Source organism: Antechinus flavipes, chromosome 1 (assembly GCF_016432865.1).
Source record: "Antechinus flavipes isolate AdamAnt ecotype Samford, QLD, Australia chromosome 1, AdamAnt_v2, whole genome shotgun sequence".
NCBI lineage: Eukaryota > Metazoa > Chordata > Mammalia > Dasyuromorphia > Dasyuridae > Antechinus > Antechinus flavipes.
In genome coordinates this window covers 597,917,256-598,061,434 of record NC_067398.1, presented here as the reverse complement: position 1 = coordinate 598,061,434, position 144,179 = coordinate 597,917,256, and positions in this window count along the sequence as shown.

Here is a 144,179-nt window from a genome sequence, read left to right as displayed (position 1 = left end):
TTATTGTGTACAGATCTTGTTTGTACATAACAGCTTACATACTGTCTCCCCTGAATAGACAGTGAATTCCTTGACAGCAGGGACTGGATTTTTGTTTGTTTATTTTGTTTTTCTTTGTAACCCTAGCACTTAGAATAGTGTCTGGCATGTTGTAGTTGCTTAACAAAAGCTTATTGACTGACTCTGGAGGTATGTGGCTAACATGAAGATGTATGAGAGAGCAGGAAATAGTGATCAGGGAAGACAACCTCAGCCAACACAACCTGAAGGCCTGAATCATGTGGCTTTTGAATTTAGCCATAGGAAAATAAATAGTTCACAACCTTATCTATAGCATTGTCAAAGCTGATGACAGAAAAATGTGACCAGGGAGATAAAGGATAAGTCAGTCACATAGCAACAGTGAAGCAATATCTAATAGACAGTTTTCATGCTCCACTGATAGCCATGTAATGTCATTAGGTCAAGGGGTTTAGACAAAATATCCCTACATCATGTTGGATGGACCCCCTGTGGTGGATCTATGAAATGACAAGAGCAAGACTTGCACAGAATGGCAGAATATGAACGTATTGTAACTGAACAGGCCAAAAAATATAGCACAGTTGTAAATAGAAAAGAGAAATAAGTATTATTGCATTCTACTCCCAAAGGACACAAAAACACTGCATGCCACACAAATATTGTGATAATTGTTTATACCAAGTGACAAAGAGGATAAATGATGAATCTGAAGTTAATAAGACTTAAATTTAAATCCAGTCTAACTTACTTGCTAGTTATGTGATGCTGGGCAAGTAATTTAACCCCACTGTGCTTCAGTATCCTCATCTGTAAAAATATGTATAATAACATAACAATAATGATAATTCCCTGCAGGGTTTTTATGAGAATAAAATTAAATAATATTTTTAATATTTTTGCACTGTATAAATGTTAGATATTGACATTACCGAAATAGTACTAGTAAGAGTTGTATTAGTGGTAGTAGTGATAATGGTGGTAGGAGTAATGGTAGTGATAAGAGAAGTGGTGGTGATGGTATGACAGTGGTAGTAGTATTAGCAGTAGCATTATTAATAATAGTAGTAGTATCAGCTATCAACATCATAACATTTGCATTGATATAGCTCAGATACTTGGCAGACTAATCCTGGGTAAGTGATTTTATGTCTCTCACTTTCAGTTTCCTCATTTATAAAATAGAGATAATAATATCACATACTTTACAGAATTGTTGTGCAAATCAAATGTATTAACATGTAAAGAGCTTTGCAACTCTTAAACACAATATGTTAGCTATTATTAGTTTTTATCAAACATTCCCTCATTTGATACAGCAAACCTTGGAAGAAGAGAGTTCACAGAAGAGTATGGGAAAATATCAGAGTAGTCAGAATATTCCAGATTCTCCAAATTCTCCAAGTTCTCCAATTTTCCCCTAAAAAAAAAAAAAAAAGACAAAACAGTGCTTCAGGGTGAACATAAGAGTAGTAAATATAAATAAGAGGTGGGGCAGAACAGGGATAATCTGAGATTTGAAGCAGCCTACCAAGAATAAAGTTTGGCTCATATGAAGTGTGAACACCTCCCAGCTAGTTTCCCTGAAACAGTAAGCCCTGAGGCTAGCTGATATCAGCTCTAGCCACAGGGATTTTATCTCTCAGACTTTGTGGGGAGACAGGCTTCTGATATGGGAAAGATTGAAGGAACTTCTCCAAATAAGGGATGCCAAGCCCAATGTACTCCTGAGACACAGCCCTGAGAAGGAACCAGCACATGCCCCGGTGAGTGCACAATTAGTAGGGTGGGGATATTTTTTGATAAAGGTAATTATGTGAAAGCAGAGTTTTTGGTTTTGGTTCCAGGTGAGAGGGAAGAACTGAAAGAGGACCTGAGGCTAGAGGCATAATTCCTGTATTGCACAACTAGAGGTGATAACAACAATTTGCTATTAAAAAAAAAAAAAAAATGAGCAGGCAAAGGAGAAAGAATCCAACAAAAGAAAGTTATTATGAGAATAAAGAAGACTGAGTTTCCTCAGATACTGATGAAAAAAAAAATAAATAAATAAAATTCCTTCTACTCTAAAGAGTAATATTAAAGAATCACCCTCCCAAAAAATTCAAAGAAGTTTAAAAAGAGACTTTAAAAACTAAGAAAGACTGAGGAAAACAAATTAAAAAATAAGTCCTATTCAAGAAAAACAATATTATTAAAATAAACTCAACTAGTCAGAAAAAAGAGAATTACTCCTTGAAAATTAGAATTGAGCAAGGGAAACTAATGAACTTGTAGAAGACCAAGAAATAATAAAACATAATGAAAAAATAAAAGAGAATATGAGATATCACATAAGAAAAACAACTGTGCTGGAGAACAGATAAAAAAGAAAAACATAAAAATAATTTTAAAAACTCAAAAGCTAATATCAAAAAAAATCTTATTATAATCATACAAGAAATAATTACAGAAAATTGCTCTGAAATGATCAAAGAAGAGAGGAAAGTAAAAGTAAAATTAAAAAAAAAACAAAAAACACTCATCAGCACCTAAAAGAAATTCTATGAGGAAAAGGTACAAGAACACAAGAACATCATAACCAAATTCCAAAACCCCTAGTTCAGCCATATTTGATTTTTTTTTTTATGAGCAGCAAGGAAAAAAAAAAATTATAATATGGCTGAACCACAATTAGAATCACACAAGACCTAATAGCAGCTACACTAAATGGTGCAAGTCTTGGACCATTCTATATGGAAGAGAAAAAAAACGAGGGTTATGGTTAAAAATATCACACCCAGCAAATTTAAGGATAATCTCAAATGAAAATAAAACACATTCAATGAATTTCAGTTTTAGCATTTTGTTTCCAAAAGATTTGTACTTATAGAAGATTTCAAATACAAGATCCAAGAGAAATATAAGGTAAACATCAAATACTAACTATAAGGGATTAGATAACAACATTGTTTTTATTTTATATGTGGAAAAGCAAACCATATGTCTAAGATTGCCATTAGTAATTGGTTAGTTTGAAAGAAATATTAGGATAGAGCTGAGTATGGTATAATTCTGAAAATAAAAATGATGTAGGAAAATGTAAAATAAAAGTAAAATATGTTATATTAATGAAGTATGAGAATAGCTGACCAGAGAAATTTGATGCGTTTGTAGGGTTGGTAGTTTTGAAACCATATTCTCATAAGGAGTGGGTTAAAGAGGGAACCATACATATATACATATATGTATGCATATATACATATATATGTATAAAATCTATAAATTTAGAAAGAAATAAGAGTAAGGAAATGGAAAGAGAGGAAAGGATAAGGGAGAAATTTTTTAGAAATAACCCTATTTAAATCAGATCTGGGTTAAAAGAGAACAATATATACATTTAGAGGGAATAAAAGTCTTCTAAATTGATCAAGAAATAAGAGGTGGAGGGAATAGAATAAGGGGGTATAGAAAAATGTGTAGATTAATGGGAATGATAACATGGAGAAAAAAAGGTGGAGGAGAGAATAAAGGAGAGATCATTGAAGGGAGGGTAGGTTAAGTAGTAAGAAGGCAAAGTAGTAAAACAGAGAAAACTGCAGGGATAGGAAATAAAAGATATACCAAACATAATAATGATGAGGAATAGAATTTGTTAGAAAAACTGTAGGGATTGTAGTCATTGATCTTAGACAAAGTGAAAACTAAAATGGATTTAATCAAAAGAAAAAAATAGGGAAACTACTATATATGTCAGTCATATTAATATTGCTTCAGAATTTTTAAAATAACTAATTAATAAAAGTTTTAATATTGTTATGGTGTTGAAAAGAATGAATTGGTGGATTTAGAAAAACATGGAAAGATTTGGACTTATAAAGGAAGAGGTTATCCACAATCAGAAAAACAGAGGACAAACAAGCATAGTACACCTTACATACATATATATCATATATATATGGATATAATTATAGCTATCTATGTATGTCTATGTGCATGTATTTTTATATGTGTATATAAGTATGTATGTGTATTCACATTTAATTTAAGCCTTCTTGGGGGAGTAAAGAAAGGGGAAATAAAGTAAAAAGTGCACATCCTAGAACAAAAGAAAATTTATGAAGAAGGAAAGAAAAGATCAACAGCTCAGAATACAATGTATACTATTTATTACATAGACTTTCTCAAAAAGGAAATTTATTGTTTTACATTTTGAATCGTCTATGTCCTGCTCAGCAAATAGCTATATTTTTCTTTTTCTACTTTTGTATTCAAGTTTTAAAATAAGTAAATTTAATTTTAAAAAAAAAAAGAAGATAGTTTACATATTTTCATTCCCAGTTAATACTTCTGGAAAGTGAGGCTCACAGAATTCAAATAGATAGATTCATGGAATTTGAGTCAAAATTCTTGACAAATTTTCATTCTATCTTTGTCTTAAAATCTTCAGGGATGAGAAACCCTTTATGTTTCAAGAAAGAGAGGATTTAGAAGTTGTCTCAAAAACATCTGCAGGTTTTAGTGGATTGTGAATAGGTTCTTGTAAAGCTCAAAAGTGATAGCTAATAATATTGTTCATTTTATTGTCATCATCATCATCATCATCATTATCATCATCATCATCACCATCATCAGCCTATAGACAGTTTCTAGGCTGGTGATGATTTCATTCCCTGAGGCTTCTATGGCACTTCTGCTGAACTTGAACAATGTTTACAAAGCAATACAACAGGGCCATCTAAATATGTAACAACCTGCTGAGACATACTTTAATCTTAATTATCAGAAGCTCACTGACTGAGAAAGTGAAAGATATCAAACTTTAAATGAACAATTTTGACTCCAAATCCCATTCTCATTTTAGGATAGCATATTAATTAACTACATCACTGTTCCCCACAAACCTTGAACTGAATTTTCTGATAGATGTTGACAATATAAGGGTATGGTACTATTTCATCTTTAACCTTCATATATCTTTCTCAGATTTATGCCTGTGGATTAAATCAGATGGTTTTTGTTTTGATGAAAGATTCTACTTTTGTAAGAAGAAAAAACAGTGAGAAAGTTGGAGGATTTGGAATCAGTTGACCTGGATTTAATTATCTACTCTGCCATTTTCTAAGCAAGTATCCACCAGTTTTATAATTTTTCTGGGCTTCAGTTATTCATCTGTAAAATAAGGTCTTAGAAACTTACAGTTTTTTTTTTTTTTAAATAAAATTATAGCTCACTAATATGAGTGGCTTCTCTTCCAGATTCAGATATCTGGAACAAGAAGCTTTGGGCAGGGGGGAATGTTATTTATATTTTACTGGAGAAAATTGACTATTCCTGTTAAAAACAGGTAACATCTGTTGACCTGTTAAGTGACTATGGGATAGATTTGCCTTTGAAAACACAATGTAATTACTTCTTATATAATTTGAGTAATTTGTTTAGTTTTAATAGGCTTTGTTTCATAAAACAGGTGGTGGATGACTAACTTAGTTTCCTTCAAATTCCATATCTAAAATATTGTTTCTAGTCAAAATTCTGTCAGATTCTCCTCCCAATAATACATTTATCTCAAAAGTGGTACAGGGTTATGATTTACTAAAAGGACCAGACACATTATCAATAAATCTACTTGTTCCTTTAAGGCATCCTTAAATTTTAGTTCTTTGATCAATAATACAATGGCATTGAAGATATTCAAAGCCTCCCTATTGTCTTTTAAAAGAGTGTCCCACCCACTCTATCAGGATAAAAATTTCCAAGATTTACAATGAAGGTTACTACCCTAACCCACATTTGCAAACATGTTTATGTAGTGACAAGAAACTGGAAACTTAGTGGATTCCTATTAGTTATGCATTAGTTTATATGAATGTTATGGAATATTATTGTTCTATAAGAAATGATCAGCAGGATGATTTCATTGAGGCCTAAAGAGAGCATTGTAATGCTAAGTGAAATGAGTAGAACCAAGAAAACATTGTACACAGAAACAACAAGTCTATATGATGATCAAGTCTGATGGACATAGCTCTTTTTAACAATGAGGTGATTCAGGCCAGTTCCAATAGTCTTGTGAGGGAAAGATCCATCTGCACCCAGGGGACAAAATTTGGATCACAACATAATATTTTCACCTTTTTGCTGTTGTTGTTTATTTGCTTTTGTTTTCTTTCACATTTTTTTTTCTTTTTGATCTAATTTTTCTTTTGCAGCAAGATAACTAGAAATATGTGTAGAAGAAGTTCATGTTTAACATATATTGAATTATGGTCTAAGGGTGGAAAGGAGGGGAAAAACTTGGAACACAAGATTTTGCAAGGGTGAATGTTGAAAACTATGCATATATTTTGAAAATTAAAAAGGTTTATTTTAAAAAGAAAAGGCACATATGAAGTTATGCTAAACATTTCCATAAAAATCATGCTGTAAAAGAAAACATATGCCTCCTCTCCCCCCGGAAAAAAAAAAAAAACCCTCAAGTAAAATAAAGTAAAAAATATATATAGAGAGAGAGTGTGCTTTAAAATAAATGAATAAAAAATAAATTCCTACCCTAGACATATGGAGAAAGGAAGTCACTCATATTAGAGAGAGATGAGAAAGTTCCCAGTTCCATCATTTTATATATAAAGAGCTGAAATCCAGAGAAGTTAGGAGACTGGTCAACAGTTTTATTTTAGTTTGGTTTACTTTTTTTTTATCTATAGTATTACAAAATAATACACATTGTTTCATGCATCATGTTGGGAGAGAAAAATCAGAGCACAAGAAAAAAATCATGAGAGAGTAAAAAAAATGGAAAAAGAAATAAACATAGTATGTGTATATTCAGTAACAGATCTTTTTCTGCATGCAGATAGCACTTTCTGTTCAAAGTCTATTGGGATTGCTTCAGATCACTGAACTGCTGAGAAACCAAGCTTTCATAGTTGATCATCACATGTTCTTGCTATTATTATGTACAATGTATTCCTGGTTCTACTTGTTTTGCTCAGCATCAGTTCATGTAAATCTGCCTATCATAATGTTTTCTAGTTCATATTTGGTCATAAATTCCTCCCTTTTCCAAAGATCTGATAGGTAAATTATATCTTGTTGTCCTAATTTATTTATGATATCATCCTTTATGGACAAATGATGGATTTATTTTAATCTTATTTTGGTATGGGGTATGAAATGTAGGTCTATGCTGATTTTATGATATATTATTTTCCAGGTTTACCAGCATTTTTTTTTCAAATAGTGAATTCTTACTCCAGAAATGCAGCTTGGGGTTCTATCAAATACTAGACTGCTATAGGCCTTGATTAGTATATCATGTATATCTAATCTATTCCACTGATTCCATTCTCTTTATCAGCCAGTACCAAATGGTTTTGATGACTGCTGTTTTATAATATAGTTTTAGGTTAGGTACTGCTAAGCCACCATCCTTTATATTTTTTCTTTATTAATTCCCTTTGTTCTTCCAGATGAATTTTATTCCCATTTTTTCTAGTTCTATAAAATAATGTTTTAGTAGTTTGATTGGCATGGCATTGAACAAGTTGGGCAATTTAGGCAGAATTATCATTTTTATTATATTAGTTTGGCCCAGCCATGAACAATTGATATTTTTCCAGTTGTTTAGATCTGATCTTATTTGTGTGAACAATGTTTTGTAATTGTCTTCATATAGTTCTTGAATCTCTCTTGGCAGGTATTTTATTTTGTCTACAGTAATTTTGAATAGAATTTCTCTTTCTCTTACTAATGGGCTTTATTAATTATATATAGAAATGCCAATGATTTCTGTGGATATGAAATAAAATCTGTGATATAAAATAAATATCCTGCAAGTTTGCTAATGCTGTGAAATATTTTCAGTAGGTTTTTTGGTGATTTGCTAGTGTTCTCTATCTATTATCATATTATCTGCAAAGAATGATAGTTTTATTTCCTCACTGCTTATTCTAATTCCTTTAATTTCTTTTTCTTTTCTTAGTTCTAAAGCCACCTTTCTAGTAAATGCTGAATAATAGTGGTGATAATGGGCATCTTTGTTTCATCTTTGATATTACTGGGAATGTGTCCAGTTTTTCTCCATTAAAAATAATGCTTGCTGTAGATTTCATAGAAGTACTACTTATTATTTTAAGGAAAGCTCCCTTGATAGCTATGTTCTCTAGGGTTTTTAATAGGAGTGGGTATTGTAATTTGTCAAAAGATTTTTTTGCATCTATTGAGATTATCATATTATTTCTGTTGTTTTTGTTATTGATATAATCTATTATGGTAATAGTTTTCCTGATATTGAACCAGCCCTGCATTCTTGGTATAAATCCTATTAGTTCAGAGTGTATTATCCTGTTGATAAATTACTATAATCTCTTTGCTAATATTATATTTAAAATTTTTGCATCAATATTCATTAGGGAGATAAGTCTGTAATTTTCTTTTTCTGTTTTGGCCATTCCAGATTTGTGTATCAGTGCCATATTTGTGTCAAAGAAGGAATTTGGTAGTACTCTTTCTTTACCTATTTTTGCAAATAATTTACATAGCATTGGAATTAATTGTTTTTTAAATGTTTTGTATAATTCACTTGTGAAAACATCTGGCCCTGAGATATTTTTTCTTATGGAATTCATTAATAACCTGTTCAATTTCTTTTTTCTAAAATGGGATGATTTAAGTATTTTATTTCCTCTTCTGTTAACCAGGGCAATTTATACTTTTTGCAAATATCCATCCAGTAAGATTGTAAGACTTGCTGCCAAAGAGTTAAGCAAAATAGCTTCTAGTTGAACTAAATAGGTCCTAATTATTGCTTTAATTTCTTATTCATTGGTGCTAAATTCACCTTTTTCATTTTTGATGCTGTTAATTTGGTTTTTTCTTTCCTTTTTCTGATCAAATTAACCAAAGGTTTATCTATTTTTAAGTATTTTTTCATAAAACCAACTCTTAGTTTTATTTATTAGTTCAATAATTTTCTTAGTCTCTATTTTATTAATCTCTTCTTTGACTTTCAAAATTTGTAATTTGGTATTTAATTTGAGGTTTTAAATTTGTTCTTTTTCTAGTGGTTTTAGTTGCAAGCCTAATTTGTTAATGTCATTTTTCTCTATTTTATTCATGTAGCATTTAGAGATATATAATTTCCCCTAAGAATTGCTTTGGCTGCATTCCATACATAGATTTTGTCTCTTTATTGTCATTTTCTTAGATGAAATTATGAATTGTTTCTGGGAATTGTTTTGTTTGTCCCATTCATTCTTTAGAATTAGATTATTTAATTTCCAATTGGTTTTTAGTCTGTCCCTGATCCTTCACTGAATATAATTTATATTGCATTGTGGCCTGAAAAAGAAACATTTACTATTTCTGCCTTTTTGCATTTGATTGTGAGGTTTTTATGACCTAAGACATGGTCATTTTTTGTGTAAGTACCATGTACCGCCAAAAAAAAAGTGTATTCCTTTCTGTTCCTATTTAATTTTCTCCGGAAGTCTATCATAGCTAGATTTCCTAGGATCCTATTAAGCTCTTTGGTTTGTTTCCTGTTTATTTTGTGATTAGATTTGTCTGATTCTAAGAGGGAAAGGTTGAGGTCTCCTACTAGAATAACTTTGCTATCTATTTCTTCCTGTAATTGGCTTAAAACCTTCTCTAGGAATTTGCTCTACCACTTGATGCATACACATTTAGTATTGTTACTACTTCATTGTTTATTGTACCCATTATCAAGAAGTACTTTCCTTCCTTATCTCTTTTAATAAGATCAATTTTTTTTTTTTACTTTTGCTTTATCTAAGAACAGAATTGCTACCTCTGCTTTTTTAAAATTTATTTCAGCTGAAGCATAATAATTTTCCAGCCTTTTACCTTTATTCTGTATGTGTCTCTCTCTATCACATGTAAACTACATATTGTAGGATTCTCTTTTTTAATCCACTCTGCTATTTATTTCTGTTTTATGGGAAAATTCATCCCGTTCACATTAAGAGCTATGATTAGTACTCTGCATGTCCCTTCATCCTATTTTCTTTCACGTATATATTTTTGTTCTCTCTTCCCACCCTGTCCTTACTGGTGTATTTCTTATAGTCCATTCCATCCACTGCTTTACTTTCTATCACCCCTTCCTTCTTACTTTTTTCCCCAAGTGTTTCTGCTCTCCCTTTCACCCTTTCCCTCCCTTTTCTTTCCCTCTTTCTCCTTCTATTTCTTTATAGGGTTAGATAAATTTCTATACCCAACTGAATGATTAAGATATCTCATCTAATCAGCATTAAGATAATCTTTATCTCCATCCCTTATTTCCCTGGATTGTAATAGGTCTTTTGCACCTCTGCATGTGAACTAATGGTCCCATCATACCACCTTTTTCCTCTTTTTTTTCAGTATAAATCTTTCTCCATTCCTTAATGCCTTTTTCTTTGATGTTATCACATCAGAGCACAATCACAATCACATCCTCAATCCATGTGATGGTCCCCTCTGTCTGCCCCAGTGACAGATACAGTTCTCAAGAGTTACAGATATTGTTTTCCCATCTAGGGATTATGTGTGTGTGTGTGTGTGTGTGTGTGTGTGTGTGTGTGTGTATTTTTTTTTAAAATTGTCTCTTCTGATCTGTTCTACTGTTCCAGGTCTGCTGTTTTACCAATGAGGCATTTCATATTTTTTTTCATTTTTTCATTCTTTTTATTTTGTTTGACTGATTGTTGTTGTCTTATAAAGTCATTAGCTTCTATTTGCCCTATTCTAGTTTTTAATGGATGGTTTTCTTCAGTTAGCTTTTGTATCTCTTTTCCCATTTGGCTTATTCTACTGTTTTAAGTAGTGTGTTTGTTTTTTTTTGTTTTTTGTTTTTTCAGACAATTTTTTTTCCCTTCCTTTTCCAAACTGTTGACTTTCTCAGGCATTCCTAGCATTCCTTTTCTCATTTTTTTTTCTTCTATATATCCCTTATTTACCTTTTGAAGTCTTTTGTGAGTATTTCCAAGAAGTCTCTTTAGGCTTGAGACCAATTTATCTTACTCTTTGAGATTTCTTCTGTGGACATTTTGTCCTCTGAGTTGTGTTTTGGTCTGCCTTGTTACCATAGTAGCTTTCTATGGTGAAGGTTCTATTCTGTTTCTTGCTCATTTTCATTCCTTTGTCTTTGGTATTTCCTCTTTTTTATATTTTTAAGATAGGGCTCTGCTCCTGGAGTAAAGGGGACACTGTCCCAAGCTTCCTCTGCATCTCTGAGACTTGGCTTTGAGCATGGGGACCCCTTGTGTTTGCATGAGGTAGTTTTGCCTGCTCTTTTCAGGAAACAGCCTCATTTCCCAGAATTTGCTTTCTGAGTTGGGACTGGAAGCTGCACCCCTACTATGCTCCTTTTCTGAGCCAGGACTAAGAGTCTCACTTGCTGATTTGCTGTGATTAAGACCTTCTCACCATCTTTCCTAGAGTCTAGCAGACCTGGGTTGAATAATTCTCACCCCAGTGAGAATGACCTTTCTTGATGTCTTTCCAATCTATCTTGAGCTAGAGAGTGATTTCATAGGCTGGGTTTCATGTGGTTTTCAAGGGAAAATGGAAGAATTCAAAGAGCATTCTGACTTTACTCTGTCATCTTGGGTCCACCCCTGGAACCTGGTCCACAGTTATTCAAGGAAAACAATAGCCAAAAGTATATTAAAATCAAGAAACAGTGGATAAATTCCCAGCTTTTTTTCTACTACACTAAAGTTTTCTTCTGAGTTTATACTCAGTGCAGTTTAGTGCCATAAGGGGGAAATCCTGGATTGAAGTCTTCCACCTACACTTACTGCATATGCAGCCCTGGACAAGTCCCTTAACTTTAATCTTAAAGGACTGGGAATAGTTAGAAACAGATGATACCAATTAAGAACTACAAAAAAAAACAAAAACAAAAACAAATAAACTACTTAATCAAGTACAAAAAGTCAGACTATAGCATATTCATTAAATCTGGAGATCCCAAGAGAGTAATTGGGAGGAAAAAGGGAGAGAAAAGGTATCAGTAATAGCATATTTTTATTTTCTAATTAATTTCTGAGAGAATCTGGCTTATTCCATAAAATGGTGTTAAAATTATCTAGGCTTTTATTTACTTGGAAAAGATCTTTAGGTCCATCTAGTCCACTACCCTCATTTTACAAATAAGAAAACCAAGACTCAGGGAGCTTAAATATTTTACCCATATAATCAGAACTGGAATGCCAATTTCCTTTTTTTCTGACCAATCACTCTCCAGGGGTCTCCAATTTTTTATGGATATGCTGTATTTTGACTTCTTGCACTTTGTAAATACCTTTATTATTGTTGTTGATTACTCTTCCCTCTCCCTATAAATATGCCATGTTAATATAAAAGCTCTTTGTCATAGCTTTTTATTTATAAATTATGTTTGCTTCTTATGCTCATAAACTGTATCACTCGAATTATTTTCCAGAGTTGACTGAAAAGGGTATCTTCAAAGATGAGAAGGAATCTTGTATTATGCAAATCAACATAAATCATTGGAAGGGCACATATCGTACTAACTGCAGCTACTCAGATGCTAATCAGTGGCTCATTAGCTTTAAAAATATCAACCTGGTTTTTGCTGCAGTGCTATATATGTTCTCAGTAGACTAATGAGTCACATAGTGACATCGCACCATGACACATGTAAGAAACTAGTTGCCCCTTATGCAGTCAATGAGTACAAGATTAAGGAAAAGAAGTTATAAAGGAAAAACTAACTGAGTTGAGAAGACAGGCTCACCTTCCTTTACCCGGGAGCATTGAAGTCCTCATAAATTTGCATTAAGTCAATCATAGCCTTTAGCATTGTAATCCAAAAAGGGACTTCTTCACAATATACTTCATTTTATTAGTTCCCTGGGATATTGAAAAAAGGGACTAAGCAAAGTCAAACACATTAAGAAAGAATTTCCTTAAATGAGGAGTAAATCATGCTCAGTTTAAAAAGGGCATTATTAACCAACATAGTTTTATACCATATATATTTGGGGAAGATGCAATTTTTTTTTAATAAAGATGGAAATATTTCAGTATCCAAGAGATTATTTTGACAATATCTATATTGGCTGGCAGTTCTGAAAAATAAAAAACAAAGTTATTACATAACTATCCAGATAGACCCATTTCATTATAGAATAGCAATAATACAGCAGATGATAAAGCAAGGAAAAATCTATATTCAAATCCTGCTTTTAAAAAACTAATTGTTTTATTTTTTTGGTTATACATGTATATGAACTTTTGTGATACATATTTCTTTATGAATCATGTTAAGAGAAAAAATTCAGAACAAAAAGAAAAAACTATGGGAGAAAAAAAAAACAGAAAAAAGTGAATGTAGCATATGTTGATTTACATTTAATCTCCATACTTTTGTTTTATTTTGTTTTTCTGGTGCAGATGATGTTTTCTAAACAGAGTTAGTAAGAATTGATTTGGATCACTGAACTATTGAGAAGAACGAAACCTTTCATAGGAGATCATCATATAATCTTGCTGTTGCTGGGTATATTGTATTTCTCCTGGTTCTGTTTGATTCATTCACCATCAGTTCATGTAAATCTTTCCAGGCCTTTCTAAAATCAGCTTGCTCATCACTTTTTATAGAATAATAATATTCCATTACCTTCATATAACATATCTTATTCAACCATTCCCCAACTGATGGGCATCTACCCTTTTTCCAATTCTTTGCTACCACAAAAAGTGCTACTACAAACATTTTTTTCCCACATCTGGGCCATTTTCCTCCTTTATGATTTCATTGGAAAACAGACCCAATAATGGCACTGCTGAGCCAAAGCATATGCACAGTTTTATAGCCCTTTGGGCATAGTTCCAAATAGAACTCTAGAACTTTAACAACAATGCATTTGTATCATGCACTTCACCTCAATATTTATCATTATCTTTTCTTGTCATCTTAATCAATTTGAGAAATGTGAGGTTGTACCTCAGAGTTGTTTTAATTTGTTTAATAATAATAGTGGGTTAGAGCATTTTTTTTCACAAATGATTATAGATGGCTTTAATTTCATCATCTGAAAATTGTCTCTTCATAGCTTTTGACTGTTTATTAATTCAAGAATAACTTGTATTCTTATAAGTTTGATACATTTCTTTATATGTCCCAAAAAAGAGACCTTTATCAGAAACACTGGCTGTAAAAATTTTTCCTCATCTTTGCACTTCTCTTTAAATCTTGTTTCTGTTGGATTTGTTTATACAAACCCTTTTTTTAAAAAATTTACTGCAATCAAAGTTGCCCGTTTTGCATTTCATAATGTTCTGTAGTTCTTCTTTAGTCATAAAGTCTTTCCTTCACCAAAGATCTGATAGGTAAATTATCCCTTGCTCGCCTAATTTGCTTATGTCATCACTCTTTAAATCCAAATCATGTACCCATTTTGACCTTCTTTTGGTATAGGGTGTGAGATGTAGGTTTATGCTAAGTTTCTGACATTATTTCCCAGTTTTCCCTGTAATTTTTATGAAATATTAAGTTCTTATCCCAGATTCTGGAGTGTGGATGTTTTTCAAATATATTACTCAAATCATTGATTATTGCGTTGTGAGTACCTAATAATCTATTCCACTGATCCACCACTCTCTTTCTTAGCCAATATCGAATGGTTTTGATGAATGCTGCTTTATAATATCGTTTTAACTTTAGTACTTGTTGGCCACCATTCTGTGTATTTTTTTTTTCCCATTGATTTCCTTAATAACCCTTACTTTTTGTTCTTTCAGATGAATTTTGTCATTTTTTTTTTCTAGCTCATATCCTCCCTCTTTATCAAGTTAGATGTTATCAGAAGCAAGTCACCTAACCACCCTGGGCCTCAGTTCCTTCATCAGTAAATTACAATAAGAAAAACAAGCTCTGTAGTATTTAAATCACAATATTTGTAGTATCATAGATTTAAACTACAGCTCAGAGGGACATAAACAATTATCAATTAGTCCAACTTCTGGATTTTCAGATGAGGAAAATGAAACCAAAGGAGATACCCAAGGTCACAGGGCCTCTTTCTAACCACAAAGCTTCTTTCCAGGAACCTACATTATCTTGTCATGAGTCTCAAATGAGATAACATATGCAAATTTCTCTGCAATCCTTAATGTTTTACTCAAAACGACTCAAAAATCTTAATGCTGTTTTAAGCATTAATAACTTCTGCACTAAGAATATTGGGACACATTACTGACATGACCCAGCACTTTCTGGAAATGCTAAAGTTCCTCTTATTGTCAGAACCTATCAAGGGGATATTTATTTTATATAAAGAGTTACAATATCCCTCCAGTCTGGCAGTGCAGGGACTATTCTCATTTTGCAGAAGAGGAATTGAGACTCAAAATGGTTAAGGGACTTAGTTGCCCATGGTTAAAAGTTAAGTAGGTGTGAAAAGAGAGATGTAAACCTTATCTTTCCTCATTCCAAATCCATTTCTTTTGCCACTCCAACTCTGCTCCAGTCTGTTGCAACTGCTTTGGATCTTACAGAAAGCAATGGAAAAAGCATTTCCTAAGGTAAATTCACTGTGTGCCAGACACTGCCTGATGTATTTTGCAAATACTACCTCAAAATATAACTTTTGAGTTTATTAGGTAAAGTAGATATATATGTATATACATGTGTGTGTGTATATATATATACATATGTATATAAATATGTGTGTGTTTATATATGTATGTATGTGAGTGTATATCTATGGATAAATATATTTATATAAACATGCATATAGCACATAACATATTATATGTTTATATATAAATGCATTTCAAAAAGAGTATTTCATGTGTGCTTATACATGTAAAGTATGTTTGCTTATATGTGCATAAATATTTATAAATTCACACTTATATTTGTATATCTATTATACATAATTGTGTGTTCATATATACAAAATTCTTTAAGATTATAAATTACAAAAAAGTACTAAACTGAATTGGTAGAAGGAATTTCCTTATCCAGGAGTTCCTAATTTATATTTATAGGTATACATGCTGTTTCCCAATCCTCCCTTTTCCACTTCACCCTTCCCACTCAACTCAAGCTCTTTGTGAATAGAGGCAGTTTCTTCCTTCCATGTTCCCCAAGCCTAGCAGGTAACCCAGAATCCAACAAATATTTAAATGTATTTACTGGATGGAATAACCAATAAAAGAGATAACAAAGGATGGGGAAGAGCAAGAAAGAATGATAAAAATAAAGTTGAAACCCAAAACATTAGGAATACCTCAAAAGAAAATATACTATGATGTTAGAGTGAGGAGGAGTATGCATGAATCCAGCCTAGATTCTGTATAATCAAATTACCCCGATTTCTTGGCACTCTTACTTCACTGATTGGGAAACTGTCACCTATTTTATTTCTGAGACAATTCAGATGCAAAGATGGAAGCCCAGGCCAAAAGTTCATAAGGAATAGGTATCAATCAAATATAGATATAGATGTGTGTGTGTCTGTGTGTATGTGTGTGTAAAATTCATTTCCAACCTCTTTATCACAGACATGAGACTGGCCAATGAAACCTCTCATTGTAGTTAAGATATAAATATTTCCAGATTCAGAAAGATCCAGGAAAGGGACTCAGCTTTAAGAACTCCAAGAGTTGAAGGGTTTAGAATGAAGTAGAAATTATGTAAAATTTTAGAAAAGGAGAGAGATCAAAAATGGCTGAATAAAAGGAGGAAATCCTGTGAGCTCTACCCCAAACAACTTCAAATACTTTTAAATAATGTTGCTAAACAAATTCTAGTGTGACTAAATTTACAATAAGTTTGGAATGAAACAATTTTCCAGCCCAAGATAACAAAGAGTTTGGCAGTAAAGATGTATTGCACTAGGGGAAAAAAGGAGCATAATCTACCCCAGGCTATATTAACACATGCCAGGCCCCAAAAAACCAGACGCTAGGGTGACTAAATCATTAGCAACAGTGGCAGATTCTTAGTCCACTAAGTGGATAGGACAATTCATCTGAAGATTTATAAGGGTTTCTTGACTGGCGCCACAGGGCAGAATTCTGTTGTGTTGTGTATTCTTAGATGTGAGTCACAGTCCCGGGTCTTAACCTCAGTATGAAAAAAAATCATTATCACAGTAGAGTTTGCAGCCACAGGGAAGAAGGCACTAACGTCACAGTTCCAGGGTTGAAAAGAGTACTTTCAGTTACTCACAAACAAGTTCACACTATAAGAAAGTAATAAATGCATCTTCTCCTGGACCACTCCACTTTGGATGAGCCAAAAACTTGCATGTATCCAAATAGTCTCTGAAGATTGCTATAAAAATTAAAGAGGAAATGACAGTTACTTATCCCTACAAGAAATGAGCTGGAAAATGAGCAAAACAATAGGAAAAGAATTATGACCATAACAAGTTACTATGGTGACAAGGATAATCAAAACATGCACAAAGAAGAAAACATGCACAAAGAAGAATTAAAATTTCTGCATTTAAAGCCTCAAATAATTGGTCTCAAATCATGGAAGAGCTGAAAAAGGATTTTAAAAATCAAATAAGAGAGATATAGAAAGAATTAAGAAGAGAAATGAGAGTGATGCCAGAAAATCATGAAAGAAATCAACACCTTGGCACTTTGGCAAAGGTCTGATAAAGTTAAGTCAAACATATAGAAAATTCAGTCAAATTTGTAGAAATTAAATCTATTCCTCAAGTGATAAAAGGTCAAAGGATATGAAAAGGCAGCTTTCAAAATATTCAATGCTATCTCTAGTCATAAGAAAAAAAATGATCTCAATCACTACTGATGAGTGAAATTCAAATTAAACAACTCTCAGCTAACTACCTCACACGTGTTAGACTGGCTAATATGACAGAAAAGAAAAATGACAAATGTTGGGGGGGATGTGAGAAAATTAAAATACTATTGGTGAAGTTGCTTACTGATTCAACCATTCTATAAAGCAATTTGGAACTATATCTAAAAGACTATGAAACTATGCATACCCTTTGAATAAACAATACCTCTACTATTTCTGTATCCCAATGAAATAAAAAAAGGAGAAAGGACCTATGTATAAAAAATATTTATAGCACTTCTGTTAGTGGTGGCAAAAAAATTGGAAATTAAGAGGATGATCTTCAATTAATCAATGGTTTAAGAAGTTGTTGCACATGATTTTGATGGAATACTATTATACTTTAAGAAATGATGAGCAGAATGCTTTTGAACAAACTTGGAAATACTTACATGAACTGATGCTAAGTGAAATGAAGAGAATATTATAATCAGTATCAGCAATGTTGTATGATGATATACCAAAAATAACAGCTATTCTCAGCAATGCAGTGAACCAAGACAATTTTGTAGGACTTATGATAAAAAGTGCTGTCCATCTTCAAAGAAAGAACAAATAGAGCCTGAATGTACATCAAAGACACCTTTATTTTCTCTAAAGGGTTCTTGCCTGATTACCATACATTGTTTGTTTTCTCAAAAGGACAGGAAATAAAGGGAGAAAGAGAATTTGAAACTCAAAATTAAAAAAAAAAAGAATGTTAAATTGTTACATATAATTGGGAAAAATAAAATATTAAATAATATTTTAAAAGAAAAGCATAGACATCCTTGGCTCTAGGAAATCAAAATGTGATAAAGGGAAAGAAGAAGAGATGTTTCTAGTACTGATGTAATCTGTCATTGTTCAAATCTTTTGAATCCCAAAGTTGTCATAGAAACTAGAGAGTTTTTTCCATTTCTTTCTTTTTCACAAATTTCCATCATTTCTGTGTGCTTAATCATCTAAAATTTAAATACAGGAAACAGACATACTCCCTGTGCATAAACTAAAGAGTCAGAGTCCAAAACCTGCTTCTATTTCAATAACCAAAGTTAATCTAAACCATTTGGAAAGGATTTAAAGGATCTCCCTCCTCATCAATTCAGATTAACTGTATTCCCTTTGGTGTTTGGTATTTCTTACAAAACCTTAATGAACAACTTACTTTGGCACTACATACCTAACCAATCCATTGCTGTTAATTGGACTTTATTTGCTTCAGCTAATGAATACACTCTTTTTGGCGACACAAAAAGCCAAGCCAAGAAATTAATAGAAGACCAAAAATTAATCATGGGCTCAAGAGTGTCTCTTGATGTAAAATCAAGTTCACTTATATCCCAGCATCGCAGACTTCACATTGGAAATTATACAATAAATCCAGAGGAAAAAAGAAAATTAATTTAGAGCATGACACAAATATAAAATCCCAGATAAAGGTCTTTCATATCTAGAAGCCCAAAGTGAATTTTATTCAGATTCCTGATACTGGTACAAAGATTGCTACTGGATCTGTGATTTCATTTCTGTAAGTAATTCCCAGGTAAGAAAACTCCCTCTACTTATTTAGTTTTATGCTTTCTCTTCAATTTACAATTTTAGAGAATTTCCTAAAGCAACGCAAACTTCATTGATGTGTTCAAGGTGATTGAACCAGTTTATGTCAGAGTTAGAATTTAAGGTCAATTCTTTATCCACTGTTATAGATAGAAAGATAGAGGATAAATAAATAGAGAGGTAGGTAGATAGATGAATGGATGGATGGAAGCAGTAATAGATAGAGATATACAAATAAAGCATAATCAGTATACTCATCAGGAATTTACTGAAAACTTAACACTCCATCATACACACACAAAACTATGTTAGACATAAACTTTATCCTATAGTTGTTTACTACCTTGTTAAGGTACTAACCAATCAAATCACAAACCATTAAATAATGGTGCCTCAATAAATTACAATATAAATAATAAAAAACAGCTGATATTTTGCAGCAATGTAATATTTGCAAAGTATTTCAAATCTATTAATTTTATCTATACAATATCTCTATAAATCATGGGATGATAGGCAAGTCATAGATAAGTTAACACATTCATAACATAATAGACCTAAAAGATGCTTTAGAGTCCATCAGACTCAATTCCCTCATTTCCCAGTTGTCAAGAGTGACACAACTAGCTCATCAGAGTGTAAGGCCAGACTTGAAATCTGTTCTTTATAATTTCAGTTTTAGTTCTCTATCATTTTCTTTGTCTTTTAAACAGAGAAACTGCTAATAGTGCCCTTATAGTATTGTTGTGAGGATCGATTAGATCACACATTGGTAAATCTTAAATCATCAAATAAATGTCAATTCTTCCCATCCCCGTCTTACAGAGGATGAATCTATGGTTCAGGGATGTGCTCTAGATATGCAACAGTTAAGTCTGTGAGACATAATTAGAAGCCAGGTTTTACCTGGCTCAAGTCCACTGCTCTTCGCACCATCATCTGCTGCCTCTCAGTTACTGAACAATATAAAAGAAAAATATAAGAAATGTCACAAAATAATACAGGTAAATTAGGGACAAAAGGCAAATGAACTAGATATTCTACCGAAATTACTCCCTAGTGCAATAGTAGGCAAGTGGCCAAGTATATTTCTTTTTTGGGTTAAGTAGTAGCATACTTGAAACTAGATGGGGAGAAAATAAACCAGAGCATACAGACAAAGGAAGCCAGTTCTCAGGTTTTCTCCCTGCTAATAAATTGTGTTTCTAATCATGAATAAAGCATACTGCCTGCATCATTAATGTCCACCTCATCTTCCTCCCACCAGAACTTAGACTCTGCCTAACCGGGGATCCCTAAACTGCTGAGGGAAGCTATCAATTCAGTTAATACAGTGTTGTGCCTGTAATAATTAAAAATGGAGTTCAAATACAGTCTCAGATTCATATAAATTATATGATTCTGGGCAAGTCATAACATCAGTTTGCCTCACTTCCTCATCTGTAAAATGGGGATAATTTGTAAAAAGCTACTTGCTATCTTTCAATCTTGTTGTGAGCATCAAATAAGATTATAATCATAAAATAATTAGTATAGCAAATGGCACATAGGAGGTTTTAATGAATGCTAACATTTATTGTCTATCATCATTTTATTTTGCCTAGAATTAGACCATCTTGCCACCTTCAATACAGAATCAGGACAGTATGCATGTGTCCTGCCACTTTTTAGCACCATCTTTTTTATACTGTCTTCCTCCCGTAGAATATAACTCTTTTGAGGATAGGGTTCGACTTTGCTTAAATTTTTGTTTCTAGTATTTAACATAGTTCCTTAAATATAAGTATGTAATAAGTGTTTTTCTCAAAAATATAAGGGGAGGATTCTAAGAATTTGGCAGAGTTCATTGATAAATTCCAAATTCTCCAGATTTTTCCCACAAATAGAATAAATTTGCACTTCAGGATGAACATAGACTGGTGAAAAATCAAGAAAACTTGGGTCAGAACAGGCTCCTTCAGGAATGCCCTAAGAAGATCTGAATAAAGACCTCCCTAGGGATTAAGCCATCTGAAGTACCAATACCCCTGGGCTGGCTCCACAGAAACTCTGCAGTGGGGAGTAGTGGAACTAAATAGGTGTGGCTAGGCCTAAGCAGTAACAACACAAACTGAAACTTCCTGGACTGTTTGAGAAGAGGGAAAGACAGAGTACACCTCTGCAAATTAGGGACACCAGACCCTGCTGTGCTGCAAACAAAGCCTTGGGCAAGAAGGAACCAGCACCCAGTGAGTGCAGAAGTGGCAGGGCAGGACTGGCTGTTGGCACTTGCTAGAGTGGGGAGCTCTTTGTTTGGGGTTCCAGGTCAGGAGGGAGAACTGAAGTAAAGCTGGAAGCACTATCTACCGCCTCCATAAGTAGAGGTACTTACCCTATTACCTCTTATTAAAAAAAAAAAAAAAGATGAGCCAATAAAGAAAAAAAGACCTTAACCATAGAAACATACTCTGGAAACAGGGAAGACGGGGTTCATCTTCAGAGAAGGACACTGAAGTAAAAAAAAAATCTTTTACCCCCCCCAAAAAAAACGTGAAATGGCTCCTTGCCCAGGAGAATTTATAGAAGAACTCAAAAAAAGAATTTAAAAATCACATGAGAGACATTGAGGAAAAAAAAAATCCAAGAAAAATAAGAAGATATGACAAAAGTTAGCTAACTAGAAAAGGCGATAACAGAGTTTCAAAGATGAAAAGGACTCTGAAAATTAGAATTGGACAATGAGAAGCCAGTGACATTATGAGAGATCAAGAAATAACAAAACCAATTATAAAGTATGAAAATGATAGAACAGAGTATGAACATCTCATAAGAAAAACAACAGTTCAGGAGAACAGATCAAGAAAAGAAAATATAAGAGTAATTGGACTGCCTGAAAATTATGACCAAAAAAAAAAAAAAAAGAACCTTGACACAATAATGCAAGAAATAATTCAAGAAAATCATCCCAGAGATATAGAACATGAGTGGAAAGTAGAAATAGAAAAAATCCACTGATCAACACCTCACCGAGATTCTTTAAAGAAAACACACAGGAATATAATTGCAAAACTTTCAAATCCTCAGAGCAATGAGAAAATTTTGCAAAAAACAAGAAAAAAAAATTTAAATATGCTGAAGTTACAAGCAAAATTTTACAGGATTTATTAGCAGCCAAAATAAAGGACCACAGATCCTGGAATCATATCTACTGACAATCAAAAGAATTATGCCTGAGACCAAAAATATGCAGAAAAATTTTCTACAATATTGAATAAGAAAAAAGTGAACTTGCAGATTTTCAGGATGTTTTATGAAAGACCTGAACTTAATAGAAAATTTAACATATAAGAGTCAATATCAAAGATCAATTTCAAGGAACTTAACATGGAAAAATTGTTTTTTTGTTTTGTTTTGTTTTTTTGTTTTTTTAACATGGGAAATATATAACATGTTTAAGACTGACTTAAACAATAGGATAACTCAAAAAAAAAAAAAGATTGGGCAGAGCTAATATAAAAATAGAAATCATATGTCAGAGATGAGAGTTGAAGCCCAGTTTTTCTATATAATAGCTAAAAATGATAGCTAGCACTTATACAGTACCTACTATAAATCAAGCACTTTGGTAAGAGCTTAGCAATTATTATTTCATTTGATTCTCCCAGTAATTCTGAGAGGGTTGTACTATTATTGTCCATCTTTTACAGATAATGAAATTTATGCAGAGAGTGACCTGCCTAGTTTCACAAACCTGGTATCAGATGTTAGATTCAAACTTGGATCTTCCAACTGTACCACCTAGCTGTCCATTTTATATACTGCACTATATCTCATCACTCACATCATGGTCATTTAATAAATGTTAATAACTTGATTTTCCTTTTTCTAATCAGTAAATTGATCATGTCCAGAGCTAAGAATCTATGATTCTATGTTTACTGGAGACAAAAAATAATAGGAGTTCTTCTTGCCTTATCCATGATTATGATCTCATCTAGACAGATGGAATGAAACTTTCTAAAACAATTCTCCAACCAGTAAATGCTAAAATCAGAAGCAATTATCAAACATTCTAATATATTGGTATTACCTATATATGTGCAACCTTTTTACTTGATTGTTATTTCAAAAAATATCTAAATATTGTGTTTCTTTCAATTTAGCTCAGAAAGAAATCAGAATAGCATATAATAGTGTAATTATATATATACATACATACATAACTTTTACATACATGTATGTGAATATATATATAAACATAACACATATGTTTATATATACATATGTATATGTATACATTCATATACAAAAATGTCCAAATTTTAAGTGGTCAACAAAAAGAATCAGAGTTCCTATGTTGTAAAAAAAAAAAAAAAAAAAACATACTTTATAGGTATAAATGATACTTCTTTATAGGTATAAATGATAAGCTGATATCAGTGGGTCATAGTTCTGTATAATTACATGAATCAAAAGAAACAAGATGGGTAGAACAGAGTTGAAAATTAACGTAGCATTATATATTAAGAAGACTATGCTTATGTGTAAAAATCTAGGGCCCAAAGTAGGGAGAGAGTCAGAACATGACAGAGAATTTGAGCATATGGGTGTATATGTGTGTGAATATATAATATATAAATATATGTGTATATATATATGTAATATATATTCACATATATAATATATATAAAATCAAGTATTGATTTTATATTTATTGATAAGTTCCTTCTTTAAAAGCACTAACTATGAGATATTTTATTTTGACTCTAAATAGCAAGAAAGGAACTGGTTACTGGGGTGAAAATGATGAGAACATAAGGGGGAAATAAATATTCCATCCTAAAATTTGTGGAAGAAGAGAGGACATCTGGGTATAGTCAGGTATGCACACTAGATTTAGGAAAGACAGATTTAAATGGGTTCACAGAAAAAACAGGTAAGATGTAAAAGACTAAAATGTTTCAAAAGAAGTAAGCCCACGAAAAAGGCACAGAATTCTGTCAACACAAAGTAAACCAGGCCCAGTGAAATGTGAAAAACAGAAGAAATCAATACAGATGCACTAGGGACTCACTTTGATTTTAATATGAGATATAAAAGAAATGAAAATGCACATGTGCAAAAATGTTTGTAGCAGCCCTTTTTGTAGTGTCAAGAAACATGAAACTGTCTGGATGTCCATCAATTGGAGAATTAAATGGAGAAGGTATATGAATGTTATGGAATATTATTGTTCTATAAAAAACTATCAGCTGGATGATTTCAGAAAGGCCTAGAGAGACTTACATGAACTGATGCTAAATGAAGTGAGTATAATGTTGTACATAGCAACAACAAGATTAAACAATGATCAATTCTAATGGACATCTCTCTTTTCAATAGCGAGGTGATTCAGGCCAATTGAAATAGAATTGTAAAGGGGAAAGCTATTTGCACCCAGAAAGAGAGAGAACTGGGGATTGAATGTGGATCACAACATAGTATTTTCACTCTTGTGTTGGTATTTCCTTGTATTTTGCTTTCTCTCATTTTTTTTTCATTTTTTGATTTTTCTTGTACAGCACGATAATTTTCGAAACATGTATAGAAGAATTGCATGTTTAGCATATATTAGATTACTTGCCATCTAGGTGAGGGGGTGGGAGAAAGGGAGAGAGAAAAAATTGGAACAGAAGATTTTGAAAGGTTTAATGTTGAAAACCATCTATGCATGTGTTTTGAAAATAAAAAGGCTTTAGAGGAAAAAAAAAGTGCCATAGATGGAAGCAAACAAGGTCAAGTAACAGAGGATGTTTATCAGAGAATAGATTAGTCTTGTACCAGCACTATCAAGAGTGCTAATATTGAAGATAAAATAATATTGATGAGCTAAGGTAAGGTTAGCAAGAAGATTGTTTTTAACTAAGTTGGGGAAAAAGGAAATTTATGTATTATTTGTATTTCTTCATTATGTTTACATATATATATATATCCTTTTGAGGAGTGGATGGGATAATAATAACTGAGAGTTAATTCAAAATTGCTCTTGTTTACTTAAGAAAAACAAATTACTTTTACATTAGAAGAGATTAAAAAAAAATTAGTACAAAGTCTATGCCCAAGATTAAAAAGGAGATAGTAAAGAGAGAATAAAACTTCTTTCCCTGAAATCATGTTACCTGGCCAAGATGGCCTACATACTTGGGTACCGAAAGCCTGACATATGTAATGGCTGAATTGCTGTCAATGAAATCATGAAAATATGAGTGGTGTCACGAGATAGGAATATGCTCTTTCAGTTTTCAAAAAGAAAAGAACATAGAGCCTTTAAATTATGGGCCAATGAGCTTGACCTTAAAGAGATGGTTGAACTGAAAGACAAGGAGTGATGACAAAAAGTCCACTTCATCAAAAATCAGTTATGCTGCTTTGAGTCAAACACCTATTTGTCAGAAGATAGAGATTATAATTAGCACTATTTTTTCTAGATTCATAATTCATTATTGCATTAAATAGAATTCTTGAGTCTTTCAAAGTTGTTTGATTTTTACTCTATTATTATTTTGTTCATTTTATTCTGTAATCAACTCACATCAGTCTTCCTATGTTTCTTTAATACATGTTCTTTGAAAATGATTATGACGGACTTTTTTTTCCTTGACTGTATTCTTTTGCAAGAATATTAGTGCAAGGCAGAGAAATAGGGTTTTTATTTGTTTCTTTGGTTGAGTGTTTTTATAGAAAAAAGAAATATGGAAAGAACAAAGTATGTCAGACTTATCTCATTTTCTTTTTTTTGACACAATTAGGAGACTAATACATTAAAAGAATGTTGTAGATATATGTTCCTCGATTTTAACAAAGCTTTTGATAAATATCTATAATATTATACAGAAGATAAATATGATTTAAATCATAATGCAATAGAAAATCAAAGTTTGTTGAAGGTTATATTCAGAATTATTATTAATCATTTAATGTTAGTGTAGTAAAAAGTTGGCAGTGGAATAACCCAAGGATGTGTGCTTGGACTGCTGCTATTTAATGTTCTAAGTTAACAGTAACTTAACTAAAGGCATAAATGTTTTGTTCATCAGAGTTATGAAAAACACAGCTCAAAAGGATAGCTAAAAATAGTAAATTATAGAATCAGATCTAAAATATTGTTCATATGCTAAAACATTGAACAGAATATATTATTATCCATTGTGATAGAATAAACATAAAGTCAAACATCAGTTAAAAAAATAAATTTCAGAGATATTAGATGGGGGGGCGGGGTACATAGATGGAAAGCAGTTGTAATGAAGGAGACATCTCTTGATTTTAGTGGAATATAAGCTAAAAATGAGTCAGTAGTATGATGTGCCATTCCCCAGAATTAATGGGATTGGACTTAATTTAAGGGTCATAGTTTGTGAGAATAAATAGGTAGTAATTGTATTCAGTTCTTGTTTAATTTAATCTGGAGTATTGTGTTATATGTCTCATAGTTTAAGTGACAGTGATAAGGTAAGAGAATGTTCAGAGGAAGGCATTCAAGATGATAAAAGCGCTTGGATCTAGGAGGATAAATAGAAAAAAAAAATATGCTCAGAGAAGAGAATGCTTAGAGTAGATATGAAAGCTATTTTCAAGTAACAAAGGGATATCTTGTGGAGAAGGGAATAGACTTAATTTTTTTGGCCCTATCAGGCCAAACTCCAGGAATGGTTGGCTGATGTGATGGACCAATTTAGGTTTAATTTCAAGACTTACTGACAGAGCAATTCATATATGGAATGAGCAGTCTTAAGTGTTAGTGGATTTCCTTTCCTTGGGGGTCTTCAAGGAGAGGCCAGGTAACTACCTGTCAAGAATATGATAGTAAGAAAAGTTTCCATGTTTGGCTGGGATTCAATGTCCAGTGAGAGCCCTTACAATTATCACACAAAATTATTCAATGATTCTGAGGTTCATCCACACATAGGAGGTTTTTTAAAAACCATTTCTTATTGTTAATTGAATTTATTTTTCCAAGGTCACAGCAATGAAGAAAGAACAGGAACTTCTGATCAAAAATGCAGAGTACTTTAGCATCCTTCAAAAATGCTTACACTGTTCTCTATAGAGGAGTTTTCTAGTTATAATATGCCCTTGATACACACAGAATACTGAAATGGTATCCTTGAAGCTGTTATATCATTTCAATACTAAATCAATTGGTTAAGTGAGAGTCATTGGGCATTAGAAATAGGAGACACTACAGGCATGCCATGGCTTCTGGCTCAGACTCTATCTCCCAATGACCCATTTGTTGCTTAGGAATCAGTTTCATACACATTAGAATGGCTTTTAAAGGAATTAGAATTTTGAAATTGAAAGCACAGGATTTGTGGTGAAAGGAGGATAAGGATATTTTAATTTTCAGTCCCATTCAATTACCCAGATGAAAGATATTTTTATTCTGCTATATTATATAATTTTCAAAGGAAATTTTAATATTGCATTAGTTGATGCTTACAATACTTTGAAATTAATAGAAATGGCAGTTATGGTAGAAAAGACAAGCAGAAACAAAACAATGTTTTATACAATAACTACTATATTGTAAAACAGCAACTTTGAAAGTTGTTAACTGACTGATGCAATGGCATCTGTGATTGCAGAGAATGAATGATAAAACATTCTACTAACTGGCTGATAAAAAGGTATTAGATTTAAGGTACAAAATTGAATGTATATTTTTGTATGCAATCAATGAGGAAATTTGCTTTTCTTTAACAATACATATTATTTTCAAATCATTTATTTTTCTTTTCTTCATTACAGTAGGGCTTCAAGGGTGAGAGGGAGGGAAAGAAATTAGATTTCTGGGAATTTTTTAAAATCCTATTCTAAATCTTGGAGCCAAGATGACAGAGTAAACAGTGAATCACTGTAACTCTCTCATGTTCAAATATGGGAAATCACAAAATAGCACAAGACATTTCTTGGAGCAATTGAACCAGTAAAGAGAGGGGATGAGATAATCTAGTATTCCAGAAAACTTGGATGATTCAAAGGAGAAGTCTGTTTCACTTGGTTAAGTGGGGGCACAGTTCATAACAGAAAGATTCCTATTGAGCTAGCAGCAAGCCCCACCCCACAAATTAGCGGATATCCTGAGCCCCAGTTACGACACACCAGAACCAGCCACAATCTTAGGCATAACCAGGGGAGCTGGTGGAGTACAGCTCCAGAAACTATCAGATACTTCAGCATGGCCCCAGGCAAGAGGCATCCCTCAGAGAACAGACCCACCATGTGCTCCAGTATAGCATCTGGGAAATGTAGAAACAACCAACCAATCCTCAGCACATATCAGTCAGCACCATTCAGCTACTAGAACCTTAAAGACTCCAGGAGCACATGTGCTACCACCCACTGACCCCCTTCATCACAGCACTGGACATGGGAGTACCCTGTAAGTCAAAGGACAACATTCTGGTGGAACCAAGTAAACCACCTTAAGTGAGACAGCAGAAAAATTGGGAAAATGAGTGAAGCAAAAAAAAAAAAAATTATGAAAAAGAGCCAAAAGCTTAAAAAACAGGTCAAAAAATAAAATGGGTCAAATGGAAATGAAAATACAAAAATCCACTGAAAAAATGACTCCTTAAAGTGTAAGATTGGCCAAATGAAAAAGTACAAAAAATAATTGAGAAAAACAACACATTAAAAGTTAGAATTGGGCAAGTGAAAATTAAAGATTTCAGGAGACAAGAAGAATCAATTAAACACATTCAGCTAGAAGGAATATAAATAGAGGGTACTGCTATAAGGCAAATTTGAGGGAATGACATAAAATAATTTAAGGAATGAAAAAGACAAGGACATTGGGTTCAGAAGAAAGGGGAAAGGTAGAATGGTGTAAATTATTTCACATGAAGAGGAGCAAAAGACCTATTACAGTGGAGAGAAAGATAGGAGGGTGAGTAATGAACATTACTTGCCTTACTCTCATTAGCTCAAACAGGGAATAACATACATGATCAGTTGAATATAGAAATCCCTCTTACACCACAAAAAAGTATGAAGGGAGAAAAAACTAAATGATGGGGGAGGGATTAGGAGGAGCGAGGCGGGGAGCTGAAGAGGGAGTTGGGGAGAAGGAGAGGAAAGGGGCAGGAACTGACAGAAAGGAGGTCAGGTTGAAGAAGGTGAAAACTAAAGCCAAAAACTGATGGGGAGGGAAAGGATGAGACTGGGACAAAAGGAAGAACAGGAAGAAAGAAAATACACAAGTAGTAATCGTTACCATGACTGTGAACGGGTTGCACTATCTCTCAAAACAGACCCACACAGAGTGGATCAAAAAATAAAACTATAGATTATGTTGTTTACAAGAAGCACAGTTGAAGCAGGGAGACACACACAGAGCAAAGGTAAGGAACAGGAGCAGAAGATATTATGCTTAAGTGAAGTTTAAAAAATGTGGTAATCCTCATCTCAAACAAAGAAAAGCCAAAACCGATCTAGTTAAATGAGCTAAGGGTTTATTCAAAGGTACCACAGACAATTAATCAGTATCAATACAATGCACTGAATATAGCACACAAATTCCTGAAGAAGTTAAATGAATTACAGGAAGAAATAGAAGGCCAAAATATACTAGTTGGGTGCCACAACTGCCCTCTTCCAAAACAATAAATCCAACCAAGAAATAAACAAGAAACTAAGGAGATAAATAGAATATCAGGTAAGTTAAAAATGACAGATCTTGAGCAAAAACTGAATGGGAAGAAAAAGAAATACACCTTTTTTTCTCAGCAACACATAGCATATACACAAAAGTAGACTATGCCACATGGCATAAAAATATCCAAATTAAATCTAAAAAGACAGATATATTAAAGGTATTATTTTGGGATCAAAATACAACAAAACTTATATTCAACAAAGGGCAGGAGTAAGATAGATTAAATCTAGCTAAAAGATCAATTTCATTAATTGGGAACTAAACTATATAATTCTAAAGAATAAGTGGGTCAAAGAACAAATCATAGAAGCAATCAAGAATTTCCTTAAAGAGAATGACAGTAATCAGAAAACATACCAACATTTATGGGATGAAACCAAAGGAGTATGTAAGAGAAATTTTACTTCCCAAATCATTATATCAACAAAATTGAAAAAAAAAAAAGATTGATGAATTTTGGCATAAAAAATAACAAATTGCAAAGAAATAAATAAACTTGAAAGAGAAAAAAGATAAAATCCCTAGTTGAGCTTCAAACTGGAAATCCTAAAAATCAAAGATGAGATTAATAAAATCAAAGATTAAAAAAAAACTATTGAACTAATTAATAAATATATCTTGAAGGTAATTTTATGAAAAATAAGATAGATAAAACACTGATTACTTTGATTTATAAAAGAAAGAAAAAAGCCAAATATTCAATATCAAAGATGAAAATACTACCAATGAAGAAGAAATTAAAGGAATCATTAGGAAATATTTTCCCAAATTACTTGCTACTATATTGAAAATTTGAGCAAAATCAATGAATATTTTTGAAAGTATAAATTACTTAGATTAAGAGAGCAGGAGACAGAAAGCCTAAGCAAATCCATCTTAGAAAAACAGATAGATAACCACAATCTCTTTAGAATACAGACCCATGGTCAAATGGGTTCACAAGTGATTTCTACCTAACATTTAAAGGACAATCAATTCCAATTCTATATAAAATATTTGGGGAAAAAAAGGTGGAGAATGTCCTGCCAAACTCTTTTTGTCATAAATATGGTGGTGATACATTAAAAAAAGAAAAGCCAGAGCAGAGAAAGAAAATTATACAGCAATTTCCTAATGAATACAAAAATCTTCAACAAAATACTAGCAAGATAAATACAGCACTATATCACAAGGATTTTCCATTTTGACCAAATGGGATTTATACAAAGAATGCAGGGTTGATTCAATATTAGAAAAACCATCAACATAATTGATGACTTCCATAAGAAAAACCAACAGAACACATTTGATTATTTCAATAGATACTGAAAAAGCTTTTTACACAAAATAACACCTGAGTTAGTATAGGAATAGAATGTTCCATAAAATTATAGGCTGTTGCTATCTAAAATCATCAGTAAGCATTATATGTAACAGAAATAAAATAGAAGCCTTCCTATAATATAAGATCAGGGGTGAAGCAAGAATACCCTTTATCACCTCTATTATTTAATAATGTGTTATAAATGTTGCTATAGCAATAAGAGAAGAAAAAAGAAATTGAAATATTTAGAATAAGCAATAAGGAAACAAAACTGTCATACTTTGTAGATACTAATATGGTAAACATAGAGAATCCTAAAATATAAATGTCAAAAAAACTATTTGAAAGAGTTAAAAATTTTAGCAGAGTTGTAAGATATAAAATAAACTCATATAAATAATCAACATTATTTTATATGACCACCAAAGAAAGCCCAATAGCAATAGATAGAAAAAAGAAATTCCATTTAAAATAATTTCAAACAATATAAAATACTTCGTAGGCTACCTGACAAGACAATCCTAGGAACTACATACATATAATTATAAGGTAGTTCACACAAGTAAATCCAGACCTAAATAACTGGATAGTACTTACTGATTAAGTGTCACATCAATAACTACCAAAATTATCTGATAGAACTAGAAAAAATTATCTGGAAGAACATAAGGATAACAAGGAAATTAATGGCAAAAATACTAAGGAAGATGGCCCAGAAATAATAGATCTCAAAGTATATTATGAAACACTAATCATCAAAACTATCTGGAACTGATTAAGAAAAAAGTGTGAAATAGACTTGGTACATAAGACACACTAGTAAATGATCACAGTAACCTAGTGTTTGATAAACCCAAAGCTGGGGGCTAATATTTTTTGCACAACATGACAAATAGGGAAATAGCTATTAAAGGGCTGCACATGTTTAACATATATAAGACTACTTTCTGCTTTGGGTGGGGGGAGGTAAAGAAGACAGGGAGAAAAATTTGAAACACAAAGACTTAAAAAATGAATACTGAAAACTATTTGGAAAAAATAAAATACTCTTTAGAATAAATGAATGCTAAACATTTTGTTGACATGTAACTAGGGGGAAAATAAAATATTATTTAAAATAAAATAAAATAGAGGTAGCAGGTGATACAAATGTGAATTGCTGTATGGATTTAAGACAGTCCTTATTAGTTTTATATTTTTCCTTTTGTAATAAAAATTTTTCAAAGGGTAAGAGTTATCTATTAATGTTTATTAAGTACAAACAAAGCACATTAACAATTTTTTTTTTTTTAAACAGAGGAAACAGCAATAGATACAGAATTGAAGGAACTTAAGTTCAAATGCTAACTCTATCCCTAGTATGGCCCTATTACTTAATTTCTATGAGTATTGGTTTCTTTATCAATAAAATGAAAGTTTTGGATCCCATGTCTTCTAAAGTTTCTACTAGTTCTAAATATATGGTATTATAAACCAAAAGTCAGTGTCATTATGGGCGGGTCATTTTAATTTCCAACCTTCAGTTTGTACATTGTAGATGTACAGATTATAATACAAGCTGTCTCAAAAGGTTATTGTGAAGATTAAATAAGATCATTTTCATTCCTCTCATGCTTGCATGTGTTATTAGAAAGGTATCTTTGCAAATTTGCTCTAAGGCAATACAGCAGAGTTCTTTAATTTAGTTCGGGAAGCTATATTCTACCAGCCATTATTTATGCTGTTCTTGCAAAGCAAAGCCTATGAGATTTCAGACTCAACCACGGAACACAATGAAGGATAGTATAAACTTTACCCAAAAGAAGAGAAGAATTAAGGCAAGAAAAAGAGGAGACTTCATAGCTTTTAGCTGTTTTCAAATATTTAGACTATTAGAAGTAAACTATTATTTCCTATTTTGTCTTACTAGAACATCTTTCATATCCTTTCTTCTTTTGAGTTGTAGCTCAAATACAATCTTCTGAATGAGGCATTTCCTGATTCCCCTTTAACTGCTATTGACCCCCATCAAATTACATCTTATTTATTTTTTTATATTCAGTTTATAAAGTATAAATTGGTTTATGTACTTAGAATAAAGTAGAAATTGTTTCATTCTGTGTACAGCTATACAGAATGCTAACAAATGATGACTTTTTGACTTATAGCTTGATTAACTGAAAAGAGATTATCACACTTGATTTATTTGGCCCCAAAAGTCAAAACTAAAAGATTAGGAATATAAAGAAACATGACAGTACAAAGGAAAGAACACTGAAGATAGGAGAACTGGCTCTGATGCTTTTTTATTTATCTGATCTTGGGCAAAACCCTAAAGCTTCATGGACTTGCAATCCTCCAAGTTAAATGGATGAAATCAATAGTCTCTGAAGTACATTATAACCACAAATGCACGCTTCTTTGATTTCTAAGTTGCAAGGACATAAAGTCAGGTTTGATGGAAAAAAGAAAAACTTCCTAACATTTAGACATGTACTGAAGTGAAATGGGCTGCATTAGTAGCTATTAACCTTCTCAAACTGCCACTCCCCCAAACAAATAAAAAATAAATAAATAACTGAAAAAACTCAAGGCGACTTGGAGAACATGGTAAACTCAAAGAGAAATGGGACCAGTAGACCATGCGCGATACACATTAATATTATTTGTCATATTATAATTTATTTAATTTGTTAAATATTTCCCAATTGCATTTTAATCTGGTTCAGGCTGTACTCAGGGAGTGTTTCCAATGCAGCAAAAGTTACACATCTGATGCCTCTAATCTATATGGCCTATGAAATTCTTTCCAACTTTAAAATTCTATAGATTCTGTGAAGGTCATGGAATGGGTTTTTAGAGCAAAAACCCCAAAATCAAAGCATTGTTTCTAACAAACAAAAAGAAGAGGTGGGAAGAGAGCTTGAAGAAATCAAATCTGTACTTGCAATAAATAAGTCAGATTCCAGAAATAAATAGGTGGGTTTTTTCTTTCCATTTTTGTGGGAATAAGGCAATCAGAACATTATTTTTTTTGTCATAGAACTATAGCAAAGGCATAGGAAGTTATGTATCAATGCCCATGGTTAATGCACATGGCTCTTAAAGTTTCTTCACTGAAAGATGATCTGTGTGAAAAAGGACTAGGACATTTATTGGTATTTAATCTGTATTTATTGCTATTATGTTTCTTATAACACTCTAACAAAAAGAAAACTTCAAATATCATGATCTCTTTCGGATTTTTTTTTCTTCTTTTTCATCTAAGCCACCTAGCTGCCTGAGATAAAGAATACAGTACTAAAATCTAACACATTTTTCTGATATACTTTTAATGTATTTTTCAATTTCCCCTTCTATACCATATACTCTATAAAGGCAGAGACTGTCTTATCTAACCTCTCTTTCCCAGCATAGCATATACTTTGCCAAAGGAACATTTAACAAATGTTTCTTGAATTAGTTTGAAAGGATATTTCCAATGGTTTGTCCAAATACACTTTAAATGTTCTCTGATGTACATTTTAAAATAGATATAATAAGATGGTATATTGTATTATACAACAAAAAGAACATTTGAATTCAGTGCTCAAAATCTAGCCCTTTCACTCAGCACCTAGGGTCATATGATGGATAGAATACAGTTCAATCAAATCTAGGAAGACTTGGGTTCAAATTCTTCCACTTAACTGCATAGTCACTAAATCTTCCTCGGCCTCTGTTTTCTTATCTGTAAAATGTAGAAATAATGACACCTAACTCACAAGACTGCTGTGACTACATAATGACACAACGCAGAAAGTGCTTTGCAAAATTAAAGTTTTACATAAATCTTAATTGTAGTCATTGTTAATATCTATGGGCCAATTTTTAAGTTTTCTGAGGCTCCCATTCTTAAATGTAAACTGAGGATCCTCTATGTTGCCTTAAAGATTTAATAATGCAACCTCTGTGAGAATGCTTTGTAAAGTTAAAGTGTAAGCATTTATTTTTAACTGTAAGAAAAATTCTTTAACAATTGAAAAAAGTTTGCTTTTGAGTAACTAGAAAGAAAAAGTAAAATTCTGAACTTAATAGATAGGTTGCCCTATTTGCTATGTCCTTCATTATACTCATTTGTCACTATTGTCGTTAAATTTGCTTATTGTTCATCTTTTACACGTAGGCTTAAGACATTGCCCTTTTGTGTAGCCCTTATATTAGGAACTTGCTTTTTTTCTGCTGATATGAAGCTGTCTTTTAGGACTTTCTATCTTTTACTCCATATTCTGTCTTTTGTGCCCAAACAGAAGTTTAATCTTTCTTCCAGATGAAAGACCTTAAAATAATTGAATGAAGTTATTATGAGTCTTGTCTATTGTAGGACTCCTACCCCAGTTTCTTCAATCTTCATTTGATCTAATTTCCAATTTTCTCACCAACCAGTTTTCCCACTTTGGGTACAGCAATACTTGCCAATATCCTTCTAAAATATGAAACCCAGAGTGAACACAATTCTCTAGATGTATTCTAATCATGGCATATTAAAGCAAGACTATCACTTGCTGAAAACTAGCTCCATTTCTGAATCTTTAATAGTTTCCTCCCCAAATGCCAAGTTTAAAACTCTTTCTCCTTCCATTCCTACTTCAGATGAGAATGGAGTGATTTATAATTAGAATACAAGTCGAGGGGAAAATAGGGAAACAAATATCTTTAACATATTTCTCCTTATTCATCACTGAGTGTTTTTTTAGTCTTTTTTAGTCATGTTTATCTCTTTGTGACTTCTTCAGAGAGAGGTTTCCATGGCAAAGATACTGGAGTAGTTTGCCATTTCCTTCTTCAGTTTATTCTACAGATTTCAGACAGAGTTAAGTGACTTGCCCAGGGTCCCACAGCTAGGAAGTAGTTAGGCTTTCCTGAGTTCAGAACCAGGTCTCTATTTACTGTGCCATTTATCTGTCCCAATCACTGCACATAGAAAAACAAAATAATAAAAGAAACAAAAGAAATAAGCCCTGAATTCAAGAAGCTTATATTCCGTTTGGGGGATGTAACAGGAAATATAGTATGTAAGCAGATATCAGTTGATTTTGAGAGAGAGATAGCACTAATAACAAAGTGGGCCAACAATGTATTTTTGTAAGATACAATATCGACTAAGCTTCAAAGGTACCTAGGGATTCTCAGCAATAGTGGTACAAGAAATAAATTTATTTTTGTCATTCTGTGCAAAGACACAAAAGATGGTAGATAAATGAACTTAAAAATTCTTAAACTTGCTGTTTCAGTTTGAAGGTGGTATGTTATTGATAAGTGGAAAGTAGAGGAACATGAGAAAGACATTTCAGAAAATGGCATTGGAGTTGAACTTTAAACAACGTATAAGAAACAAAGACAAATATATGTAAGCAATGACACTAAAACTAAATTATTTTCTAGTCAGTTCCACATTATCACATATAAAAACATTTTCTCCTATCAAACCCAAAAGAACAATTAGCTGAAAATCTTAGATTGTTAATAAAGATAAATAAATTTAATTTTTTAATCACATATTCCAAAGTTTTCTTTAATTCTTAAATTTCCTAGAGGAAGCTGTCCAACAGAAAATTAGAAGAGTATACAGTAGAAAGTTTGCAGAGTGTGAAGTTAAAGGACATGGAGCTGAATCTAAATTCTGACAATTCATACTATGAGCCTGTTTAATTCATTTAACCTCTCTAAAAATTAATTTCCTCACATATAAAATGAGATATTTACATTAAGTGATTCCTAAATTTAATTACATCTCTAAATCTATAGTACATTCCTATAATAAATGGAGCCTCTCTATAGAACCTATATTCTTCCATATATTAAAAAGTTCATGAGAGCCATGTTTGGTTGGGTTTCAATTACATTAATAAAGAGAATATCTCCATAAATGAAGTTATAGCAATTGAAATATTGGAAGAAACAGTTTTTAATTATTATTTTTTTAATCTTTCACACTGCAACATCAAAGATTTAGTTTTTTTTTTATAGTTTACTTCTTACACCGGTTAGGTGTTTCTGTGAATAGAGAACTGAAATTAAAATCAGAATGACCTGAAGTCAAATCTGAATTCAGGTACTCAGTAGCTGTGTAATATTGATCAAATCATTTAAATTCTTTTTGTCTCTATAAAATAGAAATATTAATGTCACTTATTCTCTATTATTTGTGATAATAAAATAAGAATGTATATAAAGTATTTGATAAACCTCAAAGCAAAATAAAAATGCATTATAATTGTGTTTCCTTTTTAAAGTGATATTGTCTATACAAGAATTATATGTAAAGGATGTATATAATTTAGAAGGCAATCCAGGTTTTCATAAATTTTAGTTTGAGTCATACAACAAGTTCTAGATAATTTATCAACAGGTATAAAATTAAACTGACAAAGATTGGAGTTAGGTAAAATATAATTGTTCACAAATTGAATTAGCATGATATCCATTGGTTCAACATTAGCAAACAATCATGAAACAGCAATTAAAATAAACTCATATTGAACAACATAAGAAAGATCGCACAATCTAAAAAGGATAATAATATATCCAAATAAGTTTACTGCAATAAAGAATGGTCAAGATGATGTAGAAAAGCATACAAAGACGTATTAAGAAAGGTCTCCTACTACACAAAGTTTCAGACCTGAAATGGAGGAAGTAGCTTTAGAATTTAGGCCTTGAAGATAAGATAACAGTCAAATAGAGGGACAAAACTATGCAATCTACATGAAGCTCCATGAACAGAGTGAAAATAACCCATGCATTTCTTGATTATGAAGGAGATTATTGGTAGATTTTGAGAAGTTTCCACAAAGTGTTGGAAGTGAGAAGATTGTAATAAGTAAAGGGGTGGGTGATGAGGAAGTGAGGGCATCATGAACAGATAATTCTTTCAAGAACCTTTCCATTAACAGAGGAAAGAAAAATTTAGTAATAAGTTAATGTTTATGGAGCCAAGGGGGCAACTAAAGATATTTACAAAGGGGAAAGTACTAGTAATGAGAGAATACTGAAAAACCAATAATGAATAATTGATAGAATAATCAATCAACTAACTAGTATTAAATGTCAAGCATAAATAGATATCAGAGCCAGAATTGATATAGCGTTTTAAGGTTTGCAAACCCCTTTCCATACATTATCTTTTTTGATAATTTGTTTGATAAAATATTGGTACTTGCTTTCATAAATGTTATAGTCAATCAGACTATATAACAGCAAACATTATGCAAGGTATATACAGAAGAACTGTGAAATAGGTATAAGTAATTGGGTGGGAAAGGATAAGAAACTTCCCCATTCTGGAGATATCATTTGAACTGAATTTTGAAAGAAACAAAGGATAAAATAAAACGACAATGCAGTGGGAATGCATTATAGAAATAGGGAAGAGAGCCATGAGGGATTTTTAAAAAGCATACAGGACATTGAATGTGAATTGGAAAGAATAGTAGGCAAAATGTTAGATGATGAAAGTAAAGGAGAATAACTTATGATAAATCTGAAAAAGTAAGCCAAAACTAGGCTGAAGATGGTAGGGGAATTTGTATTTTTTTCCTAAAGGGATAGAGAACTACTATAAAAGGTCTTAGAGGAAAGGAGATCTATTAAAGAATGCCAGGAATTTAAGTAAACTTTGAAAAATCTAGCCACTTATCTTTGACAAAATTATTTTTTAATCATAAAGCAAGGAAAATAGATTTTTTTAAAATCAAATTCAAATTATAATATCTGCTTGAAATCATCATATTTAAAGTACATGGGTAATGATAAAAGAAATTATAGTAAATTATAATAAAAATAGAAAGTTGAGGCAAGGAAAATTGAAAAGCATTAGAACCAAGGATGTAAAAAGAGTAAGGCCAAGATTCATATAGAAGATTAAAGGAATTCAACAAAGTTCAGCAAGAGAAAAATAACAGATTGCAAGGCAACATTGATATTACATAATATTGATTTATAAAGTATTCAATTAGCATTATTTTTTGTTTTCTCCAAAGCTGAGCATTCTAGAAAAGGAACCTGAAAAGCAGATTATGGAAAGTAGCCATCCTTGCAGTTGGGGCTTCCAAGGAAAGTCTATGGAAGTTGAGAAGAGGCTTTTAGAATGTTTACAATTGCACCATTCCAAAAAATATATATATATATATATATATATATATATATATATATATATATATACAATTGCACCATTCAAATGTTTGGTCAGAGGATCCAGTTTTGTTAGGGCTAAAAAAAAGTGAAGCAAAAGCAAACTGATTTTCTTGGAGAGTAGAGCATGATAATGTGAGAGGTCACCTTTGATGAAGCAACTAAGATGAAGAATAAATACAATAAAAGTAAAGGAGTGGGAGTGGTAGCATTAAAAGGATGGGAGCTAAGGGTATATTTCTCAGTATGAAGAAGTAGTCCATTGAATAAAAGCAACTAAAATATACTGTATCACAAAACCACATCAGAAACTTTAGTGTCTTGGATGATAACATCAAACTTAAAGTTTAAAAGGATGAAAACTTAAAAAAAAAAAAAAAGAAGAAGAAGACTAGACCTTGATTCTGAAAATCTAGGCTAGGCTTCAATTATATCACTAATTTTGGTTACTTTGCTTAACTGATCTTTCCCTTCCCCATGAATAAAATCAAGAAGCTGGACTAATCCTCTAAAATTCCTTCTAAATCTAACATTCTATGAATATGCATTTTATTGTTGTTCTTCTTTGGAGAGAAAAAAAGATTCAGATCTAGCTTTGAAGAAATTTGCCCTTCAATTTACCATGAATTAACTTCATTAACTGAGACCATTCCATCCCTATATATCTCATAACTAAAAACTAGATAATAATTAATCAGTCTTTCTTTAATGCTAGCATAAATTTGTCTTATAAATATGGAAACAAAAATAGAAAATACAATCCTGTCCTGATTCTCTCAAGTGTTATTTAATTAATGTTTCCCTCTTAATTATTCTCCTTGCCATTCAAACTAGAATAAATGGATTGAGGTTATTTAGGAATTACTCTTGAAAAGGTAGAGTGGCAATATCCAGTGTGTACCTGAAAGATATTTATCTTCAGAAACAGGAAGTCAGAAAATTTTATAAAGAGAATCAGACTTTTATACCCATACATGAGCTCACAAAATCATACAATTTGAGACTATGGAGATCTCTATGACAAAATAATACAACCACACATTAAAGGAACTCCCCCACCACACACACACACACACACACACACACATAAACTATATCATAAGTGATCTAATGTTTTCTTGAAGACACCAGTGAAGGGAAACCCATCATATCTCAAGGCAGCCCATTTCACTTTTAGACAACTTTATTGCTTAACCATTCCCCTCCCCCAAATCAAACCTAAATTTTTCTTTATTACTTGTAGTTACTGTTCCTGGTTCTTCCTTCTGGGCAAAAATAAAACAAATTTAATCCTTTCTCCAGGTGATAGCCCATCAAATACTTGAATATAACTTTCATGTTTCTGCTAACTTTTCCTTTCCCCAATTCTTTCAACAGACTTTCATGTCTTGTACTTTAAATATTTTCCTATCTTGGTTACCCTCATCTGGATAATTTGTATATAAATAGCTTTGAAAAAAGTTAAAGCACACTATAAATGTAAATGATGATGATGATGATGACGAGTCTATTTGTATCCTATTCGGAAGGGAGAGGCTTCCAAAATGCTTAAAGCAACTATGGAAAGTTTCCCCACTTAAACTCCCAATGTTATAAATTCACCCTAAACATTCATCTTGTTTTAAAGATCAATTCTCCTCTATAAGTTAAAAGATCTAGTTTCATTAACATATCAAATATCTCTACTTTTTGTTTAATATGGAGAGCTCAATTATGTTAAAAAAAAAAAAAAACAGACTTAGTTGGAGGACAGGATAGTTAATCTGGTGAAGAGAAGAGCGGGGAAGATAACATTGGCTATATGACTGTAAAATTTCAGTGAATGGCTGCTCAGCTTGTGCATTCCAGAACCAATCTAGTATATGGTTTCAATTCCCAAATGTTGTAGTTTCATCTAGCGTAACTATTCCTCTACAACTGGTCTAGAACACACAGCAAAACTGAGCATCATTTTAGACTGATAGTCTATGATTTTATCATACTACATATAAAGGATCAAGAACACTAGGGTACTATATTTTAGAACTCTGTTGGAATAATTCACTTCAGAAAGCTTAAAAAATATAATAAAACATATCATTGACTCTGTGCTACAGGAGAAATTCTACACAAGTCCATCAAGGATATGCCTAACAAATAGTTCTGATCCTGGGGGGAAACAGGATCTGAAATGACTGCCAAAGAAATAATCTAAGGTGATCTTTAATCTTGATACAAACAGAGGCTCTGAGTTTTCTTTCTTACCAGAATGTAAGAAAGGGAAGTAACTCAATACAGATATCATGATAGTCAGAGAGGCATATCTGTAAATGGTTCAGGAAATCAAAACTATTGCAATTCACTGCACAATAGTCTATGCCCACAGGGTTGTAAGGTACCATATATTTTTATTCTATATCCATCAAAAGAAGAAGAAGAAGAAGAAGAAGAAGAAGAAGAAGAAGAAGAAGAAGAAGAAGAAGAAGAAGAAGACAGGAATTAAGATAAGATGAAGAGAGAAAGAAATAATTTCAATAAGTGTCACTTATATATGAACATTTTCTCTCCTACCTCTCTTCCCCAAGTAATATCCCTTTATGGGCACAATAGTTCCTTCAAATCAACATGGGAATCAGAAAGAAGTGATTAATCTTATTTCCAGTTGTTGCTATGGTCCTCTGCTTGTTCGGGAGTTTGTTTTGTGTTCTGCCTTCAGAGTTCATTAATTGCCTTTTTTCTTGACATCAAAACTCTCCTTTTCTAGTTTTCACAGAAATCCTTATAATAGAATTTACTGAAATACACTTACTTGAATCTTACTTTTCTGAGCCAAGACTGGCACCTACTGGTAAAACTAATTTAGTTCACAGCTAGAATAAAATATTCTCAATTTAAAATGGAATAAAATCAAATGAATACATTTTTAGAGTGTTACCATAATATTACACTAATATTTCATTTTTATTAATATGCAGATGAAGAATTATATTTATATATTCATGATATAAATTATACAGCTAAAGGCCAAACACTGGCAAAGGTCCATAGAAAGAAAGGACAATTAATATATTCTTGCATTAATACAATATTTGCGCTTTCATTTTCAAGCTAATCATGTTTAGTTTAAGATAGACTTCCTTGATTAAGGCTAGTAAAAAGACATGACTAAATAAAAATGTGGTGAAATTCCACAAATGTATATTAATTTAACAAATCATACATCTCACAGGAAGAACATAGACTCAGTCAACACATTTATTTGCTAACAACTATAATCTGTGCCTCATGGCCTGCATTTGTTCTTCAGAAAAAGTTAAGTTATTAAATGGTAGCTTTTTATTTGAAAAATAATTTCCATTAGTGCCACAGTTACATCAAGGCAAAATTGGTCTACTAAAAGGATGCAGGTCAATATTTTTAAAGGATATTATGACTCTGTAATCATCATTGCCCTATTTTAGTAGTAGTTGTTGTAGTAGTGGTGGTGATGGTGATGGAGTCAGAAAAGGAGGAGGAGGAGAAGAGGAGAAGAAAGAGAAAAAGGAGGAGGAAAAGAAGGAAGAGGAAAATAAAGAAAGAAGAACAAGAAGAAAGAAATTGTTTCAAGCTCTGCAAAACCTATGTAATACAACTCCAGTACCACAGTTCCATAATGATTTTGATATTTCTCAAATTCTCTGTTTATTTCAGCTCTTCTATGGAAGTACATACATTTATTTTATCACTATGAGTTTTTACTAGATGGAATAGTTCTATAAATAAACCTTCCACGTCTTTTAGTTTTATCAAATAGCAAAATCTTATTAGCTAGAATCCTAGAATTGGATTTTTAAGACTACATCTCAATGCATTATCATATAATAGTCCATTTCAAAATATTAAAATATTAGTCTTTACAATTCATTACAATTCATTCTTTATACATTGAAATGTATCACTTTATATTTTAATAGTTATAACTTTTAGCACAGGCTATTTAGGTCTGGAATGCTCTCTCACCTTTTCTTATCTGTCTCTTAAAATCTAATTCTGTTGCAAGTTCAGATCAATTAATTGTTGCCTTACACAAGTCCTTTTTTTTTCCCCCTGAGACAATTGTGGTTAAATGACTTGCCCAGGGTCACACAGCTAGGACTTAGGAAGTGTCTGAGGCCAGATTTGATCTCAGTTTCTTCTGATTTCAGGACTGATGCTTTATCCACTGCACTTCCTGGCTGCCCCAAGTCCTTTTTTAGATTATTTATGTATTTATTTTTAACACACATTGCTTTATGAACCATGTTGGGAGAGAAAAATCAGAACAAAAGGAAAAAACATGGGAGAAAAAAAAAACAGAAAAAAAAGTGAATATAGCATGTGTTGATTTATATTCAATCTTTTTTTTTTTTTTTTTTTGGATGCAGATGACATTTTTTTATCCAAAGTTGGGTTGCTTTGACTCACTGAACCACTAAGAAGAACCAAGTTTTTATAGTTAATCATCACACATTCTTGCTGTGATTGCATATAATGTATTCCTGGTTCTGCTTGTTTTGCTCAGCATCAGTTCATGTAAATCTTTCCAGGCCTTTCTAAAATCAACTTGTTCATCATTTTTATAGAACATTAATATTCTGTTATCTTCATGTACCACAACTTGTTCAGGCATTCCACAATTAATGGGCACCTACTAATTTCCCAATTTTTTGCTACTACAAAAAAGCTGCTACAAACATTTTTTTCACATGGGTCCTTTTGCCTCCTTTATGATTTCTTGGGATACAGACCCAATATTGGCACTGCTGGGTCAAAAGGTACACACAGTTTGATAACACTTTGGAAAAGTTCCAAATTGCTCCCCAGAATGGTTGGATCATTTCACAACTCTGCCAACAATGCTTTAGTGTGCCAGTTTTCTCACATCTCCAACATTTATCATTATCTTGTCCTGTCATCTTATCCATTCTGAGAGTTGTGAAGTAGTACTTCAGAGTTGTTTTAATTTGCATTTCTCTAAGCAATAGTGATTTAGAGCATTTTTTCCTATGACTATTACTTCCTCATCTGAAAATTGTGTGTTCATATCTTTTGACCATTTATTAATTGGGGAATGAGTTATATTCTTATAAATTTGCACAAGTCTTGCCTTGATTCATTTCACTCTTCTAAGTAGCATGTCCCACTCTAAATCATTTTGCATGTTTATTTTGTATATTTGTGCTATGTATTATTTTGTGTTTGGGATGTTTTCCACACTATGGAATACAAATTTTTGAAAGGCTTGATTTTTCTCCTGTTTTGTCTTTGGACCCCCTGCACTTAGAGCTATAGTCACTTACTAAATGTTTGATGAAATGAATTCTGAATTTGTCTTATTTTGATGCTTTATTGTGGAGTAATCCAAAGTTAAAAGTAGGCTACAGCATGTACTCCTAGACTGGAAAGTATTTGAGTGTAGATTTGGAAAAGGACCATACATAGGTATGGATGTAAGGAATCTTAAGTGACCCTCTGTCATGTCTTTTCTGAAACTTTTTCCTGAGATCATGGCCAGTTCCCTGAGTAAACACAGCCATCCTAAAGAAATGAAGAAATATTCTCTTTGGTGGGTCCCTTGAGATGAAGCACCTTGGAGGATACTTAATCTCAAGAGTCAACTATCAAATGTCAATACTTAGCATAGTGCCTTCTTTGTTCTCAACTTATAGAAACCAAATCCCTTATGGAAAGAGACTTTGAAAATCTCACCCAGGAAGTATTATATGCAAGACTTGCCTGGGAAATTTTCCCATCTAGAGACTCTAAATAGCTACGACTAGGAATTTTTCCATCCAAGAAACTCAGATATTGGGACTTCCTCAGCGTGATGATGATGTATGTTGTATATTGTTTGTTATATTGTCTTTATTGTTATGGTGATCACCATTTGTTAATTGTGTATGTATGCTAAGTTTTCTTTACCTTATGTCTTGTTTAAAACAAGGTTGTGAGCATTAATAAACTTGTTCCCACCCTCTTTAAGATTGTGCCTACTGAATATGAATTCTGAAACTAGATTAACCTTAAAATGGGGCATTCAAGGATCAGTAAAGCTTTATTTACAGAAAATAATCAATGAACTCATCACAAAATTGTGAAAATTCAAGACATAGCACATCTTATCATACTAAAGTAATATAATCAAAGTATGCACTGAAGACAAACATTAATCTTTCAGTTAAATATTCTCTTGTTCTACTGGGGTCTGTACATTATGCATATATTCCTTCAAATAGATTTTCCTCTATTATATAGTTGTGATCATTTTTAGTAGAAATCTGTAAATTCTGACTTGTGACAATAGGACAATTTATCAAACAACAGACCTAGGTAAAACATAGTGAAATTATTATTTCACTGGTAACCTTGTCCTAGCATATTTATATAAGAATGGCATGGATTAAAGGTGAATATTATAATGACTTTTGATTAGGATAGATTATTTCTATGTGACAGATATTAAAAAGTATTACCTAGTATGCTGACATAGTTTCCCCAGGATGCCTATCTCTTAAAAATGTCTAACTCAAGGACAAAAGAAAAATCATCTCAGGTGCTTGGGTAACTGATTTGACTTGTCAGTCCATGACAATACATTTATTTAAAAGCTCCTTTACTAAAATTTAAGTTAGAAAATTGAAAGCTACTAGAACATCAAGAAACAAACAAGGGTAGAGGTTATCTTCCCCCAGAAGAATGTAAACTCCTTGGGGGCAGGGGCTGACTTTTATAATTAAGGGTCATGGGCTGAGATTTGAAAAGAATCTTTTGTTCTTTGCCCTTGTCCTTAGTCCTCCTCTGTTACCTTTCCCTACCTGGGAAATATAAGCTCCATTTGAGGCAGGGACTGGCTATGTAATGAAGGATGGAAATTCAAGTCTTTTAAAGTCTATAGCATCTAATTAATGAGGAATCAGGGGAGGGATTTGTGCTTCAGGATAGGAAATAAAATGCTGCCTTTGGAGTTTCAAGGGTGTATCTACCAACCTAGGCACCCATTCTTGCAAGAGTGTAAAATAAATCTTTCCTGTATTGAAAAAGAAAATGTTCCTTCATTAGATTTATGGATATACATAGATCTATATCTAGATAAATATGTGTATGTGTTATATGAAGACATATGCATATGCTCTATGTGTGTGTATATGTGTGTATGTGTGTGTATGTGTGTGTGTGTGTATAAAATATAGTATGTGAGTACATACATATAATTGGTGTGTATATATATATATATATATATATATATAAAATATCATTCATATATAGGTCCATATATATGCTATGCATATATATATATATATATATATATATAATATATATATATATATATGGACAGCTAGCAAGGGCAATGGATAGACCATGAGGCTTGAAAATAAGGACCTGGGTTCCAATCTGACCTTAGACATTTTCTATCTGTATGACTTGAGTAAGTCACTTAATCCTATTTTACCTTACTTTTTTTCATATAATAATGATCCTAAGAAGAAAATGGAAAACACTCTAATGTCTTTGCCAAGAAAAGCCCAAATGGAATCATCAAGAATGGACATGATTGAAACAATTGAACAAAAGCAAAAAAACATTTGTGTATGTATATGTACTTGTGTGTGTGTGTGTGTGTGTGTGTGTGTACTGATTATTAATAGGTTAGTTTATAGAATACATAATTAAATATAATGCAACTCACTACATTCAGCATTTTAACAATGTATATTAGAATATTTATAAATTGATTGCCACCTGACAGCTTGGAATGCACTTCAAAAAATCAAAGATTCCAGCAAAAAAGACTACCATTTTATATATTTATGGTAGGTTTTATTTGTAGAGCTAGTCTAATCAGAAGAAACTTCTAGAAATATTTTTAAAACCTAAAAAATATTGAAAATTTGCAATATAATCTTCATAGTTCCAAGGTAGAAAAGAGTGCCTATAGTTGTAGTGTTCTAGTTGGTTTTCTGGAGGTCTTGGGACCAGCCTTCATTTCAGCAGGATAATCACCACAAGGATAGCCAGGTTTTAAAGTCCAAATTCTTTATTGTCTCCTTCAAAATCTAGTTTCCTTGCCTGGGGCCCGGGCTAGTTTTCTTGAGAGCTTTTAGACAGGCCTTGGTCTCAATGGAGAAATGCAGGAGGATAGGCCAGCCACCACTATGGTGTGAAATGAAGTGAAAGAATCTGTCTCTGATTCCCTGCTGGCTGTTATATACTCTATTAAATACGTCATCATAGGTATGAATCTTATAGAACTATGTTAAGTACTAAGTAAATGTGCTGAAGTAGAGAACTATTTATCACCATGGTAAACTAGATAATCATTGTCTTATCAATTCCACTGATTTAACACCTTGTAAAAATCCTTGTTTTAAGTATAAGAGTTGTGGCTCATAACATATAGTCACTTTGAAAGTCAAGTAAGAGAGGTAGAAGGGAAAAATGGAAACAACAATGAGAGTGATATAAGAAAATCATGAAAAATAGACAACAGCTTGTTAAGGAGGCGCACACACACACACACACACACCCCTTAAAGAAAATAATATCTCAAAAACAAATTAAGCCAAATAGTAAAAAAAAAAAAAAAAAAAAAAAAAAGATATAAAAAGCTGTTGAAAAGAAGAATGCATTAAAAAGTGGACTAAATTAGAAAATAAAACCCACTGGAGAAAACAACTTCTTTAAAAGTAGAAAAGGATGCCCAAAAGATAACTGAATAAAATAATCCCTTGAAAATTAAAATTGAACAAAATTTAGGAGAAATCAAAAAAAAAAAAAAACCTGAAAGAATGGGAAAAAAATAGAGGACAATGTGAAATATCTCACTGGAAAAACAACTGACCTGTAAAATAAATCCATGAGAGATCATTTAAAAATTATTGGTCTAAAAAATAAAGAAAATTGGTCTGAGAACTGTGATCAAAACAAGCAAATAAAAACCTGGACATCAGCTTTCAAAAAACTGTCAAAAAAAAAAAAAACTGCTCTAATATTCTAAAATCAGAAGGTATAATAGAACTTGAAATAATACATTGATCACTTCATGAAATAGATCCTAAAATGATAACTCCCAGGGATATTATAATCAAATTTCAGAACTCCCAAGTCAAGGAGAAAATATTTCAAGCAGCCAAAAAGAAAACATTCAAGTTTTGTAGAGCCACAATCAATCTAACACAAGATTTAGCAACTTCCACCTGAACAGATTGAAGGCCGTGGAGAATATCATTCCAAAGGAAAAGAGGAGCTAGGATTATAAATGAGAATCACCAATCCAGCAAAACCGAGTACAATTCTTCAGGAGGAAAATGGATATTTGTTGACATAAAGAATTTCCAAGCCTTCGTGATGAAATCCCAGAATTGAATAGAAAATTTGATTTTCAAATACAGTATTCTAGAGAAGCATAAAAAGGGGAAATAAAAAAATAGAAATCATAAGGGACTTGATTGTTTACATTCCTATAAGGTACTTGTAACTCCTAAGAACTTTCTCATAGTTCTGATCCTTAGTTAGGATAGTTAGGATTATATATAGACATAGGGCATAGGTGTTTGTTAAATGTGACGATGTCTCAAAGAAAATAAAATTGAAGGATGAGATAGGAATGTGATGAGAGAAAAGAAAAGGAAGAAGTAGAATGGGGTAAACTGTCACTCATAAAAGAGGCATACAGTGGAGGAGGGAAAAGGTATTTATTGTAAAGAGGAGTGAAACCATATCCTCATCAGAAGGCTCAAAGAGAAAACAACATACATACTCAAATTGGTATAGGAATCTATTTTACCATAAAGAAAAGTAGAAGAGAAAGGGAGAAAACAACAGGGCAGCATTCTAAGCATAGGGAATAGCCTATGTCTACAGGAGATGGAATGTGAAATACATGGAAGAACAAGTAGGCTAATACAGTTTGTACCTAGAATACAAGTTCCCCCAGTTATAAAGGCTTTTCAGTGCCCCCCTCCCCTGCTAAAAGAAGGAAACATATATATATATATATATATATATATATATATATATACACATATATATATATATATTTTATGTTAGGTAGGGAACCATTTAAATTTCTTAAATGGAAGATGACATGTTCAAATCTGTGTTTTTAGACTATCAAGTTAATAATGTATGGAAGGTAAATCAGAGGTGAGAGATTACAAACAGGAAGATCAATCATATAAAAAGTTCTTATAAGAGTCAAGACAAGAAGTTATATAGGCCTTAAATTATTGGCCAAGCCTGTGGAAAGAATAGGATAAATTTGAAGGAGGAGGAAGAGGGAAAGTTAATAGGACCTAGCAAGTTATCAGATAAGAGTGTGTATGGAAAATGGAGGGAGAAACTCAAATCTTGTTGAGGATGATTCTTCCATGAATCTGGGTAACTGGAAGACTATTAGCAGAAGAAAAATAGAAAGTTATATAAAGAGAAAATTTTGCAGGAAAAGATTATGATTTCTATTTTGGTTTTGTTGAGATTAAAATGTTTGTGACATATGCAGTGAACAGTTGATAGTAAAAGAATATTGGTAGCTATCATTCCATGACCCATTTCCAACTTGCTTGTAATATAATAAGTCAATTACACCATTTTTGTAGATATTAACATGGAGGTTTATGATGAGACTCAGATTTCTTCTAATTTGAGATCTGAGTCTGCTCTAAGTGCACTTCTTCTCCCTGTTACCACTCCCAACTCTCTGTCTCTCCCATATCACCAATTTTCTTTTGCTTTTCCTCTTTGATGTGTCCTACTGAATGTCAATCCTATTGGTAACAAATTACTTTTCATTTCTGTCCTTTCCTTCTCACTCTCCTTCTATCTCCCATAATCACTGAAGCTTGACTTCCTCAAGACTGTGAACCTCTGTTCATTATGTTCAATATTGTATGTAGATTCTCTCATTATCCTGCACATATCACTAACACACACACACACATATTACATACATACTCACCATTCACTCACACTATGTTAGTGGAAAGAATAGATATGATTCTGGCTGCTCATTGCCATTTTCCCCAATTAACATTATCTATAAGGGAGGGGGTGGAGGGAAGGAGGGGAAAAATTGGAACAGAAATGAATGCAAGGGATAATGTTGTAAAAAAAATTACCCTGGCATGGATTCTGTCAATATAAAGTTATTATTAAATTTTAAAAAATTATCTAATTCAATCCAATTAAATTATTTTTTAAAATTATGAACTTGTAAGAAGATTCAAATAGTAATAGATGAATACCCTTTCTTCATCTCTGTCACGTGCATGAAGCATCAAACTCTTAACCTCATCATTTGCAAACATTTTACCTCCAAAACCTCGGTCTAAACTTCATCTATCTGACCATACTTTAATATTTCCATCTTTTCTTGTGACCTACCCTACCTAAAATGATTCCCTAGGGTGAAAATGTTACCCTTCCCTGCTCCCTCAAATCATCAATTCTCCTTTGACCTTATTTTTTTTTTCTTTTAAAATTCTGATCATCAAGATCAGAGGTGTCTAACTTGAGGATTCTTGACATGAAGAAGCAGGTCTAAAGTGCAACAGAAGCTAGATTAAAATGCATTTGGGAAATGTTTGATAAAATAAATTTAAAATATAGTAAAACATAAAGTTAATTTGTATTTTTAAGTCAATATATGTCCCCCATCTGTTTCTACAGACATTGCTGCTTAAGTTAATCTTTCTAATAATAAAAACACATTTACATAGCCCTTTAAGATTTACAAAGGATTTTACAAGTATTATTTCATATTATTCTAGCAACAACCCTAGGGAATAGATGCTGATTTTACAGATGAGAAAACTGAGGCAAACAAAGTTAAGTGACTTGTGTCACACAACTTGGAAGTATCTGGATATTGTCAGATATGCAAGTTTACTTCTTTCCTGTTCTTTTCTAAGGAAAAGCATTATCACCTAAGCAGTTAGGTATTGTTTGTCCTTCATTCTGAAAAGAGTCGATGGCATCATGGGATATCTTTTTTTTTTTTTTTTAAATTTGCTTCCACTGACAATTCCAGGACAGGTGCTCCATTTCTCCCCCCATTCCTTCTACCCCCATTATCTCCAAACAAGTTTCTAGCAGCCTAAAATCCTGGGCACTCTTTTTAGAGAATATAATAATGAAAGCTGCTGAAACATGAGCACAAATGCTTCTATACAATGTATGTGAGTAAATAGTCTAGTGACCCAGCAGTTCTGAAGTCAGTTTAAATGTGCAGTGCAATCTGTACCCTCTGAACTGATCATTTGAGGTATGTAGAATATATATTTAGGGAAACAAAGCTGATGCTGCCTTCCATTATTTTACCCTTTCATCATTAAGCAAAGACCAAAAGAGAAATAATTCCAATATTTTACCACTTACATTTTTTCTTACACAGTCTAAGCTGAATATGCCATGTAAATAGGTCACCACAAAATGCAGCAATTGAAATTTTCTCCAATCAAAATAAGAAACAAACAATTATGATCTTATTTCTATTATTTTTGAAGGTTTTAGGGCAGTTAAAATATTTTTACTTCTATGTATGAAGGTTAAAAAATCATTTTTCCCAAAAATATGAATTTCACCATTGAGTAAAAGTAAAAACTGATTTTTTTTTTAATTTTAAACAGATGTGGCATTTAGAATATAAACTATTTGCATTTTTGTTTTTCTTCCCGGGTTATTTTTACCTCTGAATCCAATTCTCCCTGTGCAACAAGAGAACTGTTTGGTTCTGCAAACATATATTGTATCTAGGATATACCGCAACATATTTAACATATATAGGACTGCTTGCCATCTAGGGGAGGGGGTGAAGGGAGGGAGGGGGGAAATTGGAACAGAAGTAAGTGCAAGGGATAATGTTGTAAAAAAATTACCCTGGCATGGGTTCTGTCAATTAAAAGTTTTTATTAAAAAAAAAAAAGTGGCATTTAGGAACTTAATAATTTGATGCTGCCCTGACACTATGACAAATCAAAGTGTAAGGTTGTGTTGTTGTTGTTTCTGTTTTGTTTTCAATATCCAGTGGTCATAGTTCTAGAAATGTTCCAGTCATAAGGCAGAGATATGTTTTGTTTCCATGCATTTGCTCCTTGAGTTGGATACTGGAGGCTGAAGCACATTTTGCAGGACTACTGAGTACCTAATAGTCAGGCACAGTGTTCTTCAGCAGTAGGTGAGCTCTCTCCCTCCAAGTCACACTGTCTTACCAGTTGCACTTTCTAAGGTCGTTATTCAGATACAATTCCTTCTTTTTTGTTTGACCTTATCAACCTATAGTCAGACTTGAACTATCAAGACTTCTACAGAATAGTTTATTAGCTATAACAGGGATATAGGGACTATAAGTTAACAGATTTCTTTCATTATCTCATGTTGCTGAGTACACCATTTTAGACCTGTGGCATTCTATTACCTAAACACAAGTGGAGGCCAAAAATGTAGCTAAGCCATCCTTCTATTTTGAATTATTCTTTATTTTCAAAACGATTAAAGACTGTATTAAAAACTCTGTCAGAAATGGCATCTAGACTCCCTTTAAAGAAGTTCTCTCTCCAACAAATCATTAAGTCAATTTAACAAACACATATTAAATCTCAGTTAGTGCTGGGGAAGATCCAAAGTTAAGATAGTTCCTGTCCCCATGGAGCTCCCAGGCTAATACCTGTACTTTCTTATTTACTTGAAAACTCAAATGGTCTTGTAGACTTAAGATTTGGAAGTCTTAGCCAACTCCCAAATCTTAACTAAATTTAACCTGGAGTCATCTCTTCCTTATGATAGAATTCAGATACCCCTTTTAATTCTCAAAGGTACAAGTATGTTCCTCAGGGTTGCTGTCAAGCATGAGTACAATGTCAATACATTTTCATATATAATAACATGTTCCAATAAGTGACCATCCTAATTGTACATCTGCTTCTGCTATGCCTCTGTAAATGTCATATAATGAGTGATTGATTATCCTCCCATAAGAAAGAGTGAAAGCTACCTGACTCCTAGCAGGATTGCATTGTATATATAATGAACAATTACATTAATTTTATATGTATAATAATTTTACTTTTTAGGTATCATGTAAATATTTGTAAGAATTATATTTGCACAAATATACTAATACATTATTTTCATGTTTCTTTGCCTAAATAAAAATTTTTATCATTGTTTAAAAAAATGATCGAACTTTTGATATGTTAGGACTAACACTAACAGCCATCAAAATTTCCCTTTGGATCTTGAAAAGGCTTGGACATTGATATTATCAGTGAAAAAAACAACTGATGTGATCAATAGGTTCAGTCCTCATGATAACATATTGAACTAGATTGTTTTTCAGTGTAGTTTCTGATTTCTTGCCAGGTGCAGCTCAAGATATTGATTTTTTTCTTCTTTTTTGCTAAATTTTTTTTTTAATGGTTTCAGTCTGGTTAATTTCAAGATCACATTTTCCCCTGTGCCTTTAACAGTTGAAAACAGGTGCAGTGGTTTTTCTGAGGATTACTAACTTTCTTCTCCAACAGGTAAAATTTCACAAAAACCATCTTTTATTATTATAAAGTTTTTCATGGTCAATTCTCTCTCAATGAATCTTCTTCCTGCATTCTCTATAACAGATGATATAGTATTTGAGGAAATATTTACTTTCTTTCTACTATTTACTATTTGATCTTAGGTATGTAATTTTATATTTCTCAGCTGTAATAATCATCCTAAAGGCAAGATACTGGAGGAGATGAAGTTCTGAAGTCTCTCCCAATTCCCCATTATCAGATTATTAAATTTGCAAGAAATGGTGTGCTTCTCTAGTTCAATATCCTCATTTTCACTTAGCTATCCCTCGGGCCTGTAATTCTTTCCTCAACTCCTCCTCCTGACATTCTTTAAAACACAGCTCAAATCCCTTCTTCTACAAGAACTCTATACCAATGCCTCTTAATTTTAGTTTCATCTCTCTTTTGATTAATCCTATTTATCCCCTACATAGCTAATTTATATATAGATATTTACATGTTATCTCCACTTTGCGACTGAGCTGTTTGAGAAGGTGAATTGTTCTCAAATTGTCAATGCTAAATACAGTGCCTAGTACATAGTAGATATTTAATAAATATTTGTTGATTTAATTGACTAAGAAATAAGGAAATTGAGAAGCAGAAGATAAAATGAATTTCCTTTATTACACAAATAGTAAAAGAAAGAAAAAATATTTATAAAATGACAGATTTAGTTTTGAAAAGGGTCCTTGAAGGTCAGAGTTGAACTTATGATTTTACATATGAGAAACTTGAGACACAGAGAACTTGAGTGATTTGCCAAGATTACGTGGCTAGATAACTCACACATGATTTGAATCTGATATCCAGTGCCTTCTCCACAACACCATGCTTCAAAATTCAAAACCTGTTCTTATAGACTACAAACACAATGTTCTTTCCACTATATTCATATCTTGTCTTTTTAGTTATCAGTTTATATCCCTAATTGCTGTTCATAATTCTTATGACTGCTAGTCCCTTAATTTCTCCTTTTAATCCCAGTTTAATCCTATTCCTCTTGACCCAATTTTGACCCTGTGATCATCATGTGTTAAAACTGTATCTTGTTCTTATTCCCTTAATCATTCCTTTTTCTTCTAATCAGAATAGTAAGTTTATTAATCAGCAACTTAAAGGTAGTAACAAGAAATAACATTACAAAAATAAGTGGAAGTTACATTAAAACTATCCTAAAGATCAAGGGAATATAATTTACATATTGACTCACGTATTAACTAAAATTCAAATCCAGGTAATTTGTACCCAATCTGGGGAAAACATTTAGGTACTGCTCTAAGGATTCACCTATTATATGTAAAATCCTTACAGATTCCAGACCTTCCATATTCCAGACCTGACAACATCAAAAAGGTGTGGATAGAATTGGGATGTTTAGATATGTTAATGAACTAACTCTACTATGGCACTTATTGGTTTGTTTCCCCTCTCCAAAAACAAAAACAAAACAAAACAAAACAAAACAAATAAACAAAAACAATATAAATAAAGACTCAAACTTTTGCCCCTGAGAGCATTCTTCAAACTCCATCAAGTCCATACTGAGTCCATACTGTCTGGTGGCAACTTTCTTCCCAATTCATAGGTGCTTTTATTCCCTTACAATCTTCTTCCTCATGGTGCCTGACTTTCTTCACCACCTCATCCCCTATTCCCATGCTCTCTGTGTTTGTCTTTTTTGCCACTTGCTTCTCCCTTTCCTAACTTTGATTGCTCTCCATTTCCTGCTGCCAGTAGTGGCATTTCATGAAAAGTATCCAAAGAACTGAATGTGTCTACCCCATTCATAGTTTCATAATTTCAAAAAATAATTATCCATTCAAACTACTTCAGTAATACCTCTTCTCTTTATCTGAATGTCTTATGTTCTTTATTTTTCATTTCCACACTAAAAACATGCAAATTCCTATCTTCTGTCTTGTACTGAGGTGCAGCATCATTGAAGAAAGTCATAAGATAATACTGATTTGGATAACTAAAAGTATAAGCTAACAATAAAAAAATTTTAAAATATTGGAATACTATATTGTTACACAACAATGTTTTCATACATTTCTTATTGTCTCAATTGCTTTGACCACAGACATTGTTGGAAAGCTATTCATCTCTGTTCAAGCTTCCAGCTCAACTCTTTCTTCTTTATTCTGAAATAAATGATATGCTTTGCTAACTTAAGAGTAGTGAGCCATTCAACAAGGTTATCCTTTACTAATTAATTATCAAGATAACAAATGTCCTAAATAAAATTCCAAAAGATTTCAATATTTTAAAATGGCAGACTACATGTAATAAAATGATATTTAACATTGTCAAGATATTAGGAAATCTCATTTTCCAGAGATAAGGTCCAGCAAGCAGGGTGTTCTCTGAGTTTGGTGTAACAACAATCCTTTGCACTGACCTTCTGGATGATCTCAACCACAACAAAATCCCAAAATTGTTTCACACTAGCATCAGGTGATCACCAAGCTTGAACAAGCACACATAGTATTCATGTTCCAGTCATTAAGCTCTGCTATAAATCAACTCTGTCTCATTGTCACTGTTTCCCCTCATTGTCAGAGCCACAGCTTACTACATTGCCATAAGTATAAATATTAAGATCTGCCACTTTTGCCCCACATCCCTCCTCTAAGGGGTGAGGTGAGGTTCCAGCATATGTGTCCTTTCTTGTAAGCCATTTTTCTCACTTTGAAATTAAACTTCCACTTGTGTCCAAACTCTCCTGTTTCTAGCCTGTTTTGTTCAGTGCTGTCCACCCACAGGTCAGAAGCTAGTTCCAGTCCAATTGACAGCACTGATGACCATAACTCCTACAGATGGGATCAAAGAATCAACTACACGAGTTTAGAATGACAGAGTAGCTAAATAATAGGTAATATGAAAAACATTTGTGAGAATAATTTTATAATTTTGATACCTCTCTCAATTAAATCAGTAATTATGTAAATCATTGTGATTTAATGATATTTGTGATATAATATTATTGCTGACTCCTGAGATGGCCTATGTCAATAAATTAATAACATGAATTTGAAGTTCTTCCATGTCTCTGTATAGACCCAGCATATAAGCTGTTGTAACTTCTGGGTGACTCCCATGCCTAAAGAAAATATCTGCCCCTATAAAGACACATATTTGAACAGAATCTGATTAAATCCTGAGAAGCAAAGTATGAGGAGGTAGGCTGTAAGCCAGGGAAGATTGCAAGGTAGGAGGTTATCAGTCTCCCAATTGTTCCCCTCAAATGTTTTACAGAAATGTGGTCAAATTCCTGCAAAACATGTTGACCCTTAAAGGAGCTGTGCATCACTTGGACATAGACCAAACCCAAGGGAGGAATGATAGCACAGTCCCTGGACAGTACTTTCTTTGTTCCAACTAATATTTAAATAACCATGATATCTTACTAACTTTAAAATCTCACCCATGGAGAAGATTTTCTTCCTGAGATTTTCCCATTGTTGACCTTCAGCGCTGAAATCCAGGACTTCTCAGGTAAGAGACCCAGGATTTGGTGCTTCCCTGCACTGGTGATATTTTCTACTACATTTTACATTTCATTAGTATTACTATAATTATATTATTATTATTAGGGCTCATCAATTATGTTGTTATTGCTGGAAATTGCCTATTTGCTTGCCTTTTCTATAAATCAATAAAAATCTATCTTCTTCTTACGTATGTTTAATTGTAGGTGGGAATTTGAACCACAAATTTTCTTAATCATACAGACTGATGACTTTTGAAAGAACTGATGACAAAGTAATTATAATTGACAGATACTGTCCCTAGCCAATCATGGGAGCTCCTCCACTTCTGAAGATTAAACATAGGAAGCTTTTCTGCTTCTCAAATGGTCTTTCAATCATTAGGGGACTTCCCAAAGGACACCTCAATGTCTGTAAAACATCTAGTTGCTTAGACATCACCAGTCTCCCTAATGAATTGATCACATGCAAAACTATGTTAATGACTATGATTATAGATTTGTGGTCTAACAATTTGAGATTTTAGAGCATTTATGTGCTCAGCAAGAATCAATACTATCAATTGGAGAATGGCTGAATAAATTGTGCTATATGAATATTATGGAATATTATTGTTCTGTAAGAAATGATCAGCAGGATGATTTCAGAAAGACCTGGAGAGAATTACATGAACTGATGCTGAGTGAAATGAGCAGGATCAGGAGATCATTATGTACTTCAACAACAATAATATATGATGATCAATTCTAATGACATGGTCCTCTTCAACAATGAGATGAACCAAATAAGTTCCAAAAGAACAGTAATGAATTGAACCAGCTGTACCCAGGGAAAGAACTCTGGGAAATGAGTATGAACCTCTACATAGAATTCCCAATACCTCTATCTTTCTCTGCCTCCATGTCTGATTTCCTTCACAGGTTAATTGTACACTATTTCAAAGTCCGATTCTTTTAGTACAGCAAAATAATTGTATGAACATGTATACATATATTATATTTAACTTATACTTCAACATATTTAACATGTATTGGTCAACCTGCCATCTGGGGGAAGGGGTGAGGAGGAAGGAGGGGAAAAATTGGAACAAAAGGTTTTGCAATTGTCAGTGTTGAAAAATTATCCATGCATATATCTTGTAAGTAAAAAGCTATTAAAAAAAAAAAAAAAAAGATCAGCAGGGAGATACATACAGAGTAAAGGTAAAGGGTTGGAGCAGAATCCACTATGCTTCAGGTGAAGTAAAAACAACAGGGATAGCCATTCTGATCTCAGATCAAGCAAAAGCAAAAATTGATCTAATTAAAAGAGAAAAGGATGGGCACTATATCTTGCTAAAGGGTAGCATAGTTAATGAAGCAATATCAATATTAAACATATATGCACCAAGTGGTGTAGCATTTAAATTCTTAAAAGAGAAATTAAGAGAGCTGCAAAAAGAAATAGACAGCAAAACTACAATAGTGGGGGATCTCTACCTTGCACTCTCAGAATTAGATAAATCAAACCACAAAATAAATAAGAAAGAAGTCAAAGAGGTAAATAGAATAATAGAAAAGTTAGATATGATAGATCTCTGGAGAAAACGAAATGGAGACAGAAAGGAGTACACTTTCTTCTCAGCAGTTCATGGAACCTATGAAAAAATTGACCATATATTAGGACATAAAAACTTCAAACTCAAATGCAGTAAGGCAGAAATAGCAAAAGCATCCTTTTCAGACCATGATGCAATGAATATTACATTCAATAAAAAGCCAGGAGAAAATAGACCAAAAAATGATTGGAAAATAAATAATCTCATACTAAAAAATGATTGAGTGAAATAGCAAATCATAGACATAATTAATAATTTCACCCAAGAAAATGACAATAATGAGACATCATACCAAAATGTATGGGATGCAGCCAAAGTGGTAATAAGGGGAAATTTCATATCTCTAGAAGCCTATTTGCATAAAATGGAGAAAGAAAAGGTCAATGAATTGGGCTTGCAACTAAAAATGCTAGAAAAGGGACAAATTTAAAACCCCCAATTAAACACTAAACTTGAAATTCTAAAAATAAAAGGAGAGATGAATAAAATTGAAATTAAAAAAAAAACTATTGAAATAATAAAAATAAGAGTTGGTTGCTATGAAAAAAAAATAGACAAAACCTTAGTAAATCTGATTAAAAAAAGGAAAGAGGAAAATCAAATTGTTAGATAAAAAGCTAGAATGGGCCACCAATGAAGAGGAAATTAGAGAAATAATTAGGAATCACTTTGCCCAACTTTATGCCAATAAATTCAATAACTTAAATGAAATGGAAAAATACCTTCAAAAATATAGCTTGCTCAGATTAACAGAGGAAGAAGTAAATAGACTAAACAGTCCCATTTTAGAAAAAGAAATAGAACAAGCTATTAACCAAATCCCTAAGAAAAAATCCCCAGGACCAGATGGATTTACATGTGAATTCCACCAAACATTTAAAGAACAATTAACTCCAATACTATATAAACTATTTGAAGAAATAGGGATTGAAGGAGTCCTACCGAATTCCTTTTATGACACAGACATGGTACTGATACTTAAACCAGGTAGGTTGAAAACAGAGAAAGAAAATTATTGACCAATTTCCCTAATGAATATTGATGCTAAAATCTTAAATAAAATATTAGCAAAAAGATTACAGAAAATCATCCCCAGGATAATACATTATGACCAAGCAAGTTTTATACCAGGAATACAGGGCTGGTTCAATACTAGGAAAATTATTAGCATAATTGACTATATCAATAACCAAATTAATAAAAAACCTTATGATCATCTCAATACATACAGAAAAAGTATTTGATAACATCCAACATCCATTTCTAATAAAAACACTTGAGAGGATAGGAATAAATGGACTTTTTCTTAAAATAGTCAGGAGCATATATTTAAAACCGTAGTAAGCATCATATGCAATGGGGAAAAACTGGAACCTTTCCCAGTAAGATCAGGAGTGAAACAAGGTTGCCCACTACCACCATTATTATTCAATATTGTATTAGAAGTGCTAGCCTTGGCAATAAGAGTTGAGAAAGAAATTAAAGGAATTAGAGTAGGTAATGAGGAAACCAAATTATCACTCTTTGCAGATGATATGATGGTATACTAAGAGAACTCCAGAGATTCTATTAAAAAGCTATTAGAAGTAATTCATAACTTTAGCAAAGTTGCAGGATATGAAATAAATCCCTATAAATCCTCAGAATTTTTATACATCACCAACAAAATCCAACAGCAAGAGATACAAAGAGAAATTCCATTCAAAATAACCATTGATTGCATAAAATATTTGGGAATCTATCTACCAAAGGAAAGTCAGTAATTATATGAGCAAAATCACAAAACACTTTCCACACAAATAAAGTCAGCTTTAAATAATTGGAAAAATATTAAATACTCTTGGATAGATTGAATGAATATAATAAAGATGACAATATTGCCTAAACAAATCTATTTATTTAGTATTATACCCATCAGACTTCCAAGAAACTATTTTAATGATCTAGAAAAAAATAACAAAATTCATATGGAAGAATAAAAGGTCTAGAATTTCAAGGGAATTAATGAAAAAAAATCAAATGAAGGTACCCTAGCTGTACCTGAGAAAAATTGTATTATAAAGCAGCAGTCACCAAAACCATTTGGTATTAGCTAAAAAATATATTAGTTGATCAGTGGAATAGGTTATGTTCATAAGACAAAATAGACAATAACTATAGCAATCTAGTGTCTGACAAACCCAAAGATCCCAACTTTTGGGATAAGAATTCATTATTTGGCAAAAACTGCTGGGAAAACTGGAAATTAGTATGGCAGAAATTAGGCATGGACCCACACTTAACACTATACACCAAGATAAGATCAAAATAGGTCCATGATTTAGGCAAAAAGAACAAGATTATAAGTAAATTAGAGGAACATAGGACAGTTTACCTCTCAGACATGTGGAGGAGGAAGGAATTTGTGACCAAAGATGAACTAGAGATCATTATTGATCACAAAATAGAAAATTTTAATTATATCAAAGGCTTTTCAGCCTTTGTACTAACAAAACTAATGCAAACAAGATTAGAAGGGAAGCAACAAACTGGGAAAACACTTTCATAGTTAAAGGTTTTGATAAAGACCTCATTTCCAAAACATATAGAGAATTGATTCTAATTTATAAGAAATCAAGCCATTCTCCAATTGATAAATGGTCAACAGATATTAACAATTTTCAGATGATGAAATTGAAACTAATACCACTCATATGAAAGTGTTCCAAATCACTATTGATCAGAGAAATGCAAATTAAGACAACTGAGATACCACTACACACCTGTCAGATTGGCTAAGATACAGGAAAAACTAATGATGTATGTTGGACGGGATGTGGGAAAACTGGGACACTGGTGCATTATTGGTGGAGTTGTGAATGAATCCAACCATTCTGGAGAGTAATCTGGAATTATGCCCCAAAAGTTATCAAACTGTGTATACCCTTTGATTCAGCAGAGCTACTACTGGGCTTATATCCCAAAAAGATACTAAAGAAGGGAAAGGGACCTGTATGTGCCAAAATGTTTGTGGCAGTCCTGTTTGTAGTGTCTAGAAACTGGAAAATGAATGGATGCCCATCAATTAGAGAATGGTTGGGTAAATTGTGGTATATGAATGTTATGAATGTTATTGTTCTATAAGAAATGACCCCCAGGATCAAATGACCTACAGAAAGGCTTGTAGAGACTTACATGAACTGATGCTGAGTGAAATGAGCAGAACCAGGAGATCATTATATACTTCAACAACAATACTGTATGAGGATGTATTCTGATGGAAGTGGATTTCTTCGACAAAGAGAAGATCTAACTCAGTTTCAATTGATCAATGATGGACAGAACCAGCTACACCCAAAGAAAGAACACTGGAAAATGAATGTAAACTATTTGCATTTTTGTTTTGTTTTTTTTTTTCCCTTGAGTTATTTTTACCTTCTGAATCCAACTCTTCCTGTACAAGAGAACTGTTTGATTCTGCACACATATATTGTATCTAGCATATACTGTGACATATGTAACATGTATAGAACTGCTTGCCATCTGGGGAAGGAGGTGGAGGGAGGAAGGGGAAAAGTCAGAATAGAAGTGAGTGCAAGGGATAATGTTGTAAAAAATTACTCAGGCATGGGTTCTGTCAATAAAAAGTTATAATTATTAAAAAAAATGAATCAAAACTAGTAAACAAAGACCGAAATAATGGATACAGTTTTAGACCATCCTGATAGTGTTTGGAATGAAGAAGGTGATAGTCCCACTGTGCTCTAATCTGATGAGAAAGTATTCAATTACTTCTAAGTGTCATGTTTCAGTTATAGTATTGATAAACCATATGCATTTAGAAAGAATGACTAGAATAAAAGGGGGATAAGAGGTTATATTATAACAAATTGGTAGAATAAAGTAGTAATATTTTGATTGTAAAAGAGGAGTACTGCATAAGTGAGGTATGGGATAAAAAGTGGTCATACTTGGCCATCTTCAGCAATGAGATGAACCAAATCAGTTCCAGTGGAGCAGTAATGAACTGAATCAGCTACACCCAGCAAAAGAACTCTGGGAGATGACTAAGAACCATTACATTGAATTCCCAATCCCTATATTTTTGCCCACCTGCATTTTTGATTTCCTTCACAGGCTAATTGTACAATATTTCAGAGTCCGATTCTTTTTGTACAGCAAAATAACGGTTTGGTCATGTATACTTATTTCATATTTAATTTATACTCTAACATATTTAACATGTATTGGTCATCCTGCCAAATAGGGGAGGGAGTGAGGAGAAGGAGGGGAAAAATTGGAACAAAAGGTTTGGCAATTGTCAATGCTGTAAAATTAGCCATGCATATAACTTGTAAATAAAAAGCTATTAAAAAAATTTTTTTAAAAGAAAATTAAAAAACCAATACCATTTTATTAACAACAAAACTGAAAGTTTTAAAAATTAAAAAAAAAGTGGTCATAAGAGAAGTGTTCAAGTGTTCAAAGTGTTAGCTTGTGAAAAATGGACTTTGTACATATATCCTTTTTTTTCTACATTTATCACTTCAAAATGCTCTGTCACAAATCTAAACAGTTGCTTTTTTCTATTGTCTCTATTTCCTTCAAATCACTTTCTACTACCTCTCACTATACCCACTCTGATTCAGGCCCTCATTGAACTACTACCTGAACTATTCCAAGAATCTCCTACTTTGTCTTTCTGCTTCCAATATATTTTGCCTAATCAATTATGAATACTGCTGAGTAATTTTGTTGTTGTTCAATTCACTCACATCTTATTCTTTGTGACCACATTTGAAGTTTTTCTAGCAAAGATACTGAAATACCATTTCCTTCTCCAGCTTATTTTTTTCCAGACATAGAAACTTAGGTAAAAAGGGGCAAATGGTCACACAGTAAATGTCTGAGATCACATTTGATATCAGGAAGATAAATAGCTCTGACTCCAGGCATAGCACTCTGCATCAGCTAGCTCCCCAGAATATTCTTTTTTACTATATAAATATGATCAATGTTATTCCTTTACTACAAAAATAGTTCCCTATTTTCTAAAACATTTGATTCTGACATTCAAGGCCCTCTGTATAGGAGTTCTAAACAATTACTCTATAATTCTAGACATTTCATATTACTATATAATATCTATTTCTCTATTCTAATAAATACCTAATAAATTATAAATTAACTTGTCTTGATTCAGCAAGCTGAATTTAATTAAAATGGAACTTAAATAGAAACTGTATATATGTTCAATAGTATCCTGTCCTTTCTCCTCTTTATGTCTTTGTTGACACTATCTGCAGTACTTGAATTTTCTCTTAAAATGTCCCTCTGCCCAATGTTTTCACTGAAGTCCTTTCTTTTTAAGATGACATTCCATTCATAAATCTTTACTTGATCCCCCATCTACCAAGTAAAAATTATTTCTCTATTCATGTCTTTCTGCACTTATTTCATTCCTGAGTATTTATTTCTATCCATTATAATCTTCTTGAGAAAAGACCCTTTGTTTTATCTAAATTGGAGCCTTAGCAGTTAGCAGTTAACTTGAATACAGTAATTACTTATATAGTATGCATAATATACACTATATAATAGAATAGCTACTTAACAAATATTTGTTAAAGTGAATTGCATGGCACTGTGCTACTCTATGAGCTATAATTTTATGATTGTGAGTTTAATATAACTATTTCCCTATAATTATTATGAGAAGCTAAATGTACTGGGAGTAGAAAACCAATCAAATTGATAAAGAAATACTAAACAATATTCTGTTTTGCAGAATTAAGTACTGTTGTAAATTTTCAATTCCCTTGTACTTTGGAAAGTTTTAACTTCTAGTCTTGTGAGTACCATATTAGCAATTTATATAATCTCACAACCAGTTCTTCAATAAGTCTCCAAAGTTGAATTCAAGCAACTATTCACAGGTGATCCCAAATACTTAATTTAGAGTGTGCATTTTCCTCCCTATTTCATTCAGTCCCTGGAAGAACCAATAAGCAAAAGATACAATGGGAATTTTGAAGGTGAAAATCTGGATACTGCCATTCCAAGATAGAGCCAAGCCCCTACCATCATTCTTTCACTTCAGAATCATCCAAGCTTAGTATAATTTTGGAAAACTCTAATTCCATACAATAGACTTTTTTTTTTCATTTCTGAATCTATTGATATTAATTTATCGAACGTTCATCTGAAAAGCATTAAGCTATCTAGTTTTCTTATGTTTCAACATTATCAGGATAGCAGGCATTGTTAGGGAAATTTCACTGTCATTAATATTCAATGCAAGTGCTTCTGAAGGAGTTGAGATTCACTGTATCATTTGTCCTAGCCCTTTCTACATTTTACACCAATCATGCCCTCCCATTCTAATCAAATCAACTCTTGTCCTAATGTAGATATTAACTTGTGACATTTGGCAGTGAGAATATGCTGAGACTTTCTTACCTTTAGAAATAATTGCAGAAAATTCTGAATGGCAGTCTAATTGACCTAGCGATTGCTGATACTTTAAATTGATACTCTAAGAGCTTTCTCTCTTAGGAACAATGCCCTGGCTTCCCTTAGCAAAACAAATAAATAAATAAATAAATAAAACAGCGAAGCCATTTTTATTTAGGATTCCATATGTTAATTGGTTATGAAAAATACTCAGCAACTCATCTGCCACTTGACTTGTTTCCTAGTCTGACAGAGAATGACCCTGTTTTTGTTGCTATAGTCAATTAGAGGCTAAGCCTCCTTGAGCAGTTTCTAGGTAGCAACCAAAGCAGATATCTCATCATTAGTCTCCTTCCTAATGACACAAAAAACATTCCCTGAGACATTTAATTTTCAGCCCCAGAGGCTTTCTTGATAAAAATCTCAAAAACATAGTTAGAAAGTCTTGCTTTAAAAATAGGAAATGGCATCCCTGCTTGGATAAAGTGTGTGAGCTGTCACTGGAAGGGAAAGAAAAATAATGACTGATGCCATGAACTGACAATACATTTTAAAAGTTGCTCCCTATAGTGAGGATGGCTTATACTTCACTAGGAGAGGAAGGGCATAGTAGACAATTTAGTCTAGATTTACACAAATGTAGCTGAATGGTGATCCCCAGCTATTGTATGAGTACCTGAGGTAATAATTTCCTACAAAGTAAGGGTTCTTAATAATTTTATATCATGGCAGATTGGTGAAGCTTACAGATCCCTTTAAATTGACTTATTCTTGAGATTAGTATCCTATGGACTCTGTACTATTAAACTATGCACTTTGCTTACTATGTTTCCATATGATTTCATAAAATTTGACATTCAAAGATTTTACTGCATCATTCCTCTCTGAAAAGCTTGGTTTTGTTTTGTTTTGTTGTTTTTGTTTGTTTGTTTTGTTTTCCTTATAGGATCTTTTCTTATCCTATCTTCAAGTTAATTTTCTTTGATTTCTGGAAATCTCAGCTCTACTTCCAATCTAGCATTATTAGTAGGGCCCTCAGAGTCTCATTTATTTCAATGTTGTTTTTTGTTTTTTTTTTTTTTTTTTTTTTTTTTTGCTCAAGTGAGTTTTCTTTCCAATATATGTTTTTATTTTAAAATTTTCATTCTTAATAATACATATTATGTCAATAGAGGTGTAATAAGGGTCAGATATAATAGGACACACTTTGTATATTTAAAGGTAGTATACCATGCAACACAATAACAAATAGGAAGGGAAACAGAATATATATTTATATATTATCCACTTTATACATATTAACCATATGTATATTGTTATTATTAAGGAACCATATTAAGTGTTTTTAGAACTATTCTCTCATTTAATCTTCATGACAATCCTATAAGTAATCACCATTTTATAATAAAGGAAACTTAAAATAGATTAAGTGACTTGTGTGGAGTCACACAGCTACCAAGTGTCTAAGGCTATAATTGAACTCAAATCTTTCTGCCTACAAGCCCAGTGTTCTCCCCACTGCATAAGCAGCTACCTCAATATTGGATATCAAGAGTGAAAACTACATAGATGAGAATGTTAATAGATATTAATGTAGATTGTTGAAAATTTCTCCTAATATTGAATGATCTGGATTCTGTTCCTGCCTTCATTTAATAAACATTTATTTAATCCTTTTGATTCACATAATATTTTAAGCACTGGGGCAATTTTGAGTCTAACATAAAAATAAATTATGAACACAATTATGTAGAACATTGCATATTACTAAAGGAAGTTGTTAAACAAGGGACTATATAAAGTCCAGAAAAAATGTCACTGATGATGAAAAGAACTTCATAGAATAGTAACTTTTGAGTTAATCTTAAAGAACAGGTAAAAGTTCAACAAGTAAAGTATTTGATTTTATGTCAATATTTGTAAATGTAGATATATATGCACATATATTATATACAATTAATTTTATCACTTTGATTTATTTTTTCACTTTCATTTATAATTGGTAATTCTATTAATTTCATGGCACCATAATTATCTAACTAGAATCTTCCAGAATCTGCTTCCCAGAACTTCAATAAGACATACCAAGTCTGGATTTTAGGAAAACTTTCTTTATATTACCCATGGGCTTTTTAATCTCAGATTATTTCCTTCTCAAACCTTTGGCTTAGACCTAAACTAATTTAGTCTTCTCTTTCCAAATGCTCAAATGGTGGTAGCAAAATCTATTTCCTTTCTAAGTCTCAAATTTACAGAGACAAATAGCTGAACTGCCTGGTCATGGCCATCTTCCTTGACCCTGGAATAACAGATTGCTGCTGCCCAGAGGTCTATGACAACTGAGTCTCTGGCTGCAGAGGACCCTCCAAGAGCAGCATGAAGAGCTGGACAAGGAGGAAGGGCAAACCCTGCTATCCCCTCCCACCTCTGATTCAGCCCCCTTTCAAGCAAAGCTGAAGGTCTACATGTTCAGTCTTACCACCAGAAGAAAGTTACCCTCTTACTCTGTCTTTTGCTCTAAGTAACCATCAGAATTAAGTTTGAACATCAACTTATGCAGGCAGATGAATCAACTGTTGATGAAAATAAATAATCACCTCTTCTATTTACACTGTGTGGACCCAAGATCTCATAGCCCAGTTCAGCAAAATTAAGGAGACTATAATAGACACTAATATATAAAAATTAAGTCAAAAACTCAAACACTGAAAGGGACTTACTCACAGTATTATACAGGACTCTTGGTTTTGCTACTCAAATTTGTCACCAGTTTATCTATTCAACATTTTGTTGTCTGTGAGCCTTTCTTATGTAGAAATGCCAAGTCTACTCATCATATTTCTAAATGTTCCAAGAATGGGTTGCAGATAAATATGGTTGACTAAGCATATTTATTACATCCTTCTTGACTTATGTGAAAAAAGACAACACACTGATTAGACATAGTTTTAAAGACAGATCAGTTGTTCCAGCAGGAGTATAAGGAATAAGGAAAATAGTAGTCCTTTGAAGGGGGGTGGGGGGGGTTTACAATGATCTATTTTAATGTGCTTATTTTATAAATGAAGAAACTGAAAACCAGAGTACCTAAATGATATATTGCCTCCCGATTTTTTTTAAGTTCACAGAGAAGAAAAGGCTTGTGAAATTTTAAAAATACTTGTAACTTCATTTTTTGCTTAATTTCAGTGTCTTCGTTGCCTCTAATAAAATTTAATTATTCTGATTTAATTATTCAAAGTGATTATTTCTGCTTTTCAAACAATTTTTAAAAATCATGAGAAGAAACTTCATTAATGATACTTTTTTTTTTTTAATACAGAAGTCCCATACCCATTATACTAGGAAAGCAGATACTTGACCAGTGAACATTTACTTCAAAAGTAGAAAAATACCTTTCAAATTAATGACTCATATGTGTTATGCAAGGAAAATATGAAATGAAGTGGTTTATATCAGAAAGCCACTTATCTGAAATACAAACTGAAAATAAGTACTTTATTGTTGATTTCTTACAATTTGATGTTATCCTTGGTTATAGCAATCCTTCCAGAGAAACAGAAACAACAAATCATTTGATGGTATTTTAATAACTATAAATGTATTAGCTATAATATTTATGGGTGATGAAAAAATAACGTAGAGATATAATTTAAATATTATACTGTTTTACATATACATTTCTTTTTCTTTGAAAAACAACCATATGAAATGGATGCATATTATAGAAGAGGAAATGGAAAGTCAAGAAGTTTAGATTTCCTTAAGTTACATAGCTAGTTAAGAGAGGAACCAAATTCCTACCTTCCTGATTCTAAGTCCACTCTATAACTATATGGTATTACCTCTTAACTGTACAGTTTGGGGTGGGATGGAGAATCTCATCTAAGTATAGTATCAATAGACATTTCTTTTTACGATTTTGTTATAAGAAGGGCTCTCATATTTGCAGGCCCTGGGAGCAAAGCTTTAGAAATACTGCTGAGTTAGGTTACAACCAGGTAAAAATTTAATTGGGAACCATTTATCAAAATAAAAAAAAAAAATTTCAGTACAGCATAAAAATGTCATTTATGGTCATCTAATTTAATATGTGCCAAAAGGAATGCATTTCCCTTTGAATTTGACACTACTAAATAGTGTCCATAATGCTACCTATTAAATAGGAAGGCAAAAACTCTTAATAACCAATCAAACTGGCAAATATATCTTCCTAAAACAAAGTTGCTAAACCAAAGTCAACTTGCTTGTTTTATGTTTTAGTATAAGGAAAATAACAGAAGTGTCCATTTGGATTTCTTCTCACCTTATTAAAATTTATAAAAATGTTATATAAAAATTTATATATACACATTATATATATAATATGTGTATGTATATAAATATTAAATATAAAAATTTAATTTCCCAAGATTAAACTAGCTTCTGTTTTCTGTCATTCAAACCTCTCTATTGTTATGTTTGCTCATTTAGAGGTATTTTCCTGAATTTTTTTTGTCTTTTTAAAATATTAATTCTGGCTCCTTCACTATGTGTGGCTATTTTATTAAAACCAAGTACAAATTTATAGGACAAAATAACTAAAAACCCAAAATAGCTGGCAAACAAAAATGTCCAAATTCAAATTATGAAAAGAACTATTAGAGAAAGTTTATATTTCTTTGTACCCAGTGTTAGTAATACAGTAAAACTTTCACAAAGAAAATATTTCCCACAAAATCACCTTAATGACAAATATAAAAACTTGTTTCACCCAAATAAAAGAGAAAAGTCATAAGAGACATTATGAGAGATATAATCATCCTCTTCCCTGGACCATCTCAATCTCTGGGAAGGGAAAGTCACCTCCCCTGGATCACCTCAATCTCAGGAAGGAGAAGTCAATTAGATTCATAGATTATCTTGATTGCTATGCAGCACTGTTCCAGTTCCATTTCCTTGAAGTTCAACCCCAGGTAAGTTGACTTCTCAGAGTTTCTGTGCTGGAGTGGCTAACTGCACCAACCAGCCTGTAATCCTGGCTCTGTCATCTCCAGTGCTCAAAATCTCTGTCAGTAGAGATGACCTCTAGCACCTGGAACTGAAGACAAAATATAGCATAAGACAATTTCTTTGAGACAGGATAAAAGAGAGAGAACAAGGGGTAAGAATGCTGCTGTCTCACAAGTTTAATTACTGAGAAGAAGAATATCTAAGAGAAGATGGAAAGACCAAACAAGTCTGGTATCATCAGTTTTAAAGATACAGGTAGCCAATCAAAGGAACTTATGTAGTGGGGCATAGTTGGATAAAGCACCAGATCTGGAAACAGGAAAGCCTAAGTTAAAATCTAGTTTCAGACACTAACTGTGTGACCCTGGGCAAGTCACTTACCTCAGTTCTTCATTTGTGAAATTAGCTGGAGAAAGAAATGGCAAAACACTCCAGTATTTTTGCCAAGAAAATCCCAAATAAGGTCACAATAAGTCAGACATAACTGACCAACATATAGTGGTCTCCACATAAGGCAAATTAGAGATGATTAAAAGCCAGGTGATACATAATGCTGGTGAGGGCAAACTACTATGAGTTCCACTTTCCTTTCCTAAAAACTCCCAAATGAATATAACCAGTCCTTATATCTCTCTAGCCCTCTATTTTCAACCTACATTACCATGATGACAGAATATAGCAGACACCTTGAAGTTAAGTGAGAAGAGCTGTAGAACCAAAAGTTCTTATAAATCACTGACTTTAATTCCTTCAGTTTTATAGGTAAAAGGAGAATGAGGTCAAGAAATTGCTAATAACTTCTCCAGATTTGTTTATAAAATAGCATATCTAATTCAACATCTCCAAATAGATGACATATAGGGCACTCAAATTTAACTTGTCTGAAACAGAACTCACTTCTCCAAAATATTTCCATGTTCCTGAATTACCTGTTTCCATTAGAGACATCTCCATCCTTCCAATAACTCATATACATAAAACTCTTGAGTAATATTCCCTCTTGTCCAAAGAATAAAATGCAAAGTCCTGGTTTGACATTTAAAGCTCTGACTTTTCCAGATTTATTGCAATTTACTTTCTTTCAGATATTTTGTTTCCAACAATCGAGACTTTTTACTTTTCCCAAACAAAATATTCCATTTTCCATCATACTTTGTATAATTCATAACCTCATGTTTAGTACTTATTGCTTCCTCACCTCTGCTTTATTGAATCCCTAGCTTCCTTCAGAGTTTAAGAACCAAATTGTGCAGTTAGTTTATAGTGATCATCTCAAGGACTACTAACACTAGCCCCTAGAAATTACTTTGGCTATGTGGTAAACTCATTCCCCTTCCCCAAAGAATGTAAGTTCCTTAAGGATAAAGAATTTGTATTTTTTAATATTAGCACAGCCAGCACTAGCCAGCTAGCACAATGTGAGTATATAATCAGTGCTTAATAAATTTATTTTTAATGAATGACTATTAAAAATCCACTAGTAATATTGATATATAATACATTGGTGATGTTGTGCATATCACAACTTCTCTATTACAGTTGAATTATAAGATAAAGTAACAGAAGAGAAACTGGTATGCATTGATTAAGAAATTTTCCAGTGTCACTAAGGAAATCACAAATTCAGATAAAAACAAAATTGTAACTCTTAAGTTTCACTCTCTCCTTCTCCGCTCCATTTTATCATAGGAATCCAAAAAAAGTATATTTGCACAAGTTCAAAAGACATTAAGAGTTTTCTAAGAAAATACTCTGACTAAAATTAATCATTGACTCATTACTCAAATTGTATGTGAAGATAAAGTGAAAATGATCATATCATTTAGACATGAAAGTTACTATTATAAGGAAATGAAGGGAGAATAAAAAAAAAAAATTACCTGTCACAACTTTGGAAAAGAAAAGATTTTGTGATCAAACAAAAGACAGAGAAGATCGGGGGAATTAAAACTAATAATTTTGATTACATGAATCAGAAAGGCTTTGCACAAACAAAACCAATAAAGCCTAATTATGAGAAAGTCTGGAAGCTGGGCAAGAACTTTTACAACTAAATTTTCTAATAAAGACCTCATTTTTCAAATATATAGGGAACTGAGTTAAACTGAGTTAAAAATACAACCCATTCCCAAACTTTAAAATAATCAAAGGATGTGAAGAGACAATTTTCAAAAGAAATCAAAGCTGTCAATAATCTTATAAAAATTCATTCATAATTAGAGAATATATATATATATATATAAACCTACATACACACACATACACACACACACACACACACACATATTAGAACTTTTTTGTGGTATCAAAGAATTGAAAATTGAGGAGATGCCCATCACTAAGGGAGACATGGCTGAACAAGTTGTACAATATAATTGCCATGCTATAAGAAATGATGATGGAAATGGTTTCAGAGAAAGGTGGCAAAATGTATATAAACCGATTCATAGTGAAATGAGCAGAAAACATTGTACATATTAACTGTAGTATTATAAGACTTACATAGTTTGATTAATACAACAGTCCATGATAACTTCAAAAACTAAAAAATTCTAAGTGCAAATTGATATTTAAATATGAAGAAGAAATAAATCTCTTGATGAAGTTGAAAGAAAGGGTAAAAGCTTTTCTAAAGCTTAACATAAAAAAAAAAAAAAAAAAAAAAAAAAAAAAAAAGCTAAAATTTTAGTGATTGGTCCCTTTATTTCCTAGAAAATTAGAAGAAAAATAAATGAAAGCAAAGTCAGATTTAAGATTACCACAGAAGTGAATGTGTAGCCATGAAATTAAAAGAAAGCTATGACTAATTTGGGCATCATACTTAAAAGCAGAGACAAAAATCTTGTTTACTAATAATTGTGATGCTGGAAAAGATTCTGGGAGTTTCTTGGATAGCCAGGAAGTCAAATCACTCAATACTTGATTAATTCAGGCTATTCACTAGAAGACCAAATACTGAAGCTGAAACTTATGACTACATAATGAGAAGATTGAAATCATCTTAAAAGATCTGATGTTAAGACTGAAGGCAAAAGGAAAACAGGATAGAAGAGAATGCAATGGATTTATAGTATCATGAAAACAGTGAACATAAACTTGCAAAGACTTCAAGAGAAAGTGGAGGATGGAAGACCCTGACATATTCTTATTCATTAGGTCAGAAAGAGTCAAATAATTGAGTGACTGAACAACAAATACAGATTAAAGCATATATATATAATGTATATCATATTGCTTGTGTCTTATGATTTGATATAGAAGAGAGATTATTTTAGCATGGGGGAAATATTTTAAATAAACATTTTTTAATTAAAAAAGACTTTGGAGTCAAAAAGGACTTTACATAATCAGGGCATCTACTTTCCCATCCACCTTTTTAATTAATAAATAGGTTTGAAGACGTTAAATAAATTAAAATAATGATAAATTTAAAAGTCACTAACCAAACATAAATCTTCTGACAATAAAATTAATACTCTTAATTTTTTTACAACACTAAGCCACACTCAGTAGCATAATTTTGGCTATTTGATTTTCTTGATAAGCCATAGGGAAGGGTATGCCTTCCACTATATCCCATCTCAAAAAGTTACATAGATTGATACATAGATATATAGACAGAGAATCAAAGGAATTAAGCCCTGCTAGTTACGTTTGGTGAAATTCATTAATCCATGCCTTCCTTCTTGTATTGAATATATATATAATAATCTCTCTCCCTTTTTTTTGATATTATATTAGTCTAGAAGTTTATTTAACCTAAGCCCCTTGCCAATCCTTCTAGGTGGAGCCTAGAGTATAATAATGATATTTAATGAGGAGAAGTATTTCCACCATGCTTATATCAATCAATTAATCAACAACCATTTTAAAATGTTTTATTAGTACAAATACTTCATTAGATATTGGTAATACAAAAACAGAAATGAAATATTTTTTTATAACCAGAGAGCCTATATCATATTAAAGGAAAAACATACATGAAAACTACATAGAAAATGTGTATAAAATCAATTCAAGCTAATTTGGGTAGAAAAGAAAGTACTAGCAACTGAGAATATTATTTTCCAAGTTACATTACAACTGAATATATATATATATATATATATATATATATATATATATATATATATATACATATATATATTTGGTTTTTAAAACATTGAGATCCATATTCTCTCCTTTTCTCCCTTTCTTCTCACTGAAAAGGCATATATGAAGTATGCAAAAATTTTTTTCCAGTAAAGTCATATTACAAAAGAAAACATAGATATCCCTATCAAAAAACAACAACAACAACAACAACAAATCTTCAAGAAAATTAATTTAAAAAACATATGCTGCAATTTTTATTAAGATAACATTAGTTCTTGCGCTAGATATGGATAGCATTTTTCATCATGTCATTCAGAGTAATCTTAGATCATTGACAGTAGCAAGTCTTTCATAACTGATCATCCCACAATACTTCTAATTCTTGGTATATAGTACATTTCATTTTTTATGAGCTCATGGAGGACTTTCCAGGTTTTTCTGAGTGCATCTTGCTTATCATTCATTTCTTACAGAACAATAATATTCCATAATAATCACAATTTATTCAGCCATTCTCTTATTGATGGACATCCTCTCAATTTACCCTGAGACAAGAGCTGCTATAAATATTTTTTTTAATAAATAAGTCTTTTTACTTTTTTTAAAAATTTCTTTTGAGATTTCATGCCTAGTAGGTGAACACTCTAGATTTTAAGCCTCCTACAATTCAGAACTCCTGAATTCAAGTCATTCACCAGCATCAGCTTCCCCTGCAGGAATTAAAGGTGAAAATCTGGCCAACCATCTGTTTTTATGGAGCACCTAGAGAATTAGTTCTTTGTTTTTGTCTTTGTATAGCCAGAACCTGCATAGTGCAGTACCTAATACATAGCAGTTGTTTAAATACTTCTAAAAAGTGAGTTGAATGTCAAGGGTTAGGGGTATACTTATAATGAAAATTAATGCAAATTTCTCAAATATGACCTTCTTCTTGGTTATCCTTTTTTCTCAAACTACTAGAAAACAGAAGATAATTTTAAAAGAACTATAATTCTAATATGTATATATTAGAATTATAGTTCTAGTATATTCTATAGAATATATATCTATAGATCTATAAAATCAATAGAATATATATATTACAGTATAATTCTACTATAATTCTATAAAATTAGTCATGAAGGTGGTGGAACAAAGAATTTAAATTCAACCTGCAAAAATGCTCCTTTCTTGGAAACTGGTCACCATGTCAATGATTCTTAAATTATTTTCAGAATCCTGTCAATATATTTAAGGTAAAGGAAAATATTAATACACTTTTTAAAGTGATTTATTTATACTCAGGGCATAGTTTGTTAACTTGTTTGCTATAATCTATTATCATCTGACAGCCATGAATTTTTAACATAATCAGGAAATCTTTTGAATGGTACATTAAACACAGGCCCTAAGAAAACATGCTGGGTAATGCTAATCTTTTCTATGGCAGGCCTTGTTTCATATTATCTGTTCATTTAAAAGCATCTTTCAATATCTACAATACTAGCTGAGTAGGAAAGAATAAAGAGGAAATCTGCCCATCACCTCCCTGAAACATCTCCTATGTCATTTTGATATCTTCATGTCCTAAATCTCCAATTCTTCAAAATTCCTAAATTTTCTCTCTGTATCCAAATGCTCTATTTGTACAGATAGCAAATCATAAGTTAAAGTCAACCTGACATATAGGCTGGCCTATTTTTCTTTCTCTCATAAAAAGCCATGTTTCTACACTTGTCTGATTTAATAAAACAACAACAAAAATGTTGAAGGTAGAATAAAAATCCTAGTAAAGAAAATGCTTTTGCTTGTCAAGTATAAATGAAACAGAAAAAAAATAAAATAAAAACAATGAGTCAGTTGTATATAAATGGTACTTGAGAAACTTTCACATCAATTATTTTTAAGAAACATCTTCTATGTGTAAGACACTAAACTAGGTACTTGGGAATACAAAGATCTCGAAAACTTATTAAGAATTCTTTCCTGCAAGAGCCCAAGATCGAGGACTCTCAGGGTCTTTTCTAATGCTTTCACCTAAAGGACATTCCTGAAACAAAGATAAGACTTCTGGTGCAGAATCTATACTATCCCTGCTCTTACTTGCTAGATCAGGCTTACCAGAACTTATAGTACATCATGACCATAATTTTGAACATAAAATGAAGACCTTGAACATTTTAATCACCTTCCTCACTCAAAAAATCACTTCATCAGTCTGAGCTCATTGGTTGGTTGGTATACATGCACCTTCTCTTACTGATTTTGAAGCTCCAGATGTCACAGTACAAATATGATTTCCTATCTCTTGCTGTCCGGGTCTTCTCATCCATACCCTCAAATGCTATATTGTAGATCTCTCTACCCTTTCCATTATTCTCTCTTAAGTGCCTGTTCCATAGTTAAAACATTTACTTTCATCTTAAAACTTTCCTTACCTACTCTTTCCATCTTTTGGCTCTTAGAGAGATCTATCTTTTTTTCCATTTACACTGTATCTCTGACAACTTTACCTAGTAAGAACACAAGAAGTAGTTGTATTTATATTTTCTCCTTGACCTTTAGTGATGGAAAAAAGTTGGATGAGAGGAGTCAGAGTACTTGTTTTCCCATGCCACATCTGGATTGTCCCTCTAAAGCCATTATTAAGGAACTTATCCTCCTTTGAAATTCATTCAATTCAAATTTAAAATCTAATCAAGATTCTAATCAACCTTATCTACTGATTACCTCTAGAAAATTCTTCCTCATTCTTTGAGGACTTTAAAACCTGGATCATAATCTTTTTATTTACCCCAACTACAAAGTTCTCCCCTTTTCACTGATTATGTGATAACATGTAAAAAATAACAATACTACCTTAGAAATGTACAACACTTGACAAATCATTAAGCGCCTTATAAATTAGCTTACCTAACTCATTTCAGCCCTTTGAAGGAGGTTAGACAGGTAGGTATATTACAGATAAGAAATTAAGTTCATACAAATAGTGAGATATGGAAAAAAAGACCTAGGCTTGAAATAAGGATGCCTAAGTCTCATCATGGCCAATTATTAGTCTCATGTACCTGATGCAAATTAGATAATTTTCAAACTTTAAATTCTTCATCTATCAAATAAGAGTCTCTAATTAAACTATACAATCAGCGTTAAAAAGTTTGTATGAGCAAAATATATATTTAAACTATAAGCTACTATTACTTGGTGACTGATGTCAGCTACTATTACTTGGTGACTGACCAAAATCAAAATTAAACAAAGGTGATCCTGTTCCTGCTCCCTACTTTAATAGATAATGAAACAGAAATCTACTTAGTCGAAGTGACTTACTTGACATTTAAGACATAGAGTTAGTATTTAAAACTAAGTGTTTTGGATCCAGATCTAATAATTTAATGATTGCATACTGCTGTCTAGAAAAAAAAAAAAAAAACAACTAAAGTATACTATGGGGAGAAGAGACACAAAAGCAGAAATGTCACTAATGTCACTGGTATCAAATAAACTTTATGCCTTAAAATGGAATGAATGTGATTTGATTTCTAATTCTTCTATGTCTACTCTTCTGTGATGAGAATTTGCTTTGTGATGTTGTGATTTGCAAAGTAGGTTCAACAAATGAGATTTCTATTCCAGAAACATGATTGCAATTCTTGGTCATATCAGAAAAAAATGTGGCATTTTGCAGACTGAGGTCAAGTGTCTTAGCATCCTATCAACATGGAAAAGAATTGTAACATTTATTCTAGAATATTTTCTTTTTATTTTGATGGATATATGATTTTATCACTATGATTATGGTATTCATTAATGAAGATTACACTACTTCTCCAATTTATTCATATGATTTTTGTATACATCTTAACATAAGTACCCTATAAAAATACCCAGTGTCCCAGTGGACTACTTTCAATTCATCAAAGTGCTAATTTTCTTTCATGCATAGGAATCCTTTTATAGTCTGGACAATGCTGTAGACCTCTTCTCAGAAGATTTTTTTTTTCTTTCTAAGAAATGGAAGAAATACTAAATTTATGTCAAAGATTAGAGAAAGGGTTAGTTGTTTTCCCTCCAGGTTCATGGACCACTTGAATCCTATTTACAGACTCCTTAAAGACTTTTGGACTCCAAAACTCCTGTTGTACTGCCTTGGGCGGGATTGTTCATCAAATTTAATATCTCTCACTCACTATTTCTTTTCTTACAGAACAACATTCAGAGAAGAAAAATTTATTTCATAGAAATGTGCACCAAAAAGAATCTTAGAAATCATGTAGTTTTATTTTTTCAACTTTGAAATGCTGATCTTTTTGTAATTGGTTGAATAAAAAAACAAAAAGTAATGATTAACAATAAAAACCCTATTGGAGAATGCAAAATGTTTCCCATAAGCCTAGATAAGCCAAAATTGTCCCAAATGGATTTATGGATTAAACTTGAAAGAGAATAACAAATAAATGAAAATGAGGAAAATTTTCCAGAATTGTAATAATAATTTTTTTTCATCATTTATGATAATGGAACTCCCATAGTCTGTCTAATAATATGTGGCTATATAATTGTTAATATGTACAATATGCCACTTGAGAAAATGAAGTCAATATAGACAGCTGGAAAATGTCAAGAACTCTGAGAAGAAATATATACTGAAGACAAGGATCTTTTTTAGGATCAATTTTCAATTCATTCAAAATAGAAAGAAAATTATCGATATAATTACTTCTATAAAATTGATTGAGGAGACATCAATAACTCTTGGTTCATGTCTTTATTTTTTTATCTTTATAAAACCTTTCTAAGAACAAACTACCTATGCATCAAAGGTGTCCTTGATGAAAATATGAGAAAGGAATAGACATGCATTCACAACTGATTTCCTGCATCAGGGAACATTTTTAGAGTTAATATTAGTTTTTGAATTTTATAGTTAATAGGTTTCTTTTTTAATTGCCAAAAATATATTGATACAGCATTATCTATCACTTTCTACCAGGTATCGCTAATGCATATGTTATCATACAAGGTTGCAAAATAGAAACAGGAAGAGATGATGCTCTGATTATTAAATATCTCCATTTATACAACATGACAGCTTGAGCCAAGAGTAATTGTAAGCCTGAGCTGCACCCTTAGACTTGGATTTAGAGGGGAAAGCAAAAAAAAAAAAAAAAAAAAGAAAGAAAGAAAGAAAAATATGCCAAGAACCAGAGATAGCAAACTGCTTGGGGGAAGAGGAGAGAGTGAAACACACTGTTTCAAATTCATTCCCTGGAGAAATTGAAAAAAAGGCAGTTGGAAACATAAACAATTTACTGGGATAATCTGAGAACTGCAGAACAGAAACATTAGATAATTTCTAATTAGTAGCACTATCAGAATTTTTAGATAGTCCCAAGACAGTTAAGGGATTGTATTGACTATTTGAAGCCTTTGCTATGAAGCCTTTTTTTTTTTTTTTTTTTAACATCTTTTTATCTAGTGAAGTGAAACCTGTCCTAAATTTAATGTATTTCTTTACCTCAATAATTACATAGCAACTAATAGTCTTTTTGTCTTTTTATTTATTTGTTTGTTTATTTGGATAGAATCCTAGATTTAAACTATATATTCTGATATTCCAAGAGGAAGTCCTGGGTTTATTCATAAGTAAATAAGAATAGGGACTTGCGGTTAAGATGGCGGAGAGGAAGCACACAGCTGTGTAGCTCCACACTTTCTCTCACTATCCATTTCATTACAAGCCTCTGAATTAATGCTTGACTGAAAAAAAAACCCACAAAAAGTTACCAAGAGAAGCCATCCTTGAGATTCGCCAAGAAAGGTCTGTCTTTACTGGAGGGCTGGGACGGTTTTAGATCAGGCGCAGGCGGCGGGCAGCGGCAGGAGAGCACGGGAGCAGACTGGAGAGGGGGTGGGGAGTGATCGCAGCCGTCTCTGCGGGGAGAGCTTCGCTACAGGATTAGATACTTTGCTCCAGCAGAAAGTCAGCAGCCCAGCAGAGAAGCTAAAAACACCGGGGGTGAAGAATACAACCCCAAACAGCTGGAGTCTCTCGGGACCTGGCCGCCCCCCCTTCCCCCCCCCCCCCCACAGTGACTCAGCACGCTCTGGGCTCAGGCGCACACAGTCCTGCTAGTGCCTCACTGCTGCCCCCTGCAGTCTGGAGAGGAAGCTCGGTAACACCACCCAGCCCCTCCCCCAAAGAAAGACTCCAGTTTTTCTGTTTTTCTTTGCTAGTTTGTCTTTGATTATTAGACAGAATGAGCAAGAAACTGAAGAGGACTTTAACCCTTGACAGCTTCTATACAGATAGAGAGCAGACTCTAAATCCTGAGGAGACTAAAAACAGACAGTCCCCAGGTGAATCCCCAAAGGAGGAGATCATCTGTTCCTCAGCACAGATGAACTTCATAGAAGTAAAAAGGCTCTCACAAGGGAGCTAGAAGAAAAATGGGAAAAGCAGAGTGAGGCTTGACAAAAGGAGAGGGAAGCTTGGGAAAAGGAGAGGGAGGCTTGGCAAAAGAGCCTGGAGAAAGTTAAAGAGAGAGTGGATAAGGAAGTAAAATCCTTGAAAAATAGGATTGGTGAACTGGAAAACAAAATTGGCGAAATGGAAAAAAATTCCACAGAACAAAAGAACTCAATGGGACAATTAGAAAAAGATTTTTAAAAAGTGAGTGAAGAAAATACTTCACTGAAAATCAGAATTGAACAATTGGAATTGAATGACTCGAGGAGACAAGAAGAATCAGTCAAGCAAATCCAAAAAAATCAAACAATGGAAAAGAATGTGAAATACCTTCTGGGGAAGACAACAGACCTGGAAAACAGATCCAGGAGAGACAATCTGAGAATCATTGGACTCCCAGAAAAGAATGATGAAAAAAAGAGCCTGGACATTATTTTCCAGGAAATTATCAAAGAGAACTGCCCAGAAGTCATAGGAACAGAGGAAAAAATAAACATTGAAAGGATTCATCGATCACCCACTGAAAGGGATCCTAAAATCAAAACACCAAGGAATATAGTGGCCAAATGGCAGAACCCTCAGACGAAGGAAAAAATATTGCAAGCAGCTAGAAAAACCCAATTCAAGTATCAAGGAGCCACAATAAGGATCACCCAGGATCTGGCAGCATCCACATTAAAAGATCGAAGGGCCTGGAATATGATATTCCGAAAGGCTAAGGAACTTGGTATGCAACCAAAAATAACTTACCCAGCAAGAATGAGCATCTTTTTCCAGGGAAGAAGATGGACATTCAACAAAGTAAGCGAATTTCATCTATTTCTGATGAAAAAGCCAGAACTTAACAAAAAGTTTGATCTACAAATATAGAACTCAAGAGAAATCTAAAAAGGTAAAGATTAATCTTGGGAACTATATTTCAACTATATAGATGTATAAAGAATATATGTATACCTTGTTCTAGAAATTGATGGGGAAAGGACATTGTACCAGAAAAAGGGTAAAGTGGGGATAGTACATCTCATGAAGAGGCATAGGAAACCTATTATATCTGAGAGAAAGAATGGAGGGGGATGAATATAGTGGGTATCTTACTGCCTTCAGAATTGGCTTTAAGTGAAAAATCTTAAGACATATTCAATCTATGGTGAAACTTCTCCCACCTCATTGAAAAGTGAGAAGGGAAAAGTGAAAAGGGAAGGAATAAGCTAAGCGAAGGGAATACGGAAAGTGGGAGGGAAAGGGGTAAGATAGGGGGAGGAACTCTAAGGCAGGGGAGGGATACTAAAAAGGGAGAGCTGTGAGAAGCAAGTGGTGCTCACAAGCTTAATACTGGGAAGGGGGGAAAGAGGAAAGAAGGGAGAAAAGCATAAACCGGGGTTAACAAGATGGCAAGTAATACAGAACTGGTCATTCTAACCATAAATGTGAATGGGGTAAACTCCCCCATAAAGAGGAAGCCGTTAGCAGAATGGATTAAAAGCCAGAATCCTACAATAAGTTGTTTACAGGAAACACACCTGAAGCAGGGAGATACATGCAGGTTAAAGGTAAAAGGTTGGAGCAAAATCTACTATGCTTCAGGTGAAGTCAAAAAAGCAGGGGTAGCCATCCTGATCTCAGATCAAGCTAAAGCAAAAATTGATCTAATTAAAAGAGATAAGGAAGGGCACTATATCTTGCTAAAGGGTAGCATGGATAATGAAGCACTATCTATATTAAACATATATGCACCAAGTGGTGTAGCATCTAAATTCTTAAAAGAGAAATTAAGAGAGCTGCAAGAAGAAATAGACAGTAAAACTATAATAGTGGGAGATCTTAACCTTGCACTCTCAGAATTAGATAAATCAAACCACAAAATAAATAAGGAAGAAGTCAAAGAGGTAAATAGAATACTAGAAAAGTTAGATATGATAGATCTCTGGAGAAAATGTAATGGAGACAGAAAGGAATACACTTTCTTTTCAGCAGTTCATGGAACCTATACAAAAATTGACCATATATTAGGACATAAAAACCTCAAACTCAACTGCAGTAAGGCAGAAATAGTAAATGCATCCTTTTCAGACCACGATGCAATGAAAATTACATTCAACAAAAAACCAGGGGGAAGTAGACCAAAAAATAATTGGAAACTAAATAATCTCATACTAAAGAATGATTGGGTGAAACAGCAAATCATAGACATAATTAATAACTTCACCCAAGAAAACGATAATAATGAGACATCATACCAAAATGTATGGGATGCAGCCAAAGCGGTAATAAGGGGAAATTTCATATCTCTAGAGGCCTATTTGTATAAAATAGAGAAAGAGAAGGTCAATGAATTGGGTTTGCAACTAAAAATGCTAGAAAAGGAACAAATTAAAAACTCCCAGTCAAACACTAAACTTGAAATTCTAAAAATAAAAGGAGAGATCAATAAAATTGAAAGTAAAAAAACAATCGAATTAATTAATAAAACTAAGAGTTGGTTCTATGAAAAAACCAACAAAATAGACAAACCCTTAGTAAATCTGATTAAAAAAAGGAAAGAGGAAAATCAAATTGTTAGTCTTAAAAATGAAAAGGGAGAACTCGCCACTAACGAAGAGGAAATTAGAGCAATAATTAGGAGTTACTTTGCCCAACTTTATGCCAATAAATTCAACAACTTAAATGAAATAGAAAAATACCTCCAAAAATATAGCTTGCCCAAACTAACAGAGGAAGAAGTAAATATCCTAAACACTCCCATCTCAGAAAAAGAAATAGAACAAACTATCAATCAACTCCCTAAGAAAAAATCCCCAGGACCAGATGGATTTACATGTGAATTCTACCAAACATTTAAAGAACAATTAACTCCAATGCTAAATAAACTATTTGAAAAAATAGGAAATTTTTCCTACCAAACTCCTTTTATGACACAGACATGGTACTGATACCTAAACCAGGTAGGCTGAAAACAGAGAAAGAAAATTATAGACCAATCTCCCTAATGAATATTGATGCTAAAATCTTAAATAAAATATTAGCAAAAAGATTACAGAAAATCATCACCAGGATAATACACTATGACCAAGTAGGATTTATACCAGGAATGCAGGGCTGGTTCAATATTAGGAAAACTATTAGCATAATTGACTATATCAATAACCAAACAAACAAAAACCATATGATCATCTCAATAGATGCAGAAAAAGCATTTGATAAAATCCAACATCCATTCCTAATAAAAACACTTGAGAGCATAGGAATAAATGGACTTTTCCTTAAAATAGTCAGGAGCATATATTTAAAACCATCAGTAAGCATCATATGCAATGGGGAAAAACTGGAACCTTTCCCAGTAAGATCTGGAGTGAAGCAAGGTTGCCCACTATCACCATTATTATTTAATATCGTATTAGAAACACTAGCCTCTGCAATAAGAGTCGAGAAAGATATTAAAGGAATTAGAGTAGGCAATGAAGAAACCAAACTATCACTCTTTGCAGATGATATGATGGTATACCTAGAGAACCCCAGAGATTCTACTAAAAAGCTATTAGAAATAATTCATAATTTTAGCAAAGTAGCTGGCTACAAAATAAATCCCCATAAATCCTCAGCATTTTTATACATCACCAACAAAACCCAACAGCAAGAGATACAAAGAGAAATTCCATTCAGAATAACTGTTGATACCATAAAATATTTGGGAATCTATCTACCAAAGGAAAGTCAGGAATTATATGAGCAAAATTATAAAAAAGTCTCCACACAAATAAAGTCAGACTTAAATAATTGGAAAAATATTAAGTGCTCTTGGATCGGCCGAGCGAACATAATAAAGATGACAATACTCCCTAAACTAATCTATTTATTTAGTGCTATACCAATCAGACTTCCAAGAAAATATTTTAATGATCTAGAAAAAATATCAACAAAATTCATATGGAACAATAAAAAGTCGAGAATCTCAAGGGAATTAATGAAAAAAAAAAAAAAATCAAATGAAGGTGGCCTAGCTGTACCTGATCTAAAATTATATTATAAAGCAGCAGTCACCAAAACCATTTGGTATTGGCTAAGAAATAGATTAGTGGATCAGTGGAAAAGGTTAGGTTCACAAGACAGAATAGTCAACTATAGCAATCTAGTGTTTGACAAACCCAAAGCCCCTAACTTCTGGGAAAAGAATTCATTATTTGATAAAAAATGCTGGGATAATTGGAAATTAGTATGGCAGAAATTAGGCATGGACCCACACTTAACACCATATACCAAGATAAGATCAAAATGGGTCCATGACCTAGGCATAAAGAACGAGATTATAAATAAATTAGAGGAACATAGAATAGTTTATCTCTCAGACTTGTGGAGGAGAAAGAAATTTGTGACCAAAGATGAACTAGAGACCATTACTGATCACAAAATAGAAAATTTTGATTACATCAAATTAAAAAGCCTTTGTACAAACAAAACTAATGCAAACAAGATTAGAAGGGAAGCAACAAACTGGGAAAACATCTTCACAGTTAAAGGTTCTGATAAAGGCCTCATTTCCAAAATATATATAGAACTGACTCAAATTTATAAGAAATCAAGCCATTCTCCAATTGATAAATGGTCAAAGGATATGAACAGACAATTTTCAGGGGATGAAATTGAAACTATTACCACTCATATGAAAGAGTGTTCCAAATCATTGTTGATCAGAGAAATGCAAATTAAGACAACTCTGAGATACCACTACACACCTGTCAGATTGGCTAAGATGACAGGAAAAAATAATGATGAATGTTGGAGGGGATGCGGGAAAACTGGGACACTAATGCATTGTTGGTGGAGTTGTGAACGAATCCAACCATTCTGGAGAGCAATCTGGAATTATGCCCAAAAAATTATCAAATTGTGCATTTTGATCTTTGTGCTTTGATCCAGCAGTGTTTCTATTGGGCTTATATCCCAAAGAAATACTAAAGAAGGGAAAGGGACCTGTATGTGCCAAAATGTTTGTAGCAGCCTTATTTGTAGTGGCTAGAAACTGGAAAATGAATGGATGCCCATCAATTGGAGAATGGCTGGGTAAATTGTGGTATATGAATGTTATGGAATATTATTGTTCTGTAAGAAATGACCAGCAGGATGAATACAGAGAGGACTGGCGAGACTTACATGAACTGATGCTAAGTGAAATGAGCAGAACCAGGAGATCATTATACACTTCGACAATGATATTGTATGAGGACATATTTTGATGGAAGTGGATTTCTTTGACAAAGAGACCTAACTGAGTTTCAATTGATAAATGATGGACAAAAGCAGCTACACCCAAAGAATGAACACTGGGGAACGAATGTGAACTATCTGCATTTTTCTTTTTTTTCCCAGGTTATTTATACCTTCTGAATCCAATTCTCCCTATGCAACAAGAGAACTGTTCGGTTCTGCAAACATATATTGTATCTAGCATATACTGCAACATATCCAACATATAAAGGACTGCTTGCCATCTAGGGGAGGGGGTGGAGGGAGGGAGGGGGAAAAAATCGGAACAGAAGAGAGTGCAAGGGATAATGTTGTAAAAAAATTACCCTGGCATGGATTCTGTCAATATAAGGTAATTATTAAATAAAAATTAAAAAAAAAAGTAAATAAGAATAAACAAGCATTTTCAGCCTTGCCACATTCCACAGACTTTATAACACTTAATGATCTTTTCTCTATTGTTATCTCTGTGAATTAGCAAGTGATCTCCTCCTATGTAAGAACTCTTGTTTTTCTATTTTTAAATTTTTTTGATAGTAAGCTCAATATTTACCACATAATTACTGCTTATTAAATATTTCTTTTTTTTTCTTTTCATTTACATTGGAATTCTACTTTATGCCTGGGATGAAGGTATGTTGATTTAAACTGATTCATAACTCAGTCTCTCCATCTACAATGAATACAAAACAAACATAGTCATAAAAGACTATGTCACTAATGTTTTCAGATATTTTATAGGGATTATGAGTAGGGGAGATGTGAGCTTATTTCAGAGCATTACTTTTTCCTGCTGGGAAAACTGATGAATCGATATTAAAGATCTCAAAATGTATGTCACAAAAAATAGGTTTCAGTTTCTTTGCATTAAAGTCTTTGGTGATGACACTCTTCTGGGTTTCAAGCAATCATCAAAACATTTCAGCAGGCCCCCAAATAGGAAAAAGCTAACACCTACTCATGCTATTGTTAGCTTCTGTAGTTCAAAGAATAAAGTCAATAGCAATTAGGAAGGAAACCCTTTTTAAGAAAAGGAGAGATAGCAGTAAAGCACCTAATTGTTTCCCTTAAAAATCTATTCCCTTGGTACCAGCAAATGCTAATGAAATGTCATTTCTCCAAGAAAAACAATGCTGAAGGTCTTTCACTTCGCTGGTATGGAGTGGGGAGAGTAGGAATTATAAGATATAATGGGAGAATGTATGCAGTGCTCATTGTTATTGTAACATGCTATTTTAACATTTCTATGTTATAATTAATGGGTAAGTGACTCTAGAAGTCATTTCCTTCCCTTAATCTATTCTCACTCTCCATATATTGCTTAGCAACCATCGGAACTGTAAAGCAACTGCCCATGTACAGGCTAGAGGTCACTATGAGAAAAGCTGACTTTTTGTCAACGGACTAGAATTACTCTCAGCTAAGCTTCCTAAAACTTGCATCTCTGTAATTCAGTAGAAGCAAACTTGCATTGCTAATGAGAAAAAAAAAAAAAAAACTTTAAGTAATCATGGTCACATTCAAATCAAAAAAAAAAAAAAAACACACAGAATTTAAGAATTGGAAGAGATCTCAATGGCCATTTAATAGACAAAATAGCAGAAAGTAGGGCACTTCTTTTTTTTTTTTATAACTTTTTATTGATAGAACTCATGCCAGGGTAATTTTTTACAACATTATCCCTTGCATTCACTTCTGTTCCGATTTTTCCCCTCCCTCCCTCCACCTCCTCCCGCAGATGGCAAGCAATCCTTTACATGTTGAATAGGTTACAGTATATCCTGGATACAATATACGTGTGCAGAACCGAACAGTTTTCTTGTTGCACAGGGAGAATTGAATTTAGGAGGTATAAATACCCCGGGAAGAAAAACAAAAATGCAAGCAGTTTATATTCATCTCCCAGTGTTCTTTCTTTGGGTGTAGCTGCTTCTGCCCATCTTTTATCAATTGAAACTGAATTAGCTCTCTTTATCAAAGAGAGCCACTTCCATCAGAATACATCCTCAAACAGTATCATTGTTGAGGTATCTAATGATCTCCTGGCTCTGCTCATTTCACTTAGCATCAGTTCATGTAAGTCTCGCCAGTCCTCTCTGTATTCATCTGGCTGGTCATTTCTTACAGAACAATAATATTCCATAATGTTCATATACCACAATTTACTCAACCATTCTTCAATTGATGGGCATCCATTCATTTTCCAGCTTCTAGCCACTACAAACAGAGCTGCCACAAACATTTTGGCACATACAGGTCCCTTTCCCTTCTTTAGTATCTCTTTGGGGTATAAGCCCAGTAGAAACACTGCTGGATCAAAGGGTATGCACAGTTTGATAACTTTTTGAGCATAGTTCCAAATTGCTCTCCAGAATGGCTGGATGTATTCACAATTCCATCAACAATGTATCAATGTCCCTGTTTTCCCACATCCCCTCCAACATTCCACATTATCTTTCCCTGTCACTCTAGCCAATCTGACAGGTGTATAGTGGTATCTCAGAGTTGTCTTAATTTGCATTTCTCTGATTAATAATGATTTGAAGCATATTTTCATATGTCTATAAATAGTTTCAATTTCTTCATCTGAGAATTGTCTGTTCATATCCTTTGACCATTTATCAATTGGAGAATGGGGGCACTTCTAAGAATCATAAAGAAGTGAATAGGTTTTAAAGAAAACTTCTGGAATAAACCTATATCTTTTTCTTCTTGGGGTCTTACACACAATTTTCTATTTCACTTCTCTAATGCACTTACTATGTTTGGGTCTATTTATTTGTTTGCTTGTTTAGTCTTTTGAGGAATGATTTATTCAGGTCTATAGTTTTAGAGGTATAGGGAATTCATGGTTAAAAACTTCTCCACTTTGGCAGATTAAAATCAATCAAGGAATTACTATTTTTGAGGCATTATTCCAATTTATGCTACAAAGATTAAAGTGAAAAAGTTCTGATTTTAATGTTTACATTCTAATAGAGAGACTTGAGCATATATAACAATATGTACAAAATGAATATACAATAATTTTGGAAAAGGGTTCCCTGGCTATTCAAGGGAAGGAAGGAACCAGCAAAGTCTCCATGACTAAAATTGTATTATAGTAGAGTCTCAAAAGAAACCAACTTTTCCGATTAGTCAAGATAAACATGCTGCTATTCAGTCATTTTCCAGTAATGTCTGAATTGTTTTGTTCTCTTTTAGGATTTTCTGGGGTTTGCCATTTCCTTCTCCAAAACATTTTATAAATGAGAAAACTGAAGCAAACAAACATAGTTAAGTGACTTGTCCAGGGTCACACAGCTAATACATATCTGAGATCATATTTCAACTCAAGATGATTCTTCCCAGCTACAATCTGGCAATTTATTTCAGAAAATTCTAGGCATGAAGACTGGGCAGTGTAAAAGTATAGTATTCTGAACAGCAAGCAGGCCATACCATGAAAAAACAGAGTGGGGAAAAAAGGAGTAAAGTATAAGATGACTAGAAAGGAAGGAGAGTTCCAATCTGTTAGTAGTTTTAAATACCAAGCAGAGAAATTGATATTTGATTCTAGATGTAATAATGAGCCACTGGAATTTGCAGAGTTGGTGAAGAATTGTTGGGAAAGATAAAATTATGTTATAGAAATGTTTAATTTCCTTTTATTTATATTTTATTATTATTTACACACAACTCAGGACAGTTTCTTCTATAAATTTTGGTTAATTAAAGGCCTATCCTATTGTTAATTTAGATAGTATTTAAACAAAATCTGACTCTTGAAATGAGGGAAGACTTACATTCCTAAAACAGAAGCCAGAAATTAGCCAAAGTGATGAGTTTCTTGTTAGCTCCCCTCACTGACTATTAAAGGAAGAGTTTCTATAATACATATTCTTCATTATTTTGGTGGTATGTGAATCCTTCTCCTCAATTAGCCCATTTGTGAATCCTCCAAATGGGGTATAATATATAACCTGAATTAATTAAACTATAGATCTTGTTTGACAGAGTTCTCTACTCATTCCTTCCTTAGGATATGCTTTAGATTATGGCTCTGCTTAAGTTTATTAAACTTTTTTGATATTGAAGGAAGTATGGGATTATGAATATATCTTCACTTTTTATGCATAAGCAGAATATATGCAATTACAATATGTAAAATAATTATCAGTTACTCTGACATAATTTTGTCTATAAGAAGTTTGTTTGTTTTTTTTCAGAGTCCTAATCCAGGTTCAGGTTTTCTCTCAATCCTGAACCTATGATTGAGTATAATAATATAACTTAGGTTTTTATTTCCATAATCTCTGCATTATGGTAAATATATATTTGATAGCATTTATCTGTCACATGAATTCAGGAAGGATATATTTCTCTCATTATAATGAAGTGAAAGGGACATGACAGTGAGATTCATTTTTTTTTTTTTAAGTAAAAACCACTTTGGAAACTCTGTGAAGGAAAGATTGGAGGATTGAGGCAAGGAAATTTAAAAGGAAATTATTTTTAAAATTCAGAGGAAAGCTGATAATTTCCTGAACCAGCATTTTAGCTCTATGAGTAGAAAGAAGTGAATCTATTAAGAGATATGGAGATTAGCAAACAGATTGTGTATATGAAGTCAGTGACAATGTAGCATTTAGAATGACACTGATATTACAAATCTGAATGACTAGAAGAGATTATCTCTTCAATAACAACATTAAAGTTTGAATAGTAAAGTTCAATAACAACAGTAAAGAAGAGTTTGCAGATAAAAATTATGAGTTGACAAGAAGTTTTTAGAAGAAAATAATGAGTTCTGTTTTGGTCATGTTGAGAACATTCAGCTTGAAATATCTTATCATCGTTGATATTACGAACTGAAGCTCAGGATAGAGATTAAATTTAGATCAATAGTTATGGGAATCATATTCATGGAGACTGAACCAATGAGAGCTAATGTGGTCACCATGGTAGTGTGTAAAGAAAACATAGAAGAAAGGACAGGATTCAACTTTGGAACACACCTACACAACAGGCTTGACATGGATGATTAATTAGCAAATGAGAGAGAAGAAATAAGTAGGAAAATTGGGAGGAAAAAAATGTCCTGAAAATACTAAAAGACAAGAATCTACAAGAAGATAGTAACAGTGATAAATGTTGCAAAGAGGACAAAAAAGATAAAGATTGAGAAAAAATCATTGTTTTTGGCAATATTGGAAAGAGTATTTTCAGTTGAGAAATTAGATCAGAAACCAAACTCTTGAGGGTTCAAAGGAGAGGAAAAAGAGAAAAATTACATACTACGAACAGACAGGGTTTTTTTCCTCCTTTCCAGAATTTGACTGAAAAAGGGAGGAAAGATACAGGATGATGGAATGTTTGTTTTTGTTGTTTATGGCTTTGAGGATCAAGTAAACATAGACTTACCCTGTGTCTTATAGCTATAAGTAGCAGTATTGCTATATAAACCCAGTTAATCTTACTCAAGTCTTGTTGTTCTTTCTTTTACTAATATTAAAACATTAAGTGGAATTTTGTCTCCATATTCCCATTTGACTCAAGTATTTGGACAAAGGAGCCATACTATGAATTCAGGACTGGAATGACATTACAATTTTTATTACAGGAAAAGTGAGGATCATATTCTTTCTTAATAAAACTTCTATTAGTTTGGCTTTAAGAAGGAAAAAGTACAAAAGCATTTCATTCATATTACAAAAACAATTATTTTTAATGTGAAAAGGAAAAAAAATCAAAATATTCTAGTTATCTTAAGTACATTTGAATATTTAAGTGACTACTATGTTCAGAATATTATATGAGCTATATTAAAAGATTCAACAAAGCTTATAATAGGATAAAATACGTAGGTGGTAAGAATATTAATTACAAACTACAAAGAACATCAGAAGGTCAGACTCCTTATTTTATACATGAAGAAAATGATTCCTAGATAGGCTAACTGATTTGTTTATAGGCTGCTTCTATGAATCAAATTAAAATGATATATGGGAAAGAGATTTGCAAAGCCTGGGGTACTATATAGATCCAAAGTGCTAATACAAAAATAAAAGTGAAGGACTGCTGTTGTTTAAATTATCCAGATAAATGTTTTCATTACCCACTTAAAAGAATATAGACAAATCCAGTTAAAGAAGTATTTAAATGATGAACTCCCTGTATAAGTTTAACTAGAAAAAGTTTCTGTCTGGGGACACTAACAACCATCATCAGAAGATCTGTCCATAGAGTTTACTACAGTTCCTTAAGTGATTTAATAAGAAGAGAGAACCAGGAAACTTGGCTCTGGTGATAGAGAATCTGGATTTAAAGCTGACCTATCTCATTTGCAACATGTGTAATCTTAGGCAAATCATCTAACCTTGTTAACCCTCAGAATTCTCTTGATAATAAATTGTGAGTTGGATTAGATGGTCCCTAAAACTGGTCCTAGCATTAGGTCTATGATTCTGTTCATGAAATAGTAAAAAATATATCACTGAGAATTAGAATTACCAAGTGTTTGAGTTGATTCCAGTCCTGTTGCACCCACACTGCTCTAAACCTGGAAGCAGAGAAAAACTAATGAATTCCTCCTTGTCCCTCACTTTCCTGCAGAATCTGCAGTCTTCATTTGTCTTATTTTAGATAGCAAGACTAGAGTAGTGCCTTTATCTAATTGTACTTTCTTGACAGGTAAAACGTTTCTTTTATTATCAAAGTTGTTTTTAGTAATAATGCTGATAATAATTGATGACAACAACAATTGGTGTTTGAAGCTCACCTTATTCAGCAATTAAGTGCCTGCATTTACAGCAATTGAAGGAGGCTTTTTTATGTGATTTTTGTTGTTAAATATAAAGTGTTACCAAAAAAAAAAAAAAAAGCTATGTAATTTCTTTCCTTAAAAGATTTTAGAAAATCAAATAGACTATAAAATTTAAGTATTAAAACTATAAAATTAAGTATTGAGAAAGAGTGGAACAGAGTCAAATTAAGAGAATTTGTTACTTTTGTTATTGTCCCCAATTTTTCAATTATTTAAACTCAGGAACATATCTTCCTGACTCTAAGTCCCACCTATTTCACCACCTTATTGCTCTCATTAAGAGAGAAGAGACCTGAATTTGGATTTCAAATTTGACAAAAGTTAAATCTTTACCCTAAAGTAAGTCGCTTGACTTTTCTGACCAACATTTTCCTAAAGGATAGTTCTTATCATGAACCAATTCCTATTTTAGACTTTCACAAAATTAATCTTTGCTGATGAGAGGCATAATGTCATAGTAGATAGCCATCCTGCCAGGCAGGTAGTACAGGATCAAGTCCTGTCTTTGACATATACTGATAAGTGCTTTAGGCAATTCAAGATTGTAAGTTGCAGAGAAAGGGCTAATATCTATAGATAGTAGAAGTTCCTTGCTTAGAGTTCCTTATATCCAAAGAAACAGCAGCCTTTAAAAACAAAACAATATAAGCAAAGCAAACAAACAAAACTAAGAAAATTTATGTTTAGTTTCAAAATGTGTTCAGGCACAGTACATATTTAAGCAAGTGGCTTTTCAAACAACAATAAATTATTTTAAGGCAAACTTAAGTAGATTTTTTTATTATTATTTTGGTCCAAGCCACCCTACATTTTGTAGATTTGGTATCCTTCCTTTTAAGATTTCAAGTCATGAAGAGTTCTGCCCTTAGAGAATTATGGGGAAATTCTGATTGCAATCCAATTGTCCTTTCTTTTAATAAAATGATTGGCATAAATTAAAATTGTACTAATGTACTAATATAAGTACACCAAACAAAATATAATAATTTCATCAATGTAGATTCTCTTTTCTCAAAAATAGCAACCCTTCCATAAAGTAGTAATTGTCTATTTGACATGACCAGAATATTAATCAATCAGTGATAGTCCTCTACTGCTAAACCTCTCCTAACTTTGGCTACACCTTAGGAAAAAAAAAAAAAAAAAAAACATAATGTCATCCCGGACTCAAATTCAAAATTTTTCAAGTTGTCTGAAACCTGATAAAACTTGTTCAAATTTAAGACTTTAGTGGAATAGAGTTTTACAGTTAAAAGTATCAGTTGAATAGAACTTAGTGATATGGGTACAACATTGAGATCTAACATTTCAAACAATGATACCATGAACAAGAGGTTTGCGCTTTCTTTCACTGTTGGCCTATTTTTGTGGTATTGTTTTATTATTATTTTTTTGATAACTTATAAGAAAATCAAGTAAATTCGAAGCTCAGGCAATAGATCCAAAATTCCATTAAAATTTACCTTTGTTTTGGTCAAGAGTTGTGCTACATATGCATGGTTATTGTTTATATATATATAGAAATATTCTAGATTCTTTAAAGAAAATTATATTATCTTAGTATTTCTAGATCCACAGCTTAAATTCTGATGGCTCTTTTAGTCTAGCAAATGATCATAGGTTAAGAATTGAAAGAAACCTCAAAGATTATTGTAAAAAATCTCTTCATTTTAGAAATAGGAAAGCTACTAAGTCTCAAAGTCCTACTTATGTAGCTGTTAGTGGCTGAGACAGAATTCAAAATGAGTTTTCCCAATTCCAAATTCAGTAATCTAATTTAGACAATACTATAGTTTAGCAGTAATAGTAGATTAAAATTATTTATAAAGATATTTAGAAACTCCCAAACTTATTAGCTCTCAGTTCTTAAAAATCATAATTTCCCATCATTTAAGAGAATTTCTAATTCAAAAGTATGTTTTTATATTTTTATTAGTGTTTCATAGTTTCTTCTATATTTAACTCAACTACAATTCATTAATTTCCTTTTTGCTAATTTATATCTGGATTCTAATATCATGATTTCTCTCTGCTTTATTCTTTTGTTACAAGTCTCCTAGGCAATTAACTTTCCTTGCATGACTTGACTGCTTGCTTGGCCTCCTATACCAGCGATAGGAAACATCAGGAGAGCAATTTTCTCTTGAATATTTTTTTCACACTTACAGTCAGATTTCTCTCTCCTGATGATTGCGGTCAAGAATTGCTACTCTTTACAGGAGGAGATTATTTCAAACCTCCCCCTTCTTTCTTTGCACCTTGCAATTTTCTAAGGAAAATATAAAATTGGATGGCAGTACTATTTACCCCCAGGGCCAATGCTTTATTCATAAGAAAGAAGGCTGGACTAGAGTTCTGTGTAACAATGACATTACCTAACTGGAAACCATCTAGCAGTCATGTAGATAGCTTTAAATCATCCATGATGAACCTGTTGCACACTATTCAGGTGTATTTTATCTACTTGGGCCCTGGAGTGGTTACAGGCTATGTATAGGTATGAGAGATTTAGGTGATGCAAGCTAAAAGTTTCTGTTTAAACTTGGTAATCTGTATTAAACCTAGAAGTATCCACCATGTTTATCTAGTTTATCTGAAACTGAGGCTAATGGTAATTGGGGATCCAGGGAAGAGAATAAGATTTTATATGCCACCTATTATGTGCCAAAAACCGTGTTAAGTAATTTACAAATATTATCTAAGTTTATCTTTACAAGCATCACTTAAGGAGAGGTAAATATCATTATCCCCATATACAGTGGACAGAACTGGAGAAAGTCAAAGTTAAATAACTGAAGCAGGGTCACACAGTTTTTAAGTGTCTAAAGCCAAATTTGAACTTAGGTCTTCCTGATTCTAGGACCAGAGCTCTATAATATATTGCACTGTATTATATTGGAGGGATTACAATTTGAGGATGTCTTTGACAGAACAATTTTTGACAGATTTGAAAATTATCTGGAGTGAAATTTGAAAGTCATATGGAAGGTAATGTTATTGATAAATGAGCTGATGGAGTAATTATACTTGAATTATAATTCAAATAGAAATGAATATCTAGTTATTCTGAAGATCAAAAGATATTACCAGAAATATTGATCAAGAACATAGATTAGATGGTACAGTGGATGGAGCACTGGCCCTGGAGTCAGGACCTGATTTCAAATGCAGCTTCACACACTTGACACTTATTAGCTGTAAGACCTGGGACAAATCACTTAGCCCAACTTCCTGGAAAGGGAAAAACAAAAGAAAAGAAAAGAAAAGAAAAACCATAGCTTGGACTTTTACATTTGTCCCTTTCTACAAGTGTGGTACAAATAAAAATGGTTTACATTTCTTTAGTATTATAATAATATAATTTTAGAGAAATAAGATGGCAGAGCTAAGAGATAGCTAACTTCAGACCCAAGAAAACTGAAGGGTATCTTATATGGTATACTGGCTTTGAGAGTCTAGGAAAGTCACTTAACCTCTTAGGCTTCCAGCCAATTTTCTAAGATTCTAAAATACTGAGCAGATATAGTTCTGTATCAGAAAAGCAATTCCATGACCTGGAAGTTCCCTTTTTCAAAAAAATTATAGATCTAGAACCTATCATTATCCTTTAGAGTTGCAAAGTACTTCACATACATTAATAATAATATATATCACAATAATATTTATGTAGTTAGATTTGTGATTTCTTCTACTTAAGGAAATCGTAGTGAGGAAGATGGTGATGTAGATTGTACCTACTCTGAAATGTATCATCTTAAAGAATTGCCCTGGTCACTTAGAAGTTAAATGAATCCCAGCATCACAAAGCATGTATTGGTGGCAAATTTTGAAGCCTGTCTTCTGCCTCAAAGTTAGCTCTTTGTCTATTTATTTACTATTGCAAAGTTGCCTCAGCTTTACAAAGAGCTTTCTTCACATTGCACAACCCTTGAAGTATATCATGTAAATTTTTACTGTTATCCTTATTTTACAAGTGAAGAGTATGAAGCTAATGGAAATTAAATGACTTTCTTAGAATTACATGGGAATTTTACTTGCCCCCCAAAACAGAGTTCCATATTTGAAAATAGTTACTCTGACTCATCACAAAATACTTACTACACTAATATTCTCATAATTATTGATATTTTTTAAAATAAAATAAAAAACCTAAGGCTTATGGAAATCAAACTAGGCTATTTTTCTCTAAGAGAAAGAAAACTTCTTACTATCTTGAATTCAAACAAAAGAAGACAATTTTGTTCTATACTTATATACTTAATGTAATTGTATTTAAAAATACTCATAGAATGGCTGAATAAGTTATAGTATATGAATGTCATGGAATATTATTGTTCTATAAGACGTGATCAGCAAGATGATTTCAGAAAGGCCTGGAGAGACAATGAAGCTAAGTGAATTAAGTAGAACCAAGAGAACATTGTACAAGGCAAGAACAAGATTATGCAATGATCAATTCTCTTTTCAACAATGAAATGGTTCAGACCAGTTCCAAGAGATTTGTGATGGAGAGAACCATCTGCATCCAGAGAGAGAACTATGAAGACCTGAATGTGGATCACAGCATAGAATTTTTACTTATTTTGTTGTTGTTTGCTTGCTTTCTGTTTTCTTTCTCATTTTTTTTTCTTTTTGATCTGATTTTTCTTGTACAGCATGATAATTGTGGAATTGTGTGTAAAAATTGCATATGTTTAGTATATGTTACTTGATATTTGGGGTAAGGGGGAATTGTGTGTAAGAACTGCATATGTTTAGTATATGTTACTTGATATTTGGGGTAAGGAGAGAGGAAATGAAGAGAAAATTTTGAGTGCAGAGTTTTGCAGGGTAAATATTGTGAGCTGTCTTTACATGTATTTTGAAAATAAGAAGTTATTATTTAAAAAAAAAAAAAAGAACAGTGCTGTAAGATGATCAGCTGTGAATCACTTAAACTCAGCAATAAAATGATTCAAGACAACTCAGAAAAAAATACTCATAGAATATTTCATGTCACATATTTTTACTATGGCAGTATAATGAAAGATACTATGACATTAACAATAAAGCAACAGATTTTTCCTGCCATCTCACACTACCAAAATGAGATTGCAGTAGAACAGAGGGTAAAGTGTGTCAAAAAAAAAATTCACATATTTCAAGTGTCTACTGTATTTGACATTGGGGAGAATAAATAAAAAGAAAATAAAAACAATATGGTATAAGACTTCACCAATACCTTTGAGGAACTAATGTGGGATTTTTAGCAAATTCATAATTTAATTAATATATGTTCTGCCTCCTTCCGTTAGTGAGATTTCAATCAATCTGACCTTTTCACTTTGCATTATTCTTTTTTTTTTTTTTTATATGTCTTTCCACAGAAACTCCAAGTAGAATACGAAAGGAATTCCTATTAATTCAGGAGTGCTACCAAACTCTACCAAATTCATCAGACTGTCCATCTGTTATATCATAATTCTTATATTGCTGTTTATAATCTTGTAGAAAAATAAATTTGAAACTAAATGCAATTCCCTTTCTCTGTATTCCTTAACTCTTAAATGAACTTTCCTTTCCTTCTTGCACGTATCTATCTATCACAGAATAAGAGAACCAAAGGATTTTTAATTTGGTGAGGACCTCAACCATTATCTACCCTTATCCACATCAGAAAAAGAATTTCCTCTAGAATACACCCAACAACTTGTCATCCACATTTCTATTGAAGACTGCCAATGAGAGAGAAAACCCTATCCCCAAAGCAGCTTATTCCACATTGAAATAGCCAAAACAACATTTATCTTTTTTCAACTTTCAACCATTGTTCTTTGTCTTTTGAGGTCAAATTTTTACTGTTTTTAATTAGTTATATCTGATTCTTTGTGATTCTCTGAATTAAATTTCAATGGAAGTTTTCTTTAAAAATTTGAGTGGTTTGCCATTTCCTTCTCTGGTTTTATCCAGGGGTTAGGTGACTTTTCCAGAATTACACCGCTAGTAAGTTTTTGAGATCATATTTCAATTCTGCTCTTTATGACTCCATGCCAAATGTTCTGCTCATTGTGCCACCTAAACTGTCCTGTATTTGTAGTCATGTAGAATATGCCTAATTCTTCTTTAATATGAGACCAATCCAGAGAGGTTTTGACTATACAGTTAAATATGAAAGCAATTTAGAGGTCAATTAGCACAACAAATGAGGAAATTTAGACTCACACAGGTTAAATCTTTTAACCCATTTGGGGTTAACCAAAAGACACACATATATTAAGCAATAAATTTCCTATAGTGACAACCCTTTACCTTACTTCTTGTGATGATGTACTCCATATCACCATTCATGACTTCAAGCAACTGAGAAAATGTTTGATTCTGATTCTTTTTTGTTATTGTTTCTATTTTGTATCACCCCCAATATTTTGTAAAATTGTCACTTTTTCCCTCTGAAATAAACTGTGATGTTCACTTTTCCTTTCTGAATTAATTTGTCTCATAAAAACCTTAATTAAAAGAAATACATTGTTTCTATGTATCATGCTGCCTGTATGCAATTAATGGAGATGTACTATCTAACTAACAAGCCTTACAAGATGCAGTTGGGTGCCAAAACTATGTAAGTTAAAATTTTAGCCACCCAATCAGTGTAACTTCAGTTATCAATTGCTAGTGAGTTATTTTCTTATTATTTCATTAATACAAGCTGTGATGATTTCATGTTTATCTTTTCTTTCTATGTAGAAATGATCTGACTCTCCCTTAACTGATTCATACTGTACAATGGATGACTCCTCCTATTTCTTAGATTTTTCGGATATCAATTTTACTGTATTCAAAGCTGTCTGTGATATGTAAAGGAGGAAGAGTTATTTTTGAGTTAAGCAAAGGAAGCTCCCTATTAACAGAAGGCAGATTTTATAACACCAACTACCTGATTTATTCAGGTGAATGATTCAAATGAAGCAACTGCACCTAAAGTTTCTCAGTTCAGCTAAACAATTACTCATTTTCTCTCTGTTGAATTTAAATTTAAAACAGATCTTCTAATTATGCATCTCTCTCTCTCTTTGTCTCAATCTCTCTCTCTCTCTCTCGCTCTCGCTCTTGCTCTCTCTGTCTCTCATACACACTCAAAGATACATATTATATGTGCTTGTGTATATATATGGACATATAGATAGATAGATATCTCTATCTCCATTTTGCCTCTGATGATCATCTAACCCCCCCCAATTCTACTCTTCTCCAGGTAACATATCCAGTTTTTGTTTTTGTTTTTAACCAATTCTCATTTGAGTATTTTACTAACAGACCTTTCTTGGTTCTGGATGAATTATTCTGGATACTCTGATTCACTTAATGTCCTTCCAAAATGTGAAGTCCAACGTGAATTCTGTACTATAATTGTTAAGGGAAGAACCTAAAGAAGAAAACCTACTTACTATCAGATGATGTAAAAATAATCTAAAAAATATTTAACTTATGGGGGGACACATTCTTGATGTAAATCATCAATACCTGCTCCTTGTAATTGTCTTGAGGAGGTACTATTTTCTTTTTACTGAACAGTGGCTTTAGAATGTGGATATTATTCTGTGTGTAGATATATGTATACAAATACATATACACATGCATACAGATACATTTTAAATATATTGTACATGTGAACATGAATATAATATACACATGCATGTGCATGTATACAAATACATATATGTGTGAGCAAATTTCCTCTTGATAATACAGCATGCTTCTGAGATCTCTTTTTGATTTTCTCCTGTCTTATTTGATATTCTGCATATTCATCAGAGGTTTTTATATTTATTTTGATAGTGAAAGCTGACATCTTTTTGGTTTTGACTTTGACTTTGGCATGTGGACTTGATTATGCTCAGAAAAAAAAAATAGCAATTTAGAAACATAGTACTGGAGGTCTGCAGTAAAAGCTTTCCAACACTTAGGGGTTCCTAATCCCAGCACATTAACATCATGCTGGGCCTTTAGAATCAGTAGATTCAAGAGATGAACTTTAAGCCAAGTCCATCAAAGGATCCAAAATAGGGGGATTCTGAAGTTGATAGAAAGTGATAGAATAAAAATCAAGTAAATAGAAAGTTGTAAGGGCATACACCTATAGTCAAAGCCCGGTAGAAGGCAGATGAAAGTAAACTAGTCAAGAAAACTGACCCTAACAGCATTTAGGAAGACTAATTTTGCTCTTTAATTTCTAGTTTCAAAGAGAGACAGAGAGACAGAGACAGAGTTCATGGAAAAAGTCTGGTATTCCAGCACAAAGGATTGCTTCTCCTTCAATCTTGCAAGTCAATAATTCATTTTTTTTTTCCCTCCTTAATGAAAAGGAAGGAGCCAATATGGCAAATTAAAAAAAAAAAAAAAAAAAAACAGCTAAGCTTGGTAGGTTCTCTTTATCTACTCTTTTCTTTTCCTTTTTTCTCTTATGTGGCAGCCCAGGATACTGAGAAAAAAGCAACAATCATGAATGGGGTATATTTTGATATGTAAAGGATGGCATCATTCAGAATCAGTAGAGATACAGAAAACTGATTCTCTCCATTGCACCTGATACAACGCAGGAAATACAATCTTCTGCAATCTCTCTTTAATTCAATTGAATAAGATAACGGCAATAAATACTCCTCACTTCTTCAGGAGTAATGGATATATATGCATCCTGGAACTTTCTAGTCTACAATGAAAACCTGGGTGGGATAGGCCTTGTTGAGCACAATTATTTTTACTATGTATTTTACATAGTATTTGCTAATAAATACTATGTTTTTTTTTTAAGTAAGCTATATGAATGTAATATATTAAATATTGTGAGAAGCAACCTGAAATAGTTAAATATACCTGGGATGTGGAATCTCTGAGTCAGACACCAAATAGTAAGCATCATATTTTAATATCTAATCAATATTTTCATTTCCTTTCCTGAAGAAAATAAATACAATGAGAAAAATATGTTTCAAAATCTATTTTTGAATCAAAAATTTGAAAGAAGCACTGGCATGCTATGTAGAATCATTTTTGGCTGGCCTTTATCAGACTCCCATGCCTGCCACCCCAGGCAATTACTTAGAGGAACAAATCTAATGGAGCACCATTTGGAAACTAACCATTTATAAATAAAATTAAACTGTTTTGTTTAGTTAATTAACCCATTATCTCCTATTTCCCTGTCTGCATTAAGAACATAGTAATAAGTCAAAGGTTATAATTTGTAAAAATGCATCAGAGGTAAGGAGACCTTAAAACTTGAGTGTAGATTGCCTAAGAGAAAGCTAACACTTTTTTTTTTCTTATTCAGTAGGAGTCAATGACTAATTTGCCAGGAATGGGGTCTCACTGATCTGAAGGATGGGAGAAAAAGATGGTGTCATAAATGGCTGCAGTGACAAAGGAAAAATGGCATCTCAGTACCAACAGGATATTAAGTAATACCGGTAGAAGCAATCTATAAGTAAAATTTCAATATGTTCATTAGAGAAAATATTTGCTAAATAAAGGTTAATTATATGTAAAAATTTATAAATAAATATTTATTTTAATTACATATCATATTTACATGTTTTAATTATATCTAAATTTAATCTATACATTATATGAAAACCACATGACCATAGTAGTATATGCAGAAAATTTGCTAGAATATGAAATTTTCATTTACATAAAAATGCTCACAAAGAAGCATCTTCATTTTATTATTACAAAAGTAGCTAGCATTCTATGCAATGGGGACACACACTAGAAATATTTCCAGTAAATCAAGGAGTTATACGCAAGGAGTTCTCACTTCCCCAATATTATTTTACATAGTTCTAAAAATGCTAACAATAGTAATGAGACAAGAAAAAGAAATTAAAGTCATAAAAATAGGCAAAGAGAAACACAACTATCATTATTTGCTAATGACAAGATTATGTTACATTATATATATATATATATATATATATATATATATATATAAAACTCAAAATTAATTCTTTGAAAATTTTGGAGAAACAAAGGACTACAAGAGAAAATTATATAATAAGGGAAATGTAAAAGAATAGGAATAGCATTTCCAGAACTAAAATTATATTATGACGTTCCAGAATGCATATACATCCATTACTCCTGAAGAAGTGAGAGGGGGAGTATTTATTACCCTTATCTTATTCAACTGAATTAAAGAGAGATTGCAGAAGATTGTATTTTCTGCATTGTATCAGGTGCAATGGAGAGAATCAGTTTTCTGTATCTCTACTGATTCTGAATGATGCCATCCTGCACAGACCAGAATATACTAGCCATTCATAATTGTTGCTTTTTTCTCAGTATTGTGGGCTACCATATAAGAGAAAAAAGGAAAAGAAAAGAGTAGATAAAGAGAACCTACCAAGCTTAGCTGTTTTTTTTTTTTTAATTTGCCATATTGGCTCCTTCCTTTTCATTAAGGAGGGAAAAAAAATGAATTATTGACTTGCAAGATTGAAGGAGAAGCAATCCTTTGTGCTGGAATACCAGACTTTTTCCATGAGCTCTATCTCTGTCTCTCTGTCTTTCTTTGAAACTAGAAATTAAAGAGCAAAATTAGTCTCCCTAAATGTTCTTAGGGTCAGTTTTCTTGACTATTTTACTTTCATCTGCCTTCTACCTGGCTTTGACTACAGATGTATGCCCTCACAACTGACTAGTTACTTGATTTTTATTCTATCACTTTCTACCAATTTCAGAATTCCCCTATTTTGGATCCTTTGATGGACTTGACTTAAAGTTGTCTCTAGAGTCTACTGATTCAAAAGGCCCAGCATGATGTTAATGTTCTAGTATTAAGAACCCCAAAGTGTTGGGAAACTTTTACTGCAATGTTACTAGTTATCAAAAGAATCACCAAAAGAAAGTTTCAAATGCTCAATGAGATATACAAATCAAAACAATTCTGAGTTTCCACTTTACTACCAAAAAAGTAATAAAAGATGACAAAAAATGGGAATAACAAATGTAGTGGCCATAGAAAGACAGCACAATTTACTATTGGCAATCTTATAATTAATTCCAACCATTAATGAAAAGAAACTTGGAATTATATGAAGAAAGTGATTAAAACACTTTGACTCATGAATTTCATTGCTGAGTAGTTTAAATTTTATTTTAGGGACACTAGGAAGTCACTGGATATTATGAGCAAGGAAATAAATTGACCAGAGATAACTGAAAATTGAAGAAAATTGGGAAAGGAAAGATATTGGAAGCTGGGAGTCTATTGCAGTAATATAGATGAGAGATGTTCAAGGTCTCAACTAAGGTGATTCTCATGTCAGTGAAATATGAGAATGGATATGATTGATGCTGTTGTTGAGATTCAAGAGGGACCCTAAAAATGTTGAGGTTCCAGACTTATGTCATAAAGTGTTTCAAAAGCATATGCAGTTCAAACTTATTTCTAAGTCAAGAGACATTTATTATAATTATAACACCAGTTTAAAACTGTTTAAAAATCGCAAAGAGCTAGGACCAAGAAGGTAAATTTATATGGAAAAGAAAAACCAGGTGTTTCATGTGACTGATATACTAATTTAATGGCTTAGAAGTAGATCTGAGGACTAGTATGCTTCTGACTTCGTGTGCAAGTGCAGTCCCCATAGTCCCTGGACAGAGTTGGGAGGAACAAAGAGATGTTCTGGAGGTGTGTTTTTAAGCCTAAAATGTCACTAGGTCAAGTGGGAGACATCCGATTTTGTTCTGCGCTTGTGTGAATTTTAAGCACCTTATTATTATTGCTCATTCCTCCAAGAAACTTGTCACTGACCAACAGGCTGTTATTTGACAGCCTGCAATCTTTTGAGCTCAGCATCATGGCCATATAAAGTAAATTAAAACAAGATACCTTAAGAGAAGAAATATATCATTCCCAAAGCCAGATAGGACTCTGGTTATTCCTAAGGGTTGTACCATATCATTGTAAAAGTGGTACTGGCAAAATTTATTATCTACAATAAGATGCTTTGCTCAATTTCAACTCCACTTCTTCATACTAGCCTCAAGAAAATCTTATCATCAAAAAACCATCACCAATTTCCTCAAATTTGGTACTCATATCTCACTAGTATTGCCACTTGCTCTGATTGGAGGATTGGAGAGTAGATCAAAAATTTCTTCTCAAAGCCTTCTTTTATAGAAGGCTCTAAAGATATAGCTACCTTTTAATTTCCCATCAACTCCTCTAGTTAACTTTGACTCCACCAGTTGCACCATTTGCACCTTTTCAATTTTCTTTTATGTTTTATGTTCTATTATTAGTAGTAGAATTTAAATTCTAAATTCCTTGAGTTCAGGGGCTGTTTTTCTTTCTTTTTTCTTATTTGTATAGCTAGAACTTCAGTGCCTAACAGATAAGCTCTTACAAATATTTAATGTATTGCATTGTAATTAATTCAATATGAAGGATAAGTGAGAGTTAAAAGTAAAATATGACCACCAGTTTGTCAGCCTTAGTGATTACAGGAATGTTAATCCATTTAAATTAAATTTAAAAAAAAGAAGGGATCTAGCAGCAAAAATTAGGAATTCTATTTTCAATAAGTTGCGTTTGAGATGCCTGTTGATAGAAAAGCCAAAAAGGCAGTTGTTAATGCTGTACTAGAGACTGGGAGAAAAGACTGGAAGTCATTGTACATAGAGATAGTATACAGAGATGAAAGAAGAGGACTCAGAACAAAGTCTAAGTAACATGTATTGTAAGAGGTCAGGACATGAATGATAATCACCTAACTTTATACTTACTATTCAGAAATTTTCCATCTTTGAGTGATCTTGAAAATTCAGCTATATGAGCTTTTAAAATTGTGTCAACTCTGTTTTAAATTTCCTCTAGGTATGTGGTCTTCTCATTACATCTATTTAAATGTCTCTAAAGCTTCTTCATGTAATCTATCAAGTATTAAAGTGTGAGAGCCCAAATGTACCTATTCCAATATCACTGATGATAGATATAATGCACTTAAAATACCATGATAACTGTTCCAATTTACTGCTAGAGTTACACCTTCATTTTTTTTTTTTTTTGGTACAGATATTGTCATGAAAATTACATATCAAAGATCTCCAACTTTAACTTACATGAACTGATGCTGAGTGAAATGAGCAGAATCAGAAAATCATTGTACACAGTAACAAAAGATTATGTGATGATCAATTGTAATGAGCTTGGCTCTTTGCAACAATAAAATTCCAATAGATTTGTGATGGAGAAAACCATCTGTTTCCAGAGAGAGGACTATGGGAACTGAATATGGATCAAAAGTTAGTTTTTTTTACCTTTCTGTTATTGTTATTGCTGTGTTTTTTCCCCCTTTTTTTTTCCCCTTTTGGTCTGATTTTTCTCATGCAGCATGATAAATATGGAAATATGTTTAGAACTTAGATTGCTTACTGCCTTAGGGATAGGGGGATAGAGGGAAAGAGGGAGAAAACTTAGAATACAAGGTTTTTCATTTTTGTATATGTTTGAAAAAATAAAATTGTGTTAAATATAAAAAGATCTACAGCTTTAAATCATAAAATAACTTATATTAATATCATTTTTAATAAGTAAGACAATCAAGGTGCAGAAAGTAAAAGTACTTATAAAAAAATCAAAGAGGTTGTAGATATCAGAGGCAGAATTTTAATCCAGCTTTTACAGCTTTAACTGACAAAGTTACCATCTTTGAAAAAAAATAATTATTTAATTTTCTGGTTCATTATATATGAAGGTAATTTAAATATATTTTCATTTAAGATGATAGTTCTGTCTGGAGTAACTTTCTGTTCAAGTAAAAAAGTTATTTCATAAATAAATGAGATTTGAAATGATGTCAAGATACTGGATTAGAGGCAGCAACTTAGCGCAACAACTTTAAAATAATATCAGAGATCAAATTTTGGAGTGACAGAACTAATAAAAGGTCAATATGAGGGCCAAAACAACTGAGGAAGAGTCAATATGGTAGATCTATGACATCAAAGTTGAGTGGCTGCTCAAACAGTGGAAGCACCAGAAGCAGGTCTTGAAGGTGGCTGTAGTATAAGCAGCAATAGCTTTAAGAGGTCCATCCCAGACATGAAAAGGTATTCAAATAACTAGTCAGAAAGAGTTTACAAGCCATACTGTGCTGGCACTGGGTGGAGCTGGTACTGATTGGCAATCCTAATGCCCATAGGCGTGGATTATAATTCCAGAGCAAATAAGAACATTTGGGAACAGCCACAATGATGCAGCACCACAGTATCAAGGTCACAGTATCAGAGCTGAAATGAGAATAAGCACTTCTGGTTATTGAACAACAGGGAATCTGGTCACAGTTATCAGAGAAAATAAGAACACTTAACACATGTGTCTACAAGGGATTAGGGAATTTTCCTTGGTAAGGATCAGAAAACAGAACACAAGGGCAGTGATGACACTTCTTTCTAAATCATACCACTTTGGAAAGTATCAAACACTTGCCAGATGCCAAAAACTAGCTTAGGATACATAGCATGAAAAAGACTGAAGTTTGGGAAAGTGCCATATGAGGAGGCTCCAACTTTAACCTAAAATTCAAAATAATTAAATAGGCTAGAAAAATGAACAAAGAAGGAAACAACAAAAAGAACTTGACCACAAAAAAAACTACTACCATGGCAGGAAAGGTAAAGGCACAAACTCAGAAGATGACAATGTGAAAAGAGTATTAACTTGAAGAAAAATCCTAACTGGACAAAAGTCAAGTAAGAATTCCTTCAAAATTTAAAGAAAAAAGGAAAAAAAAATGAGTCAAAACAAGAATCACATGAAATCCAGCAGCTTCCACATTAATAGAGTGGAGATCTTGGAATATGATACTCCATAATGAAAAGAAGTGAATATTAGAACAAAAATAACATACCCAGCAAAAGTAAGTAATCTTTTAATAAGGAAAACTATAGAATTGATGAACTAGATGACTCTCAAGCATTCCTGATCAGAAGATAAAAGCTGAACAGAACATTTGACATTCAAACACAAAACTCAGGTATAAAAAGATAAACATTAAAGAGTAATTTTAACAGACTCAATAAAGTTAAACTGTTTACATTTCTATATAGGAACATAATACATATACTTCCTAAGAATTTTGTCATAACTATGTCAGTTAGAAGGATTCTTCCTTTAAAAGGATACAAGATTGAACTGATTCTATTGAGATGATGATAAAAAATAATGTAAAGGACTTCTAATGAGAAGGTAATGAAATGAGAGAGGAACTTACTTGTGCTCCCCCAAATTCCCCTCCAAACAACTTTTAAAAATGACTTAAAACTAATTTTGGAGCTGTAGAATAGCTTACTACCCAGAAAATTTTAGATGATTATTAGAAAAAGTCTGTTTCATTAGGATAGAAAGGGAGTATGTATATAAAATAAGTCAGTAATAGGGTGCATGAAACAGAAACCACCTGAGACTTGGGGCAAACTCCCAGTGAGACCCCACTCCCTGTATAAACTAGAATCAAAGCTGGAAGGCAAGCCAGCAGTCAGAAAAGACCAGAAGCATAGTGAAGATTTGCACAGCTACAGCACATTGGCAGTAAAGCCCAACCCTTAGAGCAAACCATGGTGGAGACCCTACCTCCAGTATGACCTAGGAGGGAAATTCCTCTTCCATTGCAAGCAATCACAATAGGCCATTGAGCAAGCCATATTAAAAAAAAAAAAAAAAAAAAAAAAAAAAAAAAAAAAAAAAAAAAAGCTTGTGAAAGTTCCCTGTCCATTGCAAGAACAATTTTTATAAGGTTTTTATTTAAGGTACAAAATCACAAAGTAGGCAGAAAAATTAGCAAAAGAAAAAAAAATGAACTTGACCTTGGAAAGTTATTGTGGTGACAGAGATAATTAAAGCACAGACTTAGAAAAGACAACAATGTAAAGGAGCTTCATACAAAGGATCAAAAAAGCTTAAGTTGCTTTCAGGTCCAAAAAGAGCTGCTAAAAGAGCTCAAAAAAAAAAGATTTTAATAAATGCATAAGTAGAGCAAAAATTGAGGCTGGAAATGAGGGTAATTAAAGAATAATAAAAATGTTGACATTATGTGACTTTGAAAATGGATGAGATTAGCCAGTAAGTTCCCTAAGCTCTCTTCAGTTTTCCTCAGAAATAATGCTAAATCAAACCACTGAACAAATTTTGACAAAAACTATAAAAGTTTGTAGTGAAACAATTTTCCAACTTAATATACCTTAGAAGGACTTCAGCAAAAGTTTATATCACTTGGGTAAAAAGGGAGCCCAGCCCAGTATAGGCACAATATAGGCAATGCTGCAGAAGGCCCTTAGCCACTGAACAGATCAGTAGTAGAGACCCATTGATTCTGGTTCAATGAGCCAGTGGGTCACTATTCCAGCTTTCAGGTCTTCAGTCCCAATGCAGAAAGCAAATTAACCTCAGCCTAGAAAGTCAGTGATAAGGTCTCTGTCTCCTACAAGAGGATGTGGTAGTGTCTCCTATGCCATAGGGGCAGCACTTAACTTTTTTTTTTTTAAATTTTATTTTATAATAACTTTAAATTGGCAGAATCCATGCCAGGGTAATTTTTTAACAACATTATCCCTTGCACTCGCTTCTGTTCCGATTTTTCCCTTCCCTCCCTCCACCCCCTCCCCTAGATGGCAAGCAGTCCTATATATGTTAGATATGTTGCAGTATATCTAGATACAATACATGTTTTCAGAACTGAACAGTTCTCTTCTTGCACTGGGAGAATTGGATTCAGAAGGTAAAAATAACCCGGGAAGAAAAACAAAAATGCAAATATTTCACATTCGTTTCCCAGTGTTCTTTCTTTGAGTGTAGCTGCTTCTGTCCATCATTTATCCATTGAAACTCAGTTAGGTCTCTTTGTCAAAGAAATCCACTTCCATCAGAATACATCCTCATACAGTATCGTTGTTGAAGTATATAATGATCTCCTGGTTCTGCTCATTTCACTTAGCATCAGTTCATGTAAGTCTCTCCAAGCCTCTCTGTATTCATCCTGCTGGTCATTTCTTACAGAACAATAATATTCCATAATATTTATATACCACAATTTACCCAGCCATTCTCCAATTGATGGGCATCCATTCATTTTCCAGTTTCTAGCCATTACAAACAGGGCTGCCACAAACATTTTGGCACATACAGGTCCCTTTCCCTTCTTTAGTATCTCTTTGGGGTATAAGCTCAGTAGTAGCACTGCTGGATCAAAGGGCATGCACAGTTTGATAACTTTGTGGGCATAATTCCAGATTGCTCTCCAGGATGGTTGGATTCGTTCACAACTCCACCAACAATGCATCAGTGTCCCAGTTTTCCCGCATCCCCTCAAACATTCATCATTATTTTTTCCTGTCATCTTAGCCAATCTGACAGGTGTGTAGTAGTATCTCAGAGTTGTCTTAATTTGCATTTCTCTGATTAATAGTGATTTGGAACACTCTTTCATATGAGTGGTAATAGTTTCAATTTCATCATCTGAAAATTGTCTGTTCATATCCTTTGACCGTTTATCAATTGGAGAATGCCTTGATTTCTTATAAATTAGAGTCAGTTCTCTATATATTTTGGAAATGAGGCTTTTATCAGAACCTTTAACTGTGAAGATGTTTTCCCAGTTTGTGAGCAGCACTCAACTTAAAAAAAATAAAAAAGGAAGAAAGAAAAAGAAAAGATCCCTAATTATAAAAAGCTGCTATGGCAATAGGAAAGTTCAGAACACAAACTCAGAAGAGACCAGCAATGGCAAAATTTCTACATGTGAAACCTTAAAGAGAAATATAAATTGGTCTCAAACTGGAAAAGTTCTCTTGAAAGAGCTCAAAAAGGATTTTAAAACTCAAATAAGAGAGGTAGAAGAAAGAATGGGAAAAGAAATGAAAGCTATGCCAGAAAATTATGGGAAAAAAAAAAACCAACAGCTTGGAAAAGGATGCACAAAAATTGACTGAAGAAAACAACTTCTTAAAAAATAGATTTAATGAAATGGAAAAAAAATTCACTGAACAAAATAATTAATTTAAAAGTAGAATTGGCTAAATGGATTAAAAGGTTAAAAAAAAAGTAACTGAAGAAAATAATTCATTAAAAATTAGAATTGGATAAGTAGAAGAGAATATCTCAATGAGATATCAAGAATTAGTCAAACAAAAATTAAAAAAAAAAAACAGAAGTAAATAAATATAAAATACCTAATTGGGAAAAAAACAATGAACCTGAAAAAAAAAGATCCAGGAGAGATAATTTAGGAATTATTGTGCTACCTGAAAGCCATGATCCTAAAAAAATAAACTAGACAACCATCATTTAAGAAATCAAAGAAAACTCTCCTGATATCCTAAAGCCAGAGGATATAATAGTCATTTTAAAAAATCCACAAATCACCTATTAAAAGAGACCTCAAAATAAAAACTCTGAATAATAGTATTTGGAGCTAAATTCCAGAATTATTAGGTCAAGGAAAAAATAGTGGAAGCATTTAGAAAGAAATAATTTAAATCAAGAAGCCAGGATAACATAAAATTTAGCAGATTCTACATTAAAAGATCTGAGAGGTTAGAATATAATATTCCAGAGAGCAAAATAGCTAGGATTACAACAAAAAATCCAACAAAATTGGATATAATCTATTTTTTTTGGGGGGGGATAATGTACATTCAATGAAATAATGAATTTTCAAATATTCTTGATGAAAAGATCAAAGCTGAACAGAACATTTGACTTTCAAATATAAGGCTTTAGAGATGTATGAAAAGATCAAAAGGAAAGGGAAATCAGAAGGAAATTAATAAGGTTGCATTGTTTGCATTCCTACAAGGAAAGATGAGAATTCAAAATAATTCTGTCATTATCGGGGCACTTTGAAGGAGTACATATAGATAGAGGACACAGGTATTAGTTGAATGTAAAGATAATATATCTAAAAAATAAAATTAAGGGCTATGAGAAGAATGTACAGGGAGAAAGGAAAAGGAAGAGGTAGAATATAGTAAATTATTACACATAAAAGAGTCAAGAAAAAGAGTTTATAGTAAAGGGGAAGAGAAGAAAAGAGGAGTAAGTAGACCTTACTCTCATCAGAATTGGATTAAAGAGGTAATATATATATATATATATATATGTGTGTGTGTGTGTGTGTGTATGTATGTATGTATGTATGTATACATCCATTTATGTGTAGAAATCTATTTTATTGTACAGGATAGTAGGAAGGGAAAAGGAACGGAGAGGGTAATACAAAGAAGAGTAAATTGAGGGGATATTCAGAATCAAAAGACTTTTGAGGAATGGCAGGATGAAAGGAGAGAGAGAATAGAATAAAAAGGGTGGAAATACAGATAATAAGAATAATTGTGAAAAAAATAAGCCAAATTTTTCTGGCAAAGATCTCATTTCTCAAACATATAGAGAATGCATCAGTTTTATAAAAATAAGAGCCATTTACCCAATTGAGATAAGAGCAGTTTTAAGATGAAGTAATTCTATCTATAATCATATTAACTTACTATTGATTGAAGGATATGAATTAAAACAAATGTGAAGTATTAGATTGACTAGGAAGACAGAAAAAAATGGCAAAGGGGGTGAGGATATGGGAAAAATGAAATATTAATGCATTGTTGGTGTAGTTGTCAAATTGGAGCTATACCCAAAGGACTATAAATCCATTCCTACTCATTGATTTAGCAATACTACTACTTAGCCTGTATTCCACAAGATATTAAAAAAACAAAAACAAAAATAATCTGTATGTACAAAACATATTCATGGAAGCTCTTTTCTGGGGTCAATGACTTTGGCTCCTAAAAGGATGCCCATCATTTGGTAATGGCTGAATAATTTTTATAGTTATGATGGAATACTGTTGTATCATAAGAAATATCTGCTCTCAGAAATATCATCAAAGATTTCCAACAAAGACTTTGTACTGTGTTCAAAGTAACAGCAATATTGTAGAATGATCAGTTCTGGATCATTTAACTAATCTCATCAATGCAATGGTTAAAGATAACTCTAAGGACTTAATGATGAAGAATACTATCTGTACCCAAAGAAAGAATTGATTGTGTCTGAATGGAGACTGAAACATACTTGAAAAAAATATCTTTATTTTCCTTGAGAATTTTTTGTTGTTGTTTTTTTTCACAATATGACTATTAATGAAATATTTTGTTGACTATATAGGTATATTAATTGCTTACATTTTCAGTGAGAGGCTAAGGATGAAAGAATAGAAAGAATCTGAAACTCAAATTTTAAAAAAATGTTAAAAATTGCTTTTGCATGTAACTGAAGGAAAACAAAATACAAAATAAATTTAAAATAAGGAAAAATAAAATGAATAAATGAATACCGAAGCAAATACAAATATTCATGATCACAGGCCTCATATCAAGTTCAGATAGGGAGATACCAAGGCTAATCTCTTTCAAAGCATTTTTTCCCTCTAATCTTATAGGATATCACTGAATGGGAAGCAGACAGCAGAAGAGAAGGGTTGAAACAAAGAAAAGGGACACAATCAACTGCTCTCCTTTTCATACTTTTCATCCCTTATTTTAGCTTGGTGATTGCCACCATTCAAAGAGGGTGGGTTTGTAGTCAGAACCAGTTATAGAATTTTTCAAAGCTCTCTTAGCACTTCCTTTAAATATAATCATGTCTCAAAAAAGGCAGAGGAGTTGGAATATATTCTGGAAGACAACATAAGTAGGATTACATATAAGAGTCATCCAATAAAACTGAGTATGATCTTTCAGAGGAAATATAATAGATATGAAATGAAATTCAACATTCAAGCATTCTTAACTAAAAGATCAGAACTGAATAAAAAGTTTTATCTTTATAATACTCAAGAGAAGCATAAAAAAAGGTTAATATGAAATAGAAGATTTAAATGATTCAATCAGGTTGAACTGTTTATATTTCTACATAAGACATAATTATAACATTAAAAAAACTATCACTATTAGGGCAAATAAAAGATGTTTAGACAGAGAGAGCATGGGTGTGAATTGATTTTGATAAATTGGTATTAAAAAAAACAACATAAGCTAAAGAGGTTAAAAAGAAGATTGTACTTAAAGAAGAGGGAAAGAAGAGTTATTAAAAATGGGGTAAAGTATCTCAACTGATTGTCCTTTGTTCTAATAGAGGATCAAAATAATATTACTTTGTTATACTCAAGTACAGTGTATCTGACTATGACTGATCAGATCAGCCCAAACTCAGAAAGCCCTCCTACAGGTCAGACATAAATAATCCACATGAACATTTGGAATAAAGATGTCTCTAAATTTACTCATCTGAAGTTTCTTTTCAGTTAAGGGTAATTGAGCTTCATTCATAGAGCACAAAGCCTTCTTTGATGTGAGCAAACCATGCTGAGCTGTCTTGTGCTATAGTTTCCCATGTCACATAATCAATTACAAATTTCTTCAGAGAGATCTTGAGAGTGTGCTTCTATTGCTTCCTCTGATTTCTAAGTGAGCATTTGTTTCCTGTGAGTTCTCTGTAAAATAGTCTTTTATGCAAACTTCTGTTCATGGCCTTCTCATCAGAGTTGTGCTCTGTGTAGTAGAGCTTGAATGTTTGGCAGTTTAACTTGAAAAAGAATCTCAGTGCTGGTGTCTTTTCTGAGTAGGTGACCTTCACAATCTTTCTAAAATAATTCAAATGGAAGCAATGCAGTTTCCTGTCATAAAACTGCTGTATTGCTTGGGTTTCACAAGCATAAAACACAACAGCCATTTAGAGCACTTGAATTCATGGTACTGTAAGAGGAAGTATATTAATTAACACAGTTTGTATTGTTAAAGACAAAAATTAATAATTAAGATAAAAATAATAATACCTAGTTGTCCCATTGTCTTATTTATTCTTGCACACACACAAAAAAAAGCATTACATTTTATTTTACTCCTTAATTGTCTCTTTTCAAGGAAAGGAGGAAGATATGGAGACTTCTTTGCTATTCAACAATTGTTAATTCTAGAGTCCCACTAATACAAACTTAAATAACTTAAAGTATCACCAAAATATTGTGTTTTATCTATAACACTATTTTTTTCTATTATGCTTTTCACTATTTAATATTAACTAGTCAATAATTTGGCATATGACTATATATATTGATGTGTGTTCCTTAGGAGTATTTGTAATCTCTAGTAGAATGCTCTGGGCTATCTAGGAGAACTGTCCTTGGCCCTGTGATGTTCAAAAATTTATATCAATGATTTGGTTGAATGCATTCATGAAATCCTTGTCAAATTTATAGAGGACATTAAGTTATGTCAGACAGCTAACACACTGAATGACAGAAATGTCAGGAATTTATGCAATTTCAATAAACTAAAGTGATGTGCTGAATCTAAAATGAAATTAAATATTTATAAACAAACTCCTATACTTGAGTTCATGGAATAAACCACACAAATACAAAACATGGGGAAAATGCATTAGCTAGACAACATTGTATGCAGGGGGGTGGAAATATGATTTTTAGTTGACTTTAAGGTCAGTATAATTCAAAAAATGTAACATGACAGCCAAGAAAATATCTTTGATTGATCTTCAGACTGAGATTCATGCCACTCAGTCTGAAAAAATATATAGTTCTACAACTTAGAGTTAAGAACATATTGAAAATGTTATGTTCTTTTCTGGGTGTTAAATTTGAGGAAAGTTATTGACAAATTATTGCATGTTTAAAGGAAGATCATGAGTAGGCTAAAAAACATACATCAGTGATAATTAAGCTCCAATAGAAATGAATCCATGTGGGCCACATATTGATTTATAAAACCACAAATTAACATTATCTATGTCATTTTTTTTTACATTTCCCAGTTTATACTTCAGGTCACTTGTATCAAATTTTTGCTATACACTATTAATCAATCAATTAATCAACAAGTATTTAATAAGTCCTTTCTGTGATCATACTGTGATAGATTCTAGGGATACAAGCTGAAAAAATGCAACAATGCTTAAAACAAACTATCTAATATAAACTAGTTTGATATAAAAATATGTACAATATAAATATGAAATTAATAAATATGTGTAGTTAGGTACAATACAGTTCAGGATACTAGCAATTGCATAGGGGATCTGAGAAGGGTTATACAGATCTTGCATGAGCTACATCTAAAAGGGAAAAATTCTTTGAAAGGGAGGCAAAAGGGACATCATAGGTATAGAGAATAGTGAAAAATCAAGGTGGGTAAGAGAGGAAGCCATAGAAATATCAGTTGATGGATCTTAATCCAAATCCTTAATCCTTAAAACACTAGCATTTTAAGATTACAGAAAAGAAGACTTTGATGGAGAATGTGCAAAAAGACACTAGAATTTAGATGCATTTTGGCTTCATATATGGGGAAACTGTTTAACATTTACAATTATGATAAAATAAAATGGGAATGTTTCTTCACAAAATTCTTTAGTATGGATATCACATGCATTTCTGTGTATATGCACAGGCAGACACACATATACACATTCATATATGCATATACTATATATACATACAATAATGCAAAGTGGTATATAAATATTTGCTACAACAAATCATAGAAATTTTAAGTATTAGAATTGTTCAGAGAAAAGAACATATTGCAGGATAGAGAAAAGAGCACTTAACCAGCAGTTAGAGGAGAGGTAAAAGCTTTATCAATAACTAATCATACATCAAAATTCAATCTGTGTCTGTTTTCTTATCTGTTAAAAGGATATAGTAGTATCTATCCTACCAACTCACAAAAGGGTTGAGGGCCAAATAAAATATATATTGTATGTGAAATAACAATATACATATATGTATAGATAGTATATTTTGGATCATCACAAGCCTTATAAATTAGGATACTCAGAAAAAGGTTGAGGAATTTGACAATATTGCAAGATTCAAATGGGAAGAAAGAATGGCCATTGATATTGCTTGAAGGTTTATATGCAATGGCTCCAAGAAAAATAATAAGAAGCAGCTACAGAAAAACAGCAATATAATTTGATTAAAACAAATGGTATAAAAGGTCATGAAATGACTAATAATGAGGATCTACTTGTAATTTACCTATATCCAAATACTCGGTGATGTTTCAATGAGGCAGCTAGGTGTTTTAGGGGATGGAGTATTGAATTTAAAGTGGAAAATGTGAACTCAAATCCTGTCTCATACATTTCCTAGCTTATGATCTTGGATAAGTCATTTAAGCTCTCTTATTTGCAATTTTATCATCTATAAAATGCAGACAATATTAGCATCTATCTCTTAGTGAGAAACAAATTTTCATACACATTCACACACATAATTATAATATATACACACACATGGTACTTTGAAATTCTAAAGCACTATATAAATGCTTGCTGCTGTTGTTGTTGAACTTTGGCTTTTACAGAATGTTTTACAGAATAAGCAAGAACTGCTTATTAAAGGCAATTGAACAAACTAGATTCATTTATAAGATAGGATTACATAGAAAATCTCTGTGACACACTCCCTTGCAGCAGAGGCATTGCAAACAGAAAACTTGCCAAACATTTAAAGAACTATCAAAAGTATCAATGGAAGATTTGGATCTTACTCTCAAAAAATATGACAAAGGAGAGTTTTGTAATTCCCTGTGGAGAATATGGGGAAAAAATAATAATATAAACCAAGCTAAGGTTGTTCTCCATACTAGAAGCAAAGGTGAAAGGGCAATGATATGCTTCTCTAGTTTTCTTTTTTGTTTTTTACTTAGCAGAGTGAATGAAATATTCTTTAAAATTCCTTAAAACTTATTTAAAAATAGGTGATTGTTAAGAAAAAAAAAAAAAAGGATATGTTTCAAAAGAAAAAAAAAGAAGATAATGAATCTAGAGAAACAGAAAGAAATCATAGGTTTTAACAGAATCTTGCAAGTTAAAAAAATAGGAAAGAAGGAAGGAAGAAGGAAAAATAGCCAGTGAGCATTTGGAATTATTTTATTCAATCCAAAAATAATTTATTGTCTACTATGTACAAGAAACTATGTTAGATTCTAGGGAAATGGAGAAAACAAAATAAAGTGGGTCTGTCCTCAGGGAGTTTATGTTCCAAAAGGTATTAGATTTTTACTATAATCAAATAAAGCTGGATCTTTTGAAATTGAAATGATTGGGTAATTTTGACCCAGAAATCCCCTATTGGACATATTATCTTATAATGATCAAATAAAGAAGAGATGAGGAGTGGTTGTTACTCACTGATGCTTTTGTTCATTCTTGAAGAAAACCATGACATCAGGAAGGTGATGCCATAACATTCAAGTAAATTGGATATGTGAAGGTGGAATAAAGTCACTAACCTCACTTTCTCCTCCAAAGCCATCTGGGTCCAGGGGCAAGATATAGATCTAGAAAAATGGAAATAAACCTGGATGCAGTTGGAGAACTTGACCTTTTTAAGCCAAGGTGTTTTAACAGGTCTCAGTTTGACTGAGGCAATGCTTTATTAATGATTAAGGTTAGGTAAGAAATTAGGGAGAGAAGGCAAAGTTAGGAACTATATGAATACAATTATAGAACATTTTTCCATAGAAATAAAGTCAGGTACAATCAACTGAAAAAATATCAAGTGCTCATGGGTAGGCTGAGCAACTATAATAAAAATCACAATGCTATCTAAATTAATCTACTTATTCAGTGACATACCAATCAAACTCCCAAGGAATTATTTTATAAATCTAGAAAAAATAATAACAAAGTTCACCTGGAAGAACAAAAGGTCAAGAATTTCAAGGGAATTAATGGAAAAAATGCAAATGAAAATTGTAGTGTGTGTTCTAGAGCCCCCATCCTGGAATGCCAAAATATGTTGAGTGGACTAGCTCTCTGGAGCATCTCAGAACTATCCTGAGTCCTTGGTCTCAGTGAAGGAGTAAAGAAGGCAGGAGACCTCATAAGATGGTCAAAGGTGGAGTCTGTTTATTTCAAATCCTCTCATCCTTTAAATATCTTAGTACGATTACATCACTACAATACATTGAGCATGTGCCAACTATAGAATCATTACATCACCACATCACCACAGCACACTGCACAAGTGCTTACTATGGTAGCATTATATCACCACAGCACACTGGGCATGTGCTAACTATAAGCACCCTGCTATTGATATGTAAATTCCTATTACTGTAAGTATCCCTTGCTTCAAGTAGAACACAGGTGGTCACACCCTCCCTGACTTCCCAGGAAGGGAGAGCACCAAAGGGGAATGGGGAGCCAAACCAGACATTGTCAGCAGTCTCCCTCTGGGCTTAAGGGTTCCCAGAGTTCCCCCCACTATCTGTGACCCTCTACAGAAGGTGGCCTAGCTGTGCCAGACCTAACACCATACTACAAAGTGGTGTTCATCAAAATCATTTGGTATGACTAAGAAATAGAGTAGTCAATTAGTGGAATAAATTAGGTTCACATACCAAAATAGTCTAATAGTGTTTGACAAACCCCAAAACCCAACTTTTGGAATAAGAACTTACTATTTGACATAAACCGCTGGGAAAACTGGTATGGCAGAAATTAGGCATTGACCCATACCTAACATCATATACCAAGATAAGGTTGAAATGGGATCATGATTTAGACATAAAGAGTGCTGTTATCTACAAATTAGAAGAACATAGGATAGTTTAACTCTCAGGTTTGTGGAGAAGAAAGGAATTTGTGGCCAAAGAAAAACTGGAGTTAATTACTGAGCACAAAATAGGTAATTTTGATTATATTATTAAAAAGTTTTTGTACAAACAATACTAACGCAAGTAAGCTTAGAAAGGAAGCAATAAACTGGGAAAACATTTTTTATATTCAAAGGTTCTGATAAAGGCCTCATTTCTAAAATATACATTTATAAGAATTCAAGCCATTGTCCAAATGATAAATGGTCAAAGGATATGAACAGACAATTTTCATATGAAGAAATTAAAACCATTTCTAGTCATATAAAAAGGTGCTCTAAATCACTATTGATCAGAGAAATGCACATTAAGACAACTCTGAGGTACCACTACACCTCTCAAATGACAGGAAAAGATAATGAAGAATGTTGGAGGGGATGTGGGAAAACTGGGACACTGATGCATTGGTGGAACTATGAACAGATCCAACCATTCTGGAGAATAATTTGGAATTATTTCTAAATGGCTACCATACTGTGCATACCCTTTGATCCAGCAGTGTTTCTACTAGGTTTATATCCCAATGAGATCTTAAAGGAGGGAAAGGGACCCACATGTGCAAAACTGTTTGTGTAGCCCTTTTCTTTACTGGAAAGTGAGTGGATGCTCATCAATTGAGAATGTTTGAATAAGTTATGATATATGAATGTTATGGAATATTATTGTTCTGTAAGAATCGACTAGCACAATGATTTCAGAGAGGCCTGGAGAGACTTACATGAACTGATGCAAAGTGCAATGAGCAGAACCAGGAGATCATTATACACAGCAACAAGATCATACGATGTTCAATTCTGATGGACGTGGCTCTTTTCAACAATGAAATGATTCAGGCCTGTTCCAATGATCTTGTGATGAAGAGAACCATCTAGATGCATCCAAGGAGGACTATGGGAATTGCATGTGAATCCCAACATAGCTTTTTCACTCTTTTTGTCATTTGCTTGCATTTTATTTTCTTTCACATTTTTTTCCTTTTTGATTTTATTTTTCTTGTGCAGCAAGATTATTTTATAAATATATATATGCATGTATTGGATTTAACATACACTTTTATCATGTTTAACATATATTGGATTACTTGTCATCTATGGGAAGGGGTGAGGGAAAGGGGAGAAAATTGGAACACAAGGTTTTGTAAGGATTAATGTTGAAAAATTATCCATGCATATGTTTTGAAAATAAAAAAGCTTTAATTAAAAAAAAAAAAAACAGAGAATGGACTCTTTTGCCTAGTCAAAAGCACGCAAACAAAAAATATGTACATGCATGTAAGAACAGTTATCTATATCTATATCTTTCTACCTATCTATTCATCTATCTATCTATAGATATATAGATTTGTGTATGTGCGTGTCTGTGTGTGTGAAGATCACAGGCCATAATAGAAACAAGTTTTATTTACATTTTGCTCTCACTCTGAACTAATCAGGGCTCAAACAATGACCAAGTAGGGCTTCACCTAAGACCTATTGTTGATCAGCCAATGACAGGTAGAGCAATTTGAGTTTAAAATACAGTCCTTCAGAAAAAGGAAAAAAAAAAGATAAGGACAGAAAGAATTCTATCTTGTGAAATCAATGATCAAAATGTATATTCTTTTGGCAGAGCTAGAACAGATAAGGGTATGATACCCTATTTGGGCAAAGGGAAAGGAAGGGAAAGGAAAAAAAAAAAAAACAAGAGAGGTGAGATAAGAACAAAAGAAAAGAGAACAGGGAAGGGAAGGGAAAGGAAGAGATGGGAAGAGAAATGTTTACCAAGTGGCCAGTTCCAGTTGTATCCCTAGTGGGACAGCTACTTTAACTCACAGTGGCTGTTCTTTGCCCTTCATTCTTAAATAAGAGATGAGAGTGGCTGTTGGTGATTCCTCACTAAATGGTATAAAATCAGCCATTTGTCAAGATGACAAGAAAAATACACAGAATTCTGTTGCTATCATTAGTTGTATGTCCAGGATGAGGTTCAGAGTAGATCAGGATATTAAGCAAGATAACTACTACTTATTGCTTATGATTCATTTAGAACCAAATGATATTGCTAGAAAGAATCTAGAAAGAAAGGATGGGATATAGTCATAGCAAAGAAACAAACAAACAAAAAATTCCTTTAGGTCTGAACTGATATTTTTTTCAGAACTATAGATTTAGAACAAGAAGGGACTTTAGAAGCCATTAAGCCAAACTTTTCTCCCTCATTTAAAAGATGAGGCTATTGAGACAAAGAGATGTTAAATTGCCCAGTCCACCATGCAATATTTCTTCTTTTCATCATTGCTTTTGAAAAAATATAAATGCTTCAAAATAGGGAGGTAGATATGGAAAGTGAAGAACAGGCTAAAGAATGTGTCTGAAAAAAAGTTTTGAATATCTTCACTATGGCTAAGGATAGGGGGAGAAGTTTTGTGCACGCACATATGTGTGTATACATAGGTATGTGTGTGTGTGTATTTATAATCTGTATGTTTATATATATACACACATACATATGTGTTTATATGTTGCTATACAGAATTACAAAATGAATCAATTGACCAAGTCTGACAAGTTTACAAAAAATCATAGGCTTAGAGCTAAAACAAAAAAAAAACCTAACCTCTTTGTTTAATAGATGATAAAACTCAGATTCAGAGAGGTTAAAATTTGTCTAAATTCACAGTTATAGCAAGTTTCTAAGGTGGAATTTGAATTCAAGGTTGTTTGAATATAGGTCCTGCACTCAATCCATTAGTTTCTGCATTTTCTCACCATATACTAGCTTAGAATGATGAAAATAATCTTGCACTATCACTAGTCTAGGGTGATACACAATTGTCATATTTCCCTTCATATGTTTGTCATTGATTTGTGTTCTAGATCCCAAGATGGAACAAATGACAGAAACAAAGTTTGTAATTAAGAAAATTATAAGTATGAGCTAATTCCTAGGATGCAGCTAGAGCTGTTCCTAGAGGAAGGTACTTTTATTTTTTCCCCTTTAAACACATGCTAATAAAAGAAAGAAAGAAATAATTAAAAGATTAAAAGATTAAATATACAACTAAAAATCCTTGAAATATCAACAAGTAATATCTTCCCAAAACTCATAAAGATAAAAAAGTGATTATTTCATCCAATTAAATCAGAGGTAAATATTTTTAAAAAGGCAATTGGCAAATGAAAGATTTTTTAATTATTGATAAAATCATCAAGCCTAATTTGATATTTTTAAAAATTTCTGAATCTCTATATTACTACAAAATACCATGTTGTCACTAATCCTGTGATTTAGCATAATGGAGTCAACCAAACCTCAGGAAAAGATAAAAGATGCTTATCTGCTATATACAGCATTCAATTCTTGGCATGAAATCAATAAATTCAACAGAATATTACATTTCAAATTCTCTACTATGAAGCTTTTATAGCAACAATCTCTTAAGACTTAGACAGCCCCCAGATGTTATTTAGGACATGCCAAATCTGGGCATTTTAGGAAATACAGTGTTTAATCTGCTTAGTTAGACCCTGGCCAGTGTTCCTGTGAGCGAGCAAAGAACTAAAGAAAATGCAATGCACTTTGCAACTGATGTTTGATTGAGGTGTCCAGTAGAAATAGATATTAAGCATTCTGGACCTGGCATATCTTACAGTAAGGAGCTGGGACTTTTTATCTTCCAATTACTGGATTCCTACATCCAATGTTTTCTTATTTAGATCCTATTTCTGGAAACATTCTCCTGCTGCTTCTTACATTAGAACTTGCCATGGAGCAAGAGAGCTAGATCAAGTCATGGTAAGAAGATGTACTCCCATTATTCTTTGAAGTTTCTCTGACTTATGTTATGGGCCAGAACTCTGAAAAGAGAATTCTTACAAGGTGCTAATCGTAGAATTGATGAGACAATGGTTATCTAGTCTAGCATGGGGATTAATAGTTCTCTAAATTCAGTATAATTGATTGAATCTTACAACAAATAATGGTTTCCTAGTGATATAATGATTGGTTTATTCTCAGTGTAAAGCATATAAGCTGAGAGCCTTAGCCAGAGCCAGGGCAGAGAAGATGAAGGACTAGAGGCAGGAGCTCAAGATCTAGAAGCCAAGGAGAAAGAGAGAGATACATTTCACCTTCAGTCAGGCTCCTGGTGGCTCTCCTGGGGGATTGAGAGGCTCAGAGATAGAGCCAGAGAAGAAAGAGGACTGGAGGCAGGAGCTCAAGCCCTCAGAGCCAAGGAGAGACAGATCCATTCCATCGTCCACCTTTGTGGTGACTGGAGGCTAAAGCACAAGCCCTCGGACTCAGAGAGATTCACCATCTTCATCAGCCTTATGGTAGCTGGCCTGTCCCTTGCTCCCCCACTGAAACCAAGTCTGGTCTGAAAGGCTCTCAAGAAAGCTAGCTGAGCATCAGGCAAGGAAACTAGATCGTGAAGGAGATAATAAAGGATATGGACTTTAACACTTGGCTATTCTTCTTGTGATTACCCAGCTGAAAAGAAGGCTGCTCCCAGAGACCTCCAGAAAACTGAACTAAGAACACTACAGACTTACAGACCATTAGCCTTTAGCATGATTGTGGCTATACAAATATGATGTGTTCCTATTGCACATTTCTACTTCCATTCCTTTCCCCAGAACCCCAGTGCTCCATATATAGGTGGAAGATATAAACAAAGCAAAATTTATACTCTTATCTATAACAACACAAGAGGAAGCAGATAATAGTCTGACTAAGAATGATTGCTGGAGAAATAAAAAGAAGGCATTTTGAAGACATATTGAAATAATCAAAAAAGATTAATGAAGTATTAACTTTAAGTAGTTGTTCTGTCGTTTTTTATATATGTTCAACTTGTCATGACTTCATTTGGGGTTTTCTTGGCAGAAATATTGAAATAACTTAGCAATTAAATGAGACTAACCTTGTTAGAATCCTTACAAAATGATAAATCAGTTGCCTAATTTAGCATGGTTCAGTATGATTGATCTGATCCTACAGGGAGATGTTATGGGCAGAACTTGAAACAAGGTACTAAGTGGAATTGATGGAAGCAGTGTTGTGTGCTTGTGTTTGCACCTTTAAGAATTCACAGGTTAGCTCACACTTTGGGAGTTCACAAGTACGAGAGATTCACAAAGTTAACTTTGTAACTTTGTGAATTCACACCTCCCATAATCCCACTCTCAGAGGAGGAGTCAACCTTTGAGAGAGCATAAAAACAGCTGAGCTCAGTCAGCAAAGTCAGTTGAAAAGATATAGAGTGGAGGAGCATCAGTTCAGAAGAAGCTACAAGTTGGAGCTGATCTAGAGCTAGAAGTCACTTCAGAAGATTGAAAGAGTAAGAGTTCAGTTTAGGAGATTGAGAAACTAATCTGCAGTTGGGCAGAACCAAGACTCAGAAAGAGGCTGAAGCTAACAAGAGTTCTTGGAATCAAAGAAAGCTAACTGGGCTATTTTGGGAGAAACAATAAAGAATTACTTTAACACTTGGCTGCATTTGGAATGATTATTACTCTGAACCGAAACTAAGGCTGCCTCCAGGAAACCTCCCCAAGAAACCTGCTCACAGAGAGAATGATCATATTATAAAAAAGAGAACCCCACATAACCTGACCAAAGCAAGAGCAATAGAAAGAAAATGTGGGAGCAGCTTCCAGTGAAGAATATTTTTGGTAGTCAATAATTTGGGTTAGTATATTAGATTGACCAGGTTATAAACACTGGCAATATGGAGAGAAGTACATCCTGGAGTGAAAAATTGAGAAATTAGGATCAATGAAGTTAATGTAAGGCTGAGAACTTAAGTCAGGAGAAAAGCACAAGATAAGGCTGTAGCTCAGATTTAATAAACCATAATCAAAATAAATTCATGGATCAAGAATAAAATAAATAAATATTAAGGAAATGCCCCTGCAAAAGTATTAGATACTGGAGTGAGTCACTAAGTCAAAACAAGTTGATCAAACAGAAAATCCCTGTATTCGACCCACTGGTAATGAAGAAAAAGACATGAAAGTAAGGTCTGACCCAAGACAGGCAGAAGCCTGAAGTCAGAAACTTTTATGACCCAAGTCAATACCTCTAACTTTCCTGGGGCTATTTCCTTAGGGCAAGGGGATAGAGGGGGAACTCATGAATGAACTACATGGACTCTTGGATGTCTTCCAGGTCTAAATTTATGATCCTATGCCTGGATTCAACCTCACATATAATCATGTCATCCCTATTTTTAATGAGACACTGAACATTTAATTATTTTCTCCCAATATTCAAACACCTAAAAAGGAGCTTAAATGAAAATCTGTTCTATTGGATGCTTGACTAATTAGAAATATTTATCTGCTAGAAAACCCTAGATACCAACACCATCCCCTCCTCTTTAGTTTTGCTAATCAAAATATTTGGTTAAGGGACACTATATTGTTCATTTCTAGTAAGATTGGACGGGAGGAGACAGTGTGTAGTAAATTAAATTTTCAGATAAGACAGTATTTACCTTAGGGAGCCCACACATGATCACATCTCCTACACCTGCTTGGAATGATTGCCTTTGTTCATCAAGCTCTTATTCAAATCCCAAAGATGCATCTATGAACTTTAACCATCCTTCTTTATGTGTATTTGAGAGAATTTAAGCTTCATAAAATGATAACAATAACTGATAGCAGAGGTCTGGGGAAATAGAAGCATCATGGGAGAAATATAGAATTTGAGTATGCAATTAAAAATGCATTAAGCCTGTGTTTAAGTAGCTTCCTTCCATAATATTATATTCCTGCATTTCTGAATTCATGCTGGCGGTACTCTGATAAACTCAAGCAACTGAAAAAAAAATGACCTCTTAAACTACAGTCTTGTAACCAAGAAGAAAAATTAGACACATTTACATATATGCAAATATAGAATTAATATACACATACAAAAACACAAACATGTTTACAAATAATATAGTTGAGGTGTTCTCCCATACATATTTGTTTCTGTATGTGTATATGTAACAAATCCTCTTTCTTCCTGATAAGGAGCTAGTTAATCTCTACTATGTTGTAATAACATATTTTGGGTCCTTTTCTTTTTTTCATGTGGGAGACATTTTTCTTTTTTTTTTAAATTATTTTTTATTATAGCTTTTTATTTACAAGATATATGCACAGGTAATTTTTCAGCATTGAAAGCTGCAAAACCTTTTGTTTCAATTTTTCCCCTCCTTCCCTTCACCCCTTCCCACAGATGGCAAGTAGACCAATACATATTAAATATGTTAAAGTATATGTTAAATACAATATATGTATACAGAGACATATTTTTTTTAACTACCAAGAGGGAAATGTCCTCTTAACCTAGATGAAGAGAATGTTTTGCAGCTTGACAGAGCCCTGTTTTTACCTGTACCTTGGTGTTCTGTGAATGATTATGTCCAGTGTCAGTTCACATGCCACAGACCACAAGGTGTTATATCCCTCTGCTCTCTAACAGTTTTCAGGATACTTGTTGGCAGGGAATTGCACTGATTTGTCACAAGATAATATTTTATTTATATACTTACTATTAGATAGTCTCATTAATGGTGGCATAGAAGTATGATATTAGTTGAAGCTTATAAAGCATATACTATTCAGTCCTAAAGTTAATTATATTTATTTTTTGCTTTTTTTCCTCTCAAAATACCCTGCTGATTTAATTATCCTTGAACACATATAAGAAATATTATCAAAATATTTATATTTGTTGAAAACTATAAAGAATTTGTATACTTTTTAAAAAGAGAGATATATCAGAAGATACAGCTAAGTCCATTCCCCTTCATGGAAGTAGGAGGTCCACAAGTATTACACATTGCTTGTGGGTTTAGATCTTTTTCAATATATTAATAAGTTATTCTGATTTTTCTTCTCCCTTTTCTTCTTTGTACTTAAAAAAAATCTCTTTGATAAAGGAAATGAGAAGAATACTGAGAAAAAATCTATTTTTAAAAGGCATCAATTATTACTGAAAATATATTCACATAGGTAATTAGAATATAATTACTATTTGAACTCATTTGCATCATGTTAAAAACAAATAGCTAGACATATCACCAAATAGGACTGTGTATATGTGTAGTGTGTAACATATAGAAATATACACACATTATTTACATGTACATATGTATATTAAAATGTATGCTTATGTCTACTGTTATTTTGATATCATCTACAAGCTTATTGTGAAATGGTATATAATAACAACAACAATAGTATTTAAATAGAGCTTTAAAGTTTTCAAATTCTGTGCATATTTTAATTCACTTTATCAATAAAACAACCTTTGAAGATAGATGATATTATCTCCATTTTTCAGAAGAAGAAAGTGAAGTACAGAGAATTTACATGATTTGCCTAGAGTTACACAGCCACTAAGTTTTTGAGTCAGGTCTTCCAAATCTTTTGATCTATCCACTGAAGATATTATCTGGAAACATACCATAGTCATGTGTTTTTAGGAATATTAGAGACACAAAAGCCTTCTTACCCAGGGAAATGTGTTAGAAAATACCTTTCTACTGGATCCTGTGTGGTCTCAGAAAGCTAGGACAATGAAAAGATGATAAATGAGAGAGCAAAGTAAAATGTCCTGTGACTCATACAGATACTATCTCCTGACAGGGAAATATCTCCAAGGAATTATATTCCATAACCCACCCTCATCATCTCTTTCAAATCACTAAGTCTTACTTTCAGCTGGCCTGGATGGTAAGTTACTCTTGAAGTTACAGTTGTACCAAGTACAGCAAGGCTCACAGGGACCAATTATAGACCAGAGGAATGGCTATATCTTATTTCAATTACTTGAATCTAAAACTTTTGTTCTTTTCTCTGGTCTTTCAATAGTCTTTCTTTGGGTTTTTTAAGGTGCCAGAAAAGGAAAGGCTTATTCTTCCCTCACCCCCACCTTAATTCTCATCATGTTTGGCACAATGCTCTGATCAATGAAAATTCAACAAATTATACTGATGACAAAGATATGGCAACAAAGAGTAAAGAGAAAGGAGAATGAGATTTCAGAAAGTAAAATGACTGAGATCCCTACACTAGAATGTTATCTTAATCATCTAATAAGTATATTACAAGATTCCATTTTTAATACAAATATTCCCATGTGAGTATTATTCTAGTAACTATTCACAAAGTTTTCAGTAAGAATCAAATAGCATATTTTGACTGTTTCTCTCTGTTTCACAAATTTGTCTTTAAAAACAAACAAACAAAAAAATGATGTTTAAATAGTGCTATATAAAAATCTTTTCCTTGCTAGCCTGAAACCTTTGGCAGGATTATTTGCCAAGGAATGGCCAGGCAGAGCTAAGTCAAAAGAAGACATTATCAATATTCTAAAGCCTTTTACCAGTGACAGACGCAACTCAGTTTAAACTCTGTATAATTTTGCCTTTCTATTTTGGCATTATTCTGTAAGGTCTGTCTCAGAGCAATTAAAAAGAGAATACAATCGTACAATTCAATGGTATCATCAATTTCCAGCTCCTTTGGCTAAGACTGCAGAGACTTCCAAATAATGAGAAAGAAAGACTTATATAATGCCTTTTTCTATCCCATTATATTTTTCATTAAGCACATATAATGCATATTTTAGACCAAATTTTGTTGGCCTAAAGGAACTTTCATTTTTTAAGTTTGTTTTTAAACACTTCTTCCTGCCAATACTACATGGCATTCATATTTTTTGCATTCATACTTTTTTAAAAAAATAGAACAAATTAAATTGAGGTTTTTGAGCATTTCTGTTTTTGCAAATGTCATGATAACCATGAAAGTATGAATACTGTCCTGGGACATGAAAAACAGAGTTGGGAATCACAGTTAGGAATAGAAAATTAATACTTGTCAGTTTTGAGTAATAGACCCTTAGATATCACCTCTTCATTTCTAAAACTGAACTACAGTTTAGAGCCAGTCAGTCAGTCAAGCATTTATTAAATGTATGGAAGGCACAATTCTAGGCAGTGAAGATGCAAATAAAGGAAAGAATCAATCACTATTCTTGAGGACCTTATAGTCAAATGGGGGAGACAATATGCAAGCTATTGCATACGAATAACTTATATTAAGGGAAAATTGTGGGTGTCTCAAAAGAAAGGTACTAAGATGAAGGACTTCTTGTAGGACATGAAACTTTGATTTGAAGGAAAGCAAGAAAGCTATGAAATGGAGATGAGAATTATTACAAGAGTGATTGACATATAGTGAAAATTCCCAGAAGTTGGACTACCACATTTGAGAAATAGAAAGCCAATATTACTGAATCATAAAGTACATGAAAACGTAAGAATACTGAAAACTTAGATGGAACCAGGTTATGAAGCAATTTCAAAGCCAAGAGAAAATTTTATATTTCATCCTGGAGATGATAGAGAACTACTGATGTTTGTTGAATAATGGACAGACATCATCAGAACTTTACTTTTTAAAAAATCAATTTAATGCTAAGTGGAAGGTACATTGAAATGGAGAGAGACTCAAGGCAGGGAGACAAATAGTATGGCTATTAAAGTAAGATAATCCAGACATAAAGTGATAAGGGATTGGCTCAGACTTATGGAAGTCAGAAGAGAGAAGGGAGTTTGTTCAAGGGATGTTATAAATTTAGAAACAATAAAAATGAGGCTACTGATTGTATATGGAGGGTAAACGTGAGAAGTTGAGGATAATAATTAGGTTTAGAAGATGGTGGTAGTTTTAAGAAAGTGAGGGAGGATAATAAATTCAGTTTTAGATTTGTGGAATTTAAAATGGCTATAGGATATGCAGTCAAATTGCTTCCAAATTATGTGAAATATCAAGAACAGAATAGATGTTAGAAGAGAGATTGGAATCAGACAAGTAGATATAAATATAGAATCGTCTTCATTGAAACTATGAAATTGAAGCCATGAAATAGTATATATAAGGAAGAAGACAAGGACATAATTTTGTAGGATTTCAAAGCTGAGTGGGCATGATGTGAATAAAGAGAAAGAAAGAAAGAGAGAGAGAGAGAGGTAAAGAGAGAGAGAAAGAAAGAAAGAGAGGAGAGAGAGAGAGAGAGAGAGAGAGAGAGAGAGAGAGAAAGAAAGAAAGAAAGAAAGAAAGAAAGAAAGCAAGCAAGCAGTTTTGTGTATGTGTCTGTGAGAGAGACAGAGAGAGAGAAACAGACAGACACACATAAAGAGAAACAGATAGACATACACACACAGTCAGAGACAGAAACAGAATGAGAAAGAGTAGAAGAATCCATTATGGTAAAGAGTAAAATAATCCTTCATGGGAACCCCTAAAAGGAGTAGAAGAATTCATTGGGTTAAAGTATCTATGAGAATATCAGTATATATGTTATTGTTTCTGTATGAAAATAAGAATTGGGTTAGAAAAACTATGAGCCAGATACTGAATTCACTGAAAACAGAGAATGCCCTGAGGGATGGTAGATAACAACTACCAGAAACTTGATAGGTTAATAAATTTGGACTGAGGTAGGAGAGGTTATTGAGTGATGGTGATAAAGGGAAAACCAAAAATTGGCAATGAGGAATAAGCAGTCATCCAATACTCTCAGCATTGAGAGTCAAAGTGACTCTTCACAAAGTGAAGTGAAACAGTGTTTGAAAGGGTAACTATGGAGACTGTCATTAGAAAATAGACAAGTTTCAGAAAGCAAAAAGATAAGAGTATCAATAAAGGAAATTTTTATATGGAATTCAGTTGTTTACCTATGGAGAGATTCCAGAAAGCACCCAGTTAATAACAAATATGTATAGATAAGGAAAATAAATTATTAGATAGATAGGATAGAAAGATAGATAGATAGATGGATAGATAAATAGATAGATAGATAGACAGACATAGATAATGTTTGTATAGCTAATCTGCAGTCTGATTCTATCATTTCTTTTGAAAGATGTACAATATTCTTAATCATTGAGTCTGTGCAATAATAGATGCTATTTACATTAATCACAGTTCTTAAGTCTTTCAGAATTGTCTGGTTTTTTTTTTTTTCTTTTACTTTTTGTTTTATACAATATCAATGCTACAAATCAAATGTACTTCATTTCTTCCCCTCTCCCTTCTCTTCCCCCCAGTAAGTGTTTTCTCACAAGTCAGTTCTATTGTGGCAGTTTCACCAACTTTTGATATGTTTGATAACATTTTAATACTGATACTTTTTATATCATCAAATTCTACAATCAAATTCTAATACTGATACTTGATATCACTATAATGATACTATTCCGTATTAAAGATCTGTAAAAATATATATATTAAGTTTAATATGAGAAATCATAATCATTAAATTGCTGCTAATAGAAATGTCCATTTGCATTATTCTTTTGGCATTTAAGCTGTTCATTGTTTACTTATCATGAAAACAAAAATAACTCACACTACTATAGGATGTGAAGGAGGAGAAAATGCGAGCTATTTGGAGATTTAAGACACAAGATTCTCATTCTACAAAAGGGAACATCCCAGTTGTACTCCAGACAAGGCTTCATATCACTCATGGCTCCATTTGTCTGGAATTTTGGCTCCAAGGTCACTGTGGCTTGACCTCCCAAGTTCAATGAAGATCACTTAAAACTAAGAACAAATATCACAAAATGGAAAGTTTCTGAACCATAGTAGATAATAACCAATGTGGGAGATAGGCAAAATAAATTTTTATAAAATACAAATATAAAACTAAATGTTAAAAATGAAAATGGTTGGTCATTAATTTTTCTTTTCACGCTAGTCATTATTGTTGTGTATATGGGCATTATATGGGCATCTAAGTGGTGCAATGAATAGAAAGCTAATCCTGGAATCAGAAAGCTTCTTCTTTCTGAGTTCAAATCTCATCTCAGATACTTACTAGCTATGTGATCCTGGACAACTCACTTAACTCTGTTTGTCTCAGTTTCCTCACCTATAAAATGAACTGAAGAAGTAAGTGGCAAAACATTCTTGTAACTTTGCCAAGAAAATCAAATATAGATTCACAAAGACTCAGGTACAACTGAAAATTGATTGAAAGCAAAACAAATGTTCATTTTAATTTTTAACATCTTCCACATAAAATTTCATTTGTAATGTTGTATATTAGTTTTGGAAGAACAAAGTCATTATTGTTCTAATCAAAACAAACTATAGAATTAAATTCAAAAACCCTTTCCTGTATATTTTAATTGATTTGATGCATTATACTTTTTCCTGATCTATTCTTAGTTCTTTCATTTAATGTGATATCTCTGAGTTATATTCACATCACTTTATGAACTGTTTAATGAGTAGCTACTCTACTAAACCTGGAGTTAAGGGGAAAGGGACATATAATGATACAGAATAAATTATAAGCTGTCCTTACCCTTGAAGATATAGTAGGGAGAATAACTAAAGTTAAATAGTTATACTATAACAGTGGATATTAATAGTTATTAATAGTAATATTATATTTATTTTATACACTTATATGTTGATATTATATTATATATTTATATATTAATATTATAAGGAAAATTATGAATGAACTTGGGAAAGTTCAGGATATTTAGGGAAAGTGGATATTTCTTCTGTTTATTATGCCTTCTATAGAGGACTGATGATAGGAGAAATTTAATCTGAACAGGAAAAATAGGATTTTCTGGAATCACATAAATGAGAAATAAACGAAATTAGAGAACTAGATTTGCATCATATTGCTGAGCTTCTCAGATATCCAGCCCAGAAAACATCTAAAAGAAGGCTTTTAGGAAGGTAAGAGCCTCAACAACATGCCACATGAAGACTAGATTTATTCAGTGTTTTTTGGGATAGTTTTTGTTTGTTTCTTTAGTGAAGAACGTGGGGTTAAGTGATTTGCCCAGGGTTACACATTTAGTAAGTATCGAGTGTCTGAGACCAGATTTGAACTCAGGTCCTCTTGACTCCAGAACTGGTAATCTATCTATTGTGCCATCTAGCAGCCCTGATTGTTTTTAACATATATAACATACATTTTGACATATATTTAACATGATTTTGATACAATTGGCTTTCTTTGTAATCCTATGGATTTTATTTTATGCATTAAAAACATTACTCTTAGAAAGGGTGTACAATATTCATCAGACTGTCAAGGTATTTATGACACATGTTCATGCCCATACACATATAATCACACACATGCACATACACACACAAATACACAAATTCCTTTAGAAAGAAAAAAAGCCATGGAAGTAGCTTAAGTATTTAAAGGGTACATAGGTGAGAGAGGGATTAGATTTTTTCTTCTTGACAATAGATAATACAACTCAGAGTTATGATATCAGGTATTAAAAAAGATTTTGATTTGATTCTAGCAATTGCTAGAATTGAAGCTAATCTAAAATGTAATAGGTTGCCTGAAATCTTATGAAATACTGAATCTCCCTCTCTAGTTTTCTTTTTTTTTTCCATTTTTTTAATTGAAGCTTTTTATTTTCAGAACATATGCAAGGATAATTTTTTTACCATTGACCACTGCAAAACCTTGTGTTCTAATTTCCCCACCCTTTTCCACCATCCCCTCCTCTAGATGGCAAGTATTCCAATATATACTAAACATGTTAAATATATATGTAAATCCAATATAGGCATACATATTTATACAATTATCTTGCTGCACAAGAAAGATCAGCTCAAAAAGGAAAAAAAGTAAGAAAAAAATAAAATTCAAGCAAACAATAACAAAAGAAGTGAAAATGCTATATTGTGTTCCACACTCAGTTCCCACAGTCCTCTCTCTGTATCTAGATGTTTCTGTCATCTCATTAGCCCTGGCCTGAATCATCTCATTATTGAGAAGAACCACATTCATCAGAATTGATCATCATATAATCTTGCCGTTGCCACATACAATGATCTCCTAGTTTTGCTCATTTCACTTAGCACATTTATGTGCTAAGTTCATGTAAGTCTCTCTAGGCCTCTCTGAAATCATCCTGCTGATCATTTCTTTTAGAACAATAATATTCCATAACATTCATATACCATCTTATCTTGGTGTACAGTACTAAATGTAGGTCATATTGATTGATTTTTTTTTTATCATAGTGCATGGCATATTGAAAGTGTTTGATGATTAACAGAATGACCCAAATTCCCTCTGAATAGCTAAAACATTCCAAAGGTTAATTTATTTATACCACACCCTCTAAACCAACTCCTCCCTCTGATTTCTCTGTTTTCTGTTAATGACATTAGCATATTCTCAGTCACTCAGACTTGAAACATTAAACTTTAAAGTCAGATTTACCTTTTCTTTTGTCCCAGTTTCTTACATCCAATCATGTGTTTAAAATCTGACTGCAGAATCTTAAATATAATTCTCTCTCCTCCCCCTAAGAGTTTTTGCTTTTTAGTTATCTTTGCCATTATCCTAGTTCAAGTTCTCCTTCCAAAATTATTATAGTGGAGTGAATATAATAAAGATGACAATACTACCTAAACTAATCTTTTTATTTAGTGCTATACCAATCAAACTTCCAAAAAACTATTTTAATGACCTAGAAAAAATTACAACAAAGTTCATATGGAAGAAAAAATTGTCAAGATTTTCAAAGGAACTAATGAAAAAAAAAAATCAAATGAAAGTGGCCTAGCTGTACCAGATCTAAAACTATATTATAAAGCAGCGGTATTATAATAATATACTATAAATAATATATTGCAAGGGTATGGATTCTGCTGAGAGTGAATATCAAGGCCACCTCGACCTTTGATGTACAATAAGTTATTTGCCACATTGCAGAAATTCTCTTGTTGAGATCATGGGAATGAGTGTAAGCCACGAGTCACAGCCAATGGCTATGTAAACAAGGATGCCTGAATAGGGCCTGTTGCCTGTGTTCGAGCTGTTGAATTGCTGGATTGGATCTCCTCCAATTGGCAGATACCATGCGTACATAAAGCCCATGAACTGCTTCTCTGAATGGTGATTGGGGATTGCCTACTGTTCATGTGCTGATTACGCTTGGAAAAAGGTATATCAACAAGGCTGGGCATAATAAAAGTAGAGCTCTTTTCACACCCTATAAGTTTCCCGCCTCATTCATCTCGCCTCTGAGATCAAAGGGCTCATATTCCATGAGCTCTTAAAGACAACCGTAATAATATTTAATAATAATAATAAACTGGGGGAAAAAGACAAATTGGAGAATGTTGGAAAGAATTTTAGTTGAGACCTAAAAGAAGTCAGAAAAGTCCATGATTAGCATAGAGAAGGGAGGAAGTTCTAGGCATAGAGGTGACAAAAAAAAGTCTAGAACTTAGATGTCTCGTTTATGAAACATCCTACAGAATAGGGTCACTGTATCAAAGAGTATATATCAAGGAGAAAAATGTAAGAAGACTTAAAAAGATAGAAATGGGTTAATTTATGAGGTCTTTGACTGTTAAACAGATCATTTTTGTATTCAAGCAATAGGAAGCCATTGGGTTTTACTCAATAGAAAGGTTGACATGATTTACTGAGTAAAAAGGTGAGAAATTCTGAGAAATGGAAACATAAAGATAAAAAAAAATGACAGATGCTATCAAGAAGATCAAGCTCTAAGGGGAAATAAATATGTATATGTCAGGATAAATGGACGCCTATCTCCAGGAGAAGGAATTAATAGTGAAAAAAAAGAAGATAATATCTAGCAGGCAATTGGAAACGTATGTCTGTAGAAAAGAAATCTTTCATACAGAAGAATAAACCTCTTTCTGTTGATGGGATATAGAAGGTCAAAATAGAAAAATAAAAATCCTAAAATGATTCAGTTGTGTTACTTCTCAGAAGTCCTCATAATAAACAATAAAATTTATGTTTAATCTTCAGCACTTTTCAAGTGGTAGGTAACAAACATTACAGTATGGTTCTATGAATTCCATAGTACACTATGTATGTATTGTTTTTAAGCACAACATTGATTTTATTATAATGTTTGAAAAATTAAATGTACACATTATTTATTAGGAATGAATATTATATTATCCATTATAAAATTCCCAATTGTAAAATGATAGTCATTTGAAGGCATTTTACAAATTGTAGATTTCCTAGCAAAGGACATTCAAAGTACTAAACATATATGTTATAATGAAACAATATAAGATTTGACATATATTATCAATATGGTAAGATGATAACATACATCAATAATTGATATATGTTATATCAATACAAATATTTAGGATATCCAAAGAATTTTATATATATTTTCTCTTAATATAAATATTCTCCCCCCTGCCCTTTTTAACCTCATTCAATGATTTGAGGCATAGGATTTCTATTAATACAATCTTATTTCTATGTATGTCATTTAAAAAACCCATATAAATCTTCCACAGGAAAATATTGATTTAGTAAATAGAATCTAGTTTTTAACTAAAGTTCATTTTAATTATGTTTTCCATGCTAGAATCTTTACTTTTAAAATGTTATGTCTTTATGCATATTAGACATGCATAAATCTATAAGTTGTATATGTATATAAATGTTTCATCCAATTATCTCACTTTTATATTTTATCTTTTCTATATAGTCATATTTGGTAAAGAAGTATTCATCCTAAATTAAATTGTGGATGCCACAAAGTCATAATATGTCCAAGAAGAAATCTATTTATCTCATGTATGTGAGCATTTCAGTCCACTGAGGTTTTGTATTATTTTACCTCATCACAGATAAAACTCTAAATCCAATTTTCATATTACAGCACTCAAAAACATCTGGTGAGCTCTAAATATGGTTTGACACAATGTTTTCATTTGTGTTTGTCAATTGCTAATGAAAAAGTAAATTATATTTGTTTGAACTAGAAATATATTCCAGTATAGGATAAAAAAGAAAAGAATTTCATTGAGAGAATTGGTAAGACAAAGTAAAATCAACCATGCTTTTATTCCTAAAATATTTTACTAGAAACATTTCTTAGACATAGGCATAAATATGACTTGATTTCCCTCCTTTGCTTTGTAGATATGACATGATAGGTTGGATTGCTATTACAAGACTTGCCCTCAAAGGTTTGCTGAAGTATATGCATGGCTAGATATCATAAAGAATTTATACTGAGGTGTTAGAAGTGATTTGAGAATCCCATTAAAAGAAATAACCTTAATCATCCACAATAACATTGCATTAATTATTAATAGATCTAATCAGTAGTCTGAAATTGCTTACATCTAATATTAATCAGGAAGAGAGATGAATTCATAAAATCATGACATGCCCTCCATGCCTCTAGATACTTTACAATATTGTTATTTACATGCTTCACAGTTAAAAGAACACTATACAGAGACAGAATCAGAAGATTTGATGCTTCACAAGATAGACTTCATTACAGTTAAGTTTTACTCACAAAATTAACTTATCCATTATTAAGCCACCTCACAAGAAAAGCAATAACTTTAAAAATTCAAAGATTAGCTTTTTTATAAATCCAAATATTGCACCACTTTTCTTTATTTTTAATGAGAAGGCACTACTGGATTGTGTCCAAGAGTAAATACATTTAAAATTATCATCCTAGTTTTTTGATTAAATATTTAAAAAAAAAAAGAAAAAAAAACCTTCCAAATACTTTCACTATTTAAAATTGTTTGAAAGAATCTATTTCAAAATCAAATAATTTATTACACTAAAATGCATTATTAAATATTGTAGTAATTCTGGACTTAATTCTGTAGAATAAAGGTAAACCAATCTCATAATCATAATAAAAGTAATTTCTATGGTCCTTTGAGATGGACAAAGCCTTTTCTCCAAACTCAGTGAAATAAACAGTTATGTATGATTGTGTGCTGTTTGTTTTAGGGTTTTTATTTTTGAGATTTACAATTAATTTGTGATGATTAAGTTACACACGACATTAAGTGGTTGGTTAGGAGTTAGGACAATGAGTCTTCTTGAGTTCAAATCTGATTTCAGATAGTTACTATGTAATACTAGGCAAGTCATTTAATCCCTTTCGCTTCCATTTCCTCACCTGCAAAATGATTTGGAGAAGGAAATGGAAAACCATTCAAACACTACTGCCAAGAAAACTTCAAATGGAATCACAAAGAATCAGGTACAACTAAAAAATGACTGAACGACTGAATAAAAATAATATTATCAACATGCAACTGTATGTTTACAAACTTTAAAGAAATGCAAGAATTCAATTCAAAAGAGATGACTCTTCGGATAGCTAAATGTATTTAGGCTTGATATTTGATACCTCCATTCTTGATATTGATTATTTTCCTTCTTCATTGACTCTCACATAATCAGATGCAACCTCATGGATTGAAAGAGTGAACTGCTTATTTTTTCAGTCCTTTCTTTTTCTTTCCAATTACTATCATCCTAAATAAAGTCTTTTTTTCCAAGCCTGTAGTAGAAGCTTTCTTTGATCTCTCTTTCACCATACACTACTATCCAATTTTTTTTTTTGTTCCAATAGGGCCGGTGATCATATGATAACTTCTTACTTCTTGTTGCTTACTTGAGTTAAGAGTATTAGAGTTCAATCTCAGATCACTGTTCAATCTGTGCCCACTAGTCCTGTATGAAGATAATGAATTTGGATATAGGATAACAAAATATACACAGTGCTTCTGATATGGTCTGATCAGGCCAGAAAATAGCAATGGGGTCAAGGGGAAAACCTTAATCATTTCAGCATAATACTTTTATTAGTCCAGATTTATATTTGTCTTCTTTAAAATCTATATAGAGCTTCCACAGGAGAATAATAACTTTAACATGATATAAAATAACTTTAATTTTGTAAATAGAATCCATTTTTATGAATGCTTATATGTTAAATATTATTAAATTAAATATTGTTAATGTTAAGTAAGTCTTTTATCCTAGCATGAATCTATAGAAATCCTTTAAAATTCTTTATTCTTTATATATGTTCATATATAACATATTTGCATATATATGTGCATATATACCTATATTTGTATATGTGTACTCTACATGAGCATTTGTATAAAAGTGTATGTATATATGGTTTTGAAGGCACAAAAAGTATTTAAACAAATAAAATGAGGAGTCCATTCCTGTATGGGGAACGATATAGTAGCAGTATGGTAGCAGAAAATGGTAATTCAAAGAACACAAGCAAATTAAATCCTCTCGTGATAATTTGTTACCGTTTTCTAATAAATAGTGAGCAGTCTAACAAGACTCTTCTTGAGATAACAGGAATTCAAAAAGGAATGACTTCAGGGATAAGAAAAAATTTTTTTCAAATATCATGGATAATCAATAGAATAGAGGTTGGATATGAAGACTTCGTGCTAATACTCCAACTAAAAACACATCAGTATTAATAGATTTCTTCCCTGGGAAGACTGTCCTCCAAACCAGGAATTTCAAGGACGGAAATAAAACTATTCATTTTAGACTCATTAAAGTTTACTGATAATAGTTAAACCACTGGAAGAATATTAACTGAGGCATAAAGCATACAATGGTACATGTGCTACTGATTTACCATCATCCTCAGTTTCTCATCTTTAGCTGGCTCTGAGAGATAATGTAAAAAAGAAATGTCTACTCCCAGGAATTCAGCTCTGTCCAAAGACCAATTCTTGATGTGCTGAGGCAATTAGGGACTCTATAAATTTTATGCTAAGGTAGACCAAAGAATACTTGTGGATTAATTTATATCATAAATGGACAGTGTAAAGTGGTCTTATTAGTCTGCATGAAGGAGCAAATCTTATTAATTCATGTCAACATTTAAATTAATTGTTTCTTCTTATAGTGAGCTGGCTATTCCTTGAATGTTATGCCCAATTAACTCTTCACATTAAAATAACAAGAATCAATTTTTCCAAACTCTATATGCTAAATGTTTTCCAGTATGTTCATTAATTTATATTACTCTTCAATTACAGATTTAAAATGACCTTTAGTCTTCTAAAAGTATTGCTTCTTTCTTAAAATGCAGACAGTGACTGCATCAAATTTTATATAGATATAATAGTCTGGAGTTTATTTTTTTAAAATTACAACCTAGTACTAGAGGAGGAGAAAACAATGCCAGGAGAGACTACTTTCATGTCACATGAATGTGTGTGTGTGTGTGTGTGTGTGTGTGTGTGTAGTTAAATTCAATTTTAGAATTCACTCAAGAACTTTAAATAGGACTTTTAAGCTTGTCACATAAGGCAATATCCTCATAAATTTAGAATTTGGATATATTTAATACAATCCCTGAATCCATGAATATATTTATAATTCTAAATTCATAATATTATAAAAAGCAAGCCTATAATTGAATAATCACAATGTCACTAAAAAATACCTTACTGTTTAACAGTTTGATTTCTTTTTAGTTCAAGCTTGGAGGTACTTTTCTTTTTGAGAGGAAGGGATAAGTGGAATGATTTTAGGGATAGAAAGGGTAAATTAGGTCTAGAATTCTTATTTGTGTGTGTGTGTGTGTGTATGTGTGTGTGTGTATGTGACATTTCCTTTTCCAAATCATTTATAGGTGAGGAAACTGAGACAAACAAAGGTCAATAAATAATGAGGTAATAGTATTGTCTATGCAAATTCAAAGACCCCTGAAATCAATCCACAGGCTAACTCCAAGTATTCTTGCCCCAGATAGTAGAAATGAGAGTTTCCCCAGTGCAAAAGTTAAACAGGCTTATTCAGGAAATCTTGTAGAAATTACAAACTTAAACTTTAGATGCAATTATTGGGTAAAGTATCTGACCTAAAGCTAGTTACTATTTGCTGCCATACTTTAATGTAAATTTCTCTCCATCATGCTCCAGAATCTTCATCCTGAAACATTACATCATTGCATCTTTTCAATACCATCTGCTTCTGATTGCAGGATGAAGAATGGAAAGGTACTTTCAGAATCTTCCTTTAAGGAGGACTTCCAAGACAGCACTCTCCATTTCCCACCCTGCTGCAAGTCTCTGGACTTCACCATCATCTTCCTTCACCTTATACTTCCCCACCCCATCCCTTATTAACTTATTTTTTGAATTGTCTTTCCCATTAGATTGCTTCTTGAGGTCAGAGACTCTATATTTTGCCTTTGTAATCCCAATGCACATCACAAAACTGGGCACAAAGCAGACACTTAACAAATATTTGATGACAAACAACTCTATATACATAAATAAAAATGGTTGTTAAGAACCATCACAGATCCAGAAGATCTTAGAGAACAAATATCTTCTTATCTAAAGATAGTGGAGCTGCTCGCACTGGACACTGCTCTTCTGGTGGGTTATAAAACCTGTCTGCTGGAGCCAGTGCATCTTTATCAAAGATTAAAAAATTAATGGTATAGAGAACTAAATTTAGAAGTTCTCTAGGGTTACCCGTGGCTCCTCCTTTCTTTTGTTTTTGGAGGAGTGTCTTAATGTCTCTGTTTCTTCTTTCTACTATTGCTTGACCTTGAGGATTGAAGGGTATGCCAGTAGTGTGTAGAATCTTATACTGTGCACAAAAGTGTTCAAAATGTTTGGAGGTATATGCCGGTCCATTATCTGTTTTTATTTCTTGTGGCACACCCATAATTGCGAATGCTTGAATGAGGAATTCAGTGACCACTCGGGCTGTCTCTTTTGCTGCTGGTATGGCAAAAGTGAATCCTGAAAAGGTGTCTACCACAACGTGGATAAAAGACAGACGACCAAAAGATTTATAATGAGTCACATCCATTTGCCAGATTTCATTGGGTCTCAAACCACGAGGGTTCTTCCCTGGAGGCAGTGTAGGAGCGTGGAAGGGAAGGCAAGCTGTACAGCTTTTCACTATGCTCCTAGCTTCTTCTTTTGTAATCCCAAACTGTAAACGCAAAGCTCGAGCAGCCTGATGGTATTTAGAATGGGATTCCTGGGCCTCTTGAAATAAAGGCGTACTGGCCAACATAGTTAAAAGGCTATCTGCCTTTGAATTTCCATCAAAAATAGGACCTGGAAGTCCACTATGTGAATGGACATGCAGGATATAAATCTTTCCTGGATGCTTTCTCACTTGCTCTTGAAGTTCCTTAAAGAGCTGATATATATTAGAAGCTGCAAATTTTATTTGGGCTGTGGCAATTCTTTGTACCACACCTATTGAATAGGCTGAATCAGATATTATATTTATGTCGCCTGGGTAATAAGTGAGAGCTAGCATGATCGCATATAATTTGTTCTGCTGAGTGGACTGAAAAGGAGTTCTGACTACTCTTTTTACAGTTAGATCATGAGAGTATACAGCACAAATATTTTGTTTGGCTGCGTCTGTAAAGATGGTTGGTCCTTCAAGAGGAACCTTAGAAACCTTCTCTTCAAAAATCCATTGCCAATTATGCAGTAGTCTGGTTATCTTTAATGGAGATCCATGTGCAAAATTTGGAGCCATGGCCAATAAAATCTGCCACTCTGGGATGGTTTCACAGCATACATTAATTTGTGCATTTGTATAGAAGGTATATATCTTGTCAGGTCTTGTCCCAGATAATTGTACTGCTCGCTTAATGGCCTTTAATAGAATTCTAGCCACAAGCACTGGGTAAGGCATAAGGCTTTGTTCTGGTTGTGCTGGGAGGTTCACCCACTCTATCACATTGTCTCCTTGATGAAGGACTGCTGTGGGTGCTTCTTTCGTAGCAAAAACTGATATTTCCAAGGGTTTTTGAGTTACTCTCTCAACTACATTGGATAAAGCCAGTTCAACTTCTCTCAAGGTCTCTTGAGCTTCTTTTGTAAGCCGGCGTGGTGAATTTAAAGCAGTGTCTCCCCTTAAAATGTCATATAGGGGTTGCAATTGATTGGTAGTTAAACCTAATACTGGACGCATCCATTGGATATCTCCTATTAATTTTTGGAAATCATTTAAGGTGTTCAACCTCTCTGTTCTTAAAGACAGTTTTTGTAGTGTAAGTGCCTTAGGATATATTTCATATCCTAAATATTGAAAAGGAGCATGTCTTTGAATTTTTTCTGTAGCGATATGAAGTTTGTAGTATCTTAGTGTTTCTATGGTTTTTTGTAGACATGCTTCTAGAATTTGTTCCTCCGGTACACATCCCAATATATCATCCATATAATGTAATAGCATAACTTTTGGAAATGCTTTTCTTATTGGAGCAAGAGCAGCAGCAACATACATTTGACACATAGTGGGGCTGTTCTTCATACCCTGTGGCAAAACCGTCCATTCATATCTTTTATAAGGCTCAGCTAAATTGACACTGGGCACCGAAAAGGCAAATCTCTTCATATCCTCCTTATCCAGAGGAATGGAATAGAAACAATCC